The sequence below is a fragment of the Dermacentor silvarum genome, chromosome 3 (assembly GCF_013339745.2).
Source record: "Dermacentor silvarum isolate Dsil-2018 chromosome 3, BIME_Dsil_1.4, whole genome shotgun sequence".
Lineage (NCBI taxonomy): Eukaryota > Metazoa > Arthropoda > Arachnida > Ixodida > Ixodidae > Dermacentor > Dermacentor silvarum.
Window position 1 is genome coordinate 99815392 of NC_051156.1, and position 144179 is coordinate 99959570.

At 46.4% G+C, this 144179-nt stretch overlaps 4 protein-coding genes across 5 annotated transcripts in view; 1 reads left to right on the forward strand and 3 right to left on the reverse strand.

Moving 5' to 3' along the window:
• Positions 1-13396: 13396 nt before the first annotated feature.
• LOC119445611 (corrinoid adenosyltransferase MMAB) lies at positions 13397-32908 on the reverse strand. Of its 2 annotated transcripts, none has more exons than XM_037709872.2 (8): positions 32769-32908; positions 32089-32138; positions 31411-31556; positions 27589-27661; positions 26586-26683; positions 20943-21007; positions 15688-15747; positions 13397-13545 (listed from the first exon to the last, which is right to left on the reverse strand). In XM_037709872.2, the coding sequence occupies exons 1-8, from the start codon at positions 32774-32776 to the stop codon at positions 13470-13472; spliced, it is 576 nt and encodes a 191-aa protein (XP_037565800.1). In that variant the 5' UTR covers positions 32777-32908; the 3' UTR covers positions 13397-13469. The 2 variants fall into 2 exon arrangements, with proteins under 2 accessions (XP_037565800.1, XP_037565799.1); XM_037709871.2 differs by lacking the exon at positions 32769-32908 and adding an exon at positions 32230-32362.
• LOC119445610 (RNA N6-adenosine-methyltransferase mettl16) lies at positions 32568-58159 on the forward strand. The gene is made up of 10 exons (XM_037709870.2): positions 32568-33099; positions 35434-35574; positions 38877-39055; positions 41066-41145; positions 43309-43375; positions 46078-46167; positions 47641-47775; positions 50964-51132; positions 52856-53496; positions 56825-58159. The coding sequence occupies exons 1-10, from the start codon at positions 32775-32777 to the stop codon at positions 57017-57019; spliced, it is 2022 nt and encodes a 673-aa protein (XP_037565798.1). The 5' UTR covers positions 32568-32774; the 3' UTR covers positions 57020-58159.
• Positions 58160-61262: 3103 nt separating this feature from the next.
• On the reverse strand, positions 61263-112713 carry LOC119445612 (lissencephaly-1 homolog). The gene is made up of 12 exons (XM_037709874.2): positions 112575-112713; positions 111431-111584; positions 99351-99429; positions 98109-98183; positions 92937-93143; positions 90590-90686; positions 88531-88602; positions 83923-84025; positions 78718-78814; positions 76487-76747; positions 71472-71628; positions 61263-64958 (listed from the first exon to the last, which is right to left on the reverse strand). The coding sequence occupies exons 2-12, from the start codon at positions 111466-111468 to the stop codon at positions 64885-64887; spliced, it is 1260 nt and encodes a 419-aa protein (XP_037565802.1). The 5' UTR covers positions 111469-111584; positions 112575-112713; the 3' UTR covers positions 61263-64884.
• Positions 112714-139425: 26712 nt separating this feature from the next.
• The window catches only part of LOC125943905 (uncharacterized), a 7367-nt gene continuing 2613 nt past the window's right edge, over positions 139426-144179 (reverse strand). Inside the window, exon 2 of the mRNA XM_049663458.1 lies at positions 139426-141349. Within this exon, the coding sequence (XP_049519415.1) occupies positions 139750-140874 (1125 nt within the window). The 5' untranslated portion in view covers positions 140875-141349 and the 3' untranslated portion in view covers positions 139426-139749. The remainder of the gene's footprint in view (positions 141350-144179) is intronic.

Consider the following 144179-nt stretch of genomic DNA (forward strand, 5'->3'; position numbering starts at 1 on the left):
GTTCGTGTAGGCGAGCTATGTTCAATCATTCTGCATTCTGTCTACAATGTCTTTTTCACGCTCGAAAGACATTTCGGCACGAGCATTGCGAACTCGGGCTGGATTTTGTGGCACCTGGGGTGGATTTCGTGGCACCTGGGGTGGATTTCGTGGCACCTGGGGTCACGTAACGCAAGGAGCCCCATCCGAGCACAAACTTTCAAGGGCTTTTCGATAGCGAGCGGGCGCGTTGCGGCATCTCGCAGCGGCCGCGGAATCTACGGAGCGCATGGATTTCAATTCTGAAACTGTATGGGTGTAACGTTCTCATAAACTTTTGACGCGAAAGGTGCACTGACATGTCCAAAGGCGTGCTTTAAAAGATTTGCAATTCTGGAACTTTATGGGGTTAATGCTGTTATAAACTTGGACCAACATGCGTGCACTGGAGCCCTGGTGTCCAAGCCGTTCCAGAAATGAAAGCACGCGCTCGCAATCTTCCACACACACGAAAATACTAAATATTACCGTGACTGTGAGCTAGCAGCTGATAATTTTCGCCAAATATTTTCAGGACGCGTGTCCAATGTGATCGATCAGCTGGACCAGCGCAGGCAAAGTAAAATTTGAGAAAACAGGAGAAAGGAAATGGCCTATTATTGAGGAAATTCTTTTTGCGGGCTACAAGATCTGGCTCTCGTTGGCCACAGATACAGTGGACCTATAGATTTAAGCATAGGCCCCGCTGAAAACACAGGTATTTTCAGAGCGCTTCTTCGCATGCGAGCTGATTGTGGAGATACATATCTGAAGAACCATTTGGAAAGTTGCCCCAGTAATGCCTCGTATTTAAGCCCAGATGCACAAAACCAAATTATAGAAATTTGTGGCGAAATTATCAAAGAAAGCCTAGTTGCAAAAGCAGGCTGCTTCTCCATACTTCCTGACGAAACAACGGACATCGCTGGAATCGAACAGCGTACTGTTTGTGCAAGGTACCTAAACAAGGATGCCAACGACATCGAAGGAGTGTTTTAGGTTTTGACAGCGGAATAGATGCCCTCTCCCTTTGCGACTGCAGGTTCTATGTAAATGTTGGCGCTGAGCCGTGCTCCCTCAAGGGCTGCAGAAGATAGCGCCAACCTTTCCCTTTCCCTCAAGAACCACTTATCATCATCATCAATGTGTACAAACTGTTCCAGATTCTAGTCACCCTTCCAGTGACCACTGCCAGCGCAGAGAGAATATTTTTTAACAAGAGTTTACTAAAAAACTACTTGCGCTCTACAATGTCTGTGGAACGCATGGTTAGACTGGTGCTTCTATACACCCACAGAGACGTCGGCATCAACGTGTCCGAAGTCATTGACCGCTTCGCTCAACTTCCCCGCCGAGAGAAGTTCATCCTTTAGATAGCGAAGCAGCAAAAATTAATGCAAGTAAAAAGCTTTGTTCCTTCACGTCCATAAGCTCGTAATTATGAAGACGTATCACTGTTAGTTAGCTTTTAAAACCGCAGAAATTTTAGCCGTTTATTCTAGCAGTTAGCATCATGATCAAGCTTATCATGCGAATGCGGAAATTACGACGACATCAATAACCAATTTTGACCGACCTTGCTCATTGAAAGCCCGGCCCACGCGGCGTTTGCCAAAAACACACTCGGATATTGGGTAGTAACTTGCCGCATCATCTGTGGCTTTCGTTTGTCCTTTTCTTTCCTTTTTAGCTACCTGCTTTTATTTCTTTTTTGAAACGAAGCAAAAGCCTCCTTTATTTTGGGTGCAGAGTAATTGTTGCCGCTGTGCAGGCAGTTAAATTACACATTTTCGTACTGATTTCTGCATTATTCCTCTATTATTCTACCTGTATGGCAGTGGCGCACCGACGGGGGGGTTCGGGGGTTGTAACCCCCCCCCCCCCCTGAGGCTGACTTAACCCCCCCCCCCCTTTGTTTAACCCCTTTTCTTTCCTTATGCATTTGAGTACTACAACTAAGATGTAAGACGCGCAATCGTCTGCACACTCGCAAAAAGCGCATTTTTTTACAATTTCCTGTGAAGAAATCGAAATTAGTGCTGTTTAGATGGTATTGGCAAACTGTCAACCCCCCCCCCCCCCCCCCCCTGGCAGAGATCCTGGGTGCGCTACTGCTGTATGGTGCTGTCGCGACCGCTGCATGGCCCGAGTACATATCACGATTTCTGCGATCATAGTTTTGTTCTTGCCTAGATCATCTGTCTTTCTGTGCGCAAAGTTTACTATCATTGACTCCGCAACGTGTTTATTTGTCTCGTTTGACGCATAATATACAGTGACGTTTGCTTAAATACGTATATTTATTGGATACTTCGACGTATATTTAAATAACTTGTTGCGAGGTGTTGTGTATACAAGCAGTGAACTTTGTTTCCAGCGACTCTTTTTTCCATTTAGCGAGTTGTATCTTCGCATTTCTAATGTATATCTTGCAGAACTCTTACTTTTATGTGACTGCCACAGATACGAAGATGAGAGGATTGCCCTTCGGACGGCTTTGGGGCACTTAGACGACAGGCCTTTCACGGAGGAAAAGATCTAGAGCGCGTGGCCTCGTGCGTTTGCTATGTGCAGGGCTACAAAGGCGCTGCTGTGCTTTTTGAAGAGCGCAAGCCTGTATGACCGCCTGTGACGAAACTCAGCGATGAACGCTTAACTGTAAATGTGCAACGTGTGAACTGTGAACTTCTCTCTTCCTTCTTTTTCAATCCCTTCTCCCCCTTCCCCAGTGCAGGGTAGCCTACCGGGCTCAGCATGGTTAACCTCCCTGCCTTTCCCTTATGTCTTCTCTCTCTCTCTCTCCTACTTTTTATTTGTACTCACTGTTGCGAGTATAATCTCGGTGTTATTACAGTACACGACCGGTAACAGCTGCTCCTGAGCAATCTATTGCAACGAGGGACAGCGTCATTCAGGTTTCTTCCTGGCCGTTGCATATGTGCAAAAATGTAAACAAGGTTCTTGAATGACGAAGATTCATCAAAATATTTGTCCTGAACTTATTCATTTCATGGCCTTTACGTTCTTCATATCAGCTGTATACACTGCTTCGCTGGTTTCGAACTGATATAGTTCTAATGTCCGTGTGATATTTTCTTTCCTTATTAAATAGACAAAAAAAAACGCGGCCCATTGATATCAGCTATTTCTGCCAGAATTTTTAGGACATAGGAATATATTCTTTTATGAAAAAATACTTATTTTACTTGACAGTGCGTAGCGTTCAATAATTCGTTTGCAGCATCTAATATACAATGGCATTGGCAATGCAGTTATTATTCATGTATTTGATCCCTCGACAACGTCTATAAGGAGGAGGCCGCACTGCAACCTGAGCCCCCCCCCGAACAAAATTTCTGGCTACGCCACTGATACCAAGTGAACGAGCCGTGAGAATTACGCGGTTTGTATTTATTTTTGGTACCGCGGCATCGGCCAACAGACACATTCCGCTTTCCAAGAACCCAGTCAAGGATTTCGCCTTACTAAAGAAACAACAGAGCGCAGGATGCAGTCTTGTAAAGCAAATCGAATGCATGAAATAAAGGAAATGATCGGATGTAGAAGCGTTAGCATGAGCTAGCCATATCTGCTACGTTCTCTTGGTTGTTATCGCGGTCTCCAGCTTATTTTCTTCTGCAGCACGTTCCAGTTGCTAATTCCACGCATAACTAAATGAAGTAAGCGCGTGGAATGTGTTACTCAAACCGCCACGTAAGCGCAGACCAAGCGAGCTAGAAGGAAATAGACAAAATACCCGTATTCGCAGCCGGCAAACGCGTTCTCTGTGCGGTGGGTCACTGCGGTATTACCTTGCGGTGACGTGGTACTTAATATATCCCAAATTATCGCGATGTTGGCTAATAGCAACCAAAATATCATGCTCGTAGCAGACGCCCGCCGCCTTGGCGTGGCTTCCGCAGCGGAGAAAGCCCACGATGGATGGATGGATGGATGGATGAGGCTGAACCCTTTAAATCGGGCGGTGGCATACGCCACCTAGCCATGGCTATTAACATAATTTGTACTTTGTGGTGGGTGAAATTTCACCCCTGCCTTAATTTTATCCACCAATCAGATAACCTCTGTTTGGTTATTTCTACCCGCTTAAAGTCTATTTTGCCTTCACTGTCCCTAAACCCCAATGCTTTGAAAAAATCAGCCCCGTTGCCTTGCACTGTAGGGTTAAGCCCCTTACAGAAAAGTACGAGGTGTTCAGCCGTTTCCTCTTCTTCTCCACACGCACAGCACAACGTGTCTATACCTTGGTACCACGGGTCCGGTACAGCAGCGCCACGGCGCGGGAGTTCACACAAAAAGGTCCTCGCTCCTCCCGTTCATTCGCGCGGCGCTTTGGACACTCTCCCATTTATCTCCCATATACTAGGTCACTCTAGATAATGGTCGAGTGGGCCGAACGGCGCTCTCCCGCTGAGGCGCCGCGTGTGGAAAAATTTTGCGAGGGCGCTGCGAGCGAACTGGATTGGGGCGGAGACGCGCTCCGCGGCATATTCAACGCACTTTCGCTGCCGGCGCCGAGGCCGATTGCGCATAGTGCGCTCTTAAAATAGTGCTTTATTTCAACTGCAAATTTATGTTCACACCATCTTGCCAAACATATATATTTGAGGCATGGATTATACAACGCGGCGTCTTCAGTTTTGCTGTCGTTGTCAAGCGCGTCGTCTGCTAGCGAGCGCGCGTTCGCTACGCGACGCTGGCAGCGCCCAAACCGCGGCTGGCCCAGATGGGGTCAACAACAAGATGCTTAGAAACCTCGATGACAACTCCCTCCAGCAACTAACGGCATTCATGCAAAAATGTTGGGAGCGGGGGGAGATACCCGGGGAATGGAAGAAAGCAAAGCTAGTCCTCATCCCCAAACCAGGGAAAGAACTCAAACTAGAGAACCTTAGGCCAATATCGTTAACCTCCTGTGTAGGCAAGCTCATGGAGCACGTCATACAAACAGGCTCAACGGATACTTGGAAAGTAAGGAACTCTATCCAGACAGCATGGTTGGATTCAGACAACAACTATCCACAAATGACGTCATGCTACAACTCAAAGAACAAGTATTGGAAAGGAAGACTAGCGACTCGAGGGTCATAGTGGGACTGGACGTCAGCAAAGCATTTGACAACGTAAAACATCAAGCGATCCTGTCACACCTCAATCACCTGAACGTAGGCAGCAAGCTATACAACTATATTAAAAGCTTCCTCACGGACCGAACAGTGAACATAGAAATGGGGGGCACAATCAGAGACAACATTAGGCTGGGCAACAAGGGAACACCACAGGGATCGGTGCTATCCCCTACCCTTTTTAACATTGCAATGATCGGGCTGCCAGAAAGACTCAGAAAGCTAGAGGGCCTCTGCCACACTCTCTACGCTGATGACCTCACTCTTTGGGTCGACAGAGGGGGGAGCGATAGCCAAATAGAAGACACGCTACAAAGGGCAATCTGGGAAACGGAAAGCTATCTGAGAACCATAGGGCTAAAATGCTCGTCGGAAAAATCGGAGATGCTAATCATGAGCAAGCAGCACGTCAATATCCAGCTCCTGGTCAACAACACCCCGGTCCCAAGGGTGGACAAGATCAGGATACTAGGTATGTGGATACAAGAAAATGGGAGAAACACTGAAACAATAAACAGACTAGAAGCCACGACCAACCAAACTTGCAGGCTCCTCAAGAGGATAGCAAACAAAAACGCGGGGATGAAGGAGGCAAACCTACTTAGACTTGTCCACTCTTTCATCATTAGCAGAATCACCTACGCTATCCCGTACTTAAAAACAACTAAAGCAGAGAGAGACAAGGTAGACATCCTCATCAGGAAAGGTGTCAAAACCGCCCTAGGTTTACCAGCGTGCACATCAACCGAGACGATCCTCAACCTAGGAGTCTCAAACACCCTAGATGAAATGTGCGAGGCGAAACTCACGGCACAATATGTCAGACTAACCGGCAGCAAAACGGGCAGATCCATTCTTAGGAAACTGGGCTACCGGAATCCAGATTCGCGAGAGGGGATAACCGCCATCCCCAAAGAAATTGCCAACAGGTTAAGAATACCCCCCATCCCAAGAAACATGCACCCAATATACAACGACGAACGCAGGAGAAGCAGAGTCCAAAGACTCCAAAGCTCCCTCCTCCAAAAACAAGGAGTAGTGTACACCGATGCGGCAGAGTACCCAGAAGGGCACTACGCTGCAGTAGTAGTGAGCGACAAAGGCGAGCTAATCTCGAGCTGTAGCGTGAGACACTCTTCACCAGAGGAGGCAGAGATGGCGGCGATTGCCCTGACAATCACAAACCCATCAACCAGAATAATCGTCACCGATTCTAAAACTGCAATCAAAGCCTATGACACTGGTAAGGTGTCCAAAGAGGCCGCCAAAATTCTGCAAGCAGGCAAGGAGAACGTACCCAATGACCTAATTAGAATAATATGGGCGCCCGCTCATAGTGGACTCACAGGGAACGAGATCGCCAACGAGGTCGCCCGAGGACTTACACACCGGGCCCCAGCGCAGGCATACTACTCCCTGTCCAAAAAGCGAGACTTAACAACATACAGAGAAATTCTACAACACTATAGAATGGGCAGAAGAACTTTTCCTCCCCCCCATAGATCTCTCACAAAGAAGGAAGAAGTAATCTGGCGAAAACTGCAGACGGGTACCTTCCCAAACCCGTATATCCTACACAAATGGCATCCTGAGGTGCACTCTTCGAAATGCAAAAACTGTGAAGGCATAGCGACCCTAAATCACATGCTCTGGGCTTGCCCAGCGCTAAACGGTCTACATGGGAACCAAGAGTCATGGGAATCCTCCCTTCATAGCCAGGAAGAACATGCCCAAAAACAAGCCATCTGTCAAGCCCAGGCCGCCGCCGGAAGCCAACTGATTCCGGCTGACGTCTAGGGGGGAGGTAGGCGGTGAAAGGGGGAGCTGCGTCTCACCCCGATCACCCATACTCTCTGACGGGTGCAAATAAAGTGCTTTCTCTCTCTCTCTCTCGCAGAACGTCTGTGTAGTACATTTGTTTTTATGCTTTAGTTGCTTTGGTGCGCTCATGACTCTTGACGGCGGGTACCAAAGGTAGTTTCAGTCATGTGAAGCATTGTTTTTAACACTGTCTTCTAAAAGCAACTGGCATCTCTGCAACATGAAGCTACGTACGAAAATTTTATTATTGATAGCATGTCATTTTACGCGCGCTTCTTGTCGGTGAATATTGATCGGGAACAATGGTCGAAGAAAACAATAATAAAGTGAAATAAACCAGATTTATTAGCTGCGTGGCGCCAAGAATGACCGATGTATTTCTACGTAATTAAATCAAAGGGTACATTGAGAATGGTACAAATGGTACAGTGAGAACTCCCGACCGTGCACGTTTGCATACGAAACACACGTATTAGTGAATACTGCACATAAAACTCTCATTCGCAGAAATATTATTCATAGCAGGCAATTAAAACTATATATATATATATATATATATATATGAAAGTGTTATTGATATGCTGTACGACGCCGAACAGTCGTTTCCGTACGAATGTAACGCATAACCGCACTATTGCAGTCTCAAAGGTGAGAGACCGATGCAAGTGCGGACTGTTATTCCGAATGATTATGCTGCCGGAGAGTTGTGGCTGTTGCGCAGAGGCGCAGTTCCTGAGAAAATTAACGCAGGGGTGTTAATAAGTCCGGCTAATAAGCTGCTAATAAGCCCTGCTAATAAGTGTAATAAGCTGTCATTCAATATAAATGCCCCGTTTTGGGGCAGCCTGTAAATCTGCTAACTTGATTCAGGCAAGGAAAACTTTTTTTTGACAGTCTCACCATCTTTGCAACCCATTAAAACTGGGTGCCCCATGTGGTGCCACACTTATCTTCTTGAACGAACGCAGCAGATCTACACATATCTGTACGTGTATGTGAGGCATGCCGTTTTTCTAATTGCTTCATTTTTGTCGTTATGATAGTGCGTCGAATAACTGAAAGCAGCCGTTTATAATATACAAGCTGCTTAGTTGAGCGGACAGGCATTTGGGAATGGCATTACGTTTATGTATGAAATATAGGATAAGCGTAACATGTTTTTCTCGGAAATCAGACTCGAGAATAATTTATTTTGTTTACACTCCTAGCAAAAAGACGAAGAACGCAGCCACCTGTCTTTTTTTTTTTTTTTTAGTTTAAACAAATTTGTGGGTTTTACGTGGCAAAACCACGATATGAGTATGAGGCACCCGGTTTAGATTTCCCCACCTGGGGCTTTTTAACGTGCACCTAAATAGAAGTGCACGAGTGTTTTCCATTTGTTCCCATCGAATTCCGCGACGGATTGAACCCGCGAGCTCCAGTTTAGCAGCGCAACGCCGTATCCACTATACCGGGTGTTCGAAATTAAGGTTTAGGGGATTTTTAAAAATCTCCTATGGCAGTTAGCACAATTCTCATTGATGAGCTGGGTTACTCGAAGAGGCGGACATTAGTAGCACGAGAATCGAAACACCTATTCAACTTATTAACAAAATTGATTAATGAACTTCTTAGTTAATTACTTTACGACACATATTGCAATTTACCGATTGTAGCCGGTGAGGTTGCAAAACGCATCCACTTGAAATGAATTTCCAGAATGACACCAGAATGACACCGACCGCGATAAATGACCCCGTACCCATTACTCCGCATTCTGATACGCGAGTAAGGCGGAAACTTGAATAGAATGTTGCGCTGCAGTTTTTTTTTTTTTTTTTCAATAACAATGCTTCCCGTAAATCTGAGTACCCGCCGCGGGGGCTCAGTTAGCTAAGGCGTTGCGCTGCTGAGGACGAGTTCGCGGAATCGAATCCCGGCCGCGGCGGCCGCATTTCGATGGAGGCGAAATGCAAGAAGCCCGTGTGCTTGCGTTGTAGTGGACGTTAATGAACCCCAGGTGGTCAAAATTAATCCGGAGCCCTGTACTACGGCGTGCCTTATAATCAGAACTGGTTTTGGCACGTAAAAAACCCCAAAAGAAGAAAGAAATCTGAGTACAAGGTGCCGGATGGGGCAGATATGCTTTACTTGTTTGAAGCGGCAAGCAGGAAGGTTACATATGTTTCTCCGTTTGCGTTCCGCAAGACCTACTGATGGAAAACTATATGCGGAACAATACACACGAGAGATACATGCTGCTTGAAGAACGAGAAAAATATTTGTTCTCCAAAGGGAACCGTACAATAACATAGTCGAATGAAAGCTGACACTGCGGCCGCAATGCACGGGCAATCACCGAGCGGCATTAAAAAATAAAATGAAAAGAAAGAAAGGCATTTGTTCTTAAGACATATATACATGTCATATTCGATGATGAACGCCATTTGAGAGGTCTGAACGCAAATACCAGCGCGAGAAGTAGTGCGATTGACCCTGCCGAGCAGTATCGCCAGCAGTTTCCAACGGCGCGACCTTGATGCGGCCCAATCCAGTTCGATCGCAGCGCCGCCACAGTACTTTTCCACGTCGGGCGCCTCACTGTAAAGCATGCGCCGCCCCAGCCGCTCGTCCCACTCGACCATATTCTAGTACACTCTAGGTCACTCTAACCATAGTCATACCGCTGCGACTAAAGATGGCGCGAGTGTTCTCATGCGAGTACAACCCCTCATTGAGGGGCTTTATTGAGGGGCTTTACATGCGAGCGCCCCTGACGGCGTGGATCACACGGCCACGAGAGGAATTTCATCCCTTCTCTTTGAATCGGGACGCTGGTGCGCGCGAACCAGCCACGTGCTTTTTGCCATTCATTACAGTATTAACGCAATATCAAACTCTGCACACTGCTACTTTTCCTTCGTTTTTACATATGTGCATGTCTAACACATCGCGTATTGCTGGTAAAGTTGAGGGAGTGCGCTTTATTACTATTCCGCGTATTTTCTTTTTTTCTTTAAATGTAGGTCCGCTACCTCTGAATCTCATAAAATGCTTTCAAGAGTTAGAGCGCCCTCAATAGGTGACCCGTAAAAGAGCGCGGGCTTCTGGGATGCGCCGTCTGCTCGCTGTTGAAGCCTATTGATGCGCTTGCAGTCCGGCTTTGTCACACTCGAAGATTACCCGGTTGCAGGCGCCTAGCAAAACCATGGTCGGCTGTTCAGCCGTTGGCTGCTCAAATTCAAGCGTTGACTCATGTAACTACTGCTTTGCAGCGTCCCTTGCTGAGTTAGCTGTGCACAAGCATCAGAGGCATGGCTGCCACTTCCAAAACTGAACCATCAGTGAACAAAAAGAAAATGAACGTATGTCAGTGGCACTTAATTAACAGGCGGCGATGAGCTAGCTGTGTAAGGGCCGACACCGAATGATTCCCCAAGATATTTCTTTCTTTAACATTGACTCAAGCAACAATAACTATTTCAGTACTCGCATGCACATATAGAGGTATTATGAAACATGGTTTTACGGCCCAAATTTAAATGGGACACAGCGAGATCGATACATGCATAATACTCGTAACCAACTAGCCCACCTTAGTTCCTTGAACACAGATAGAGATAATGCACAGTCGTAATATGTCGGCGATACGGCCATTTCCCCATCTTGTTGACAAAAAAGCGAAAACTTCTACGTACCACTTCAAATGAACCTCGAGTTTCGACCGAGAAATGCCGTTGACAGCGCGCAGTTTTCATACATTTTCAGCACTTCATTTTCTAATTACGCTAGCTGCGCCGTTACTGACGATATCAGTTGATAAATTATCAGATAAAGATATAGGTATTCCATCTGTCTGACTGACCCGCAGGCAGAGCAGTCAGTGACGGTGCGTCCAAGCAGCGGCAAATGTCGCAGAGCTAAACCTGGCAGAAACAAAAAAGGCTGCCGAAACGAAAACCAGAGTTCGTTTATGCATAAAAGCGTATCCTTGCGTTTCTTGGCTCGTCATTGTCGCGCCCAGAGTGAACTGAAACCTAGCAATCAGCTGCATGAATGGTATGACATTGCTAGTCGACAAAGCGGACAGAAAGCTTCGCACGAGTGACAGTTGAAACCCCGTACAAAAACACGTGCGCCGGGCATGCCACCGATGCCGCCGCGTCGTCCGACGAACCGGAAGCTGCTAGCAGACGGCGCGCCCCACAATTCCCTGCGATTGCTCGTTTTACAGGTCACCTATTATAGGCTTATGCGAATATATGTTTTTTGGCTTCAAGCAGTCTAGACGAATAGTATAATGAGTGTCGAATAATTTCGAAGCAAATAGTGACAGTTGACAGTTTGCCAATACCATCTAAACAGCACTAACTTCAATTTCTTCACGGGAAATTGTCAAAAAATTTGCTTCTTGCGCAAGTTTGCGAGTGTGCAGACGATTGTGCGTCTTACATCTTAGTTGCAGTACTCAAAGGCGCAAGGGAAAAAAAAAAGGGGTTAAACAAAAGGGGGGTTACACCCCCCCCCCCCCCCCGTCGGTGCACCACTGGTATCCCGCAACACGATCAATCTTCATCGATGTCCACCGTTCATTCAATCGACTTAATCAATTAGCTCTATTCGAATAATCGTTTTCGAGAGTTTGACAGGATTGAGTGGTGCGGAAACTTTGAAATCGTACTGGAATGGCGGCGCACGAGCAGTGCACCGTGCGGCTGCGGTAGAGCGACAGCCGACTGTTTTGCCAAGCCCGAGCCAAGCGCTTCCTCTCTCTTCCCCCACACGCCGCCATAGCGGGCTCAAATCCCGAGGCTTGAAATGCCCTTGCAACTCAAGGCATACTATAGCAACCCACTCGTTCACCGTCATACCACTGCCAGTCCACTAAAGACGCGGCACAGCATGCGCACACGGTTTGGAGCATGTATTTGACAAATAGCGATGAGTTCATCTCGGCTCCAGCAAATCTATAGTGCCCGAGCGTCTATTCTCGCATGCTGTTTGTGTGGCCATTCAAAGGTGTCCGTTTCACCCGAACATCCCAGCCAATCACATTCCTTCGCTCTGTAAAAAAGAGCATGTGCTTTAAAAATCTTAAACCAGTAATTTTCTTTTACCTTGTGCATATTGCAATTTCTTGCATATCTCTAGTTGGACTTCACCTTGCACTTTTGCCATTTTTCTTATTTCTTGTTCAACTGTACTGTACAAAGATCTACTAGTGCCATGCACCTTATTTATTACTGCACTAAGTGCCATTTTATAACACATATTGTTATCTTTTCAAAAGCCACTTGTGCCAACAATGTTTAGTCTTTAACAGGTTAAAGATTGTACTTTATCAAACGTTTAAACACTTCGTCAAAATTAAATTATGGGGTTTTATGTGCCTAAACCACAACCTGATTATGAGGCACGCCATAGTGGGGGACTTCGGAATAATTTGGACCACCTGGGGTTCTCTAATCTGCACCTAAATTCAAGTACGTATACAGCTGTTTTCGCATTTTGCCTCCATCGAAATGCAGCAGCCGTGGCCGGGATGTGATCATGCGACCTCGTGCTTAGCAGCCCAATACCATATAGGCACTATAAGCAACCACGGTCGGTGTTTATACACTTGTGTTTCAATCTTCGTTCCACCTCCCAAACATTAAAAGGGGGTGCTACAAAAGTAGGCAACTGTGCTTCAACCTTTTTTATAATGCCGAGCAAACATTTCGATTAATCAATTAACCAATAAAAAACCCTGCATCAATAGCGATTAAACGATTATGGGCTAAAATGATGAACGATTAATCGTTAACCAAATAAAGAAATATAATCGACCATTCCCATGTTGTAATTGTTTCCTTTCGAATATTTCAAATACTGAAATTCGAGTACAAGCGAATATCGAATAGCGTAGTATTCAATCGAATATACACACAAGCCTGGCCTAAATAATTCGCTATATAAGAGCTTTCCTACAGCTAGTTTCGGTCTCGCTTCTAGACTGTGTTGTGATGTCACAACGCAGTATGCGGTCACGTCAAAGCAGGACATTTCTACACTCGCTGGGTCGTCCGCTATGCTCCTACATCGATGCTCAGAATGAGTACCAGCCTACGAGGTTACCGAGTGAGCCGGAGAGAATGTCAAAACATCACCATATCCTGCTCCCACGAGACCAAATACTGCGTCATGACATCACACCCCTCCTGGGAAACGATACTAAAACTGGCTGTAGAAAAGCCTTCATATCAAATTACTCACGGCGCTCTCAGGCTTGTGATTATTTTTTCTAGGGTTTAGAGATGTAGAATCTTCGTTTAATGAAAAAAAAAATTTATGGTCGAAGATATTATGTCATTTGGACCATATAGCACTCAAAGAAATGTGCACAGGCTAAGCACATACATGCAAAAGCAGAGCAATGCAGCATACAGTAAGCCATGCCACCCTTTATTAATGGAAAATCCTATAACATGAAAGCCAGCAGCTAGCATCCTTGATGTGGTGTCACTTGTAAATGGTTTCCTCCGCATTTTCATGATGCGAGCAGATCCTCGCCGCAACAAACAGGTAGTCACTCAACCTGTAGGTCAGAGACATAAAGTGAATGTAAAATACTTGCGGATGGATGGCCAGCAGTTTTACGGCACAGGATGGCACAAAACAATAGACCAGGGGGGACTAGCACCATTATTAAGGCAGTAAACTTTGTTTGCACCAGCCAAAGCTAAAGAGGCACTGCAACCCTTTTTGAACACGGTAAAAAAATGATATCTGTAGACAATGCTGCCATGAGCACGTAAGCCAAACATTATTTTGCTGCATGCAGCCGGGAGCCCACAATCTCGCTCTCCTGTGGTTTTCGAGGTCCCCTCCTTTACGCCGTGTCTATGACGTCATAGACCCCGCATGGCAGCACATAGGCATCAACCATTGAGTGATTGTTCGTGCTTGCGAATTACTCCCAAGCAAATGCTTGTACACATATGCATCTCCCTCCAATCTTCTAGCAAACGATGAAGCAGCAGTTCAATGTGTTTTGCCCATGCTGTCATCGTTCATTTGTCACTCTCTGGCACCTTTGTCAGATTTCAACATTGAGGAATTGCTACAAGTGCAACGCCTAAAGAATAAGATGTACAGAAGGAACAAGGCTTTGCTATCGGCACCGTCCCAGTTGAGAGGAAACGTGTTTTGGAGGAATGGAGAAGGTAAGCATTGCAGACTTTATAATATCTGTATTACTAGGTACTTTACAAACATTTGCAATATAATACATTTGTTGAGAGACACTCTCCTCACTCCAGTGTGCTCACAATTTTGAAAAGAAGGTGTTGCAGGGCTCCTCTAAGGCAATGTCAGTCACAGTGGAATATCGACAGGCTTGCAATAATTCAAGGCCGAATTTTAATTTCGTTGAATTCAGACGAATCTCAGGTATTGGTTGGCCCATTATGTTACCATAGCATGTTGGAGGCAATTAGTACAAACAAATTAAAAAGGCTTACGGTTGGTTCAAGCTATATTGGGTTTCCAGAATAGAGAAATGTGGCGAAAAAAATTACTAATTAGAGGAGATTGAAAGACATGAGTAGTCAGGTGTGCCTCCGTTAGGCACTCAGGTAGCACGGAGTTATTGGGGTTCAATACCTGCTTTGTTTGTATTTCTGTACAAACATAACAAGGTGCACATATCTATTTGTGCAATAACCTAGAATTCTGTCTGAGACCACATTTTACTTTATTGTGAATAATTCATATTTTTGACAGTTCAAGCAAAAAATCTGTATTGACTATGACATTAAATGTCATGTCAATGAGTCAACTGAAGCATAGTTAAAGGGGCACAAGCTGTACAAAGTCTCTGTAAAAATATTTTGTCAACAGAAAAACTAGATAGCTCTACACACAGTTGTGAACCCCTGTTTCTTGTATGCTATGAACAATTCTTTATTTGAAAGCTCAGTAATCACTTTTTAATCCAGACCTCTTGTTTTGAAATAATGTCGGGTCACAAAATCTCACATATTATGAAAAACGTCTGTAAATACAAATTATTGTGTTGAATCACAATCGTCCTAGAATGTATACAAAGTAAGAGCTTTTCATGCACGTTGCCTTATATTTATCTATTCGGCAGTTCTTATAAATCTGTTTCGCACATTTTAATATACTTCAGTAACGTGTAGGCACACGTAAGCATGCAGTTGCAATCAATTTCACTAGCATCTATATGGGCCATTTTGAAGAATATTTTCACGATAGCGAAACATCAAATTAAATTACAACAGAAAAAATGAAAGCCACAAAGCTGAATCATCTAAGAGAAATTTGCATGAGTGACACTTTCGTCGTGCACTGATCCGTACAAAAATTTATTTTCGCTAGCACTAGTTTATTATCAATAGTACATATTTTATCTGAGACACTACTACATTAACAGAATCGTTTTATGTTTTTTTTGGTTACATATGCTTTTTTGTATTCTTGTTTACCACAGCACCTTAGGATGCAATAAGTCATGCATTGCTATTTAAGCATTGTTCTACATTTAGAAAAGAAGCACTTACAAGTCAACACAAATGCTTACTGCCTTTCTTATATCCTATCCTTGTCACTAGTTTCGCACCATACAATGACATGGTTTATGTACTACTTCACTCTTTAAACCTAATTTCATCTCGAATGAATAAAAAAAAAATAAGCTAGCATGCCCCGCACTCACCTATTTATATATTTCATCACGACTTCATCCACCTCATTTTCCAAGAAAAGCGTAGTCACCCTGGAAAAATAGACACCCAGTCACGATGAATGCATGATAGTTTTTATGTGAATGTTAAGCTGTCCTGAAATTAAATTAATCTATTAGGGGTTTAATGACCCGGAACTGCACGGCAGGTTATGAGATAAGCCACAGTGGGGGGGTCACCAAATCAATTTTCACCGCTTGGGGTTCAAATGTCCACCTAAATGTCTAAGCACAAAAGCGTGCTCACATTCTGCCCACGTTAGAATGCAGCCATAGTACTGGGCACCAAACCCGTGACCTCCTGCTCGGCTGCGGAATGCCACAGCCACTAAGCCATGATGGTGGGTCTGAATTGAACTTGACTATGCAGGCCATGAACTGAACTGTGACTAACTCATGCATGCTCCCAACACATTTTCAGTGCCTTAAATCTGTCACCCTGAAGCTAGTCAATAATCCTTACAAAACAATCTTGCAGCCACATGACACTGATTGGGCGTCAGGCACTCAATGAATGCCACTTTGCTAGATGTTTCTATGATTTCTCCACAATACATTTGTGGCCACAACAACTACTACTAATAAATGAGCACAACCTTTTCAAGCCATGGTGTCCAAGCTAAGGTGTGCTTAATTTCAAGTGCTCATCTTTCTCGTTGCTTATAATACTGCTTTATATCATGGCTCTACAAGTCATTCACTGTTGTGTTACAGCCTGCCTCTGCAACGAACATTTGTGCTACACAGTCAGAAATGATGCCCAGTACTTCAAGTTATAGCTTGGACCGCGTAGACATTTTGGACATCTCAAAATGTTGAAAGCGACAAGTTTCCAGTGCCAAACGAGTGTTTTCATGCAGGTGTCTCTAGCGGAGTGTTTCGTGAACAAAGAACCCTCTCCTCTTCTCTATGACGAGCACTGCATGTGATGAATGAGTGACATTCAACGCTAAAGGCACCAGCATGGCCGCTAGACCCTTACAGGCCCAGACATGACTGAACGCCAACCCGTATGTTTCAGCTGATGGTTCTTTCCTGGTACAGGGTGAGAGCATTTCTAGTAACGTATAAAAGCAGCCATTGCCTTTAATTCTCAAACAGCTTTGGAGGTGACTCCTCTTTATGTGACAATATATACATAAACATCCTGTGTATTTTTCTATTTTTTTCCACTTGTTCTTTGTCACTTTGTTACTGTCCAGGACCTCTCCGCTGATCTACCTGGTCACTCCAGGCCACTGGGCCAATACTACTTCTAGGATTGACCACACAAAGCCAGCAGGCAATGAATCTAAGGAAAGCATAGAGGTAATTAGCTGCGTTTGAAATTGAAATGTAGAAAATAATGAAGAAAATGACGTGCCATTCCACTGCTGTGAAGGTAGGTTAACAGCGAAGCAGTTTAGCACACGACATAGAGCTGGAACAGAACTAAGATCAAAGGTATGATCAAATTTTATTTCTCTTGAGCGGTGGACGGCAGGTCATTCCGAAAAAGGACACATGATCGCATACTTTTATTTTTATCAGCGGCACACATTCGCGTGGAAGACTACCGCTACCTCGGGGAGCCGGAGGAAACTAGGCACGCAAGCGCTTGGAATGACGACAAAGAGAGGGTGGTGCGAGCGTACACATGGACGGCTCGGGTCGCACAGTGGCAAATCTTTGAGAAACCCTTATTACCTACCTGAGAGTCTACTGATCTTGAAAATGTTGCCTATTGACAACTCATCTACTCAAAACGCATATCCAAGTAATGAGACGTATAAGCTTTTGCATAGAATGAACTGATTTTGCATCATATTCAGGAGCTGAGTTTTTGCACATACAGATTTGTTGACGGGCACGAAAAATGCACGGAACCCTAGCCATAGACAGCCTTGCTGCAAAAGGGGAAATGAAAGTGGACGAGAAGACAACTTCCGGCCAGTGTGGACTGAACCCACAACTTTTGCATTAGGAGCCTCCGCATTCGGAGCCCTATGCAACAGTAGTCAGAACATTTGTTGGTAAAGTTAAGATTAGAGGTGTGTTTGAGTCTGCATAAGGTCCTATGCACAATATATGTAGTGGTGATTTATTGGAAAGAACAGATAAAGAACAAGAATCATGCACATCCATTTCTACCTTTCACAGGTTCCTACACCCTGTGTTGCAGACAGAACAGATTTAAATTTATTAACAATGCATGACCCCAGAGTGCCTAGACAATGAGTTGCCCTGGAAACTTGAACACCCCTTTAAATTTTTGTAAAATGGTAGCAGCAGAAGAGCAAGAACATATAACAATGTAACTGCAGAGCAGCAAGATGTAATATTTGCACAACTATAAGACATTTTTCTTTCTCTACAATTTTCAGTCAGAACTGCACCTGCTGCTACATTGAAAGCCACGCATAGACACGACTTATTTCTTTCTTTTTTATGCACAAGGCTTCACCGTCAAATGGCTGAACAGAACACTCTAAGAAAACATTCGCACACTTTGGGGCTAACCCTGTCCCCAAACAATAACCATAATCTATCTTACATGCCTTTCCTTGTCGATGGCATTATTTTCACGAAAATGCCATGCTGCATGCCCGGCATTCACAAGTCATGAACAGTATGCACGTATCAGCGTGAGATAGCATTCACCACAGAACAAATTACGAGTGCAGCATGTTAAAGAAATTAAATGCACACAAAACAGATGGGGACTATTGTATCGTGTTTGATACAATCCCTACCTTTCGATACGATACCTTTCCCTGATTTTGCATGAAAAACAGCACTGAATAACCTACAGCATTCTTTGTTGGGCTGTACGTGGCTAGCATGTGCCATTGATGGCCCAAGTACAAAACAACTATTGCTTAAGGACAAGATGAGCCCCAAATGGTCCTAACATTTCTTCAGGAATGTACACAAAACCCAACATTAGACCTTATGCAATACTTTATAGGTGGGCTTCTCCACAAGCTCTTTTGCACAGTGGTGCAGCACAGCATGGGTGGGACGAGCTCTATACAGTTTCCTACAAAAATTACTAGAGGGAGCTATGTTGCTGCAATTGCTCAGCTAACCATGAGATTGATGGTTAATACATGCGTCTGTGTAATCTTTGCGCTTGTGGTTTTAAGCTTTCTTGTAACATTGTTTACTATGCCTTATTTTTAAAATATCCAAGCACTTAGTTTTCTCAATTCAGCGAGGCAATTAAGTTTCAGCGCACATGTGATCATTGCAAATTGTTGCAATTGCATATATAACGTATTACTTTGTTGAAGATTAAAAATTTGCAAAGTCACAAAGCTGTTTGAAGCTGGAAGGACGAAGTTTAAGCAAATCCATGAGTACTATTAACCATCATTTTCGTGCTGACAGAACTTCCAGGCTTGCAGCTTCCATAGACACTAGTGCCATAGTTTTCTCTAGTAATTATTGTAGGAAACTTGGTGGGATGAACTGCTTACAGGGGCTGATCTACAGGTACTTGTGCAAGCAGTCACCTTCTATCCGAGCCCTTGGTAAGGGCTGCTGCTTGTGACAGTAGGTTGGGTTACAATAGCAATAAACACATTTTTTCTTATATTTTGGGCCACCATAATGCCTCCGCTCCTGTGCCACGTATTTGTGCAAACATTGTAAACGAATAAGAAGTCGATCTTGTGTAAACGCTTTTAGCAAAAACAAAGCAGATAAGGAAGTTGAAAAAGAAATAAAGACAATTTGTAAATACTAGCGAAGTATGTGATTAGGATAATGGCAAAAAAAGAAAATAACAGCGTACATCCTACACAGTCAAACCTCATCATAACGCAGTCACAACCGACACAAAGATACCTTTGTTATACCTGATATTCATTATAAGCATATACAGTAGAACCTCGTTGATACAATCCATTACATACGACTTTTCAGCCCCAATGTTCATGATCGAGAACACAAAAAATTACCCAACACAGTTATGCTTCTTTTTTATCGGTTCATATGTTCCTGGAAAACACGATCTTTCGGCACCATTTAGTACAGTACATCGTTCAGCACATCGCCAAACTGCGATCACTGATATGTTTACCAGCCGTTAGATCCCGTGCAAACATGAAAAGGCGTGAAGCACGCACGATCAAGAACAGTAGCCGCCCGCCGCAGCAGCTTCCCTGCAATAGTCACCTTGCCCATCTCACGTGAAAATGCTGGTGTGCACTCAGTTTCCTATTCTGGTACCAGCAAATCTTCTCCTGGGTCATTGCACGCCGCATTCACAGATATCGCCGAAGCCTATTGCGATAAGCATCTTTACCTATCTGTTTCACAGCACGCACATGGGGCATATAGTGGCGTTGAAAGTGCACTGCACGCATTTAAAAGGCAATAACCAAAACATGTTACCTTTCCCTGCTGCAGGCGATGCGATGCGAGCGTTATGTTTCACTCTGGGCGGCATCGTACTCCGGCATCGCCCACCAACTAGATTTTGTTTGCTTCCCATCGCCGTCTTAAACCGCTATGCAATACGAAAACGCCAACGTCCATCTCGGGTCGCTTGTGCTCCATATCAACTCGACGGGCATCTGCCTTTCATGCCGCAACGATTTGCGTCGAGTGGGCACATGAAAACTTCCCGCCAAAATGACCCACTCGAAGAAGATTCTGACTCGGGCCAAATTCGAGGAGCTGCGAACGTCAGTTTGCCAAAGCCACAAAACGACAACGCATGTCTCAGGCCGCTTGGGCCCCACCAACTCGGCGTGTCTCGAGCTGCAACGATTCACGCAACGCTTCGCCTTGCGTAGATGTCAACTACGGTTGAGTCTGGCAAATATTTAATGACTTCAGATCACGCGCTCTCCCGGTTAGCACATTTTCTCACATGGTTCTTTCCAAAATGTATGATCAAGATTCCACTGTATTCGTTACAAGCTGACATTTCATATTTACGTCAATACATCCAACTATTTTCTATATTCATGTTCATTATATCGAGCTTCGACTTTACATGTTGATAAAGGCCTGACACACATTTAGAAAAAGCCTAAATGCCATGAAAAAGCATTCCCCATCATAATGATGTATAATTCAGTTAACCTCTGGCAGTGCAATGCAATAGGAAGCAACAATGACCTAAGACCACTGCTTGCAGCAAACAGAAATGTGATAGCAGGTGAAACAATGAACTCATTTTTACACCTGTGCCCTGTGACCAGACACACTTGGCTCAGAAGCAAGAGAAGCTACACTACCTTCGTTCAGCACGCCGGCAGACAGAGCGGGCTATGTGGAGGGCAGCACCAGCTGGACTTCCGGACTTAAAAGAGAAGTAACAAAGACAGGCTATAGTCAGTTCATCTGTCCATATATCCCTCTGCTCATGCAGCCATCATTAGTCTACGCTGTCACTAAGCACTAAGTTGGCGGTGCATTTGTGCATGTAAAGTCTGGTACACTGTTAAAGGGAACACTGTAATGTGCAACTGTCACTTTGCTGGAGCTATAAGGGCAAGTGCCAGCTCAAGCTTTGTCGACACACTGCACCAGTTGCGTAGAAAAGCGCCAGCACCACCAATCACGTTATTGGATTCAGAACAAGTCGAATGTACATTGCTAGACAAAAAAAAAATTCCATATGCACCACAATCTTGTGTTCTCTTTAATAGTGGTCTGCAGTACTCTCACTCACCAATTTGATTTGCAGTGCACATCTATTGTAGAATGTAGCGGACAATTTTGAATAAGTACAGAGACTCGCCAAGAAGCTGAGATTCGTGGCTTTGAAAATATTTTCAAAGGCCATGGGAGACATGAGAGTTCATCAAAATCTGCAGTCATCCACACCTATGCAAACATATACAGTTAAACCAGGATATAACGAAATTGAAAAATTCCCGAAAAACTTCGTTATAAAGAGGATTTCGTTATATGCAGGTTCGGCACGAAAATTTGAAAAAGAAACGCTTACCGTATTTACTCGATTCTAACACGCCCTTGATTGTAACGCGCACCCGTTTTCCGTGACCAAAGAGAGAGAAAAAATACTTTACAGTACCATGCACCTCATGCTTTCATACAGAAATACAACTATCGCTCAAGATTTACTCCCAATACACTAAAGTTGCGATGAACAAAAAAGTCCCAGTTTCGCCCGAAAGGTGAAGCATCGATTGCGACAGCAAATTAGCAGACAGCTATACGAAGTAAGGATAGTAGTTTTATTGGCCGTATAAACTTGTGAACATTTGCTGTTTAACTAAATTGGTAGAACAATCCCTAAGCACACATACTACAGCAAATGGTCGAAGCTACGGAAGCTAGGCTCAAAGTGGCGTAGGAGGCGGCCATATTTAAATGCCGATGGCGATATGGTAGCGCAACTTTAGCGTCGTACTCGATTCTAACGCGCAGGCAATTTCCGGACCCGTTTTATCGGGTCCTAGTGTCCGGTTAGTGAACTGAAGCGCAAAGACTTGCGCAGTAACCAAAGAGTGGCGCTGCCAGCGCGTTGAGAAAAAAAACGTTTTTTTTTTTCTTCGGCAACATCAACTGGAAAAGGAGAGCGTCGGCTTGGCGGGCTAGGCCAGCTGCAGCAAGCGGCGGGATCAAGTTTAAATGAAGGGAGGGGGGAAAGGTCACACCCGCGGCGGCAAGATCGCCGGGTCGAGGGATGCAGGCCCGTCTCGCGCACGCTCGCACGCATGCACACGTGCGCTCGCTCTCGCCTCGCAGTCGTCATGAATTCGAGCGTGCCAAGCGCGACACCACTGCTTCGCATTCCGTCACGGCGGAGAAAGTGCTTTCGGTTGCTGCTCGTGCAAAAATGACAAAATTTGGGGCAACATCTCTAGATTGTCGGCGGGGAAAATTCGTTATTTCGAGGGGTTCGCCCGCTGCCACTTCGTTACGTAGAAGTCTCAAATGCATGTGCTTCTATGGAGTAACGGCGGGGAATAGAAAACTTTGTTATATCCAGGAATTCGTTATATGGAGGTTCGTTATAAGCAGGTTTAACTGTAGTACTCCATTTAACGCCTAGAAGGCAATGCTGTGGAAACTATGAAAGTGGCAAGGCCATAGTAGTCTCCCTCCACGCGTTTCACAGCGCACTTTTTTTATCTGTGACACATTCTATGAAATATACCTACTTCACATATAGGGAAGCTGTTTCGATTTAGAGTAAAACGTTTAATGTGTAGAAAACTGTATTCTCTATACCCTGCGCTTTTTAATTCTGCAACTCAAGAACGAGATTATTGCATGTTGTCTCAGTTTAGCTTTCTTTCTGTGCAAAACAAGGACGTATGTTGGAAAACTAGTCTCGATTCCATTTTTGAAAGTGTTTTCCTGCCTAATATAAAACATTTTAGTTAAAATAAAAAAATCTTTGGGACCCCTTTTATGACTGTCTTCATCTGAACACACCCATCTGATTACTCAACTGTAGTGGCGTCATTGTGTTTTCCTACTAGGCTGGCGAATCAGTCATATAAACAGGGGGCATTTCAGATAGGTGTAATTAGAGAGTAGTGGCAGAAGTAGTTTCCCCAGACCTAGCCTTATTAAACAGCTAGCTGCACGCACTCTCACGTGCTTGCTACCTTAACCTATCGTAGGAGAAATGACGGATTCAGAAGCCCTGAAATCCCAAGCTTAACTCATTTCGTAGCTGAGAAGAAGCATGAAAGACACAATCCGAGTCACATTTTTTTACTACCACAAAAACAATGAGCTCAGAAATTGCAATGTGAATGTAATTTCAATTTTATTATATTGGAACTGCATAGATCACAAGGACGAATGTGACTTTGTTGCGCCTGACTGGCACACGGAAGCTGAGACATAGACATAAGTCTGATCTTCCTTGTGACAGCGGTTCAAATAGCTTAAAATTAATTAAAAAATGTTTGGCGGTGTACAATGTTATAGTTTTAGAATGATAGGTCTTCAAACTGGCATAACCTGCAAGTCGCAGAAATGCTCTTCTCCAACTTTAGTGAATTACAATTGTGTTTTTTCTTTAATCCATGCTGCGTCTCATAAAACAAAGGTTGATTCTTTTCTACAGAGACATTTGGCCACCTCATATAAAATGTTCACTGAAAACAAGAAACAGTTGGGATCACCCCCAAGTCTGTCCTTATTTAAGCACACCCTACACGTAAAACATACCAAGAAGCAAGGGGCTGCATATTTGGATACTACCAAGACACTTCACGGTTACTTAAACTAGAAAAATTTAATGTTTTTTTTTTCTTGCTCTGAGCATTTTGGCAAGAGGATTTGCCACACCTCAGAACAGTGAAACAAAGGAAAGAAAATGGGGGAAAACTGATGTACATCAAGCATCCTGTCACTCTTACTGCACTTCAAGGCTGTATTCTGTCCTTCTGCCTTAAACTCCTGTTGTGAAGCAGGAATTTCAAATTACCTTTACTGGCTATTTCTCTTAATCGGCTGCCATGGCCATGTTCCTCACGGCCATTTCTGACAAAAATGGTTGCCGTTCTCGAAGCATTTGCACAGATCATCATTGACAACATTTTTATATATTTTATATATATCGAAATACATAATATATGTATTTTATGCAATAAATACAGCAGGCTCGAGGTCTGTGCAGAGAGAGCATAATTCAAAGGAACAAGGTAAGCACAAGAACATCCAAACATAGAATGTAAAACGCATGCAAAAGCAATGATCACTGAGCAACACGATTAGATGATTAGAATGAATCATTCTCGTTAGCAACGGCTCACAGAAAAGCACAAAGTACTTAAATACACTGCAGTATGGCTAAATGAGTGGTCAGAGCATTTTGAGAATGATGTTAAAGGGACACTAAAGGCAAATATTAAGTCAAGCTAAAGTGATAGATTAGAGCTCGAGAATCTCTAAGGCATCAATATTATTGCGAACAGAGCCTTAGTAACCGAAAAATTGACGTAAATGCAGGACACGATTAGAGACTCTCCCAGGACATTCAAGTACTTTCTCAATGACAAAGGCACTCCTCATTTAAATTCTGTCACTAGTACTCGAACACTCGTTATTAAAACATCATTGTAATTGCATTTAAGACGGAAAAAAATGCTACCTGTCCAGTTCCATTTGATATTTAGAAAAAAAAACTCAACAACGACGCGGGTGGTCGAAAGGTTTCGTTTTTGCTCGACTCTGCGCCACCCGCGTTTTCGCATTTCAGTAGTTTCATTATCTCGTAGTGCTGTGGCTTGTGAAACTCGCACAAACTGCAAGTAACAGAGAATTCCACTTCCATGTGATCTCATGGGATGCCCGAACGGTCCAGGCCACTCGGCCAAAAGCAGCTGCCGCGGCGAATACACCGCTCTATGTTGGCTCAGTTTCTCCATGGCTGCACGTTTGCGTTTTGGGCAAAAAAAAAAAATGCGCCACCATCTGTCAGGCGCCGTTTGCTCACCCACAACAGCAAAGTGCAGTGGTGGCAACGTCACCACTGCCCGGTTTGGTGGCGGGAGTTTTGAATTGCGATAAAGGTATTTGGACCCTTCAGATGCAATTTTCTTGTAAACTAAGTCTTTTCCTGGCACGAAACGAGCATTGCGAGGTTTCTGGAATGGTATTTAAACAGTTCACGTCGACTTAGCACAGTCGAATCTCGATAGTTCGAACACGCTTAATTCAAACTGCTCGTTTATTCGAACTGACACTGTGGTCCCACCAAAGTTATGTGTATTCCAATGGGCGAAAACGCTCAGTAATTCGAACGTGAAAGCATTTGCGATGGTTAATTCGAACATACCGCGCACCGACAAAGCTCTCAGCAGCGCGCCAAATAACGCGGCGGCGCCTCCAACCGGCATTGCTCCGACACCACCATAGAGCAATAGCTTAGGAGAGACCCCTCAATGCAGCGGCGGAACGCTGAGCCGTGCTCCCTCAAGGGCTGCAGAGGATAGCACCAACATTTCCTTTCTCATAACAAACCACTTTGTAGGCCCAGTCCGATCAACGAAACTGCCCACGCCGGCAAACGCTCGCTTCCTGATAACGGCAGAAAACGAAACATAAAGGAGCGGGCTAGGCTGGCGCCGGGTCGGCTGGAGCGGCGGCAGGCGCGCACGGAGACAGTCGAAGATGAGGGAGCTACGAGGGAGTTGAGAGGGCGAGGGGAGCCACCGAAGCCACTGCCACCGATGCGGCGGAGTTTCTGAGGCCAAATTCGCTGCCCTGCCGCCCTCCTCCCTCACCTTCGACGGTCTCCACGCGCACGCGCCCGTAGCCATGCCAGCACCGCCCGCTCCCTGAAGTTTCGTTTTCTGCCGTTATCAAGAAGCGAGCGTTGGCCGGCCCCGCCGGCCAACGCTCGCTTCCTGATAACGGCGCGATATTTCCCACTCATGCCGCGATATTTCACGACTCGCACCGTTCGTGCATCGTACTATGGTGCTCGAATACTTCAAAAATACTTCCTTCTTTTAATTGGAACTTCTTTTAATTCGAACAAATTTTGGGGCCCCTTCGAGTTTGAATTATCGAGATTCAACTGTATTTGCCTTTAGTATCCTTTTAAGTCTGTCTTGTCATTAGTGGCTTTAAAAACGGTGACAGACTGAGCAGTGGTCAGAAAATCAGCAGAGAACCTTGGTTTCTTTTTGCAAAACCTAATTGACTGGATGTTACTAGGATCTCATTAATTTACTGCAGAGTCAATGGGCAAAACATAATGTTGATTAGTGTAGCTGATCATGATAGACAGCAAGACATTTAGTACCACCTATGGGTGAAGTAAAATATCTGTCTTCATCAGCCTTCACAGATTATGGTATTCATTGCAGAGCTGTTCGCTAACGGGCTGCCATATTTCATGCATGAAGCGCACCATACAAGAAATCAGAAGAGAGGGATCTCACGGGAAGGATGAAGTTCTTGAGTGGCGGCAAGTTCTCAGAATGTGAATCAATCCACTGCTCCAGCTCCTTAATGTGCTCAGCGGGAAAATCAGTCTTGACTGTAACGTAAGTAACATAAAACATGTAAAAAGGCGGCAATCAAATGGAAAATGCTATGCTTCCCAGTTCTTGCAGTTACACTTTCTCAGCACACTCAGTTAGTTATAGCCTTCCTCCTTAAACTTGCTGCGATATTGTCGTACAAAAATTAAGACTGCCTCTGTCGGAACCACTTTTTTTCATGTATGCAGGTTGTTTCAATGAAGACCTTAACTAATCCATTATTATAAATGGGCTTTTTTTAAATAAAACTGTTCTTCCTTTGCAGTAATAGTGTCCATACCAGCGGATGTCGGAGGATGAGCCTATTTGCCTAGTTAACTCAGTAGCTATTAGATATAGCTGCCTCACTGCAACTGGGAAATTGAAGCACGCTGGCCCATGTACATGCCATAAATCAACGCTTAAATCTAGAAAAATGAAACTGTGACAAAATGTGGCTCTCTGGCCGCATGCAGGCACGCCTTCAAGCAAACGTCACTGCTCTCCATTCGTTCATGAATCAGCACTTCACATATTGAAAAACACCGGTGAGACAATGCTACACTTCTATGAATGGCATTACGAGAAACCTCAGTCAGCATTGCTAATGTGTAAGTAAGCCGTTAATGTGCGCTGTGCTGCCAGTAACAAAACATCAATGGCGCTGAAAACACTAGTGCTGCCCGATAACAGCTTCAGCTTTGAAATATTTAGGACAACACTTCCATTTCTGAGTCTGATTTCGCAATCACACTGCAACTTATCTATGAAACTGCATTGGCGTGACCACACTATAACTTATAAAGTAACCTTTGCGGACTAATGTTTTGGTTAAAACTACGCCAAAAAGCTGCAGCACAGTGCAATTTTCTTGTGCGTGTCCAACTTAAACACAATCCTCTAGAGACACACAGGAACTTACCTTTCTGTCCCTCCGACGCCGACGAGTTTGGTGTTGCGATGGAAGCCTGGAGGTCTTGAAGTAAGCACTGAACCTGCAGTTATTATCGAGCACCGTGAATTACTACTTCATTGCCAAAGCTGCAATTGCAGGCAGAAGACGTTAAGGTAGGCACAGTGACACAACGATATCGCTGTTTCTATTCCTGCCTGCTTCACTTTAATAGTACAGGAATTAGACAATTCAGATGAGGAAATAGTTTGAATGCTCAGAGTGTACTGACTGCAATCTTCTGCCCGCTGTTGTGTACCAGTGACTGATATTCATGCACAGCATATTAACTGATGAAGTATCCGTTATATCCTGCTTCTCTTTATACTTGCTCATGCGCTAGCACATTACTAAAACTACATACACTAATGACTGACGTCTGTTAGTATTTCGTGTCTGTGCTTTTAGTAATGTGCCAGTGCATAAGCAAGTATGAAGAGCCAACAACTAGCCCCTTTCATAGTGCTCTTGAATCTTCCTTTTTGTACGGTATTTATACAGGGCATACTGCATAACTTGCTTGTACCAAGGTTTTAAAATGTACCATTGCCATGCAGCTGGACAGAACCAAGGTAGCGCTCCTTCCCTTTGTTTAGAGAAAGTCAGACTACTTATTGCATTCTGCTTAATTGCATAATTGTATAATATTAATTAACCAACCTATCAAGTAGTATATTCAGAGCAAAAGTGTAGAGGAGAAGGTCGTAGACAATCCTGAAAAACTGTATACAATCCATCTGTCTGCTGCTTGATATGCATTATATAAAAGTTTTTTTTTTTTTCCGCGAGTGAAAGAAAGACCATGAAATCTGAAAAAGTGCCACACAGAAGTCACTCGCAGCACCCCGCGACAGTGGTGCTCTGAAACGTTCAGCTCATGCACGAGGCCTGATTCCAGCCACGCACACTCCCATGCCAGAAGTGATGGGGTGCACACGTCGACGACACCTGACCGCGTTTATTCGAGCCTACCACTGGCATCGCATTTGTTCTGTGTAAGAGCCACGTGGAGATTCGTGATGTCAATAAGTGGTGGGTGGCAGCCAAGTAAAGGTGATCAAGTACATTTTTATTAAAGCGGTCCTGAACCACTTTTTATCGAAGTGGAGAAAGACATTTGAGTTGAAAATCAGCGATTTCAGAAATACTTTGTGGCAAAGAGTACTTCAATGCGTTCAGCAGAAGCGGAGTTATTGACAATCAAACACAGCCTCAGCTGTGCTCCCCCTTCCTCCTTCAATGCCTTGTACTGCAAAGGCTACGGCGGAGTGGGGCGGGGCCACAACGCTCCGCCTTCAAAATGTCACCGTGGCGCGCAGTTCCAATTTTCGATTTTGGTGCCTACGCCACGCTAAACGTCAGCCAAACACGGTTGTCCTCAGAGAGCCGCAGTGCGCTTAGCCAGTGGACTCGTGGCGGTACCCCGCGGCAGCTGCAGTGTAACCGACCGCAGCGACAAATAGCAGCCGCGTATTGGAGTGTGCTTTATTGCACAATAAAGCACACAGAAAAGAGCGAGGATCATGGGGTCTTTTGAAACAAGAGCGTTTAAGAGGAAGGTGACCTCGCGCTCCGCTTCCGAGCTCCACGCACCTCGCATGGCAGCAAAACTTGGCTGAGATGTTCACAGCAGCGTATGCTACCCGCGGACTATGTTATTTCACCAAGCCCGAGGGGTGGTTCAGGGCCCCTTTAACTCACTAAGATGTCTAGAGACGCGTGCAACGAAAAGCGTAAACCGAGTTCACGAAATCGCGGGAAACGTCATCGACATGCGTGTCCGGTATTTTCTGGCACGGGAGAAAAATCGGGCCTTGTTTATGCATTGCACGCATGACAACATTGCTCTCACGGTGCGCTATAGCAGCTAGTAGCGGCTAGTTTCTCTTGAGCACTGAAAAAACCTTTTATGTTATGATATTAAGCAGCGGACAGCTGGATCGAACATTTCTTTAGGACTGTTTACGACTTTCTCATTGACACGTTTTCTGTGAAAACAATACTTGAGAAATTGGTCAAATAATGTTATCTCATTATGTAATTAGGCAAGGTACAAAAAAAATTTACTGACTAGCTCCAATCAAGGGGAAACAGCATTACTTTAGTTCTGTCCAACTACGTGGTATATACTTTTAGCTCTTGGCACAAGTTGCATGAGAAATCCTGTATAAGTTTACGTCATTAATAGTAATAATAATAACAATAATAATATTATGTGCGCAGTACACTGAAGGTGTAAGTACACATTTCTAACTAGCGAAGAAAAATTTCGAGAGCACAACATTGGGATTTCTCTTAACATACCACTTACCACTTGGTGATAGTGATACCGCCTGCTACATTATCAAGAGCCCCCATGCATTGGTGAACAAGTTCTCAGCATTTTGTTGCACTGCTTATGCACCATGACAGGTGGTTTACTCTGTTGAATGTTCAATGTAACAGTTGGTCACACCCACTTTTAACTGGCGCTAAACATTCAACAGAGTGCACATGTCATAGCTCTTAAACAGTGGTGAGCAACCAAAACACTCGCCACCCACTCTGCAACTCTGCTAAACGCTTAATTGACAGAATATAATATAGTATTGGGCAACCTCAGTTCGTTTCCAACCATTATTGTTGTTGTTGTTTTTCTTTAGCTCTTGACGAACCTGCTTTGCCGGGCACATTTTGGAACTGTCAACAAGGATCTTCATTAATTAATTTATTTATTTCAAAATACCTTACAGGCTCCATGAGGAGCATTGGGTAAGGGGGGCATCACTGCAAGACAATTTTACACGTGAATTCCGAAACTCGAGGTCCACAAAAATGAGCAGAAATCATCGTCGCAAAACAGGGTTACAAATGAAAAATACGCGTTAGCGTACAAAACATCAGACAAATGTTATCACGCATATTGCTCGCGCACATATCGAACATCATGTAAAAATGTGTATTTCAAAGTATGAAAGTAAAAAAAAAAACAATTCAAACAATACTTCAATAAACAGAAATAAACAGTTCAAGGTAGTGTACAAAATACCAGATAAATTTTATCAAGCACATTTTTCACGCATATAATCAAACATTGCGTAAGAAAAGTTTAAAGGATGAATAGGAAACAATAGTCAGCGTGACGTTACATACAAATAGTGAGCATGGCATACAGAATGACACATTTTTAGGACATAAACTGCAAGTTCAGGAGTTTCCTAAATTTATCTCTGTCTGTTTGCATCACAGCGCTGCCAGGGAGGGAATTCCACAAGCGGATGGCTCGTGGCAATTGAGCTCGTAGAGCAGTTGTTCTAGTTACTATTGAATGCAACAGGTAGCGCTTTAAGCTCAGGTGAGCGCCTCTACTCCTTGACCTAATTAAAGAGGCACGCCGGCAGAAAAAAACATCAAGAAGATCAAGAAGATGAGGGTACGCTGTAGATGGTGAGAAAAGGTCATGTGTGCAATCCTGCGCTTTAAGCTCTATCATAGAACTGAAAATTTGTGTTGAGGTGCAGTAACTTTATCATTTTGGAATAAATGATCCCCCCCCCCGTTGGAGATTTCCCTTTTTCAGTGACCGTTCAGTAACCCAATTATTTTGTGACTTGTCAACAAGGTGGTGTGGTGTTCGTAACATATGGTTAATAAAGCTTGTTTTACCCTGTATGGTTATGCAGTCCCTGTGATGTTTTCTGTAAGCTTTGCAATGCCACAGTTTATATAGCTTAGAGACCTAAAAGCTCGAGGGCCATTATGGCACCGTTCTTGCGCAGAAGGTGAGGCCGTCGAAGTGGTTAAGCCCCTCACCCATTTGAGCTGCTCGCTGACCTCCGGGTGGTGCAGGACCGAGCGGACGTAGCCGATGTGCGAGTTCAGCTCGTCCGTGGCGCCCAAGGCCTCGAAGACGGCATCGTCCTTGCGTCGCCGCTGACCCGTGTACGTTGCCGATGTGCCTGGCACGGCACAGAGTCCGCTAGTGTAAGCATACGACATATGCAAACGCGATGGCATTTAAACTACTTCGATTCGCTAGCTTCAGTGACAGTTACAAATTAAGCTGTGTTCTGAAAACTACCTAAAACAGACAAGCACGACGTTTTAGATGGCCAGTCACATGAATCATTCGTTCTGACCTATAGCATATATGTATGCTCTGCCCAGAAAATATAAGTGCAACTTCGGAATATACGAAAAACTCATCCAGTTGATAGAGTCGCCATGTCATTTAGGAGTACTAAATTTCCTGCATATATTATAACTAGGATTATACCACAGTATATCTGTTCAATGATAGAACGACGTAGCTCAGAGATGCATAAACATAAATATTGTGATTACACGTTTCTTATGATGAAAATGTGTACGTAAGCACTTAATTATAAACGCTTCATAAAAGCTGCCAACTGCACACATACTGTGCGGGATATTGAGCGAGAAAGGCGAGTTGCCGTGCATTAGGGTACGATTTCAGGCCCACACACTTACCTTTGTCACCAGTGCGAGTGTAAATCTTGGTTTGGCGGGAGTTGCCAGAACTGCACGGAGAAACGCAAACTCTATCAGCACGCCACCGAAGCCGTATTAGCACTTTGTTTTAACGCAAAACTAAAGTGTTTGAAATGTCACCTTAAGAGGCGCGTACTGAGAACCCTCGAGGCTACGAGAGATCGAGCGATGCAGCGCAAAGTAGTCATTTATCCCAATAAAAGTCCGAGAACAACGAAACAAGTTGTTGCCCACAGTAGCAAATAGTAGTTAGCAGACCGAAAGAGCGCGTAGGCTTGGATTGGTTTGGTACTGAGAGCGACTTTTCACTTCAAAATCGTTTTGTTTGCGAAGTAATAAAGTTGCACAACATATAGCGCCAATACGCACTTTACAGAAACAAGATATAGCTTAAATGTATAATTAGTTGTGAAAAAAAGGTTTTGCGCGCTTTTGTAGTGTTTCAAAACCATCCAGACGCCGGCCAGCGCCATTGCGTACGCCTCGTCTGCTAGACTTCAGACATGGCGGAACATTCGACGTGTTTGCGCTTTTAGAAAGCGACAGCGCGTTTACCGCCCGAGAAGGCTTTCTGCGCCTTGTAAAGCCGATCTAGGCGACCGCGTAACGCACCTAAACCTCGCATACCACATCGCGGTTCGCTGCCTTAGCGTACTTACTGCGCCATGAAGAGAGACGTGCTGCTGATGCACGAACGGAGTGTGTTCCGTACGCCGCCGGACTTTACTGTTCTGGCCGAGAAGTACTTCGACTTCTCGCAGCACGTCACCTACAACACCCTAGGCAAGGCAAAGCTCGACTTCAAGGATGCAGATTCTCAGCGCGCCCTCTCCAAAACGCTGTTGAAGCACTTCTTCGACCTGGACGTGCGGTTGCCGCCGGGTCGACTGGTGCCGGCCGTGCCTCAGCGCCTGAACTACCTGCTCTGGGTCCAGGACCTGGTGGAGAAAGTCTTGAACAGGAAAGATAACGTCGTGGCCCTCGATGTCGGTGAGCAGGATTGACGCGATTATCCCAGGTGTGGCCACCTGTTGACACGTACCCCTCCACTGCGTGGATACGATCAGTGCGTGAAAATCCGCTTTCATCAATCACTCCCCGCTCTCTCGTCTTTCGATCCTGAAGTCGGGGTTTTGAAAACCGATTTTGCCTCGTTCACACCAGTTTCGCTAACTTTGCCCACTGTAAAATGATGCTGGCGTACGTAGCGCGGTGGGACGTCTCTGCGCAACGGGATCATGTGGAGTTCTACATCCGTGACGCAGTGCCACAGCCCTGACCGTAGAGGAACGGGCGATTGTTCCGGTTCCGACGCAGTCGCCAGCAGCACGGCGTTCTTGTTGCTATGTCGAGCTAGCACGAAGCGACTGACACCGCGAGCTTTCCCGGCGTACTTGCTGCACATGGAAGATCTCGCATTTCACTTCGTTTCACTGCGTCTGATGTCGCGTTACAAAAAAAAAAAAAAAAAAAAAGCACACATTCTTCTCTGCCGCCGGACAAGCCAACGACAGCTGTCAAAAGTAATATGCATTAAAGAGAAAAATACTTTAAAAAACGAGCACTGGAAGTTTTGTCACGAACGAGCTGTCGGTATCTCGCACATAAGTCGCTTGTCCACACAGTGGCGTGCTAGGGTAGGCACATAGCGTAACTAGGAGCGATAACTGTTATCCTGTGTGAACTGTGGTACTTTAATTATGTCCACATGTTGCAAAGTGGTGAAGCAAAGCACAGGGCAGTGAATTAGTGTCTTCCTAGGAAGACGTTCAGTGGGCTTCAGTCTGAAGAGTTCTGTAGAAACCCACAAGGTGGAAAAATAAGTTTCATAATAGGGAGATTCTGGCATCCGCCTGGCATATTACCAAATACAGAAGAACCCATGATGTTTGATAGACATCAGGTTTGCCAAGCGTCACGGGCAACTTTGCACTGCAAGCTCTGAGCAAATTACTTCCAACTGTCAGAGTATTTATCCCTCCATCACTTCGCAACATGTAAGAAAGGAGCTAAACACAAATTGTTTAACAATGCTTGGGAGATATGTTCCTCCTGCAATGCCAGTGGTAACAGCTATGGAATAACTGATCAATGTGTATAGCATGCTTGCAGTACCAAACGATGTAGTCGGCAGCACTCTGCAGAACATGTGTTCCTCTTTATTTTGCAATACGGTGTGGTGTTTTAGGTCACAGTAATACCGCTGCCATGACAAGATAGACCTGTGCACAAAAGAAGGAGGTTTGATTCTATGTCCACTGTGCTGCCACCTGCAGCATAGAGCTTTAGGGTACAGGGGTGTAGTGATTTTGTTCACCCAGAGACAGAAAAAAAGCTGTTTAATGAAATGCAGATAGTTCTATATGTAGTCTCATACATGCTACTCTGCATAGGGAATAGGATCGGGGACAGAAAGGCCCTAGGAGAAGGAGGGCAGGGAAGGTAAAAAATAAAAATATATATGTATATATGATCATGGTATTTACAGGTGAGACAAAGGTGGTTTTGATGTAACTAAGCTGGAGATTGTCAATAAAGCCAGCGCATTGGAGGAATGAGAGAAGAAAACTTAAAGCTTCACGTTGCTTCGAAGGAGAAGGCATAGGACCTAGCTCGACTCCCATATGTCCCACGCTGAAGCCAGCCCCGACTAAGTTTCTGTGGTGTTATACAGGCCTGGCCATGGGGAAACATGGGCTGCAATGTGGCACCTAGAGAGAAGGTTGCTGGCAAAGCTGGTTGCTAATTAGCACAAACTGCCCATTATTTCTACAAGAATTCTTGATTGAGCTGATGATTGATGAGCACGTCCGAGGCTCAGCCTAGGACATGCTCAGCAACTGAGCATTTCCCAAACTGCTTTGACTGCTGTGAGGGAACCTGCGATACAAAGTGGGGATAAAAGGTGTTCCCACTTCTATTCTTCCCTTCTAGTATTATTATTGTTTTGCCCCCTTGGTAGTTTGCTATTTTAAAGTGACACTAAACAGAAATATTAATTTGATAGTAAGTTACTTTTCCGCAATAGGAAAATGACCAGTCATACCATGAGAAGGTGCTAGGTAAGCAAGATAGTAAGCAAGAACGAAAGACAGGTGGTTGTGACACCCTGAAGTTAACGCACTTGCTTGCCATAGTGTCGTGGATTTTGACAAGCTCAATTGGGCTCTAGTTAATTACTTATTAGCAGATAAGCACTACGTCGCATTCTAGACGAACGAGAGACAACCTAGAGAGGCAACACACCATCGTTCAAGCCATCTGTGGCTCCTCTAGCGAGTGCTGGTGCATTGACGTGGCCTGACCCGTGCACCTTGCCAACAGGGACCGGAGCATCGTGCGTGCTGGCACTGCTGGGCCACAGGCAGTGCGGCTGGGACTTCGTCGGTACCGAGACCGATCCTTCCGCCGCCGCTCCTGCCACAGAAAATGTGAGCCGCAACAACCTTGAGGAGCACGTCAAAGGTGGGTGCCTGCCGACGTTCCTTCCTTTCCCTGGAGTTTTACCGTGAACAGCATTATGATCTAGGAAGTAAGCCGATTGTGTTTGTCATTGTTTCGTTCAGACATGCCATAACATAAATTATAAAAAAAGGCACCCAGGCAGGTAAATCTGGGTCGAAACAATGGTCATGTGAAGAAGTAGCAAGAGGAAGGAGTGCATAAAAGTGCAAAGGAGTGGTGATCGATGCAATTCAGTCCTTCATTTTACTTTCAGATGAAATAAAGGAGCAGCCACAAAAAGCTACAACGCCGAGTAGCTTGGTGAGGGGGCTGTCCCACGAAGTTGCAGCAACAGATAGTTGGCAGAACAAAAGTTTATTGATTGATTGATTGATTGAACTGAAGTAACATTCCAAAGCAACACTAGGGCCACGAGAGACACTGTATTGAGAGACTGCGGAATAATTTTGACTGCCCATGGCTTTTAACATGCACCGAAATATAAGTATACTAGAGTGTTCACCTTCGTCAAAATGGGGCTTTCATCGCTTGGGAATCGAACCCACAACCTCAGGCTCAGCAGCAGCACACCACTGCCACTGAGCAACTGTGAAGAGTAAAGGTAATAAATATATTGCCAACGGACAAGCCGATAAAGACGCAAAAGTCAGAGTGGCGTTTATTAGTGACTGCCTGAGTCCAGAAAGCAAAGATGGCTGCTAAACCGGGCCGTACGTGCACACGCGATTTGTGACACAGGGCTTGTCGCCTTCCTTTCTCAAGGAAGAATGCGAGAGATATAGCACATTCCCGGCCATGAAATGAAGTCAAGCTTGTATTTCGAGTGGGAAAAGTCTTTGAATGGCAACCTTGTTGTGACAAGGTCGCCTTGTTTGATTATGCAATAGCGAACATGTCCATCGACTTCTCGGTAGACTTCAATTGCTCTTGCGAGTTGCCGCATCTGACGGGGCATGTTTTCAGCGTGTACAAGCACAACATCGCCTTCATTGACTTTGTTGTTGCCCCGTCTTTCAGACATGTGTGCTGACCAGAGTTGGAGTAGGTACTACTCCTTTGTCCATCTTTTCTAAAAGTTTTCGGTCAGATGCTTTCTCTTGCTCGTGCTGTTCCCCTTTTGTGGATTGTTCAAAGAATATTCTTCACTTTGATTTGCGGTTTCTTTTGCTTGCCTAATTTCTCTCCGTCACTCAATCATGCTTGCTGTGATTTGAGGGATTGCGAGATCCTGCCGCACTTTTGTATTGATAATAGCTTCCTATAGCTTCCGAGAGAGAGAGAGAAACCACGAGGAAGCTGGGCTTCCTTTCTTTATTGTTTTCTTTTTTTTTTCGGTGTTAAACAAAATATAAGAATGTCAAGAAGTAAGAAAAGTCACCAACGGTAACGATACTCCCTAGTGCGAAATTTGAGCGCAGCTGTGTACGTGTTTTCAATATTGAGGCAAAGAACTTGAGACCGAAATCACCACACGGACTTGCAGAGGAAGGGACAGTATGGGAATGCAGGTATGATGAGCCACATCAGAGCCAGCTGCGGAAGAAGACGACAACGAAGGCGCGACCAGTGACACGAGCGCATTCACACGGCTATGCCGAGGGACACCCACGCTCAACCCAGAAACGGGCGCCTAAGAGCTGCACTCTAAAAATTCTTCACAGGTGCATGCCAAGCTAAGGAACTGATACATAACGCGAGTTCTCACACCCTTCGGGAGTACAAAGGGTCTGTTTGTTGGGTCACAGCTTTGCTCGAATGCAGCTACTGCATTTGAACGCAATCATGGCTGGCTGTTCTTAGTGATGGCCCCCATGCAGGTGGCATTGGAGCACCACAGCGTCGGCTTTCACTGCCGCACTTGTGCAGACTACTAGCCGACCTCCAACACTGAGCTGATATAATTTAATGCGAGAAACAGAAATTGCAGATTACTGAGGTTAAAAAAAAACGTGCATATACATTTTTTCTATTCTAATAAAATATACACAAGGTAACTTTCATTTCATCATCATTGAGCATCACATTTCAAAGCGAATTTGGGGCTCCTGCACACATTACGTTGCATTTGCATTTGATATTAACCATGCCGTCGTACGCAGTCCTTCTCTGCTGTTGCAGAATTCCTCTGAAAAGCTTCGCTGTAAAATTTTGCTTGCTTCCTTTGCACCAGGCCTCCATTTCAGTGTAGGTGTGAAAAAAGAAAAAGAAGCCCCAATTCTCCAATTACGTTATAAGTTGCCTAACTCGGTTACTGCAATCATAAATTATGAGCGTCCACATTCACGATACATTTAGAAACTACCACGGGATTTTGAGAAGCTCAACGTTCCTGCATTGTTTCGGGGTGTTAAACCCCATAAATGAACACGCTTTGACACTATATAGCATAATCCTAAACTATGCCCCTTTGAATGAGGGGCATAGGTCAGGGCACTAACTCTGCAGAAAGTGATTGTAAGGGGGTTTACGATTTTATCGGTAAGATGTCTCAGTTTATATTTTGTTTATGATTGTCGCAAGGACACCAAAATTGTTATTTCTATTTTGAGTCCAGTTTACGACAAAGTTAATTTTTAGAAGAATGCAAATATAGTCGGTGATCAATTTTGCCAACCTACCCGCATTACCACCACCCACCCCACATGTCCAAAGTACAGCGACAACCGAACATTTATGCTGCCACTAGTCGAATAATTTACAAGTATAAACTTCATTAATGTATTTCCGTTTGTTTGCATTGCAGATCATTCTAGCTGCAGCTGTAAAGCAGAGTGCCTGTTCACAGCCTCACTATACAACAAAGTCTGTTATGTTTAATGAACAGTCAACATTTTGAGTAACAAAAATGTTTAGTATTTTCCAACAAAATTTAGCATTTTTTGGCCATGAATACAGTATATTATTTAAATTTTAAGTCTGGCAGGTCTGTCATCATATGTAAAATGCTGATGCAGTGTTCTTCATTTTTATGGTTGATTGATTGATTGAAAACATCTTGCTTATCACTGCTTGATACATTTTATTGTATGTTAAGTTGCAAAAAAAAAACAAATAAAATGTGTCCACCTAGTGGAAATGTCCATTTCGTCTGCTGCTGAAGTGCTCATTGGCTGGGGGCGCCTGTCTCCTACTGACGTGTACCCCAGCACAGCCAATGAGAACTTCAGCAATAGACGAAATGGACGTGTCCACTAGGTGGACGCTTACAGACTACACCCTCTGGTCTTATTTCATTTTGTTTCACGTCCTAACACACCTTAGCAATATGTACATTGTTGCAATGTCTATCTGTGCGAATGCAGTGCTGGAGGTGGGCTCGCTCGTTGAGGCCGTAGAGAAGTCAGAGTCCCGCAAGTTCGACGTGTGCGTCTGCAACCCACCTTTCTTCACCTCAGCCGAGGAAGCAGATGCCAAGACGAAGGCAAAGGAGCAAGGGCGTGCCTCCCCGCCTTCGGACATGGGGGGCGTCGAGGCCGAGAAGGTAATCCCATTCACAGATATGTGATTGGCAGCCTTATCAGATCACACTGTCAGAAGTGGCTGTGGAGGTAATCTGTAAACAGGGCAATAATTGGGTTAATTGGTGTGTGTTAATTGTTCTTGCACCATATGGCAATACATTCACTGGGACAAGGGAAACACCAACTTGAAAGGAAAAAGCGCAAACTACTAACTGGTTTGTTATCAGATCAAACCACATGTCTAACTGAACACAGCAATGCACTGCGACTGCGTGAACAAGTGGAAAATCCAATCAACAGATCCTCTGAGATCGCGTCCTCACATTTTTGCACCCTGTAATTCTGTTGGTACCTTCTGCATGTACAGTCGCGAGCAAAAGTTTGGAGACCACGGCATCCGCAAAAAATTTAAATATATTCAAGCGCAGCTCTGCGGCCTCGAATTGGTTTAATACGTTGTATTGGTCAAACACGTGCACGTAGGCGCGTGCTCTTGATTTCAGCCGGAATGCCCAGGCTGCGAAGAAAAAAAAATAAAATCGTGGCACCTTTGGTCCACAAACTTTTGCTCGCAAATGTGCATACGTAACGCGCGTATGTAACTTTGGCATCAGTTAGCTCACCTTCAGTCATGCCTTGTTGCAACAGTATTCTGCAATGTATTCACTGCAATGCAATGTATTCAGTGTATACACCACAATGTATTCCTTCAAATGGCCTAACAATTCAAGTACAGTATAGACCACTTATAACGTAACCGCTTATAGTGCAGGACCGGATATAGTACGGTCTTTTCAGACTCCCGTTAATTTCCCATAGCACTCCATGTATACGCATACCGCTTACAGTGCAGCCGCGTGAGATGAAATACTGGTTATAACGCAACTTCCGCGGGAAAATCTCGCCGACAAGGGCGGTAGCGAGCACGCTCCTTAACGAGGTGCGCCCACCAATGGGAGAGAAGATCAACGAGGGCGATGCGGAGGAGGAGCATGAGACGAGGAGCATGAGTCCAAGGGCGATAAAATCGTTGCCGCGCGCCGTATGTGCGAGTGAAAGCGCACAGGGGACGCGCGCCTTCACTGGAGAGCGAACGTACTGCGGACAGCAAACGCGACTTCCATCGCGCGAAAGGCCGTGGGGGTATGGGAGGAAGGGAGGGGTGGGCGACTCTGTTCTGTGGCACCAAATGCGTATCTTGCAACTGGGCGCAAGGGGAACTGGCGACGCAATCTCCCACGCGAAAGGAGCAAAGCGGGAAGGCAGCGCAGGAGAGAGGGTGGGGGGGCGGCGGCTTCTCCTCTGCCAACAAATGTGTAGTGCCCACCAACGCCGCAGCGCGGATCAGTATTCAGTGTATACACCACAATGTATTCCTTCAAATGGCCAAACAATTCAAGTAATGGTTCAACCAAATGAATGTTTACATAAGCAATGCCTGAGGTTGGTTTTCACTTTAACTCCATTGTGAACTAGTGTCTGCAATAAAACATTGTATCGGGCCAGTTCGTGCATATCAGCTTCAAATAAAAGCTACATAATGAGATGCGGACGAAAGAAAGGCACAGGGATGACAGAGGTGAGCACATTGCCCATGTTTCATTGTGTAGTTTTTTTGCTTGAACACTGTCATCACTTTGTGCCCCTGCAAGTGGGAAAATTCATCCTAAGCTTTATTTTTGTTTTTGAGGCTTAGGGCATGATGTTACATAGAGTCATGATCTTGCAAGGAACTGTGGTATCACAGGGATAGATACCCCTGTACCTAGCTCATGACTGCTTATCGCAATAAAACCTTGTTAAAGCCTTGCCTTTCCCTTACAAAAATCACTTCTGGCACTCATTTGCATTCTAGCGGACAATCAATTGATTCAGCATTAGAAACTCAATAGAAACACTACATTATTCTTATAGCAACGTTTGCGAATGTAGATACCAGCTGTGAGATATTTAGCATGCATGCAACTCTTGCGTAGACCTCCCATCTCTCATGCTTTCAGCAATTCTTAGGCATGCTGCCTTTTTTACAGGTGTGGGCAAACTCTGGAGAGGTGGGCTTCTTCAAGGACGTGCTGCTGCGCGACAGCCTCGTGCTGCGGGACAAAATTGGGTGAGGATGTGAACAGCAGCTTTGTCTGTCAGTAATTATAGTGCAAATGTGAAATCCTCTTTTGTGATCTTCGCTATGCTTATCAGTGTAGCTAATCAAGACTTCATCACCACCGTCATCGGCCTGTTTCGTGTCCACTGCCAGGATAAGGTCTCTCCCCAGCCAACTCTAACAACCCCACTTGCAATGGAATGCCTTGCATGACATGACGAGATATTTTGTCTTGAACAACAAATGGACATGATTTGCCAACACTCTGCTAAGGCTACGTAGCATATGTAAGATTCTATGCCCTGCCCTTCAAAACGGAGCTGGGCCTTAGATTCAGTGTTCACATATAGTATGTTCTCGAAAAGCGTTAAGGGGGCAGCATAATTCTGAAAGTTTAAACTTTGTTCTTCAATCAATCTTGATGAAATTATGTGAACTTGTTTAGATTTTTATGCTAATTTCAAGTATTATTTCGATTTCTAGGTAGGTCTATTATTTCATGAACTAATTAAAAATCCCATTCCATTGTTTCAGTCCTCTACTGTGAGAAAATGGCAAACAAATTTTATTGCAATGCATCGGTCAATAGCCTAAAAGGTGAAAAATGCAATAATGCAAACATTTTTAAGAAGTCGTCAATATGAGTGCCATTGTAATACATTGAAGTTCCCGTTTTGCAATTTGGGAACAATGTGGCAAGAAATGGAGCAAAACAATTAAATTGTGAAAGCAGAATTTTAAAATCTGCTTGCATTATACCACTTGTGATACGTCGAGCTGTCTGATGCAAAAAGTTTATTTTCCTACCTGCTGTGGGTGCTGAGATATCGACGCTGGCAAATTGCAAGGAGTAAACAAAATTAATTGCAACAGAATCGGAAGAAAACAAAACAAAAAAAAGAGTCCATTTTTTCTGCTAATCTTGAATCTTTGTTCTGCCATATAAAAACAAATGAAGTTGCGAGAAAATACTACACCAAATTCAACAAAGTGCTTCTCTTTTAGAGCCCCTTAACAGGGGTGGGAATATTTTGCCAAGTGCACCATTTTGCACCTCAAGCAAATTGCTGCGCCAAATTGTGTCGTAAACGAAAAAATGACTCAAATTGCACCATGCTATGCCAGAACAGCTTTGACGGGCATCAGCAAAAGATCACTGGCACTGTGCAGGACATTGTGTCGTCGGTGTCGAAGCACAAGTAAAAGTAATCTTTTGTATTCTTGCTGCCAGCAGGCACAAACAGCCGCACCCAATCAGCCCCATGAATAAAACTTAAAGTAGCGACATTCTTTTATCTTGCCGCCCAAGACGGCGAGCGAGAGGAGGCATGGAGGTCTGGGACTCATCTGCGTCTCAATGTTGGTGAAGCGGAGTCACAAGGTTGCGCTGGCACTGTTTCCGCTGAAACACACGCGAGCGCCAGCTGTCTGCGCCTTTTTTTTTTTTAACTAGCAAGCACCTGCTCTATCACAGTTGCTCGTGATCACCAGTACCGACACAGCCTCACGATCGTGGCGATCACAAATCCTGATATCGCATAAGGGGCATTGCTGCGCAGTGCAATCGCCCTGATCAAAAAGTGCAAACTGTGAGGGTGAGCGGCGATAAGGCGCCTGCGGCGAGGGAACTCGGAAAGGGAGAGGCCAAGAGAAGAGGAATGAAGAGAAGGGGGCTTACTCCCAATCACGTGTGAACTCCAGATGTCTAGGTGCTTCTTGCAAGTCTAGTGAGTGGCAAAGCAAAGTCAGTCGTGCGCAGAATCTTGGTGTGTGCAAGTTAGTGCTGTCTCATTACCTAGAAATGCCTTTCACTGAGGTGTTGACTAATCCTAGCGTCTTCACAACTTCTGTTGGAAAACACCCCCAGTCACTTCACCACCACGTATTACAAAAATTGTATAAAGAACTTCTTTAGGCTGCTCTTCAACACTTCTTGCTTCAGAATGCAGGGCTTTGTTATTGTTAACCCCTCTTAATTATCATAATGCTTTAAATTAAATTTGCAGGCTTCAAACTACTCCAATAATAGGATATATGCGCTACAGACTACTCCAGTCTGCTCCAGAATTAAGTTTCGTCTGCACCAAAAATTGCTACAAAAATGATTTTGGACATTCCCCCCTCTGCCTTTAATCAATTAAAAAACTGAGTTGTTCTGGATCCTTTGTGCAGCCTGTACACCTGTATGCTGGGCAAGAATGTAAGCGTCAAGGAGGTCCTCAGTGCTCTTCATAACAAGGTGAGCTTTCCAGCAGGGCACTGAATACTCGTGGGAAAGCAGCAGAGTGCAAAATAGTTGCATCAGCCAAACAAATGCACGAACTGTACAAACAGTGGATGTTGGTCAACGTTTCTTGTGGTGGCTTGACTCGGACAATGTAAGGAAACACAGGTAGCACATAAAGTAACAATTTTGATAAGGACATGATGTTTTGTGGAACTAGAAGTAACAACTTTGTCAAGCAAGCAAATGGAACACTGTACAGTTACAAAAAAGCCGGCAGATCCCATGCCCTGTGGGAATCGATGTTATGTGAAGCAGTGTGCCTGGAGCCTACAAAGTTAACGAAACGACCATGAAAGCACTCAGACGTAGGCAGCTGTTTCATGACCTACATGACACGCATGTCATGACATTCATGTCATGAGTCCTCAGGAGTCCCTTTAGCTACGCCTAAAAGACCATAAGGCGAACCCCTTAGTCATGCTCATGACTATGACTGACCATCAACCTTTAGCCTTTTTCCTTAACTTGGTACCACATCCGAACCCATTCCATTGGTTTTTGAGTGCTCATTTTTTTTTTGCCGAGTCATTGTCATTGTTGCTGAGTCATGCTCATGACTATGACCTCTACCACCATCCTTTAGTGTTTCCTTTACTTAGTGCCCATGTACGAACCCATTCCAGTGTTTTTTGGATGTTAATCTTTTTTCACTGAATCATTATTTTTTATGCTGAGCCTTGTTTATACCTATGACTTCTACCATCATCCTTTGCGTTTCCTTCACTTAGTACCCACGTCCGAACCCATTTCAGTGATTTTTGAGTGTTAATCTTTTTTTGCTGAGTCATGCTCATGACTATGACTTTTATCATCATCCTTTAGTGTTTCCATCCCTAAGTATGCACGTCCGAACCCATTTCATTGGTTTTTGTGTTAATGTTTTTTTGCCTGAGTCATTGCTATTTTTGCTTAGTCATGCTCATCACTATGACTTCTACCACCATCATTTAATGTTTCCTTCACTTACTGCCCACGTCCAAACCCATTCCAGTAGTTTTTGGATGTTAATCTTTTTTTGCTGAGTCATTGTCATTTTTGCTGAGTCATGTTCATGACTATAAATTCTACCATCATCCTTTAGTGTTTCCTTCACGTAGTATCCACGTTAGAACCAATTTCAGTGGTTTTGAGTGTTAATCAACGTTCGCTGAGTCATTGTTATGATCTACATGACACGCATGTCATGACCTATCATTTATGTTCCTCATACACTCGTGTCATACTATACTAATTTTGGTACCTACCAAGGTAACGAAACGACCATGAGACCACAAGGACGTAGGCAGCTAGGTAGATAGATAGATAGGTACTGTCAAAATGGCAGATGTTCGCCAGGAAATGCTTCGCATTTAAAACGAAAAGGTACATGTGTACACCTTTCTAACGCTATCTGTCTATAATGCGTTCGTTGGATGCACTCTGCACATGTAACAAAGTGTCATCATTGTCGACACAGACAGGTCAACTGACGGACTGTGCTGGTCGTGGATCGACAATGACGATGCTTCAGCGTTTTCTAAAGCTTGTTCAAGGCTGTATTTGTCCATATATTCAAGGTAACCCTGAAGCCGAAAGACACTACACTCTGTCTCACTAAATATGCGCAGTGCAGCCAAAGCTACAGCTTGCATCAGCCAATTGGGATTGCAAACCAGGAAAAGAGCCTCATTATTGTCCTCCGCTAATCTTTCTCATGTGCTCACGATTAGTGGCTCACAGTGGGCAAACCCTTCTCTTGCTCAGGCATGCACCTGGTTCTCATTCCTGATTGGCCAATGCGACTCGTAACATTTTGCTTCCCTGCACAAGTTTACTGGGACAAAGTATATGGATGGAAGCAATCCCACCACTACAAAGAAATTGATATCAAAGGAGAATCAATTTGAAGAATGTCTCCTAGTCATATGTAATAATAGCCAAGGCAGTAAGTTGATGGGAAGTACAGAAAATACAGCACTTACCACTTGTACCGTAATTGCTTGTTAATTAGTTATTAAATAATTAATTTATGTATTTGTTTATACAGGACTACTAGAGTAGACTTCCGTTGATTTGACTCCGGTTAATTCAATTTTTCAGTTCATTCGATCCCGACCAAAGGCTCCGGCCGACACCCTTACACTTCTATGGGCCCAAATTTTCTCCATTTCGATCCTGAAATTGACCTTCGCCGAGTAATTCAAACTCAACTGGTCAACACGCGCGCACCTGACCCCAATGGTGATCCGAGTGGTGACTCCAACAGCGGCAACGTCTGCCTCGGTGCCGCTTAGTGCACAGTGAATGAGTCAAACACATAATCTCAGCATATGAAAGAAGGAGAAACTTTGCCCACCATCGTCACTGGTGATCAAAATCGTGTTCCTGTGGCAGTCTTCAGTTAGGAGCCGGACACATTGACTATTCGTCCAAGGTTTTACGCACAACGTAGGCTCCGAGAGTGGTGGCGTCTGTGCATGTATTTCGGACGGCATAGCCGGCAGCGCTATTGCAGATCAAGGCAATTTTGCGTGCAACTAAATGTATTAGTTCTTGAGATGATGGCAGCATCCACTGTGAGAGCTTGCTGCTGTTGCTCTAAACGAGTTTACAGGCTGCCAAAGTTGCCAAAGTGTGACTATCTTTTGCCTTCACATTGGTTTTCTTTAACGCAGGTCAAGTCCTGTCGAGTTGCAGAGTTTCACCAAGGGAAGACAACTCGCTATGCCGTTGCATGGACCTTTCTCAACGTCAACCTGCAGAAAGTATGCAGACTCACTGTCCTTTGTTCTGTTATGTAAATTCTTGCTCCGTATCACTTCCACACAGGCCCGTTTACTACAGATTTTTAGCAGAGCAGAAATGCAATAGCATAGAGGCATACCTTTATTGTCACGACTGTCTTTCACTTATTCGGTGGCCTAGCCGTGTCAATGCCAGCATAATCTTCACAAGGTATCTCTGTTTTCTTACTTTTTTTTTCCAACTTTTTAATTTTCATGCAATGTCCTTGAAGCAGGTATTACAAATGTATGGTACAATAAGTAGTTAAGGAAATAGATGACAGCGGTGTCCCAGGAAGTGTTCTTTATCATTCATTTAGTATCGCAAATTTGTCATGGTTAGCCATAGTCATTTGTATAAAGAGTAGTACGTACTTATCATTTTACAAAATGTGTAGAAAGTAGTACATGCTACGATCTTACCGGAATGCAAAAAATTTGGTGCTGCATCCATCCTTCAGAGATGATTGACAACGCTGATGCTGTTACCAATCTATCTTATGATAGTTGTGTTATTGGTGGGATGTTTTATATATTTTGATGATTATGATGATTATTGTGATGATTGATCATGAAAGTAACAAGACTGAGACAGAGTTCCTAAAGAATGCTAATCGCATTATAGGGGTCCTGAAAAACTTCTTGAACATAGTAAGAAAACACTGCTGATCTGTTAACGAGGCTCCTGTGAACATGTGAGCCAAATATTGTTGCACTGCATGAGGCAGGGAATTTTAAATCTCGTGTCAAAAGCAGTGAATTATCGCTTGCTCTTGTTTCCACAATGTAATCGTGCAGCGTCATTGCAAGCAGCTGGACCCACAACAGCTGATTGGCTGATTTCGTGGTTGCAACAACTTTTCAGTAACACAGTTGTTGCTTATTTCAGCTCAATAAATGAAAAATGATGTATGTCTGCAATCTCAAAACGACAAAAAGCCATTTCATCTTTGCACTGCGGGTCTACACGCGACCGTTTCGCATTGCTGCATCTGTTGCGCATGCCCTCCGAGATGAAAAACGTAGTGTAGACACTGCGGCTGCCACGGGATGCCTCCACAAACCATCTCGCTGCCAAGACATTTAACGTTTGTGAGAGGCCAGCTGGCGCATTGCTTCCTTGCCCTCCTTTGCCGTCTCCCCTGTGTAGCTCACAGCGCGCAAGTGGAAATGAAAGGAAAGAGAAGGCTGCTCATCGGTCCGCCGACTGTGTCTAACTTTGCTTGTGCTTGAAGGATTCGAAGATTGGCAAGGTGACGTAGTTTAATAGTGATGTCATTCTATGATTAGTTTGAAAAGTGTTTCAGGGCCCCTTTTAGAACGCTTGTGTAATAGCTCTCTGATGCGGTGCCTCTCGGAGCACCATGTGTTGCTTTGAAACATCAAGAGGCAATAAATCATCAAATCAGCGAGGAGAGCAGACTTCCACTGTTATGTGTGTGTGCGTCCGTGCAGCTTCCGTTCTCCAAGGTGCGACAGCAGAAGCAGCAGACCAAGATTGAGCTGGTACTGCCGCACTCACAGGTACCGGTCACCCTGCGGGTCCACTACGTCTGGCGGGAGCTACTCAGTGCCCTCAACTCCATTGAGGTAATTGCCTCGGCACCTGTGCCTGCTGTCCTCCAGAAATGGTACTGTAGTACAGTCGAACCTTGGTTATGACAAATTTCACGTCTGACACAAGAACACCTTCATTATATTCGTTATGCGGATATATTAATTGTATGCTAATATTGGTGATAAACATTTTAGATTTACCTTGTTATACCCAATAATTCGTTGCATGGAAGTTCAACTTGGTGTGACATGACCTTGCAGTATTACAACAGCGTTACAGTCAAACCACAATTTAACGAAACCCGAACTTTCGGTTTAACTAGGTAGGTGCTTTTCATTCCCTGACATATTTAATAAATGAGTCATGATCGTGCACAGTTACAACATCGTTTCACAGTTTATTTCATTGATAAATTGCAAGAAACATTCGTTAGTTACGAAGCAAGTTAGTACGCGCAATTAGGGCTGTATTTTATATGCGTGACTCAACCATGGAAAATTCAGATGGGCTGGTTTGATCTACGAATGTAAGAACTAGGACTCACTGAAATAAACTCTGTCAAAGTATGAGAGTAGCGCGATAAGCCTTTGCTTTCCTAATGCGGGTAGTTTAAATGAGGCTTTGATAGCTGTCGCACTATGAAAGCGTTTTATTTTAGCTGGTTTATTTTAGATGGCCTCAAGGTTGTTAATTAGGTATAGCTGAGTATGGTTGCAAATAAGGCCACCATATTCTATTTTTGAGCGAACTAAGATTATGTATGCAAGAAGTTTAGTAGACTGGTTAGCAGAGTGCAAGTTACGTTTAATAAATTCTAGCGCTTTGAATGGTTACGGCATCATCATGCACTATCCATAAGAGGTTAGAAGAAAGATCGACGCCCAAGTATTTAGTTTAAATACATTTTCGACTGTCATATTGTTAATTATGTAAGAATGCAGCTCGGGGTTAGTAGTTCTTGTAGATTTTATGTACATAACTTCTTATACATTTATTTCTATCTGCCATTGTCAGCACCAGCAGGCTATTTGATTGACGTCAGATTGCAGTGCACTCACATCCTCACTGTTAGTAATCAGCCTGTATACAACAGAGTTGATCGCTGGCGCAACGCTGCGACGCAGATTTTCATTTAGGCTTGCGCGCTCGGCCAGCATGGCGGCAAAACGGAAGTTTCTTTCTTTGGAGGTGAAGGCGCGAATTATCAGCAAGGCTTCAAGCGGCAGAAAGAAAGGAGACGTTGCAGCAGAGTTCGGCATCTCCAACAGCACGCTGTCAACAATTTTGAAGTCGGAGGACGCGATCACCAGTGCTCTTTCTGCGGGGGCGTCCGCCAAACGGAAGTGACTCAGGCTGCACACGAGGATCTTGAGAAGGCATTGTTTACATGGTTCCTCGACATGCTGTGCCAAGAAAATGACAATTAGCGGAAGCGTGCTACAGCAAAAGGCACTGAACTATGCATGCTGGGCATAGATGATTTTAAGGCAAGCACAGGTTGGCTGACTCACTTCAAGGCCCGACACGACATCGTTGTGGAAGTGTTGTGCGGCGAATCTGCTGCTTCAGACGTCAATGGTGCAGTGACTTGGGCGTCATCTGCTCTGCCGGACATAATGAAATAGTATGCCCCGTCCGACATCTACAACGCAGATGAGACGGGACTGTTTTATGAGCTGCTGCCCACAAAGAAGCTGGATATGAAGGGCCAACCATGCAGTGGAGGAAAGCACAGCAAGAAGCGTGTGACTCTGCTTCTCTGCACTAACATGGATAGCACCGACAAGCGCTGCCTGCTCGTTATCGGCAAGAGCGCGAGGCCTCGCTGCTTCAAAGGCGGTAAGAGCTTGCCGGTAAGGTATTTAGCAAACAAGAAATCCTGGATGACGCGGGCCATCTTCCGTGATTGGATCATAGCTTTCGACCAAGATATGAAGGTCCAAAACCACAAGGTGCGCTTGCTTATTGACAGTTGCTCAACGCATATTGTTGAGGGCGCTGAGTTGGAAAATGTGGAAGTTCGCTTCTTCCCCCCAAACTGCACTGCTTTTATTCAGCCGTTAGACCAAGGCATCATTCACAGTGTGAAAAGTGCATATCGGCAGCGTTTGATTCAGCAGCTGTTGCTGAACATTGACACCGGGCGGGAGACCAAAGTGGACTTGTACATGGCCCTGCAAATGATTGCCGCGGCGTGGACGGCAACCTGGCACAGCATAATTGAAAATAGCTTTGCGCACGCCGGCTTTAAGCCTGAGGCTGAAGTAACGGCCAACTCGACAACGGACGAGGAAGACAACCGTTTTGGAGTGGAGCCACCCTCTACAGAAGTTACTGTGGTGTGGGCAGCCCTTCGAGACACCAAAAATGTACCAACAGATGTCAGCATAGATGAATACATCGCCGTTGACGCAGACGTAATTGTTCGTGAAGAGTTGAACGATGAGTCCTTCATTGGAAGAGGTTCGCCATAACGAGGCGTCGGACGATGAAAGTGATGCACAAGAAGCATCGGGCACTGGTTGTAATGGACGCTTTTGACCTCATTTGCAATTTCATTGGCGCCCACGATGACGACGTCGCAATGCAACTGCTGACCGAGTGCAAACGTCGCACCACGGCGATGACTAAAAGACGGAGGCAAGCAAAGATGACCGACTTTTTTCGGAAGTGAATGACGTTTTTAAGTGTGTACTGAAATCTGACAGTCCTTTGGGTCAGATTTTGCCACAACGAAAGGTAGCCGACTTTTTTCGGAAATAAATGATGTTTGTGAGAGTGTAGTCAAATTTGCCAGTGTTTTGGGGCAATTTTCGCCACAATGAAATTTTCGCTTCAATGAAATTTTTCGCGCGTCCCGCGAGTTTCATTGTAGCGAGGTTCGACTGTAGTCTGATTGGTGACAAGTGGTTACTGATATCGTTAACATTAATAAAAAAAAAAGATTGACCCAAACACAGTGCCTTGCGGAACGCCTGATCTCACTTTAATAATGGAGATAAAGTATTATTCACAAAGACAGATTGATGACGATCGGACAAAAACTAGCAATCCAATTAGAAATCTTAGTGTTAATGTTCAGGGTGGTCTTTCCAAATGTCACGTCTTTCCAAATGTTTTCGCGTCAAGTCTTTCTACATGAAAAACCGAAATAGACGAGACCGTCCACTGGCAGTTTGGGTTCAGGGGGGCAATTTGTGAAGGTTGTGCATCCTCGCAGGTCCCCTACGAGATCATCAACGAGGGTCAGAACATGTGCCACCTTTGGGTCAAGGCCAAGGAGAACACGTGGACGCACCTGCGACGTAGGCGCCGGGAGATCGAGCGCAAACGTCGCTTGCGGGAGGAGGAGGCTAAGAAAGCCGAAGAAGCCAAAAAGCCAAAAGAAGGTCAGTTATGATGACGTCACAACTCTTTCCAGTTAGCCGAGGGCTCTTGAGAGAATCAAGCCGCAGGGTGTGAGCATCCACTGACAGTCGAGGCAGTGTGCTGGCAACTTTGTCATTCCTGTGTTGCTAAGCTCTGCCCCATGAATGTACAGTGAAATCGTGGCAATTTGAAATCTCGTCATTCGAATCGACGGGCAACTCGAGCTGCTCTGTTGGTCCCAGCAGAGTCGTATGTAGTATATTACTGTAGTTGAGTATAAATTCCAAGAACTGCACAATAATTATTTCAAACAAAATTTGTCACTCCCGTGGACAGCCTTTCAGACAAAACCAAGCCAAAGGCCAAAGTCCAATATGTCGCTCGCCGCTGTAATGACACGTCAGTAGCGCACCCAGGATCTCTGCCAGGGGGGGGTTGACAGTTTGCCAATACCATCTAAACAGCACTAATTTCGATTTCTTCACGGGAAATTGTCAAAAAAATGCGCTTTTTGCGAATGTGCAGACGATTGCGCGTCTTACATCTTAGTTGCAGTACTCAAATGCGTAAGGAAAGAAAAGGGGTTAAACAAAAGGGAGGGTTAAGTCGGCCACAGGGGGGGGGGGTTACAACCCCCGAATCACCCCCCGTCGGTGCGCCACTGTGACACGTACCATAGAAATTGAGCGTTTATAACTGCCTGATACACAATATGTTAGGCTCACAATGCATGCATTGCCTCTCAGTGGCCGCTCTCAGGCAACTCAGTGGTCGCTCTCAGGCTTTCACTCGCACATACAACGTACGGCCAATGAGAGTCTTTTTCTACATCCGGACGCGACCATCGAAGAGCGAGCCCTTAACAACTTCGCTGTAAAGCACAAACAGAAAATAATCATTTCACCAACATAAGAAGTGCAGGAAATAGTCAAAATAAGGTGGTGAAATTTGTACTGACATCTGTATGTGAAGAAAAGACTACTAATGGTTGCACTGTCGCCGTGCTATTATTATTAAGCCGATTCCACTAGACTATTGTGTGCGGAAAAAGAAAATGAGTATCCAGAAGAAAAAGAGAATATATATTTCAGTTATGTCGGTTACGTCCCCCGCGGAGTTTCTCTACATGTATGGTTAACAAGCATTGGGCTCACGTGACACATTAGATACTTCCTTAGTGCTGCTTAATCTGCTCCCCTTGCAGCTAACTATAACCACCACTCCAAAGGTTAAGCTTTCACACTTAAGTCGGGTGTGTCTTAGCCCACAAAGCCCAACGTATCATTTTTTATAGGCTGAATTTGATGCCTAAAAGCTCTGACTTAGGTGCTGGAAGCTCAATGTAGAGCCCATATTAACGTTTTAAGCATGCATTGCTTTTAGCTCCCATTGTCAGCGACCTACAAGAGACCTTGAGCCAAAATCCAGAGCTGTTATCCGGGCACTCAAAACGAGGATGGGGCGAGAATGAAACGAGAACATCCGGCATCACTGCGAGAGCAAAAAGAGATCATCCGGTCATGTATAGTTAAGCAAATCAATTACTAAATCATTATTTCACTGTTTTCTTCACTCCAATATAATATTCATGGTCAGAAATAAATGTGAACAAGTAGTTTTAAATTTATGTAATATGAAATGGTGTTCAGGCTTTGTGGGGTTTCAATATGACTCTTTAGAATGCCCTCACACCCATTTTCTTTTTATAATTCTCCTCTTTGTACATTTTTTTTTTCTCTTTAGAGCAATCTTCTGCGGAGACAGCTGAAAAAAATGACACATCTGAAGCTGAAACAAGTGCAGGAACTTCCGATTCCAAGGAGAAGACGTCAAAGGTGGACGAAACCACTACTGAGCCTGTTGGCTCTTCGGATGATCCCTCTGAAATGGCAGTCTCAGAACAGGAGCCAGCCGAATCTTCCGGTGAACCTGCCGAGGAAGAGAAGTCAGCAGCAGAGCCGCCTTCGCAGACACATCAACAGCAGGTTGAACCGGCTGCCCCGTTTCAGGAGGCCTCCTCAAACGGGTCGTCACAAGCCGAGCCAAGCGAGTGCTCCGGCGGGCCGGCTGAGGAGCAGAAGGCAGCACCGGAGTCATCTCAGGAGGAGTCGTCTGCCGTTTCATCGGAAGTTGAGAACAATTTGTCAACTGTCACTTCCTCAAACCACGTGCCACCACAGCCAGACGTAGACCCCACGCAGTCATCTGAGCAGTCAGCCAGTCAGTTTGCTGCGGATGAGGCCATGGAAGCCGACAGCTGCACCGACAGTGACAGCCACGAACAGGGTGTGAAGAGAAAGCAGGCAGACGAGAGTGCCGGGGACGAGCCGCCGAGCAAGGTTTCACGCCAGGATGACAGTGACAAGTCTTTTGAGGAAAATGCAGTGAGTGTTATATCTATGTATTTTGGGTTTCTTAGACTTTGTTCAATGGCGACGTTGGGACGTAGCAGTTGCCGGCAGATGCCATTTTTAACATCTCTATCGGACAAACACAGACAAACGGAGTCTGTAGGCTCCCTTTCAATCAAAGAGAGAACTTACCAGAAAGCCAAATGGATTGGACCTGCCCAGCCCGTTACTGGCACTTGGAAAAAGTGCCCCAACACGTGGAAAAGACAGACAGACTCTTCCTTGGCACTAATTGGAAAAAAAAAATTGTAACCTGGTTAGACTCATCCACAGAACTTAAAAGGGTTAAGAGAAAGAACCAGATCTAGGCAGGCCATGCAATGGGTAGAACGGATAACCAGTGGCTCTATTAGAGCAACAGAATGGGCTGCCAAGGGAACGGATCTACAGTCAAAGACTGCAAGGAACTAGGGAGTGTGATGAGATTAGGAGCTTTGCAGGCTTAGGATCAAGTTACCGTACGCAAGACTATTATTGACAGTAGCACTATCTATAGTACTACCACTAGTTTTGCAATTCCTGGCTAGTGATAGTATCAGAAATTTTGCGATAACTGACCACCAGTAGCACTCAAATGGGAACAGGGAAACATCACAAAGTTTATATTGCAGTGTTTACATGCGGTACGTCACATGACGGTAAATTATTGATAGCACGGTACTACCGATAGTTTTTTGTATTATCGATAGTTCAATGATACAAAACTGTCGACAATATTGCTTCACTATATGCCTAGTCTTTTTAACCTAAATGTCAGTCCTCTGTTGCACACAGATAATCAAGTATCATTGATCTATGCTCATTACTCTGACGCAGTGCTGAACGGAACAACACTTGCATCACAAGTCTCAGAGTTCTGCTTTGTTGAACAACATTGTTGCACAGGTGTAATGGAGCAGATTATGATGTCCATATTCCTGCTTTCAGAAATTTCTTAAAACTTGTGAAGGTATGGTAGCCCAGTACTCCAGAGCCATGTCTAACCCCCCCCCCCCCCCCCTAATTCAGAAATGCATCTTAAGTGGAAGCCCATGCTTGACTTGATTTAAATGACGCCTGTCGTGAACGCGCCAGAGAAAATGCAATGAGCGTCTTGGGCACGTTCACGCCAGGCATCACTTAGATCGAGTAAAGCATGCGCTTCACGTTAAGATGCATTTCTACGGGGGTAAGAAAATAGCTGGGCCCAAGAAATTGAGCCCAACAATGAGAACATAATTTTGCTGCTTGCAACATTTTAGGCTTCGTATGTATCTTATACAGCTGGGGTTCAAATCCCTGCTTGTCCGGTAGAAGCAAGCACAAGCTCTTCTCAATGCACACTGTTGTTCTATGCAGTTCATGGCACCTAGAAAGTTATACGCACAAACAGAACCAACATGGGGAAAGGACGCAAGGCATGCATACACAAACTCGCAAGTCACAACTTCCAAGTCTGCACATTTTGATTTCTTAGCCCTTGCGTAGTCTCGTTCTGTGCATATTTAGTTCGTGAACTCGTTATTGTTATGGCCATGCTAAAAATCAGGTCAGTCATTGTTGACCTTACATGGTCTTGTAAGAAACACGTCTTTATGCCCAGATACTAAGCACAGATACTTCAGCGGCAGATACGAAGTATCCACTGTGCTAATCCTTTAGTGAAACTGTCTCTATGGTCCGGTATTGTACACACATTACGTGTCCCCAATATCAGTATATCGCAAGTTCAATCCGATGGAGGATAACATCTTCGCAGCTCAACATAATGCAGACTATTTTATTGTAAAAAGAAAGGTTACTCGATTGTACAGCTTTTTTTTTTCCAGAAAAGGTCGCTGAAGTATAAGAAGTGTGTTAAAGTCCACTGCAAAGCCAAAAATGCAATAGGTAGTGTCCAAATCTCACTCCCCAATCTCAAATAACACCTTACAATCTGTAGTGCTTTGCCATACCGAGGTTTCCGAAAGCTCCTGCGAGCTATGGAAGTTTGTCATCGTTTGTCCAGCGTCTTCAGAGTTTTAGATTTTCTTTTTCCAAGTGAGAACAAATTCCTGTTTCTTTCTCTTACCATGAAAATCTAGTGAGGGAACAATCAAAAGTATTGCATTTTGCATTCTGTGAAGTGTGAGAGAGAGAGAGAGAAAATGATTTAATGAAAGGCAGGGAGGTTAACCAGGACTGAACCCGGTTGGCTACCCTACACTGGGGGAAGGGAAAAGGGGAGAGAGAGATTAAGAGAATAGAAAGTCTGCTGTTGATATCGCCGACGTAGCAACAGATCTCTGTTCTATCACTGATGATCAATCAGTCCGGACCATAGACGGTCACTCAGTCCTGTAGTTCTCAAAAATTGCACCAATGCTTTTGTGGCCTTTTGCAGCTGTGATATTCGAGGCCATGGTCCCAAGATCTTGCTCAAGGTGAACGGTTTGGGTGCATGTTACAATGAAGGGCGCATTAGAATGGAGTAAATGTAGTACTTTCTGGGAAAGCTTTGAAAAGAAAGAAGCACCAATGAAAGGACCTCGGAAGTCTCTAAAGCAGGGAGATATAGGAGTCCCAAAACAGCAGGAAGTTTAGCTGACCGTGTCGATTGTGGTGGGGTTGCAAAGATCACCCGACACGTAACAAGGCATTTGTTGCAGTGTGGCATGGGTGGCCACTGCAAAAATAACATTACGAGGCATTTAAAGGGACACTAAAGAGGAAAATAATTTGAACCATATTAATAAATTGTGGTTCTAAAGTACCAAAAAAGCCACTCCTACAACGAAAGAATGCGTGGTATGCCAGAAAAGATGTCAAAACAAGGCAGGTGGCAACACCGCCTCGAATTTCCCGCACCTAGTCGATTGTTTATCGGTAAAGATGGACTACACTGTATTCTGAAGCAGCCGGTGACTGAACTTAGCAAGTTTCAAGAACTTGTATCGAGCCACAATGGGCTAAACAAAAACAACCAAAAAAATTGCAATTCATGGCATTGCGCTTACTTACCCGGTGCCGGAGTTTCGACGCGAAAATCCAACATTGGTAGTTTGGCCTTCATTTTCTCTTCTAGTAGCCGCCCCATTGCCACGAAATTTACTAAAGCAAGCATTTCAAAAGGGTATATCAGTCTAATTTAGTGTTTCTCTTCAGCGTCCTTTTAATCTACCCTTTCTACGCTTATTATTTTTTATCCAAGCATTGTGGTTTAGGCTGCAGTGTCTTTGGAATCGGCCAGTCAATGTGGTCTAGAAGGAAAAAAGATCGATCTTATTATACCAGCTTTGGCGTTCAGGTGAGTCTAACGGTACAGCCATCATGACGCTCACAGGACGACATGGCAGCTGACGAAGGCTTTGGAAGTGCCGATACCGAACCGGACAGCTCGCCCCTGCTCCTGAGCACCGACGTGCGGGTACGGCGCATCTACACCGACATCGTCATCCACATGACCATCCGAAGCGGCCAGTCAGACGTGGCGCACCAACTGTTGCAGTACATCAAGAACTCCCTGTGGGGAGTCTAACCCTCCACACTTGTTTTGTGCACCCCACCCCCTGAGGCATGCCTTTATTTTACTTTGTTTTCCTTTAGTATTCGTGCTTTGCGAGCCACTTTGTTTTAAAGGACCGAGAAGCAGAATTGCACGCGTGACAATGCACATTGTGCGTCTCCCATTATGTTTGTCATTTCATCTGCATCGTGTGAATGTGTTAGCATGAAGAAATACTGCAAGAGTGGGGGGGGGGGGGGGGAGGCGGGGGGGCTAGCCTGTGTACGGTTTGGTATGAATGTCTCCTTCAGTTGCTGTGCACATTCAGCAGAAAAACAAAGAAAAAGAATTTGCACCTTTCAAAGCGCTGTTTTGTTGAGCTATGCATTAAGACCTGGTACACCCTATGAAACATAACTTTTTTCTCTCCCTCAACATTATTTGGTCATTTGAACTTGGAGCTCAATTCATTCCTGCTTATAGCCAAGGCTTCTTTCCATTAGTAGCGTATTCACTGCAAGGAGAGCTATTAAAACACAGTAGCAAAGAAAAGAAGTGCAGTTGCGAGCAGAAGCGATGACCGTGGTGCTGCGAAAAAGAAATTGCTATTACAGCTTACACGTGCAGCCCACCATCCAGTGGCATGCATGTTCGACCAATGCAGTACATGTCGTTACTCCACCCAACGCTTCACCTCGACTTGAAAAAGCGGACGGCAACGTCACATCTCAGCTGAATAAACGACGCCCATTCTCGAGCAAAACGTTTTGTAGCCAGGTGTTCACGGCAACTATACAAAAATGAAGGTGCGTCTCTCGAGCAATTCCTTGTCGTAGGAATCGCCAAGGAGAATTTCTGAAGTGCGTCTTCATTCGACGGGCAGCACTGTGTTCCGCTTAGTAGAGTAGAGGCTTGTTTGAGAACACACGGTTAAAGTGCATGACCATTCCAAAAGAATATTTTTTTTTTCTCTTTTGCCACCACTGTGTCCAAAAGTTTTGCATGCGATGGTACACACAGGATTACCACTATCATTCTAGTGTCATTCTAGTGACGCTGTGTGAGCAACTGTAGCCCTTTAGTGGCTGTACTCCCCCTACCTCCCACCCCCTCCACTATTTTTTCGGGTTTTAAATAAAGATTGATTAGTCACTATTGTGGCATCATTGAAAAGGACGTTTTTTTTTTCTTTCTAGCTGGAGAGCAACCTACAATATGTTCTGGTTGATTATGTCACTGGCGAGTTTCACATGTTTGAAAATGTGCAGCTCATGGTTTTAGATATGAACAAGTTCTCCAAATTGGCACTGTTTTGAGATGTCATGCTAGCATTGAACTATGTACACAAAGCAATAAGGACCAAAGTAATTTTTCATGGTTGTCCATAGTTTCATGCAATTTACGTGGCCTAATGATTGGATCCTTCATGCAAATTCACAATGCATTTGTCTTGATGTTGTGGGGGTCTTCCCCAACAGTCAGTAGAGCATGAGACTCTTAATCAGGGTCGTGGGTTCGAGCCCCACGTTGGGCGCCAAATGTGGGGGTCTTCCCCAACCCGTAGCGCGTATAATCGCAGCTGCGTAGGGTTCGGGCGAATAAGGCAACAAGCGAGTCAACAACGTTTATTGCTGTGGGCAATAAAACACACTTGCAGAGCGAAGTCCGCTCTGTATAATAAGTACTAAAATAGGCTTGCCTCGTCGCGTGTGGTAGTCACGCAAACGAGGTCACTCACGGGTTGCAGCGGGTAAATCCGTATGGGCAGGTAGGTGTAGCGAGGTCAGAGAGGCCCGGGGGTCTCTCGGTCGCGCTCTTTTATACCTTTTCGCGAGTGGAATGTCCTCCTCGCCCGCCGGATACTTTCCCTCTTCCCGCGCGGGCACGCGCCTCGCGAGAGGGGAGCGAGAACCGGGAGAGGACAAAGTGCATCTCTCCCCTGTCCGCCCGGCTCCCGCCGAGTGCGCTCCGTGCGCAAGCGACGGCGAGTGCCCAAGGGAGAAGGTGGCAGCGTGTGCTCCCCACAATGTCTGCATTCTGTCAGTCAAAATTTTGCCTGTTCATTTGGGCTTAGGTGTTGCTTGTGCTCGTTTGCTACCTTGGCAAGCAAGTTTTGCGAGAAGTACACCTGTAAACAAAGTCGTGCAACGTACAGCTGTCACTGCGAACTCGTGCAGGTTTTATGGCAGACTACTAGATTGAACCAGAGGCTTCGTGGTCTTGACCAGTGGCCCAGAATTATGGCCTCGATTATGTGTGAAGAAATGGCTGCATAGTATAAAAATGTTGCTTAGAAAGAAACAAGACTTTCTACAAAGTAAATCAGGCATACCTGCATCGCAGTATGTTTCTTGGTTGGTTTTCGTTCAGTGCAGTCTAGCCATTTCATTGAAGAGGAATCTTTAGTGCGGAAGCTCCGGTCTAAATAACTACACGGGGACAGTGAAAACATTTTGCTTACGAACTACTGCACCGATTTTAATGAAGTACGTTACATTTGAAACAAAAAGTTCGTCTAGTGACTATAGGAGGCAGATATTTTATTAGGCTGTCAATTTCTCTAATTTCTTCTAGTGTCACAAGTATTTAAAACCATAGCTATGAAGTTTACAACTGTGCAACTTGGCAATAAAAAGCGATATTACAGTTCTGGAAACCACCTAATAACACATTTAAAGCATACAAAAACTGATTTCACATGAGCTGCACTTGTACATTACATTTGTACACTTGAGATGTACTAACAGATGCAGTTTACAGAATTGCGATTTTTAGAGCCCAGCTCTTAGGCACACGTTTGTGCGGTGAGCGTCGTACCTCGTAACCGAGCACAGCGAAAGATGAGAGCGAACGCGAAGTGCAGCGGGCGATGAAAGATAACAAGAGGGAAGAGAGAATGAGGAAGGTGCAGCGGAACCATGACTCGAATTGGTGGATGAGGGTGTGCCGAAAGCGCCAGAAGAAAAGCATGGTGCCCCGCAAGATGGACTGTGACGACGATGGCTACGAGATGGCGCCAGAGTAGCGCACGGTATTAGGTTGCCTCGATGAACTCGCTCGCCTCCGCTCCGTTCGTGGGGGTGAACGCATTGAAGCACTCCACGCGTCGTCTGTTCACCAAAGCGCTGCATGAGCTAAGGTCTGTCTGCGGCGGCTGCTGTGAATCTCGCCCACGCGTCAGCAACGCGCTGCCTCTTGCAATCTCGCAATTAGCGAGGCAGTTGTGCCACCTTCGCTCCATTTGGAACGTGTCGCACGAGACAGGTTGTCCGCGCCAGCCAATATATCACAAAACGAAAACACGTATAAAATGCGCTCAAATTTTGGTTCAGTGAAAATCGTAATCATTGGCGAATTTTTTGTGGTGTAGTTACGGATTCGTAAACTGGGTGCTATTATCTTTTATGCTTGTAAATTGAACTTTTGGAAAAAATTCAAGCTCCTAAATTAAAATGTTGCTTCGTAGAGCTGCTAGACTTTGCCTTTCTGTCTTAAACGCAACAAATTTCATTAAAACCGATGATTTTATGAGGCGAGCATTACCGCAAACATACACACTCTCAACTTTTCCCTGTCTAGCCTCCGCGAGTGAAATTCCTTCCCCGTGTTCTCCCATACCAGAGGATCGCGTGACGGATACATCATGAGCCTCGCCTTTTTTTAATTTTATTTTCCTCCCGTTTTTGCTGCATGGTGCACTTCCAGTCACGGTCTCGCATGCTAGCTGTGCACAAAAATGCCTAACTAGCGGTATTACAAGTTAGTTCCACATGAGCACTGAGGCAGACAATGTGGATCAAAGAGCACGATCGGGTGCTCGAGCCCGTTAGAAAATAGCAGACAGTTTCGTTTAATGCACCTGCGACTGCGCGACGTGGGCACAACCAGACGAAATGGAAGTACGTCCCGCTTGCTACGGCATGGAGTAGACATTTGGCTTGCAAGTTTTATTCTCTAGAATTTAAATCTAGTGAAGCAAAAGATTAAACAAATAACTGCTGTAGCATTGAATAATTCTCGAAGTTGCGTGTTGCGATGACCGTGAGTGACATTTCAGCAATGCGATTTACGTAGGCGCACTTGTGCGTCTGACCTCAACTCTCTGGCCACTGCTCTTGTCTGTTTAAAATGGCCAAACCTGGTGAGGGGCCCTTCAAGTTGCGTTATGTTTGTTTTGGCTTCCGAAAAGCTGGGCAAAATCTCTCCGTAACGGGCCACCCCTGAAAAGTCAGACACCTGGCCCAAGGGGCTGCTTAGAGAGTACGAAGTAGCAGCATTGGTGTATCTTAATATCTTTTTTATTCGGCTTTCCTACATCCAGCGGTACAGCAGCGGCATTCAATGGTAGGAGACGGGAAAGGCAGGCAGTGCACCAGAAAAACTAATGAACGACACCTGCCGCCGCACTTTGTAGAAGAAAGGGCGAATTGCACATAATACGAAGAGGGCATCACAAAACCTCACACAACAGAGGTGGCAATAATGAGGAAACCAGAGGAAAAAAAAAAAAAAAGTTGCTAACATAGCCACATGTACACATATAATAAGTACTGTACAAGAAAGAGTGAAGCAATAAAAAAACCTCTGAATGGCAAAACAAAGGCACCACGAGAAAGGATTTTAAAAATATATATATATAAAGGTGTCCGGTGGCTCCCAAACAAGCCAACAATAGCAGCAGCACTTTCTATGTATACTGGGCATTGTATAACCGTCTGCAATTGCCTGAACAAGAACTACGGTTTTCATTTTCAGATGCCAAGCATGCATCAACACTTGCCAGTCTGTTCGAATGAACAGTGCAGCTACACCAGTTTGAAAAATTTTGACAGAAGTTGCAGCATAACGAGTAGTTATTCGGATCAGCACAACCTGGTCTATTTGCTGGCAAAGCTAAGGTCCTTCGAACAAGGCAAGGGCCATAATGTTGTAAATTGTAACGTGACGAGACTTCGGAACTGCCGAGGCTTTACAAACAGTTATACAAAACCCACATGCCTTCGCTCACGAGCATCCCTATAAATATATATCTGTAGGCGCATGTAGCATACACATAGGACTCGGCAGCACGCACACACGCACACTCCTACTAGGTCACTAATGTGAAGGGTTGAACACTCGCCTATGCTGCGGCCAATTTAACCAGTCTGCCGCGTGCAGCAATGCGGTCTCAACAAAAATTCAAAAGCCATCACGTCTGAAGTTCAGTGGCTCTAAATGAAGAGGGTCCCAAAGAGACTGTGCCACTATGCAAATTTGCGCGTCACTCAATACCTCAACGACAGCGTCCAGTGCGAACGAGAGTTTACGATATGCCTACGCATTTTGCGGCAATTTCTCAGCAAAATGTCATCGGGGAAGCAGTTTGCAATGACTTCTGCCTTCCCTACAGCTTTGAAAATTTTCTTAAGCGTCACACTTCTCTGATGAGCAGCAACGTTCGCTGCACAACTGCTAGAGTGTTAAACTGCTTAGGGCATCCTCGTCTTGTTTTAAAGCACTGCTCTGTACCCACTAAAAGCAACATTAGCCAGTCCTGCCACTATGTGGGAGACTTCTTAGCTCACGTGAGCAGTCACTACGCCACAAAAGCCCTAAACGCAACCGCCAGTTAACGTCTCCAACACTTTCAAACAACGCCACAATACACAGATTTGCCCGGCAGAATGAGCAGTGAATGTTGAAGCCGCGTGCGTAACGGTGCATGCGAGTTCACTTCTAAAGAGCATCTCCAAGCAAAGCTGTTCTGTCGTCCAATCAGTGATGGTAAACCCGAACCCAAATTTTCCAAAATGCTGCAAACCTACAAAAAACTACTTTTGTTGTGCCCACATGATGACCAGTGGCTGCCAAAAGTAGTTAATGAAGTTTTCATTTTTAACACTGCATGTATCGGAACAAATGCCAGCACATCTCAAGAACGGAAAACAGCAATAAAGGGCAATCACAAGCGGATCATTGCCCTTATAAATTCACTATACTACAAGACAGTATCAGAGGAAAACGTAATGGTAAGCATCCCTCACACTTCTGTTACGATCGAACACACTGTGAAGATGGCACCAGGATAAAGATAAAAAGACTTAAAAGAAGAAACCGACCAACTTCACGCTGCGGTAATCACCAGCTAGACCTGCTACCTTTCTAGAGTCTCTGCAGCCAAGTAAAATATTTTAAAATGTGTATTCGTAGAAGTGCTCGCACAAACACAGTTCTCCCGAGGACAACCAGCAGGGAGGATGAAAGCAAGACACGAGAAGCATGCACATAAATAAACAACTGCGCACATCTTTTATTATATCCTCTCTGCCAGGGCTACAAGAAAGCAAAAGGAACAGGTATTAATATTTACAATTCCTCGCGAGCTTCGGGTTAAAAGACGGCCAAAAAGGAGGGCCCCCTCAATTCATTGAAAAGAGTGAGGCACGCATTTCAAGACTTGAGCTGAATAGACAGCAGCGTATTGAACTGTGGGTTCAATCACGGTAATTATAGAACCTAGAGGCATTACCAAAAACGGCACAGTATGGAGACAAAAAAAAACAGAAACCAGAAACAGTGCCTACCCTCTGCACGCAGCAGAAGAAAACCCGTTCCGCAAGAAGGTCACCAAACAAAAAACATTAAAGAAATAAAATTGGATGTCAAAAATAACACTGGGCAATACACTGGTAGCGCCCCATTCCAACCAAGTTCAGGAAAAAAAATAAAGATTGGATTGGACAGGCAGCTTTTTCACTGGATCACGTCCCTCAACCTTTCTTTCTGTACTCTCTCCCTCTCTCTCATTTGCAGTGAGTGCAACAGCCTCGATTCACTGCTTTCTTCTCCATCTGGGACTTCACTTTCTTCGACCGAGCTCTTCAACAAACCTCCCCAGTCCAACACCGTATACTCGTTTCCCGACTCTCAGGCCTCCACGCGTGGCTGCAGTCACTGCAAGATTCAGGGGCACAGATGCGCCTGCTGTGCGTGCATTGAAACACACTCCTTTATGGCAGCTGCAAGACATTTTCATACAAGACATGCACAGAACTTCATCAAGCGTTCTAGAAGTTTGGGCGTGCACGCGCAACAGGAGAAAGCCAAGTCAACAGCCACGAGCGTCATCTCGCTGCTAACAGTCTGCAGCACTTCGGGCAGCCGGTGGCAATCGCACAACCAAACATTAAACAAACACACGATCTCTCTCTCACCACCACGGACTCGTTTCTGCGGGAAGTCCTGAAAACACTGACGGAACACTGCAACATTTCAAGATCCAGCAAACTGTACACCGCAGTGTCACCACAGTAGTGCTACCCTCTACCCCTATCCCCACTGACCACCCTTCGAGTTGCCAAAGAGACTCTAGTAACATCCGTAACGCACATGGGACTGCCTCCAGCAAACAGCTCCCAAGATACCTGAAACTAAAAACCGAAACAGAAGACAGCACAGGTGCTCACTGGCTGACAATGAAGTTAAAAAAAAAAAATTTCTGGACAGACGGTGCCCTCAACACCAAACAGGCCGTCCACTTGAAACGTAGGCAGAATCCTGCGCTCCCGAGCCACTTAGTGCGTCGGGCAGTGGCGTGTATAAACAATGCGGCATTGTAACAGCAGCAGCAGCAGCAGAAGCAGCAGCAATCTCGAGTGGTAGTTGTCGACAGCTGGCGTGCAACAAGCCAGAGCAGGAAGGGTAGAAGAGGGGGTGTTGTGGCGGTGGTGGCAGCAAGGCTGTTACCAACATGGGGAGAAAAAAAAAATGTTGGGTGCAGTGGGGCAGCTGAAGAGACTCGGGAGGAATGAGCTGAGTCACTGCCGAGGCTTGTCTGCAGGAGGGACTGCTGCTGCGGTCGGACGTGGCTCCTCGGCGAGCAGTGTACCGCGCAACGCTCGCGGCGTTGTGTGGCATTAGCGGCATTCCCACACCTTGACCGTCTGTTCGACGCTGCCAGTCACCACGTACGGCGCCGTGCGGTGGAAATCTGCGTACAGACATACACGTGCCGTCACGGACAGTCGGCAAGGAGTGCCTGTGACAAACTTTCACAGAGTGCACTAGATGGGAAAATTTCCATTGAGACTGCGAGGTAACCAATCACAAAATCAGTCTGCAAATTGTAGCCGACTGTATAATTAACGATTGTCAAATTGACGCACTATTACAGTAATAAAGATTGGGATGAGAGGGAGCTGACGAAACAAAGCAGTCTGCTGCGGAGTTTACACTTTACTGTCCGCACCAATTCCCATCGATAGCACGCTATCGATCGTTGCAAATTGTATTTTGCCACTTTCTGAGCACTCTTAGACGGCTAGTAACATCTATTGGGTTATTAAGGAACTATTTATTCAGTTTCACTTTCCCATTTTCTTTTACTGCCACGTGGGGATCTTTAAAGCACCTATAGAGAAGGCGCATGGTCAGTGCAATGAGCTCCCGAGCAAGTTCCCAAGATGGCGTTGACGTCGCACACCACTCATCTACGTAAACAGGGGCATTACAATCGAAGGCACGTTAGAATCGAGTAAATACGGTAAGTGGCCAAAAAAGGTGAGCCGTATTCTTGGATCATCATTTTTGGTGATACAGTCGAATCCCGCTACAACGAAAGCGCTACAACGAAATTTCCGCCACAACGAAGATTTTTCGATTCCCAGTCAACTGCCCATAGAAAGTAATAAAAAAAAAAGTCTTCATAACGAAGGCATTTTATTAGGTATTGCCGCTTTGACAAACTTTTTGAGAACGAAACTGGGACTGAATTGAAATTGGAACTGCCAAGTAGTCAAATTAGAAGGCCCTTCCGAAGCTGTGACAATCGTGTGTACACGTGAACGAGGTTTTCGCGAACGAAATCAAATGCAAAGTACCCATTTACGTCACTGCAATCCATAGCCATCGCCACGCGTGGTCATGATGCACCTGCGGGAGACTGCTCAGCCAACTTGCTCAGCCAACTGGCTATGGTCATATTCGGATTTCATTACTTCTAGCGTTATCTTCTAAGGTTGTAACGCACCGTTCCACCTTGTGAGCCGGTTACGAGCAACGGCGAACAATTTGAAGCTTTTTGTGTGTGTGTGTATGTGTGCGTCCTGTGAAGGTTTCTTCCCGGTCCTGAACAGCGCGCCGTACTTGCATGCTATTTCTGTATCGTGTTCCGCGCTAGTTGTAGACGCCCATTCCCACACATTGCAGCGACTTTTCAGTTCGTTTTACCTGGTGGTATCGCTTTTCATATCTCTCGCGTACCGTATTTACACGATTGTAAGTCGACTTGAATGTAGGTCGACCCCCCCAAAATTGCATGTCTCATAAAAAAAAAAAGGGGGGGGGGGGGGGAGAAAAACCACGCGAGTGCATTCACACAAGGGAAATTTATTGACGGGGTTGCTAAGACTACTCATCATCACTAGAGTCGACCTCACTGGCACTGCTGCCGTCATAGCTGCGGCGGTCCCACAGCACGTTGTCATCAAGCGCAAGTCTACACTTCGCTAACGACCCCACCACGACATCGCGAGGTACAGCCGCCCACTCAGAGAGGACCCACCCGCACACAGTAGCCAGGCAGGCCAAATTTCCTCGTGCTGAAGCCGCCACTGCCGCACCACACGTTCACTGACTCCAAACTTGCGTCCCGCTGCGCAGTTGTTAGTTTCCTCGGCATGGAGGATAGCAGCCCGTTTGAACGCTGCTGTGAACGAGCGCCGAAGGTTCTTGGCACTCATGACAGGCGCGACGATTCAGCACAACAGCAGAAGGGACAGATGCGCGCGGCCGTCGAAAACAATCGTATCTCAAAGAAAACCTCTTCCGCCAACTACTAATACCCCCCAACGACGGCTCATCCGCAAACTACCATACCCCCCTAATGACGGCTCTTCCGCCAACTACCAATACCCCCCAAACGGCGGCTCTTCCATGATCGATGCTCCCACAAGAGCCGTGCGCTCGTGGTGCGCGCAATCAAAATGTATGCAATACGGTAAATTAATACGCTACGCTTCTACCGTAACCATGGAAACGTAGGTGCAAAGTTGTAACCACGCCGTAGCGCCCCTGATTTCTCGTTTCTCTTGCCGCTACTAGCAGTACACGGTTCGGTTTCGATTCTAAGTCGACCCCCCAACATTGGATTCTCAAATTTGAAAAAAATGGGTCGACCTACAATCGTGTAAATACGGCATGTGCATTGATATCTGCCTTTTCTGTAGTAGCCAAGGCGTCGCAGCTAGCCATTCTTCCCTCCGTCTCTCCGTCGTATATTCTGGTGGCAGCTCGAAGCCAACGTGTTCTCACTAGGCCGTTAATGTCAAAAGAATACACTGGTTGAGTAATGACCACACGTAATTAACGATTAATTATTGCTCTCATGATCAACCAATACCGTTTATCGGATGACACTTTTCGCTGGTCAAAGGCGCGGTGTACATTTTCATGCGCCAGCCTATGCATTTTCATGCATAGGGGCAGAAGAGAAACACCATCAGCCGAAACAAACTTTTTGAAATCAATGCTCAAGCAGGTCGGCACAAAATTTCATGCGTAAGACGTATTCTCAATATCCTAGCTGCTTTTTCGTGTCTTGTCCAACTTATAAATGTCGCTGGTTGCGACATGATCGCTGCGAGCAAGCATCCTCGAGCGATCGCTTTCGGGGATACAATCACTTATGCTCGATTTCACGTCTTGGCATCGGACGCGTCGGAGACCGTTCGTTGCGCTCTGCAAAGTAAGGAGCACCAGTGCGCGTCCTGTGCCGAGTTCGTGCGAAATCTTGTGAAAGCTGATGACGCATAAATAGACCGACTATGCCGAGCGCGCGCCCGCCTCGCCGGCTGCTGCCATTATGTTTACGTTTATCCCGCGGCCAGCTGTGACCTGTCCAGGCGTTCGCCTTTGCAAACTTCGGACAGCTTCAGGTTGTCATGGGATCCCAGCTCACGTGACTTCCTATCAGGACCGGAACTAGCTAGGTGCCGTCTGGCTGCCAGCGGGCTGCCAGAACTCCGAAAATCGAAGAAGCCCACTTTCGCACGCTTTCACTCGCACACAGCATACGGCGCACGGCGACGGTTTTATCGCCCTTGGACTTCACTGCGATACCGACAGCACAAATGCGGCTGGAGTGTCCATATAATTGCTAACGCCATAAAAGGTGCCCACACTGCTTTGCCACAGTGGCAGACAGCTGTTCAAAGCGGCGCGCGGGTTGGTGGACTGTTCTGCACATGCTCCGAAGAGAGCAGCAGACGGCGTGCAAACGGTGTAGCGTGACTGGACACAAGCGACGCTTGCCCGCGCACTGAAAACGAACTATAAATGCACCTTTCGTTCTGCTCATGCTCCGAAGAGAGCAGCCGACGGCGCGCGTGCAAGAGTCGCTTGCGGCCAGTCACGCTAGGCCGCTTGTGCTGTGGAAGCCGAAATGCTGTTCCCTCTATACTTCGATAGAGCGCCCTCCGCTGCTCTTTGGAGCATGCGCAGAACAATCCCTAACCCACGTGCCGCTTTAAACTGCTGTCTGCGACCGTCTGCGAAGTGGTGTGGGCGCGTTTTAGAGCACACGCCGCCGCTGGGCAAAGCTGCGCGGCTCGCGCGGCCATACCAACGTGGCCAATGTGCTCTCCCCATCCATGATGGCGTGGAGTTCGAATTCTCGGTGGCGGTGCAGATTTCAATGTGAATTAGCGGGATGCGTTGCATATTGCTTTCAATACAGTATAGACCACTGATAACGTAACCGCTTATAGTGCAGGACCGGATATAGTGCAGTCTTTTCAGACTCCCGTTAATTTTCCCATAGCACTCCATGTATACGCGTATCGCTTATAGTGCAGTTGCGGGAAACGAAATACCTGTTACAGTGCGGCTGCCTGGGAGTATGGAAGTCAGCGGAGACGGCGAACGCTCCCCTCAAATAGGCGCCCTAAGGAGTGCTCAAGGAAGAAAGAGAGACGAAGTGGAGGAGAAGGGCACGTGGGGCGAACGAACAGCCAGTGAAGCTGAAACCAGAATCTTGAGTGCGAGTCGTGAAATATCACAGCGCACATAGCGAACGAGGGCCACGAAACTGCCAACGCAGGCCAACGCTCGCTTCACGACAACGGCAGTAAACGAAACTTCAGGGATCGGGCGGCGCCGGCACAGCACGGCGAAGGGCACACGCGGAGACCGTGGAATGTGAGGGAGGAGGGCGGCAGGGAAGGGGATTTCGCCTCGGCAACTCCGCCGCTTCGGTGGCTCCCCTCGCCCTCCCTTGTAGCTCCCTCACTTTCAAATGTCACCGTGCGTGCCCACCACTGCCATACAGGCGCCGCCGCTCCAGTTGGCCTGGCGCCAGCTCCCCGAAGTTTTGTTTTCTGCCGTTATCGGGAAGCGGGTGTTTGCCGGCATGGGCAGTTTTGTTGGTTGGCCTGGGACAGCGCCGCTGCTTCCCTCTGCGTCATAGCCGCAGCGTGCAAGGTCAACACGTGAATAGAAAGTAGAGGAGAAAGAAGGGTTCACTGCCATTTTCCATGCGTGGCTACGGTAGCATGGCTGAGACGTCGCACGTACACACATGTTCCGGCGCAACGCAGAATCGGCGACCTTGCCATTTGAGAGGGTGAAATGTCTGCTGCGTTTTTTTTTTCTTTTCGTTTTTTTTGTTTTCGCGCGGGACATTGAGAGGTCTCTCCTAAGCTTTTACTCTATGGCGGCGCCGGAGCAATGCCGGTCGGAGGTGCGGCCACGTGATTTGGTTCAAATTAACGAGATTAGACTGCAAATTGAATGCAAACGTTCTAGCCGCATTCCTTGACTGTCGCATATGCGTGGCGGCTCGGTGCAGATGTTTTGCATATGTGCGGGCCTTGAAAATTGTTGCTTTGGTTATAGTGCGGTACCGCTTATAGTGCGGATATTCGCAACTCCGGCGACTTACGTTATAAGCGGTCTACACTGTACATTATGGGACAAACTGCGGTGGCTACTTCAAATTATCCACAATTTCGAATTAACGAGTTGTGAATTAATGAATTTTTACTGTACCTTCAATTTCACCTAACTATAGGCCAGACGAATTGGCATCTAGGAGCGACGGCATTCTAGGCACAGTGCCAAGCCCACTAACTTTCGCGTGAGTAGTGCAAGACGCGTTGACACGTCATACTTGGCACATTGCCAAGCACACTATTTTATCACAGTGCGGAAATGCTGCCACTCGTCAACACGTCCGGTGCCAGTCACATGAAATATCATGCAAAATAAAGTACCTTTCGAAAGTAATCGATTAATAATACAGCCCAAGTTTGTCAATGTGTGTTGTGTTGCTGTGTGCACATATGCTTGCCCTTGGCCTAGACATTCTGTGGCCGCGATCTTCTAGCAATGCCTCTTATGCTATTCCTTTTCATGCTTTTCGTGCTTCTTCAGTGGTCGGAGCGACGCCGCAACGCTCCTCCACACGTGTTATCAGTGGGATCAGCTGGCCATGAATATTGCACAAGATCGAGTGGAAAGTATAAGTATGCCACAAAATCGCAGCCTATATCTCTACCAATGTCGTGCTGTCATTACAGATAGCCAAAAGTACAGTCAAGGCATGCACCGAATTCTCATCGCAACTACTGGATCAACTAGGCTTCGCTAGTTTCGGTTTCGCGGAATGCTGGCAACGTGACCGACAACCATGCCAGCAATGTCTCAAAATGAAGATATTGATATTTCTGCTCGACTCGGTGGCCATATCAGCACACATTCGTGCAGTCGGAGTCTGAATTATCACATGATGCACTGAAAGGTGTCCGAAATTTCGGTCGTCCTTATAAATTAAGTCTGTGGGGCTGGCTAATGGCAGTGCCAGAGGGCTTCTGAATAAATGGTCATTGACTGCAATTAAATTAAGGGGTTTTACATGCGCAAACCACTATATGATTATGAGGTCACTGTAGTGGGGGACTGTAGATTAATTTTGACCAGCTGGAGTTCGTAGTAGCGCCATCTCTTGGTGGCTGTCTAGGTTAGATTATGCTGAGGGCATCTTATGTTAGTCTATGGCTCTCTACATGACCTAACTCACTGTTCAACGTGTGCTGAAATTGAAACACTGTTTCTGCATGCCACCTTGAGGAGATTGTGGTGCACCCCATCGTCCTCGCGTGCCTATTCTGTCCCTGCCCTCTCTTTGTCCACCCACAGTGGGACGGAGTGAGGACCCATATTGTCACTCCTTCCGTCACTCCATCCTGAAAAAACAAGTGGGCAGTTTCCACTGACCCTCAATTGTCGAGAATTGTGCCCCCGCACTTGAGCACATCACATGCAGCTGTCATGGCCACAAAATGAATGCACGACCTCACTCTCAGGAGAAAGATGCCACAGCGTTGTGGAGATTGACTGTACTTTCGGCTACCCGCAACGACACCGTAACAATCGTCGAGATACGGGCCGATGCTGCGCCGATGCTTTCCACAGCACGGAGAGAATTCAGGAGAGGAATGCGGCTTACCGAGCGAGGTGCAGAAGTGCGAGTGTGCCTCGAGGGTCTTGCAGCAACGCTGGTGCGCCAGCTCCCAGACGCGCAACGTCTTGTCATCCGAGCAGCTCAGCAGGTACTTGCCGCCGGGGTGGAACTTGACACCACGCACCCAGTTGTCGTGGCCCACCTGCAATTTGAAGGGAGGACCGGCATGAACCGTCTGGTCCCGATCTGCTTGCAACGTGTTTAAAATGGAAGTTTTAAGGAAGTTGATTTTTTTCAGGGTTTGTACAGGTTTACAAGTAAAAAATTCAAGGATATTCCAGGACTTTCCAGGACCTGTCACAGGTTTTTCAAGGACTCAAAGCAGCATCCAAAGTAGGATTTCTTTACTCTAACATTTCCAAAAATGACTAGTTTTATTGTACTTACAATAAATAAATGTATATCACAATTATAATAAAAATGTCTAGCCTTGATAACTTCTCAAGATCACAACACAAAATGAACGCTTACAACAGCGGCTGAGATTTCTCCAGTATAGGGTGGGTAAAGTTCACCAAAAATATTCAAACCAAAGAGAAATAAATGTATATCCCAATGATCTTAACGTCTAGCCTTGATCACTTTGCAAGTTCACAATACCAAAAAAAAAAAGTTCACAAAAATGCACCCAACAGCTACTCTGACTTCGCCAGTATTAACTGGGCAAGTTTACTGAACATTTCCAAACCATTCGGTGTAATCTTGCTACACATCCATTATAACAAATAGATGTATATTGCAATTTTGCAAAACATACCTTGTCTTATTTCTCAAGTCCGCAACATTAAAAGTTAACACAACGAACACTCACAACAGCTGCTCAGGCTTCTGCAGTATTAGCTGGGTTGATTCGTCAAACATTTCCAAAACATTCAGCATACCGTATTTTTCGGTGTATAAGACGCGTTTTTCTTTTTCTTAATTTTCCGTCGGTGCGTCATATAGAACGGTGCGACCTATGTACGTTTTTCTTTTTTTAACTGCCGTCATAATCGAATCCGATGATAATTATGGCCACACGAAGCGGGTCGGTTGACTTAATTGCTACGGGTGTGCGCTATCGGGTTCTCGTGATCAAGTTCCAAAACGCCGTGCGAGAAGGATGGAGCAGCAACGCAAGCGGCGGTAGGCCGACCGTCTGCACATAGCTGTCAAGATACGGCTCACGCCGCTGCGCAAACTACGCAGTTGATACAAGAGTACAGGCAGCCCCCCCTCCCTCCCGGGTTGCCTTCCCGCTTTGCTCCCTTGTGCGCAAGTTGGCTCACCGTCGCATGCTTTCACTCGCACATACAGCATATGGCATGCGGGGACGATGTTATCGCCCTTGGACTTTACACGAAACATCGCGGCAACCACAACAGCCGAAATGCGCCTGGAGTGGAAATATATGGCACCCATACGTTTGCGCGTGACCCGCATTCCCAGAGCGAAACGTCACTAACTTGTTTAAATCTCTTACGGAAAGAACAGGTGCGTCTTACACACCGATGCGACTTGTATACCTTTTTTGGAAAAACTGCTGTTTTGAGGGGGGTGCGTCTTACACAAAGGTGCGAATTATTGACCAGAAAATACGGTTATGTTATTGCAAAGGCACTGAGCATCAGTTGTAAAGTTGCTGCACTATTGCTCTCTTTAGCTTCACTAGCTTCACTTCGCGCGCAAGAGTGAAAGTGGGAAGGCAAGCCGACAGGCGAAGAGTGAAACGAACGATAGGGTGAGGAAAGCAGTGGAAACACTGCCAGCTGAGCCAGCAGCGTTGCGCGGCACGGGTCTCTCGCTCCGTTCGCGGTTTGACGAGGCGAAGCCTTTTATTTTTTCTCGTGCAATTCTGCAAAACGGAACCATGTGTGCTCGCGCCGGCGTATTGTTTCTGAAATGGGGAGTTTGTCAGATCGACGCCGATCTACCACAGAAAGGAAGTCCCAATGTTGATATCAGAGTGCATTGCTCATGAAATTCAAGGATTTTCAAGGAAGGAAAAAATTCCAGGACTTTGAAGGGCCTTGAAAACATACTTCAATTTCAAGGGTTTTCAAGGATTTCAAGGACCTGTACGCACCCTGTCAAAAGCCACGTCTCCCCTTAAACCACGTTAGTAGAGCTTCCTCCAGCTTAACGTGGTGGGCTGTCTTCGTCTCCTTCACGTCGACACTGAAGCAAAGCATATTCTGCATTGTTTGATCATGTTGTCCAACATTCACGCACAATTTCGACGATGCAAGATTCAGCTTTTTCACCAAATCTATGCATTTTCTTCTTGGGATTCTCATCCAGCTTTCGTAAAATTACTAACTTCTCTTTAAAGGAGAGGGCTTTCCGCATGCGAGACAAAGATAGTTGTTTGCTGGCAGGCACTTGCTGAAGCAGCACATTGCAAGGCACACTGTACAAACATGAACAGGAAGACAAAAAGAAAAAAAAAACATACATGGCTGGCGTAGCCCGTCCCACGACCTACATCTGAGGCCTGCGCCATCTGTACTCGCAAAGCAAAGCAAAGCTTGTATTGGCTCACACGTTTCGGTGATGTTGTAGACACGCGAAAACTCACATGTGTGGCACATACACGCATTGCATATGCGGGTATGAGCCAGGGACAAGAAAGAAAGAAAGGAAAAAGGAAAGAGCAGGTTCGGGGGAAAGTGTGCCGGCGCCATATCACGTGGCGCGGGTGACCAATCAGGGTTGTTTGATGCATCGCGGGGAGGGAAAGGTGGTTGGTGCGCGCTCCGCCGTGCTTACCTCGCCTCAGATCAGTTTCAGCGCCCGGAAGGGATGGCCGCACGTGGTGCGTTCTGCCGAGGAGCAGGCTGCGTTTGAGCAACAGCGCCACGAATGCGTTCGGGAGAGGGATCATCGTCGACGTGCAGATTCTAGCACGAGGGCTTTCGAAGCCCAGGCGAAATGTCGGCAAAGAGCCGCGGACCCCGAGTTGCGGTAGCGCGATGTTGAGGCCAAACGTCAATGAAGAGCCGCCGAACCCGAGTTGTGGGAGCCCAATGTTGAGGCCAAACGTCAGCATTGTCTTGCCCTCCAGGGACCCGACGACAATGGTGCACGCCTCGGCAACACTAGCGCCGACTTCCCGGTGCGACGGCCAGGTTTCAACACGAGTTTCTCAACCGGAACTTCGGAGCCAGCTGCAGTGCGTGTGACTGGTTGTGGTTCGAGCACAACGTGGTACTTGTCAGTGCAATTCGTCCGGAGGAACACCAAAGAAACACACGACAAGCTTCGCTTACCCCCATTTCCTCGAAAGGGGCGGTCCAAAGGAACACTGAAGAAACACACGACAAACTTCACTTACCCCCATTTCCTCGAAGGTCTACAGATTTTTTTTCTGCATTTTGTTTAATTCGACCCGCTGGATAAATCAATTTCGTCGATCCAGTCAGGGTCGAATCAATAGAAGTTGACTGTAGTAGTTTCCCTTTCACAAGACTCTGATGTGGATGCAACTGCATATACAGCTGACAGCGCATTTCGTGCTATGCCAAGCTCAAAATCTTCGCACAGTGCCAAGAGGGCTGTCAGCTATTTCCAGCACCGATTCACAATTCGAAGATTTTTTTGTGGTCTGGCAGACTTCGAATTCGAGGCTTTACTGTACTTCTTTATACAGTAAAACCTCGTTATAATGCAGTTGAAAGATGAACCAGAATTACATATACAGTCAACGACCCATTTTCTAGATGCCCAATTCGGACACCTTCACAGCACCTCCATGTACCACATAGAGTCAATGTATAAGAACATCGGAAATTTCGAACGCAAGAAACGTTCGCCGTCCGATTTCCCAGACTTTTAGCTATGACCGCAGGTCCGAAATGGCATAAATTGAAGCCACCGCCGCCGCCATTTTGATTATTTCAACGCCTCGAACCGGCGCTCTCGCACGCAGATCCACTGGCAGCCGTAGTAGCCACCACCCCGGCAATGCCAAACCTAACTACTTTGACGTTCGCTACCAAGTTTGTTGCTGTTCGGTGCCATGTTTTTCATTGAAACAATTCACCGCTGTTAGCAATGGCGAAGCCGACTCTGCCTTTGTAATCCTCGCCGATGGCTTCGAAGCTCGAAAAGCTCGGCGTGTTGCATAATGCATGTTTCCAAAAGTCAGCTTTGTCTCAATACAGCAGTGTTATGCGGTGAAGTATACCATGAGTGAGAAGGGGCAATTGTCACCGGACACGGTATGTATTCTTTAATTATCACGCATGCACCTGCAGTCTCCTATCACAGTACATGCACCGATACGCCTATTAAGTGTACTGGCAGGCCTTTAGAGCTATTTTGGACGTGCCTGTGGCGATTTGAGGCCTCGGGGGCAATAAAAGGCATACATTCATTGTTTCGCAGTGCCCGATTTTTTGGACGTTTGCAAGGCAACTAGGAAGTCCCAAAAATCAGATGTTGACTATATTCATTACTGAATGTATTACACTATGAATGTATACGGGTATTTCAAGGGGAGTTAGATTTACTTCATTAAATCCGTTATTTCGCTATATCCCATTTTGTCACAATGAGAATTGACCGTATCAAATAAATTGGTATATTCGTGTTCGTTATATCAAGGTTCAAATGTAACAGTAAGGCATTTTAAATATGTTATATCTGGATGCAGTTGCAGAAGGCAGGGTCAGAAAATCATAAATGCATTGAAATACGGCCGTTATAACCAATAGGATTGTTATATCTGGGATCATCAAAGTGGATTCAACTGTCACATTTTCTTTTTGCTACCAGAATACACATTTTGAGCTGCGAGCGAGCAATATTTGCTCGGCTGTAACCAGTATCGTCTGGGATCTTGTAGTTTGTTTCATTATAACAGTAAAATACTGAAATGAAGCATGGCAAATGAATCTTATGATTTACTTCGTTATACCCAATAATTCGTTATATCCAAGTATGTTACGTCAGGGCTCATCTGTGCTGGAAATCTATAGAACACGTGTGCCATCCAAAGGCGAGCCCCCCCCGGCACCCACCAGGGTGAAGACGGCCAGGCCCGTGCTGACGTCCCACAGTTTGATGGTCTTGTCCCGTGAGCCCGAGGCCAGGAAGGGTCCCGTGCCCTGGGCCCTGCCCGTACCACTGCCAGCCGGCCGCCGGTTGCTGTCACCGCTGCCGTTGCCGCTCAGGTGTGGGTGGGCGCTCTCGGGTGCCCACGCAATGCACTCCACCACGTGGTCGTGCTCCCGAAGCTCCAGTTTGCACTCCTTGGTGCCCACCACCCACACACGAACCGTCTGCACCAAACAACACAGGTCGACGAATCACGACAAGCATTCGCCACAGTGAAACCACCAAGCAGGGTGGGGCTGCACGCATAGCGACTACTATGCTGCATTGCAGGTGTATGAGCCATCCCACCTATAGGTAAAGTCAAAGCGTTACCATATTTACCAAGTCTTTAATGCATTTTTAACGCTTTTTCTTTCAGGTTCAACCAAGATTATTAGAATGATTCTGAAGGTCCTGTCAAAGTCGAATTATAGGAAATTGACAGTACGTGTATGTAGTTTGAGGCACTTCCGTCAAACACCTATCTTGTCCAAATTATGCTTTATCACAGTGCATCTACACTCCACAAAAAAAAAAAACTGTCACTCTTTGCTTTTTCAGGAAGTTGCAGAGTTGCAAAAGCACCACTATTGACAAAAACATTGCCACCTCTCAAAAACATTGCACACTTTCAGGAAACTGTTCCATAATACAGTGTAGACCGCTTATAACGTAAGTCGCCGGAGTCGCGAATATCCGCACTATAAGCGGTACCACACTATAACCAAAGCAACAATCTTCAAGGCCCGCACATATGCAAAACGTGTGCACCGAGCCGCCACGCGTATGCAACAGTCGAGGAATGTGGCTAGAACGTTTGCATTCAATTTACAGTCGAATCTCGTTAATTTGAACCAAACCGCGCGGCGGCAACTCCGACCGGCATTGCTCCGGCACTTATGAGAGACCCCTCAATGTCGCGCGTGAACAAAAAAAATTTAAAATGCGGCGAAAATTTCACCCTCTCTCAAACAGCAAGGTCACCAATTCTGCGTTGCGCCGAAACATGCGTGTACATGCCGACGTCTCAGCCACGCTACCGTAGCCACGCGTACAAAATGGCAGTGAACCCTTCTTTCTTCCTTTATGCTTCCTCTTTCTAGTCACATGTTGACCTTGCATGCTGCGGCTACGGCACAGAGGGAAGCAGCGGCGCTGTCCCAGGCCGGCCAACGAAAACTGCCCCCGCGCCGGCAAACGCCCGCTTCCCGATAACGGCAGAAAACGAAACTTCAGGAAGCTGGCGCCGGGCCGGCTGCAGCGGCGGCACCTGCGCGGTGGCGGGCGTGCACGATGACAGTCGAAAGTGAGGGAGCTACGAGGAAGGGCGAGGGGAGCCACTGAAGTGGCGGAGTTGCCGAGACGAAATCCGCTTCCCTGCCGCCCTCCTCCCTCACATTCCACGGTCTCTGCGTGCGCCCTTTGCCATGCCGTGCGGGCGCCGCCCGCTCCCTGAAGTTTCGTTTACTGCCGTTATCGTGAAGCGAGTGTTGGCCGGCGTTGGCAGTTTCGTGGCCCTCGCTCACTATGCGCGCAGTGATATTTCATGACTCGCACTCAAGATTCTGGTTTCAGCCTCACTGGCTGTTCGTTCGCACCACAGGCCCTTCTCCTCCACTTTGTCTCTCTTCCTTGAGCACTCCTTGGGGCACCCGTTTGAGGGGAGCGTTCGCCGTCTCCGCTGACTTCCGCACTCCCAGGCAGCCGCACTGTAACCGGTATTTCGTTTCCCGCAACTGCACTATAAGCAATACGTGTATACATGGAGTGCTATGGGAAAATTACTGGAGTCTGAAAATACCGCACTATATCCGGTCCTGCACTATAAGCGGTTACGTTATAAGTGGTCTATACTGTAGTTAGACACCCATTTTCAATCGCTGGTCACAATCATCAGATAAAAAGTTCCAACAACCACATACATTCAATAAAAATTCTGCTGAAGGTAGCAGCCGCTATTCATTGAACCGATTTTTTTGGCCATGGTGTCAAACATGACCACAATTCATGACATTCGGCAAAAAACGGTGGCTGCAAGGTAGAAATCCCACATTGGTAAAGGCCCCAATCCAACCTCCAATCCTGTAAGTTAGTAAACCAGTTGCCCTGTAAACCTTAGAGCACCAACAGAAAGCCTGGCAAATGCCCAACAGACCTGGTCATTGGAACAGCTGGCCAGGAGGGAGCCATCGGAGTTGACTCGAACCATGCGCACCCACTCTCGATGGCCCGTGAACGTCTTTACACAATACCTGCACACACGTGACGAGGCAAACAGATCGGTTAGCAGACCAGAGCACACAAGCCCTGACAGTTTACAACTATGATTGTACTGCAAAATGTTCCAAGAGGTAGAATCTTGATTTGCAACTATAGTCGAACCCACTTATAACAGTCCCAGATATAACAATCTATGGGTTATAATGACCACACTGCAGTGCACTTACGATATTGCAACTCTCGCTATGGAAACTACTTCTAGATAACTAATGTTTTTTTTCAGAAAAATACAGAAACAGCACGACACAGGACGAGTGAAGAGCACAGGACAGAGCGCTGTCCTGTGTAAACTCGTCCTGTGTCGCGCTCTTTCTGCATTTTTCTAATGATGAACAAACCAGCTTCTTTGAACACGCCATTAACGTTCTTAAACTACCGTACTGCTGCAACGAACGCTTCGAACCCTGGTCACACATGCGAAGTGCCAAAGCACGGAAGCGCAACCAAGCTGGGCGTACGGCGGCTGCGCACGCCCCACTCTAGTCCAACCACGACAACGATATGGCCTTTGAGATAGCGAGCAACCGCCTCGCGTGGATTTCGGAAGCCGCGAAGAAGGTCACGCGCTTTCAAGGCGAGCCACCAGGGTGGAGGCCTGCCGCGCATAAACAGCATGGCACGGGGCATGTGCCGGTGCCACATCGGCATCACTATCGATTTTGCGCAATTGTCCGGGCGGCACCACGTGCACTACAGCTGGTTCAACGATTTGGAACGACCATCTATGTCTTTCCATCATGGGAACAACGGCCGCTCAAGCCTTCCTGTCGACGCGGCCCTACGTGGCCCGAGTCTCTGCACCACACGCAAGGTTGCAAAGGATCGGCGGTTACTATGCCGTTATCAGGAGATCACGGTAGCGCTTCGTTTAGGCGTCTCCGATTGCTGATAACGGTTCGCGGTGACGTTTTACCTTGCAAAGATCTAATTTTTTTTTCACCCGAAGCATCATAGATAACAATTTTACAGCTCTTGTATAGCTGCTGCACAGCCATAACGCAGAGACATCATGTCCGAGACCTTAACAGAATGGCAGCATGCCGCAGCAGTTTTCGAAGTTTACACTTCCGGCCAACTACCGTATCTATTCGAATCTAGGCCGATAGTTCTTTTTTAAATACTTATATACGGAACTTTAGGGTTGGCTTAGATTCGAGGATTTTGAAAAACACGACAGTTTTTAACTGAAACTGATAAATATGGTGCATAGTTTGCGCCATCTAGAAAAGTCAGTACCACAGCTGCTACTAGCCGCGCCAGTAGCCAACTGAAGTACACGAGCGACGTCATTTTGACCCGTGTCGTATCAGTAGTATAGGGTGGTGTAGCATCGGCGCGTGGCATGGCATTACCGTAATGGCACCAAACAGGTGATGCCACTATAGTGCCGCTTTCTAACTAACAGTTGTGCTAGCCGCAGAGGCATCGTCAAACGTTGAAGCCGGGCGGGACTTCGGCATAGATGAGTAAAACGTCCGTCGTTGGAGGGGCAACGGGAGATGCTTTTCACATGCGCCGCAAGGAGGATGACATTTATCCAGGAACTTTGATCATGCACTCCTTCAAAAAGTGCAGCATCTCTAATGCGTTGATGGTCCTGAATATAGTGCACTGTTTGAAAATGGTAGCGATAAGGAAGACAGCGACAAGGCTAGCAGCGATGACGCCGTAGAATGAGTTCGGCATGTTCATATTCAATAAATGCTGTTTTCATTTTGTAAACCCGGTCCTCACTTTTTCATTCGGCCTACATTAGAGGTAAGTTTTCTTTTTCTTTTTTCTTATTTTCCTTCTGGCTTCAGACTTTGGGGGGGGGGCGGCTTAGAATCAGTCGGCCTAGATTAGAGTAAATACGGTAGAACTCTTCGCTCTCGTGTGCAGGAAACAGTCATGTCCGTCTAGTAGTAAAGTATATCTCAAGCTCTCGAATAAAAATAGCGGCTGCGCTTGCAGTTTTGAAATGACAGGTGATTGCAACCGGGTGCCGTTTTCTGGTTCAACAAAATTGCTGTACACATGCACAACAAAGCCTTCTCCATTCCAATACCAGTGCCCCATAATAATTAAAAGGACACTAAAGAGAGAAATGAAATAAGCTGTATTAGTAAATTACATTGTAAGCGTACAAAAAGAAAGCCACTCTTACCATGATAGGAGGTAAGGTAATCCAAGGAAATACATTAAAATAGACAGGTGGAAACATTGGTTAGACGTTCCCAAACCAGCTTGCAAGACATTAGTTTTGACAGCATCTGCGGAGGCCTAGTTAATTTCTTTTTATCAGTTAAATATGTTCTCAAGCACGTTTGTTCCAGAAAACCCTGCTAATAAGCTCCATGTAGTGCCAAGGAAGCCCCCTCCCCCCAAATTAAACCATCCTAATTAACCGAATGTTGAATTATCGAGGCTATCAAGAAAACAATAAACAAATGCTTAACTATGTCAACACGCTTTTATTTACTCAATAAATCAGCAAATCGTGTTTCTATTTAGCACAAGACCAGTGCGGAAGCTGAAATTCTCATCATCTCATGAATGATTAGCGTTAGCAGCAGCGAAGGCCTCGAGACATCCTTCAAGGCGCGCGTCTTCAACTGAGACGCGCTTTGCACCAACGCACGCACATCCCGCTGTTTTCGCCAGTTAGCAGCTCACCAACCAATTGTCCGTCCATCGCGATGTAGCCGATGCTCTTCATCTTCGACAGCTTTGCTCCGAGTCAAAGCAAAACTACTGCTTGCCGCAACCGCTGCAAACGAAACCGCGGCCGCTATCGACGCGATCACGGACAGTTCGGACCTTGCGGTTCAGAAGGCAGGCGGCCAACGCACGGACAAAGTCAAAACGAAACTACTATTTGCTATAACCGCTGTGGACAAAACTGCGGTGGTTATCAACGCGATCATAGATGGCGACTACGCACTTATGAAGGCACGCGGCTAACCACCAACGCAGTGTTATGCGCGGCGATAAACGCAAGAATGAAGACTTTAAGGGCACAATTAGGCACGAAGCGCTCCGGCGTTGCTGTCAATCACGTGCCGCGTATGATTGCCGCTGAGGACCATGGCAATGCGGACTGTGTCGCTTCGTTTCGGTTGGATGCTAGCGCCATTCTTGCTCTTCAGCAGCGTGCATTTGCGGCGCTCCGCAAATTCTTTTTCTTTATTTTTTTTTTATTTCCCCAACGTATATGTCAGTGCACACGCTATCGGCACCTACCCTATCTACAAATAGGAGAAATGTGCATGGTGGTAAGTTAGGGCTTCCGAGATTTAAGTGCGAAAGCTTAGGCGCGCTGCCCGTTTTCGGAGGTTGGGTGGCTACAAGCTGCTTACATATTTATTGCGCAGTTCGCGCATTGCTGTTACGCAGTGTGATGTGCTTTTTGAGACTCGGACATGGGGTAATGGAGGTTCTTTGAATCGAGCGCACGTCGTATTCGCCGTTTTAGCCACTTGTCGAGCGCGGGACCAGGGAAAATTTATCAGTGGCTCCAGGGTTCCGCAGAACCCACTTTGAGAACCCATGCATTAGAGTTACAGAATGAATAACCAAGAGAAGGGAAGTGCAGTTGAGGACGGCAGAAAACTAGGTGGGGTAATGAAGTTAGGAAATTTGCAGGCGCAAGTTGAAATCAGCTAGTGCCTGCAAATTGGAGATCGGAGGGAGAGGCCTTCGTCCTGCAGTGCACATAAACATAGGCTGACGATGATGATGTATTCCAAAAGAGCCACAGACTAAACTTGGGAAAATCCAACAACTTTCACTTAGCCACAACGGTTCCAATACAAGAAAATGCTTTGTCATCACTGATGTCACCTTGACATACCAGCAGAAACCAGCACAGCATAAAATTAAAAAAAAATCATAACTTTGACCTTTTCTTTTTTAGTAAACAATGCACTGCCGTGAAAATATTGAAAATAGACTTTTTAATGAATACTTCATCCCACTACACTGATTTAGTTTACCTCTTAAGTGCGCCTTGAGCACATCAGGATTCCTACCACAACAAAGTGATGAGAGTAGCTACATGAGCTTGATGACTGGTAATCTTCTAATTTGCTGTAATGCAGGCACAATGACATGGACATGGAAGGCACATGAATGAAGCAATGCATGTTGTCTCATGTACTCTCTGTGTCATGTGTTGTTGTGCCTAATGTACAACAAATCAGAAGCCAGAACATAGCCCGTGGTAGGTGCATCCTCGCTTCAACAAAGTTTTTCATGAAGCTAGCCTGGCACGGGCACCCAGAATAGAAAAAAAGAACATTTGAGAGCTACTCTTACAAGTCTTGACGCTAAGAAGAATGCCAACAACCGAATAAAACACAAGCCATCACCAACCCAGCCAGCGTCATGGCCGCTGTCATCACAAAATGGTGACAGAACATGCTTTTCCATAGTTGGGGACAAAAGACATTATTTTACATGCTAAGCTAAAGGGAACAGAGCCACGTTACATACTTTTAGCATTTCCCTAGTTGAGACAAGCAGACTTCACTGTCGGTATGTGATTGCTGTGCCGACACCTCCGTAATCTTGGAAGCTGACTCCCAAGTTGTTCATGAAGAAGTGAGCAATGACTAAACCATCGGGAGCGCTCATGACAATTTTGCTTCATCGGACAGTGAAGAAGCTGCCACAGAGTCAACGCCCATTTGTGGCAGCACCACGTGTAATGGACACCTTTGATACCATCCGGAGTTTTATCAGAGTGCTCGCTGATGAAGCCGCGATGGCCTGGGTGACAGTGCAAAAGCCGTGTCCCATCAAAAGCTGGAATTAAGACTTGAAATCAAAACTTACTTTGTTGCCACTAAACCTTATTCCTATATTTCACATTTACTAAGTTCCGCGGCAGCAAGATTCTTGTACGAGCCCCATCAGTTTTGTTGTTGAGTGCAGCTGGACATTCTGCACTACAGCAGCAGTCGGTGATGTGTCCCGATAAACACCCAACACCGGAATCATGCCAGACATAGCCTCATCCCACACTTCTGAGAAACAGCCTCACAGAAGAGGCAGGAACCGGCGCACCTTCACAGGAACAGGCAACGCGACAGCCACTCACCCGGTGGATAACTCCCACATCTTGATGGTCTTGTCTCTCGAGCAGGACACCACATGGTCACCACTCGGCAGGAACGACACTGACGACACGTTGTGGTCGTGTCCTGCACCACAGCAAGGGGGGGGGGAGGGGGGAATGAACAAACAGCAATCAGGCAGCGTCAAACACTTGCCACCAACAGTTGGTTCGCCATAAACCGTTCCAACGCACAGAAATCGTGTCACACACTAGCTGAAAGATCGGTGACTTGGAACACACAGGAAACCACCACAACTATTGTCCTCCTTTATAAGGGATCGACGTTTGCTTAGCTGGTGTTCCATTTGGAAGGGGAAACAGAGCGTAAGACTGGGACTAAGAAAGACCGACAACAGATGTGCTGATCTTTGAAATTGTTGTCGATCTTCTTTAGTCCTCGTCTTATGTGCTGTTTCCCCTTCTATATCGTCCTTTCCCAAATACTAAGCACTCACGAATATTCCACAATGACAGTTTTGAATGATTTCAAACAGAGTAACACAAATTGTGGGGCTTAATGTCCTGAAACTACACAGTTTCAGGACATTTCTGGTACTCTTAAACATGCACCCAAAGTAAGGTACATGAGCGTTCCTGCTTAATACAAGAAAAAAACAGAGAGAGAAAATACGGAAGACTTGCAATCTAAGAAAGTGTAATGCAGTCATGTCTGCTCACTTAGAATAGCAACTTTTAACAGAGGGATGTGCAGTCAGTCATTGAGAAGCATTCGTGTGCAAGACCACCAATGCATTTGTCAAGGCAAGCACAGGTGCATCAAGGCAATGAGCTATCGTCATGCGATTTCACAGGGCAGCAATGCACAGAAACACTGAACTATGTGCATGCACAGAAACCATTCCGTTAAAGGGCACCTGAACCACCCTCAGGCTTGGTGAAATAACATTGTCTGCGGGTAGCATATACTGCTGCGAACATCTCTGCCAAGTTTTGCTGTCGTACGCGGTGTGTGGAGCTCGCAAGCAGAGGGCGAAGTCACCTTTCTCTCAAACGCTCTCGTTTCAACTGAAGCCATGATCCTCACTCTCTTCTGTGTGCTTTATTATGTAATAAAGCACAATCCAATACGCGGCTGCTATTGGTCGCTGCGGTCAGCTACACTGCGGCCGCTACGGGGTGCCACCACGAGTCCACTGGCTAAGCGCACTGCGGCTCGCTGAGGAGAACCGCGTTTGGCTTACATTTAGCGCGTCATTACATTTAGGCACCAAAATCGGAAGTCCTGGCATCTACATTGACATCCAAATTGAAATTTGATCTGTGCAACACAGTGAAATTTCGAAGGCGGGGCGTTGTGGCCCGGACCCATTCCGCCGTAGCCTTCGCAGTGCGAGGCATTGAAGAAGGAACGGGAGCAGAGCGGAGGCCATGTTTGATTGCCAATAACTCCGCTTCTGCTGAACGCATTGAAGTACTTTTTGCGGCAAAGTGATTCTGAAATTGCCTATTTTCACTTCAAATGTATTTCTCCACTTTGATAAAAAAGTGGTTCAGGGCCCCTTTAAAATTTGTTATATGATCAGCTCCCCTGCAGGATAACAAGGTTGCCATAGGGGAGCTGAAATTTGTTAAATTTTACCTTGGACAGTGCCATGTCTATTATGACATTTAAAGCCAACAGCATGGAGATGACTCCAGTTTTTGAAGTAGGGTTGCTTTAACTCTTTCCCTACCATGGGGAAAAGAGGCGTTTTTTGTAGGTTACGCCAGATCATTTTTTCTGAAGGAACTACTACACTCAATATTTAATGTAAATACATAAACAAAAAGCTGAATGAATGCACTTCTCACGCATAAAAGTTTTATTAACAAGATGTCATAAAAAAGATATAAAATGTCAAAATCAAGGCTGAGGAATAAAATTAAACAATGTTTTGAAGACACGCTTGTACAGTCGAACCTTGATATAACGAAGTTGTACTTGCAGCAAAAAACTTCGTTATATCGCGAATTTCGTTCATTCAAGTTTTCATTAGTTCAATGGAACTAAGATCGGGAAATAAAAATAGTTCGTTACATCGTGACTTTCGTTAAATCGAGGTTCGTTATATTGAGGTTTGACTGTATCTACAGCAAAATCTCGTTACTATGAACCCCACATTAACAAACTTTTCAGAAAACCCCTGCTGACTTCTTATAGTTTAAGTGTAAAAATATTTCAGTACTACGAACTTCAGAATACCGAACTTTTCAGAATAAAGATCGTTATTCAGTTTCCATGTATGTTAACAACGCCTCAGTACTACAAAATCATATTCCAAAATCTGGGATTTTTAGATTTTCATGTATCCAGTCACGGCAGCCGAAACAGGAGGCTAGCAGACGACAAGGCGCAGAAAGCGGACGTTGCGGCGAGCGGATCCGGAAAACCTGAGACGGCGCCTGAGGCAGAAAACGTACGCTGGCATGCAGCATCGGCGCGTCGGAAAGCGGGGCGGCCACCTCTCGAAAGTCCAATTGCCCACAGTTATCATCCACGAGTTCCGAAAAAGACTCGAAAGCAGTGCGACAATCACGCGAATCGGTGACAGCGGCATGTCACAAGGGAAGCGGCTGTCATCCCGCGCACGCCCTTTCCGTACCACCCAACCCTCAGATGACACGCTGGCGCGCTTTGCAATGCATCCGTCCCTGGTTTAGGACGGCGCCCTTGCGCTCTACAACAGCCCAGCGGGCCCGAAGGCCCCGCGTGGACGGATATTTTAACAGCGCAGCTCAGTAGAGCAGTGGGACCAGCAGGGTCAGAAGGCGCGCATCGAGTCGGGCATCACCGCAAAATCCTTTCGCTCTCGGCTTTCGCTTTTTTGTTACGAAGCAGGGTAACAGTGGGTGAGCTGAACAGTCAGGTGAGCCACCGTTCTTTCTGAGAAGGTCCCGAAGTGGCGATTGTCACGTGTAGCACCGTTCGAACACTAGCTGAGGCAACGACTCATCAGGTTTTGCGAGCGCATGTTCCGGCCAGACAAGTGTCGCCTAGCAACGGAGGTGCATCTCTTAATTCTTTCCGCGCGCCTCTTTCACGCTTTCTACTCTGCCAACAACCGCGCTCGTCGCTCGCTCGCACTGTCTCTTATCTCCACACGGCTCTGACCTTTATGCGCTGTGCATTCGCCGCTCAGTTTCCGTTGAAGCTATAAACCGCACGTACCTTCGCCCGCTGCTGCGTATATGCGCTTGCTGCCAGCGTTTTGACAGTCGTTGTCTGCAGTCATTCAGTGTGATCTATTCATGTTTGTTTGTGCGCGCTCACACCACAGTTAGTAATAGTCGGGCCACATTTTCCAACGCGCGCTACACACGCAATGCTGCCCGGATCGGCAGTGCAGCGCTACAGGTGCGTCCCTTCGCACGCGCTGCCCACGGGCAGCGCTTCTCATCAACACCACCGTTTCACACGCGCATTCTCGTGGTCATCGAGTCTCTCTTCATGTCGGTCTACTTACGCCGCAGCACACCTGCTTACTTAATCAGCTCATGTTTACTACAATTCATATTGCTACCAAAGCCGCTCACCTTACTTCGTATGACATTGCTGTGTTGCTATCGCATTCATTGCTTCGCCCTTAGGGCGAAACTGTGACATTTTTTGCTCATATTTTCTCATTGTCGCATTTACAAAGTCGTTTGCTTTCCGCATCGGATGGGAGGATAGTGCTGCGTGTGACCACTGCGGCGACGAGGAAACAATCGAGCATGTACTTTGTCATTGTCCCCAATACAGCACACATAGGCAGTCATTCGCGACCGCGCTGACACGTCTTGACGACCGGCCGCTTTCGGAGCAGACAGTCCTGGAACGCCGGCCTATACAGTCGTCACACAAGTCAGTCAAGGCACTCTTGAAGTTTTTGCGATCGAGTGGACTATTTGACAGACTATAGTTATCACAGACGTTTCCAACCTTCTCCTTTTCTTTTCTTTCTTTTAATTCCTTGATTTTTTTTTTCGTGACTGCTTTTTCTCTTCCCTATTCTTTCCGCCTTTCATTTCCCCTTCCCCTTCCCCCAGTGCAGGGTAGCAAACCAGAATATTTTCCGGTTAACCTCCCTGCCTTTCCCACCATGTTTCTCTCTCTCTCTCTATTTGCTGCTGCTCGATCCATCACTAAAATCAGCCGCAGATGCAGCGAAATCACAAGATCTGCCATCTTTTAAAGCACGAGCGCTGCTCTTGGAGGCGGCCATTCTTGCTTTCTACATTGACGATCATGAAACTTCGGAGCGCGTTCAAAAATTACAACCTGGCGGGAAAAAGCAAACTGCTTAGAAAACAAAAATACAGTTCTCCTCCTCCACGTGTGCAGTGTGTCCGTGAGCGGTGCAGGTCTCGAAAGTGGCGTTTCGAACCATCGATAGTGAGCTAACAATGCCCAATGGGCGCGGTACGGAAAGAGCTAAAAAATAAAGAGAAGATACAATGTTTTCTTTGTTAAAACACTTTCGGTATGAAGGCTGTTTGTTGCACCTACAGCACAACAAACTGTTGAGAGAGGCAAATCCTTTATGTTTTGCGGCTGCAAAGTAACCCTTTGCATAACACTCATGATGATGGAAGACAAAGAAGACTCACCGCTCATGGTGCGAATACATTCATACGTCTGGAAATCCCACAATTTGATGGTCATGTCGGCAGAACAGGACACTGCAAAACACACAAAGAATGGCACATTGCAGGGCACATCAGTGACTCACAAAGTAAATAGGCATTTGTCAAAGTGATGTCCCAGTAATTCAAAGTCACAAGTCAACTGAAGATAGCAATTCACACGCTCCTTCATCAGCTATGGCTGTCCAGTTGTGCAGTAGCGAACGAACATGTGTAGGAAAACTACTCGACTAGGCTGTACTATAGATAGCAAGACGACAGCAAATCCGCTTTCTGCTTAAGTGCAGTGTAGTCTGCACATAAGCCTTTTAGACAACTACTATTGCCGAGACCAACGCTGGCTTTTAGTATGCAAAGTGATCTGGTATCTGTTTTCAAGCATGCTGATCATCGTGAATACCTTTCAATTCGCTCAACTTGCAATTCTTACCGGAGAAAAGATCAAAAATGCCTATCAGAGTAAGTTATTACAGTAAACAAAAAAAACTTTTCTTAAAACAAAACAGCAAAAATGTTGGATGCTGTGAAGCTGCTTAGAGTCAATGGGGCAGGCAACAACACTATTCACACACACTTAAAGAAAAAAACATCCACGCACACGCACCCTCTTGTGCACACACTCCAAATGCCATATTTAGTTTCTTTTATTGCACGTAGCAAACAGCAATAATGCCCATACGCTTTCCTTTGATAATGCATACTAATCAAACAGTTGGAGTTGCCAAAGTGCATGTTGTAAGGAGCAACTACACCTCCCCACAAAGGAAGGAAAGCAGATAAGGCCAGGGCAGCCCAAAGACCTCCTTTCCCAGCTGTGTAAACAGTGGAATGACAGGCGAACACACGCGAGGAAATGAGACACAGCCGATAACTCCCGCTTCCCAACCCACGCTTCTAAATCTGGAGTGCGGCCCACCTGCAGAGCACACACATTGCGATGGCAAAGGGTGCTTGTGGCGTCTGTTTTTCTGTCGTCCATGCATTTTTCACACTATATCCTTTATCATAAATACATACGAACTCGCCTACTTTTCCATCCTGGTTCACATTTCTCAAACAAATTAAGAACCAGAACCATGTTAAAGTGCACCGAAATAATCTTCAGCGTACATAATAAGTATTTCATTACCAAACTAGGGCATAATCAAGAATTATACAGTGCAATTTAGCTTTTTGGTACAGAAAACACTAGCAGGATGGAGGACAGTGCTAGTGCTGTTTGTCTTTTACCGCTCTGAAGTATAATGAACCAACTAGCCATCTTCTTCGATTCAATTATTGAGCCCAAGCATGCATCATCAGCTTGGAGAGTTCTATCCAGTTTTATGTTTCTAAGTGGCAGCCATCTTTCTGCACCACAGGCAACACACAGGCAAAAAGAACAAACAGCATAGTGTATATTTTTTTCATTTGAATGTTGCCTGCATTACACAAAATCAGTTATAAATTGTAAATGACATCCACGTACAATGAGATTATTCGCCCTTTCTTTACTACCAGCACTCGGGTACAGTTGTCAGCAGAGTTTGTACCATCAGAGCTGATGAGTATATTCATCATGAAGCAACATTTCTGGGTTATCTCTGGCAAATTTGGTAAACTTTTCGTAATTTCCTGCAGTACAAAAAAGGGTTAAAGCAATTTTGACCAACTATATTATACTGAGTGAACACAAAGTGGCGCCGCGCACTTCCGAGGCCTGCCACAAATGCGCTATGAACCCAGGAACAGAGTTGCATGCACAGTCAAAAAAGCAAGGGTAATTTTAACCGAATGTTGAGGCTCTTGAGTTTACAGGCATACCGTTTGCCTCGCCGTGAAGCCACTGCACGAACCAGATTGGCGCAGCCTTGGGACTACGCAAACAAAAGCGTCGACGTACAAAGGACAGAAGCGACTCAGATCTCCGTAGCTCATCATCCTTCCATACTACACTTTCCTAGTGGGACACACATGTCTAACAGCCGTCACACGCAAGGCAGCAAGCACCAACCTTCGCATTAAGGCAATTCCCCAAGCCTACCTAGAAACTTTCCGGTGTGGTCGAACCCTATGTCTTGCACGGAGTCCGTGTGACCCTTTAGCGTTCGTTCGAAGTCGCCCGTCTCGTAGTCCCAAACCTAAAAGCACCCAGGAGAGAGAGAAAAGGGTAAATCACAGATGTATTTTATCAGCTTGTCTTAACGTTCAAAGAACAGTGTGGCTACGGCAAAAACAAAGCACAGAGTCTTTTAGAAAGCTTTAAAAAAAAAGCTTGACAAGCCTCAGCTTGAATCCCTAAACCAAAGGCAGCCTGCCCTGAAACAATAGTCAAAGCCGGAAAAAAAAAAAAACTGACAGTGCTCTTTATGCAAGCATACCTGCCAACCTGTGAAGGAGGGCAGCCCAAGTACTATCACAATTTATTTTACATGGATTTTAGCAATCTTGTGCCACCCCCCTTTCAACAGCTTTACAACGTCTTCACGAACAGAACTTATTTTTCATAAAACTCATTGCAACATTAGCAAAACTGCTGAATGAGTCCAACTTGGCAAACCTTACGAAAAATTCCAGCAAGCTGGCAGGTATGATTGCAAGTAAAGAATTTCCTTCAACAGGCCAGCGAGGCTTAGGACCACACATGACAAAAAAAAAAAAAACCCAACCATGACGAAAGCAGTTGAATGTATCTTGCTTTGAAAGAAAAAAAAAAGGCACGGATGGCGTAATACGAAACATTTCATGCTTGCAATTATGCGCTTCCGGATACAATCCTTTGTGATACTATACTTGAAAGTGCAAATAAAGAATGCACTTGAGTATTGTGGTGTGCCTGTGGACATTAAAGGCTAATGTCATAGGCAGGTTACAATCGTCGATTAGCATTTTAATATGACAGGATGGCACCAGCACCTATACGAATATAGAACCAGCTCCCAGTGGTGTAAATAACACTAAGAGCAATTAGTTCTAAAAACAAATTAAAATAGAATATCACCTATCTGAACTGGGTATAAAATAGGATTTGAGCAATTTCATTGAATTTCCTGCAAAGAGACTCGCCGATGCTACCTCTTCCCCCCACTTTGTTGTAGCCATTTACTAAGCCCCCTGAATAAAACTAAAGGCAGCAACATGCTTTTATCTTGCTGCCAGAGCTAGCAAGCGAGGGCAGGCAAGGAAGTCCGCGCCTTCGTGTTGGTGTGACGGAGTCACGTGGTTGCGTTCATAGTCGCCACGGAAACAAGCGTGCAAGCATCCGGATGCTACTGTCTGCACCTTTTGTTTGCGTAGGCGCCATGACAGTTGCTCATACTGCACTGTGGACTGCAATGTGTGCAAGGTGGGGCATCTTTCACGCAAGTAGCACTGCCGCTAGTGTACTCGCCGAAGTTACTTTTGCGTGGTGCTCTGCTACAAAGTCTGAAGAATGCAACAATGTAAGAATGGGGTTGCCTTATGTTTATTGGCTTTTGCATCATGCAATTTGAAGGACCCTGGTTGTTTGACTGCCATGAATGAAATTGGGCATGCGCTACGCTCGGCAAATTTGTGCGTGGGGTGTTTTGTGTGATTGTTGCTCCAAAGAAACGAAATCACTTTTTGTGGAGTATGTTGCATGATAATTTTGCGAAATATGGGTGAGCTACGAAAGCTGCAGAGGGTGGACGGACCTAGCGCTTGTTTATATGTTGTGAAAGTTCAATCTGCTCTATTTTCATTGCCAACGTGCTCCACACGTAAAAACTCTGGTGTCTTTCGCAAATGCTGCAATACATTACATTCTATGATGTTCTTGGACGCAACAATAATGCAGCTGCATGCTGAAGGCAGGCATTTTTACTTCGCACATACACTTCTGATATGAAGGCATTGAGCTTATGAAGAAACGACTGGACAGGAAAGAAGTTCAGTGATAAGTCTGTGATCATGAGCAGCAATGAACCAGTTCTATGAGTATAAATACTTTAGAATAAGCATGTATGTCAGCGATTTAGCTTGCATTGTTATCTGGTCTGATTTCGACGAAAGTGCGTCTGGGCACACTAGTACCCGCCTTAAAAAGAGCACTGTGTGAATTACGCAGCTGCGAATGACATTCTTTTCTGTCCAGTTATTTCTATACTGTACCGCATATTTGCTGGATGTGAACCAAGTAGCCAAGCAAAGTAATGATAAGCTTTACATTTGTTCTGCAACTCGCACACCTGTTAGGAAGTGCACGACCACAATAAACAATAGCATTTTGTAGAGTTGTTTGACTGAAAATATGTAAGCTTACAATCAAAGACTTTTTTTTTTCTTTTTACCCTGTGTCACTTTCATCATTTAGCACCAGGCAATAGAGAATGACGTATTGTAAATAGCGGGGGAGGATGGACAGTGACCTTGATGGAAGCGTCTTCGGAGGCAGAGACGACAACGCTGTACACTGGGTGGAAGGCCACCCGGGTGACTGGTGACCGGTGGCCCGTGAGCGCATGCCGCTCGGGGGGCCGGGGAATCCACTCTGTGGGGGACCGCTTCTCGCGGGTGGGGGCGCCCGAAATGTACTCCTTCTCGGCCTCTGCAAGCCGACTCTCCAGGTCCATCACCTGCACAGCACAGTGACGACACTCAGGGAAAGAAAAAAAGAAATTTCGCGGCAGCTTTTTTCTGGGAGAGAAATACGGGGGGGAAAGGCAGCTTCTTCATTATTACGCGCATCGACACTTGCATAAATAAGGACCTTGAAGAGCAGCTCGTTAAAGCTCATTTACAGTGGAAGCTGTTGTGGGCTTACACCCTCAGTTGTACTAATGTCTACTGGGGTGTGCTGGTGACTGTTGCAGGAATCCTGAACTGTTTTGCAAGAAGCTTGCAAGTAAAGAAAGTAAAGAAGTGACACAGATGCAACGCAAATGCTTGAAACTATGTGAAACGAAGATACAAAAGTAGCACTTCACTGACATTTCTTCTTTGTTAGGAAGTTGTTTTTAATATTCAAGTGTGTATGACATGCGACTATGGCAGGTAACGGGGCAAGTAACGAGAGGGGGGGGGCGGTATCAATTAAAATACTGGCTTTAATTGATACAGCTAAAAACGTGGCATTTCATGATGAATGCAGGCATACGAGACTAAAATATTCAGCATTTGGTTCAATGCTGGTCCCCTCTGTAATGATGGCCAATTTCGCATTAAAATCCTGTGGCATGTTTTGCTTAGTGCCATTTTTATTGGCATTTCCTAACCTATCATGATATGGCTCCCGCCTCTGTTTCCCAATTTGCAGTTACCTCACTTTTATAGCCTAGCAGCTAGCTCATCTCGTGTGGCAAAGGAATATACATTGTCTTTGTCTTTTTCTGCTTCCTTCCGCGCTGCAATTAGTAATAAATTTGTGCATAAATAAACGATCCTTCTTTATAAAAATTTATTAAAATATTTATATCATTTCTGATTTATCTAAATCTCCTGTAACGTTGGTTTTGCTATTTTATTGGGTGGGAGAACTAGTGTCATCTCTGACAACAGCTGGAACCAGGCAGAACAATAACAATGCTGACGTGACTCTTATTCTCTTTGAACCTGCAAATGTCATAGTCAGGAAAGAACAGTTTGCCGAAATAACAGTAAAAAACTATCACAAGTGCTTTGAGAAAAAGCAAGCTCTTCTGGCGTACACATATGCTCAGTGTACTTTATAAAGTACACCTGCATTCATTTACTTGCAACACTATAAAGATCCATTAGTAATATGCAATGTCATGCACAGGGGCGGATCCAGGTTTTTTCTGAGGGGGGGGTCAGCTTCTGTCAATGATGATGATAGTAGCCTTTCTTATTTACCGAAATTTACCGTTTCTGCTCACGATAAACCCGCGTTTTATACGTCTAGAGCAACACCTGTAGCCCACCATGGTGGCTCAGTCAGCTCAGGCGTTGCGCTGCTGAGCACGAGATCGCGGGATCGAATCGCGGCCGCGGCGGCCGCATTTCGATGGAGGTTGAAATGCAAAAACGCCCGTGTGCTTGCGTTGTAATGCACGTTAAAGAACCCTAGGTGGTCAAAATTAATCCGGAGCCTTCCACTACGGCGTGCCTCATAATCAGAACTGGTTTTGGCACGTAAAACCCCAGAAAGAGGAAGAAGACCTGTAGCGAAGCCAGATATCGGTTTCTCCGAGCTTATAGGAAAAGGACGTTACCCAATACAGCCATGTGCTTGGCGGCTGTGCCTGATAATACAGGGTGTTCAAAACTAAGCTTTATGCTTTTCTTAAAATTAGGCACTGGGAGGCAGGTGAAGACCACCCGTGCAGATAAGTTATGTAGCCAGAGGGGTCACAAAGTCAGATGATAATAGTCGCTGTGAACAGTCCAATTAACTAAAATTGAACAATCTTTTTTTGTCGACTGCAGTAAGTGGGTATGATTGTATTGAAAACTTAGAGGCAGTCGTGTTTCTTACTGCAGTCAATAAAAAGTTAATTATTCAATTTTAGTCAATTCGGCTGCTGACAGCGATAATTATCACCTCACTTTGTGTCCCCCTGGCCACATAACTTATTTGCGCAGGTGCTCTTCACGTGCCTCCCAGTTCCTAACTTTAAGAAAACCATAATGCTTAATTTTGAACACCTGGTATATCTAGCCTGTATTGTTTCTTAAAATAAAATTTGGGATGATCTGTTGCAGGTTCGTTATAAATGCGTAAGCACGGGCCCGTCTTTGGAGTTCTGTTGGGACACATTGATTTCCTTAAGGAGATTCTTTGTGTTCGGCTGAGACACCTTCCTTTGGTTTGGAGCTCCAACGCAGCAACTACTACGCTTGTTGTTTACGATATGCGAATCGCCGCGTATGAAGACTCACGACGCCACCTACAAGAAGAACGATGCGTTCTAGTAGCCGAGAGCGCGAGCCAGCATCTTCATGTTTTGTTTCCTGCGCGACGTCATCCTTTTACACAAGGCGCGCAACTGCTCCCGTTTCTCTAACCACGCGACGCCATCCCTGGCCCGCGCGCTGGCGTTGACCGCTGACGTCACGCTCCCCCACTTCGCAACCGCTGCTCGAGACTTCGCCCCGCTCCGCGAGAACGCCCACTCAGATAAATGGATCCAGCGGCTTTGACCTTACTATGCCTAATGTACGGCAATAAAACTGCGAAGTTACAATGAAAAACTTGTAGCGTACGAACGGTACTGTGCTCGTATTGGATATTGTCAACGTGTCACTGTGATCACAATGAGTGCTACAGTTAAAAAAGTTGCCCATGCGTAGTTAGTTTAGCTGCTAGTTGTTATTTATACAGGGTTTGTCCGAAAAGTAATGTCAGTGAGTCGATTAAAAAGAAATTATTGATCAGATTGGTACAACACAATAAAATGTTTCAAAATAGGCTCCTCCTGCGTCGTTACATTGCGTCTAGCGAGATTTCCAACCATCGAAGGCGTCACGGTATAGGCCTCCTCAAGAATGTCCTTTAGAGCCTTGGTGCAAGCCTCTTCGACTTTGCCAACTGTCGCGAAATGATGTCCTTTCATGTGAATTGTGCAGAAAGAAGAAGAAGCCTGGGAGAGCCACGTCGGGACTGTAGGGTGGCTGGGGAACTGTTGACATCTTTCAATCGGCCAGGAAGCGGGTCACGAGGAAGGCGGTGCAGGCTGCATGGTGCGTTGTCATGGTGAAGTTTCCAATCGCCCCCGATATCAGGCCGGGTGCGATGAATCCTTCGTTTGAGTCGCTTGAGCACTTTAACGTAGAATTTGGCGTTCACGGTTGTGCCGTGGGGTACAAACTCATGGTGGACAAGGCCACTGATGTCAAAGAACACAATCAGCATGGTCTTGAACTTTGACTTGCTAATTCAGGCCTTCTTGGGGCGAGGGGACGCCAAGCTGTGCCACTTGGCACTTTGCCTTTTTGTTTTGGGGTCGTATTCAAACATCAAAGTCTTGTCACCTGTGATGACATTGTCCAAAACGTGGGGGTCACTTTCGCACAAGTCCCAAACCTCCTGTCATGTTTCAACTCGGCTTGATTGTTGGTCGTCCATTAATATTTTGTGCAAGGTCTTCGCGCACACTTTTCACACTTGAAAATTATTCGTCAAAATCTCGTGAACGGTGCTTTTTCGAATGTTTACTGTCTGTGCCACTAAACGGACACCCAAACGAGGGTCTGAGTACAAAAGATCTCTCGCGCGCGTCACATTTTCGTCGCTGATGGACGTTGATGGCTGTACAGCGTGGGCTTCATCGCTGACCTCTTCACAACTTTCTAAAAAGGCGTTGTGCCCCCGGTAAACTTGACGTTCTGACAAATAATTATCACCAAAAGCTGTCTTTATCATTGGAAAAGTTTCCACTGCAGACTTGCCGAGTTTCACACACAACTCGATGGCAATCCTTTGTTCCAACGAGCGCTGCATTACGGCTTGCACGGTAAATAAAAATGAGTTGACGAAAAACCTTGTCCTTACTCTCCAGATTGTCGCAGACGACTGAGCGACCACGCGTGCGTATGCTAACTTCCCCTTCCACCAATCCCAACTGGTCTTAGCGCGCCGCGACGTTTAGTCGCTTCACAATATAATCACTGACATTTCTTTTCGGACAAACACTGTATATGAACACTTCAGCAAGTGATCTCTTTAAGCAGGTTGGTCGCGGAACCGATGACAGCCAATGAGGCAACCGATGACACCCCAAGGGGCAACTAAGTTGATCAGGCGCGAAGGCGCTCGCCCGGACATCGGCGTGCTTGGCAACATCGTTCATTCGACGCCACCGACGGGACGAGTAAGGCACCGCCGGCGCCAGGAGGTCCAAGGTGTTCATGAGAAAAAATAACTACGGCAACTTCGCGACACCACACTCTGACGGAATACAACTAAGCTTGTGAGCGAGCTACCTTTACTTCTATACATGGCTGATATCACTGGTACTCGCGAAAAATGCGCTTCAAGAATGCTGGTGGCCATATTTTTTTGCGACAGGGCCATCCCCCTGTCAGCGAGGGGGCGATGTAGAAATCTGAGGGGGGGGTCAGGACATCCGGACATCCCCCCTGGATCCGCGCCTGGTCATGCATTCATTTACAGCATTATTAAACACTTGCACATAACTATCAGCCACGAGAAGCAAATCTTAAGCCCCCATAAAAATAAGTTGCATGCACAGCAGTGCTCCCTACGTTCAGCACTTCAAGTTTGACAATGAACAGATCAAGGACATTTACGGCTAACAAACAGCTATTACGCGGTCGTCTTGGTAATACCACTCTCCGAAAAATGGCGTACTAAGAAGAGTAGGTTTCTTTTTGAATTATTTACAAATAAGCATGCTGCTGTACTTTCAAAGGCCCACTGGGTGCTAATTGGTTAATCCAGCTTTCATTAGCAGCCATTTCCCTGAACCAAAAAGCTCTTTCATCAAAGTCAGCTGTAGACAAAAACGTGCTCCACCCTCAAGTTTACGTAACGAAATCATTTTAAGTAGTCCAACGGTGACCAACTGAAGAACATTAGTGGTACGGGAACAAGTGCTAATGAGTAAAAGGACAATGCCCACCTTCTTTTGCAACCTGATTACTGATGTCCATTTCTTCTCAAGAATGCCAGCGTACTTCTTGTCTATGTCCCCAGGCTGTGCAGCAAGGGTGAGCAAAAAAAAATGGATTAAAAAACAGTCAAGGTTGAGGAAACAGCAGCACAAATGAGACAGCACCCATCTTCCATCCCGTTGCAAACATGGATCAAAAAAAAATTACGCTAATCTGCACTTTCTACATGATACTGCAAGTCATGGAAGCTTCCGGAAAGGGAAGGGTAGCTCTTTGGCTGGCCTCATATACAAAGCAAATGACATGCAGTATTAAACTGAACCATAAGGAACAAAAGAAGTGTGTTCCATTCTTAAGAAAAGTTTTGTTTACAGAGAAAGGTGCATGGGGTACAGCAGTGTATGTCATACAGGCTCTTAACAGTGTTTTCCAAAATATTATACTCATCAGGACGCGAATATAGGAGCTGGTTTTTTTTTTACACAACAAAAGATGACAAGGCATTCGCAAAAGTTATTTGGCAACTACTACTTGCTATGCAGTAAGAATGGAACAACGCTTGTGTGCCTGAAGTCCTAATAGCTGCCGCTTTCTAAAGATGGTGCTCTGGACTTTTTAAAGACGGCGTTGTCATAATGATTTGAAGAAATCAGGCCTATAGCCATCGTGTTCATCAGCATGTCACAATAAGCACACACATCGGAGAACTGGCAGTCTCAGACAAGACATTGGACTTCCTTCTGCATGTGCAGGAATATTCAGCTCAACCCCATGCCTGCAACACGTGCAAGTTCCTTGACCCATTGGACACAAAGAACTGGTGCTTTGTATATAGTTTCTCTCGGGTTTTATATTTTCTTACGTTTTATTTTTTTCACCCTTAACAACCTAGATGCTTCACAGTGGAAATAGCTGCCTAAATGTTCTGTAAAGGCGCAGCCACTCCTTGTGACATGTTGGCTGCGTCGCTGTTGTATAATGTCTGTACACACTGCAGCTATGCCCCAACTTGAGGTGGCTGCATTTGTAACTATGTTCCTGACAACATTGTCAACATATTCAACAGGCTTGTTCACTATATTCAAGAAGTTTTGCAGGGTCCCTTAAAGTTCAGGAAACAAAAGCGAATCGCTGGAAAAGAGGATTGCATTTCTTCTCCAGCCTCCATCTTTAGTTTTTGTCAACATTAAGACTGACACCCGAAGACCCACTGGTCCTCGCATTCCAAGATAGATACATAGCAGACTCACCATATCAGTCTCCTTCTTGAATGCTTCAAGAGCTTCCATGAACCCATTCGATGCCATGTAATCGGCAATCGCCTTGTTGCTGCACACAACAAAAGAGACAGTTTCAGAGACGACGACCAGTACTAAGTTTTACACACACTTTTGGCACAACAGTTCCCAACTGAAATCGACAATCACCAGCCCTATACAACACGGTGACAACTCAAGAGTGCAGTAGACTGCAGTACAAGCTCTGTCCACACAACTGCACTGCGTCTGCCTGCAGTGCCTCCGTGCTTCAATACCGTTCCTGATGCACAGATAAATTGGATGTGCACACCTGTCCATGACGCAGCGGCAGTGTACACTGCATATGTTCAGTTATGCTTCGTCTACGCACTCCACTTTAAGCGTTTCATCTGATGCCAGTAGTATATAATGTGCCAGAGAATCCAGAACGCTTCAAGATTCTGATGATAATTTTTTTTTTTTTGGCACAAGGTCCAGAGATGGACAAACAGCACCAAGAAATGGTATGAAGCAGTCGATGAGTTGGTAAATGAGAAATGGTAGATGTAACATGGCTGTATAGAGGCCTAAAAACAATCACTGTAAAGTGCGTAAAATGTATAAGTACTTAGTGACAATGACTAATAATGTGGGCTATGACCATAAAAGATATCTACAAAGGGTTAATATAACAACATGCGTCAATGCAAGTAGCAAAACCGCCTTACTGGAGCCCTTGCACACAAGGGCCCAGTTGCATGTGCTCTACAAAACACTGCTATCGCAGCAGTATCATCTAGAGAGAGGGTGTGCTACAAATCCTTCACAGCATCATCTCAATATATTTGGTCTCAAAGAAGGGTTTCGTGTCAAGAAACAATGCCGGATAGAAAGGAATATGCTGCTGGTATGCTAGATGAAAGTGCTTTTTCTATTCAGGTTCTGCTTCCCTACACTTCAGTAAGACGTGGAGGATGGCCAGCCTCTCGCCACATCCACCACAGTTGGGAAGTTCAGTGTCAGTCTGAATATATGTTCTACGTGAATTTACTATTGTGACTGCGTGTTGGCCACATAACATTTAATCCACTGAAACAAATGTTTGGTTACATCATATATATTGCATGTATAATCCTAGGTGAACTAAAGTTAGCTAGATTTTAAAAACATTTTTTTCTTTAAATAACCCCCTTCTTTGTAATACCTGACTGAGGGTACCGTTCATAAATAAATGTTGAAAGAAGTTTGTGCTGCAACAGCATGAAAAGCAAACGTAAATGACAGATGGATCTACACCTCTTCGGAGCTGGACAACGGCGCATTTACACTGTTTCTCAGGTTGTCACCCACATGGCAGCATAAGCAAATACGAGGCGGAACAAACAACATCACACGGTAGGTTCTAAAATTACTGTACGTTCCGTTTTGCTCTCCTTTTTTATTGCGATAGCAATTATATGGACACTTCAACCGGATTTCTGCCGTCGGCGTCACCGTGAGGTTCCCTATAGATAAAATCTTCGCCGAGTGCCATATGCCCGAGCGGAAGCGTGCGGGGACGCGCGCTATCATGGAGAGCGAACGCACTCAATCTCCAACGCGCAAGCAAGGAAGCGGGAAGCCAGCGCCGGAGGGAGCGGGGGGGGGGGGGGGGGGGGGGCACACTTCCACTCTGCCAACAACCGCGCTCGTCGCTCGCTCGCACCGTCTCTTATCTCCACACGGCTCTGACCTTTATGCGCCGTGCATTCGCCGCTCAGTTTCCGTTGAAGCGATAGACCGCACGTACCTTGCGATAGACCGCACGTACTGCAATTAAGACGTAAGACTCGCAATCGTCTGCACACTCGCAAAAAGCGCTTTTGACAATTTCCTGTAAATAAATCGAAATTAGTGCTGTTTAGATGGTATTGGCAAACTGTCAACCCCCCGGGCCTGGCAGAGATCCTGGGTGCGCTGGTGCGCTACTGACTGACACTCATTGTCAATGTTGTACGAACTATCACACACTTCTCGCACATAAAAGAATCACACTTGCAGGTATGAAGGCTGGGAAACCCTTATCAAATGTTTTAATTTGACGCTAATGTTCACCTTGAAATGTTGGCCTTGGCATCAACGTTGTGACGTCACTACACATAGCAAAACTTGCTGACATTGCCTAGCATTAATGCTAGGTACAATGATATTGCACATAAAAAAAATATGCAAGCACTGCATGAGTTTCTACTGGTTGCATTCATGTGTGGCAGCCGCACAAATTGAAGGCATGCTTTATCCCGAATGCCTTATTGAGGTATCATAACATTATGATACATTAACCTCTTGGGTATCAATACAACCAGTGCACATAAATGAATATTCAATCATTTAGGATGTTCTGATGATTGCAAGAAAAAAAAATTCTCAGGTTTTATGTGCCAAAACCATGACCTGATTATGAGGCGCACCAGAGTGGGGGATTCTGGATTAATTTAGTCCACCCGGGGTTCTTTAATGTGCACCTTGATGCTTGCACACCTTGAACTAAATATTTAATTTGGCCACTCTAGTATTTCAAGTGAAATAAGTTGGGCACCAATGAAGATGGAACAAAAAAGGGTCAGGTATCTGTGCCCATTTTATCAATGCTCGAAGCTCCTCAAACGAATGTATGCAGCTGTATGAAATTGACTGCATGAAATTGTACACCAATCTACAGCTTGTTTCAGAGGCTTTATAGTAATGAAACAGCCCTTTGACGTTCTCGCACAGATCTTGATGCAGGCGAAAAGATAATTTGGAGCAGCGACAGGCACTTCTGGGACATTGTCAAACTTGCATCTCTTTTTTCTTCCTTTCTTTTGCTTTATTCAATGCAATTCGGTACAAAACCATATGGTCCAATTTTAACTGAAATATGCAATTAATACAGTGGACCCAGCTTTATACACACAAATAAGGCATTCGGGATAAACACAACCAAATCAGTGTAACTAATTTCTTAAAGGACGGCTAACTCTTTGCGTAAATTACGGTATAAAGCTGCTCCTATCTTACTGAAAACAGACATTTGCCTGTTCAGCACACTTCAAGAGAGCAAGAAAAAGATTGTGAAACAAGGATGCGCAAAGAATACCATGCCCTACCACGAGCGCGACTAAACCAAAGTAAGGACGTCCAAGGGCCTCTACATTTAACATGCTAAATCCCCAGCTGCATAACTGCTGCTTAGATTATGTGATATCTGTCAAAAATTACAACCACGGAATCTGCTGCTCCAATTGCGCAGGGTTGCAAGGAAAGTCCCCACTAACAAGTAAATTATGTGCCACTGGTTGAATATGCATATTACAAGGTATTTCTAAAGTGATGCTTCAATATCCTAGCCTTCTTTTTGATCCAACCACCTCTTTGAGCGAGCTCCGTGCCACACTAGTACATGTTAATGTTGTTATATAACAGGGATTATACGTATATATAACTGCCAGACAACGGCACAAACAAGATCGCATAGCGGCAGTGCATAGGAACCTCCCCCGTAGAGAAATGCAACAAGTGCGAAAACAACAATGGAGGACTGGTGCAGTGGCTGTATCCGTGACCATGGCCACTCCGTTGACTTTCAGGATGATAGCGCGCACTAAGCTTTGCTGTTCCACTACTGGGCTTGCCCATGACAAGCCTACGTTGGCATAATTATTGTGTGAACATTTCGACACTCCCTTCAAAAGCCAAGATTTCATTGAACCCAATATGTGATAAATAGATCCTCTAACATAAGTTCATTCTAAATACTGATCGTTATAAATAACATGACAAGACAAACATATTGTCATAAGTGGGTTACACTGCAAACAACCAGAAAAAACAGAACAAGCTTTTCTACGAAAAGCCCACCCTCATTGAATATGGGAGGCACACCGCGCCATTAAAGAAAAGCACAACTGTCAATGCCTCGTGCGCCTTGGTATAGAAGTCACAATGCCACACACACACTGTGTAGGGTCTCCCTGAGCAAGACAATACATCCCACAAAAAATTCCTGCTAGAGTACCACATAAGCACACCACTATTACCAGCATTTCCAGCCCGTGAAGCACACATCTATGACAGAGCAATCAGTTTACTTAACAAAGTTAATGTAACAATTGCATTTTGCAAGAGATGTTGACATATAATGATACATTCAAGATAAAATTACCTTTACAATTTTTTTGTGGTTTATCGCCCAATAAACAACACTGTGCCAATCGTGCTGTTTATCGCCCAATAAACAGCATTATGAGGGAACCTGTAGTGTGAAAGCTCCAGATTAATTTTGACCACCTGTGGTTCTTTAACGTGCACCTAAATAAATACACAAATATCTCTGCATTTCGTTAAGCAGCCACCCCGGACTAAAATCCTAGCGTTCAGAAGCAAAACGCCATAGCCGCTGAGCCACCGTTGAAGGTCAAGACAAAATGGCATTTCGCATTCAGATATCATTTGTCACGCCCATGTCATAAAAATTACAAGGGCGCTTCTGAAGTATGCACAATCAGCATTCACACCATGAACTATCACAATTGTGTCAAGAGATACTTAATTCTGGTGTCTACCATATTAGCATTTTCAGAATATTTTTTCAGCGTTTTTCCCCACGTCTTTATTCATGTTCTTCGGAAGTCTATGACAGCGCAAGTACAGGCGCAAGAAAATATGGTGGCTTATGGCTTGCCAAGTTACTATTCCAGCCCATAATTCTTAACTTATAATAGTAAGCTGTAAATGGTATAGAATGCACAATCACATTTGACTGAATCATGTGTTTTGCAGAAATTTAACCACCAGGCCAGGCTCACAGAAAAAAGACCAGAGGAGTGGTAAAATACGCCATTATTTTTGGATTGCGTACATTCACTTGAGAACTTTGCCTCCTTCTGGCATAAAACAAACTTCACCCTAACAATTGCAGGTACCAACTTTGATTTAAACCAACCGCAGTGAAAAATTTATATTTTGCGGAATTTTTACAGAACTTTTTCCCTGAAAATTCCAGGTTTTACCTAACGGTAGACACTTTGTAACTACATATTGTGAGAAGTGAGAAAATATAGTAAAGAAATAAACACTCGGCTGTAAAGTTGTAAGTGCTATGTGCTTATCGGAAGCAGTTAATCTATGATACTACGAACTAGCCGGAACTGCTCAGCTGCTTGTAAGTACTGGCCATCAACGCACGAGAAACGAGCATTTCCTTCAGAACATCCACACCAATGTTATGTCAAAAACATCAGTGCTGTAAGAGTAAAAGCTCAGTCACAAGTGAACGTGGATGCAGGATATGGGATGACTCATGCAACAAGGCAATGAACTGTTTGCAAAGCCTCAGCTGGCTTTGCCAGAAACTGTGATAGCGGCAACTACTTTTCAAAGCCCCCATCATCAGACACAAGCGTCAACTATTCATGACCATTCCCCCAGCGCACATTTTACAACAAGTTTCCTTCAAATACTTGAACAGCACTGCAAATCTCAATTTCACTGCAAGCCTGCATTCATGCTGTACTCAAACTGGACTTTCAACACGGTACTCAGATTCTATCAACACGATGACGGTCTGCAAATATTGCATGGCAGCAAGGTTATCAAAGGCAGCCCTCTTGAAGAAAACTAATATGCCCAGTAACTTCTATATCCAGTAATTCCACGTCATCAAATAAGCTTACTTAACATGGAAAGTATAGGGCAAGGTTAAAAGGGTCGGAGTAGACAACACCGACACTTGTGTAATCTCAATTACTGGTGTCTTTTATGCTGCTTACAGTTTGATACTTAACCAAATAGCTGAGTCTAAGCGAGTCTAATACAATGGCAAATATAGTTTTCATTCTTAAAAAAGAAGCCAGTGTTGGGCCAAGAGCTTTAAATCTTATCAGCAACTTTGGATTTGACTGCCTTAGGAAGCAAAATATTGAGTATAATTCCACTTTTTCTTAATATAGTGTAACTGTCCTAATGCAATCAGAAGAAATGCTTTGTGCTGCATATAGTTGACTTCTGCAGAAGCCCCAAGAACTATTTCTGAAGACTTGGAGCTCTCTTGTCACTAGCATCATCCAATAAACCTGAAAAGGTTTCATCCAAGTTAGTTCGTTGAAATTGGAATTACGTTCGAAAACAAAGATCTTAATAGTAAAGCTAACCAATATCATGCACTAGTCAGTTTGAATGCTTGTTTGTTTATTGATGCAGAAATAAAAGTGATGAACTTCAGCATAAAAGGAATATGGCTGGTATAATGACAATTCCTTTTGCTCGATCCTATGCCACTGTTATTACCTACCATTCAGAACCAGCGAATCTCCTTGGTAATGCGGGCAGAGCACAACTCTGGCCACCGATGTAGCATAAGAAGGAGTGGCATCGAAACAATGTTACATCATCCCCGCCCATATATCACATAAAGCAAAACAGAACATGCCCAACATATGGCAGTAAATTCACAAAGACCCAAGCCAGACTCAAGCAAAAAAAGAGTTAACACTGCATTACACAAGGAGGCTCAGAGGTTGCCAGTTAATAAAAGTAAATGTAATAAAAGCAGCTCTAAATGCACAGATTGCAAGACATTGTCGTTCACACAATACAGATCTTTGTACTTAGCTGTCAGACCTAGATAAACGTACATTATAAACTTGTCAAACACGGTATACAGCACAATCTACGCACAATTCGGGACATTTCGCAAAGCATAGTACGAGCTGGTAGATGGCACTGAACTTTGCCCATTCATAACCGCAAATGTTCATAACATGAGCATGAAATTACAAGACTACTTATGAACTGATTAACAGTGCAAGGATACCTAGCAAGAGGTTCACTAAACGGTTCATGAACCATTCTACAGAGTGCCAGCCCAGGGGAGTCTACAAAAACACACAGCTCCACAAGCAGACAGTGAAAAAGAAAAAGGTGTCTAGCAACCCCCCCTCCCCCATCCTATTGTGAAGCCTTCCCTTCTTTATTTCTGAACAAGAAAGATAAGCGTGAGAGGAGACTGGGGGTGGGGCCAGGGAGGGGGGGACACCCGAGGTGTTTGGCCCTAAGCACCTCCGACGGCCTTCCCATTGTCCTCCGGCGAGAAGGAGGGGGGGCTGCGCACAATTTTCCGCACACTCTGAGAAGAGCCGAGGCAAATAGCGACGCACACACGACAAAAACAAAAGAAAGATGCTCGGGAAAGATTAAAAGAGATCCGCGAGCGACACTGCACTGAGCCCAAATTGTGTCAAGACACAATGGCGGCAGGAGAAAAATGAGCAAGCATCAAACGCTTCTGTTGGAAGCCATGCACTCTAAAATCGCAGAGACTGGCCTGCGGCCATTAGCAGTAAACTGCGCCCTCTGCTCCCATCACCTTCTGCAAGATGAGAGATTGGCCTGCACCCACGTTGGCCTGTCCAAACAGCTTAAAGGGGGCATCAAAAAGCAAGCCAGCAAGTTTATGCCTAGCCTGTCCTGCAGGTCAACAGGAGAGTAAGCTGATACTACGGAAAAGAACACCTATGCAAACCATTGATCTTAGGTTCTCTGGCTTCCAAAAGTAAGCCTACATTAAGCCAAAAGTAAGCCCTCTAGGCGCAAATGTCTTCAAGGGACATTAAATGATATTTAGTCTGATTCTTAACTTACACTTCTGGAACAACAAAATGATCAGCCTCGTCGTGCGCAAAGGCTTGGTAAGCCAGAAAAGACATGAAAGCCAAATGCATGTGGCAATGCCATTTTGGAAGCTTCTACACGTGACATGGAACATTTTCACATTATCTGCTTGAGAGTTGTTAATAGCTTACTGATGAACAAGGAGTAATTTGCATTCTGAAGAAAAAAGTTTTTAGCATTTCTTTCTCCCCAAGAACAGCCCAAACACGCAGACACATTTAAAAGCCTCGATGTCACACTGACATACTGGTGTTACAGCTTGGGTGCACGATTCAAAAAGGAACTTTTCTCTGCAGTTTCTCCACTAGTAACACAACATGTTTATGCCAAATAAATGAAGATAGAGCTTTTGCAACAATGTTTCGCCCTTCACCCAACCGTAATTTGGCATCGCTAAAGTCTTTCAAAGCTACAAAGGCAGTCAATGCCCCTGAAAGCTCATGTCTGACCTCATAGTTCTACAATTCGACCCAGAATAATGCATGAAATATTTGAACAACAAAGGACTACTGATTTGGGTTGATCGGTACATGTTAAAGATAAATGGATAACACCACTGGATAACACCACGAAAACAGACAAAGCAACAATTTCGCTGTGCTGAATGTTTCAGCACTCGTCCGTTCATTCCATTTATGCCGTCCAACGCACGGTTACTCCAGTTCTGTACAACATTTATCGTTCAATAGAAATGTTTCCACAGCCACCATCCTGCTCACAAACCCCTCCTCCCACAAGATAAAACAAAATGGCAACAAAGCAATTCATGATCCTTTCACCTTTACTTATCTGTGGTGAAGTTTTCTAGTAAGGTTTCCAACAATAGCTATCAAACAGTTTATAAAAAGCCACAAAGAACAACTGCTGTGACAGACTGAATTCACGCTCCCACTTTGATGCAAAATGCACTCCTCAACGTGCCTAGCTGAATTGACAGCTTTTTCAAATGCGAGAAATGTTCGTCATTGGCCAGCCACCCTTGCTAATATTTTAACTGTAACTATTGTCTGGTGCTCTTTCTTATGAACTGATCTAGCATAAGAACTGCTTCATGAATACAGACATAGACGTAATATGAGCATGTGCATCTTTCATAACACCATTAACTACAGCACAAACCTCCTATATAAAATTGTTGCCATGCATGCAAGCACACCATAAAAAACACATGAACTAGTTGCTACCTGCCAGGTTCACACACTAAAGCATGAGCACACATTGTGGCCCCAAGAAGCACTTAAGGTGGAGTAGAGTGCTCTCTTGATATGTAACAGTTCTTTAGGAACAGTCAAATCTCAACTTTTCTTGTACATTCAAGTAGTAAAGATATGAATGCAGTCTTCATGTATATGTCATTACACATGAGCAACTGCTTTCCAAAAGAACAATTGTACAGAGGCGTTCAGCTCAGGCATCGATGTGGTAGGACCTCACTGCATTAAAATGTTGTTCGCCACTCACTGTTCTTGCATATGCTATAGCGTGCACTACGCGTGAAGCCTTCTATATATAGGATGACAAGGCGGGCTTGCTAATGATCCATGACTGGTCAATTTGAGTGCAGACAAAACACGGACAAAGAACAAGACTGCAGTGATGCTTCTTTCTCTTCTTGTTCCCATTTCAACTATGCTGTAAAACAATCATTCTAGGCTAAATCCAAAGCACTACCCACGACTGAATACTATGACCTAACAGTAATTAGCAAGACCACAAATATAATCTTTAAATAGCGCATTACACATGTGCGATTACTCACAGTAGTGAACCTGTGCCAAGTTCCGCTCAAATTCATCAAGAAAGTCAATCCTTTCCAGTACGCAACATTTCACAAGCTATGGGAATACGAATGTTGGTAGCGTTAAGAGAGTTTGCTGTTGGGCTAGTTCATGCATAATAATTAGAACAAAAAGTCACAGGCCTGCACGGCACACACAGCACAGTCACAGCGTAAGCTGGAAAAGCGGCTCCATTCTCGGCAGTACGCATTAGAAGGTCTTCGCGGCGAAGTCTCGGCGTCGTCTTCGGGAGAACGATCTGAACTGTCCACCCGGCATCGACGGCGAGCTACAGCTTGTGCTGCTCTCTGCAGAGCTGTCTACTGAGCCTGCAGTTGCCTGGTGCAGCCGCGCGCGTAGCTCTACACAATTCGCTTCTGTAGCAACGGTTCGTACTTTGCGAGGAAGCGGCAAAACGTGTACCGAAGAGTAGACACCGGTATCGAGACTACGGGGCGCGCATGTCGCATCCCTTGGCACCTAACACGATACGATGGAACTGCTACATGTCCCGACACCTGGTGGAATACAACGCAAAGTTTGCAGGTATCGATGCCACGCAGGGCACATTTCACATCCCATGAAATTGATACGACCAGATGTGTTACAGGCATAGGTGGCGGTACAAGGTAGAAAGAAGTTTTGAGGATGAGAAAAATGATTAAAAAGATGTATACAAAAACGCTAGAATGAAAAGCGTGTATAGCGTGCCTCAGCAACTCAAGCAGGCTAGGTGACTATTGGTCACAGCACCATTTCAAAGGGGATGCCAATAAATCAGCAGCAGTTTGCACCTTGCGAGGAGGCACTATAATGTGTACCGAAGAGTAAACACAGGTATCGAGACTATGCGGCGCTCATGTCACATCCCTTGACCCGTGGCACAATACAATGCTAATGATGATTATTATGATCTATTGCCACCCCTTTGAAAGGGGGTGGTGACAGTCACCTGCCTGCTTGATAATCAGGTATGCCAAACATTTTTCATTCTAGCATTTTTTTATACATCTCCTCGATCTTTTTCTTCCTCAAGAAAATCCAACCATTTCTTGGGCAATCCCCCATAGTAGGTTGGGAGCCTGGCAATAGTTGTAGATTTTTGTAGAACTTGACGCAACCTTCATAAAATCATAGAAATAGCCCAAATTCGAAAACTTTACAATAAATTTGGGAGTTGGCAGGTGCATACAAACCATCTAAATCCTAGCAAAAATATTTGCGAGTGTCACAGCACCCTAAATAATTTACTGTAGTACTTGTCTTATGGACCAGTTTTGCTACTCAGGAGGTGGATTCATGTCATGATGACACACTGCTACACTCGCTATCACTGCAGCTGCCACGTGTGAGCGCAGTCGGAAGAAACACGTGCAGCATTTGTATTTTCATAAGCAATGTCACCATACCTGGCCTTACTGCAACACAACATCAGCAGACTTTGATATCACGATAATGTGGGCGACACCTCAGTCCTCACTAGAAACAAACTTTCGTATCAAATTTAAATTTCTCATAAATGCTCCCCAATGTTCAGCTGTCATCCTTTTAAGTGCAGGAAGCGTCTGGCAGAGTTTCAAACAAATTCGAAAATATGTGTGCGTACTCCTTTCACTTGATGCCATGGACCAGCACTGAACAACATGAAGGGGCAGGCCACATGCAACTGCAGAGATTTGACTTTTTTGTTATCTTAACACGGATGTGCAACAGCAGAAGGCTTCGCCCAGGCAAAACGGCCTTGCGCAGTCTGAGCAAGGCTTTCTCCGCGTTTTCCTGAAGCAATAATGCGCGCTAGGAGGATCGACCCTCGCTCGGAAAGCACGGAACAATAACCTTGGCAGGAGGAGGAGGTGGGGGGGGGGGCTATTCCTCGCGAACCACACAGCAGTCGCCATTTGACTGTGCACCCGGTAGGAACCACAAGTATTTTCTCTCTCTCACACACATACACATGGGCAGGTTTACCGCATGCCTTACAAGCGTCGTTCACGCCTGAGCGACCACAATTTTTTAACGAGGCGCCTCCGTCCAGCCTCGATGGGGGAGGGAGTATTCGGTCCCGCAGTGTGTCCCCACCACACCGCCGAAAAAAACACAATCCATTCCGCCCGTTAATCCTTCCTTCCCCCTTCGGTAACCGGTTCACAGCGAAGGTATAGCACTTTTTTTTTCTCTCTCTCTCTCCGGCGGGTTTGTCCTTTTGGATTACAAAGAGAGGCATGCATCCATGAACGTGCAAGAACACTTGTGGCAATACGATGCGGCAGACATCGAGTTGTAAACCAAAAGAGAGAAAGAAAACGCGGCGAAAGCATGCATCGGTATTGGAAAGGTCGCCTGCCCCCAGCGGGGAATGGAAAATAAGAAAAATAAAGCCGCGTGATCCACACACACACACACACTCGGAGAGCCGTCAAGTCATGCGAGACCGCGGCACACACAAGAGTCATCGCGCTCCTGTGGGAGCGCTAAAGTCTCTTCGCTCGAGCGGATCGCCACAGGGGCTCTAGGTGGAGGCCAGCCAGATGGGCAGCAAACACAAACAACATGACTGACATCGCAGACAGCACAGAGCACAACACGGAACGGACTCTTAAAAGCGAACACAAGAGGTATACTCACAGCTCTTCCCTCTGCCTTTGAGACAACACCATTTTCATAGTCCGGGAGCTTGTGTATGCGGCGTATAATCCGGGGCGATTCGGTTTTGCTCTCCGTTCTTCAACTTGACGGGGGTCGATGAGTCGGCGGTCCGGCTCAAGGCTGTTGCCTCCACCTTGGACACCAGAAGGAGGGGAGGACGACACACGGTCAGCCGGCGGCCGCCGAACCGATCCAAGCGAAACTTCCAACTCGATGCACGCCTACAGCGCGAGCGCGCGCACACACACACACACGGCCTCTCCCCGAGCCCGTCGCCAATTAGGCGTAGAGGCACGCCGTACTTTACTATACGGCAACGGGCCGGCACCTTCCACCTCAAGAACGCGACAGCGCCGCGAGTATTTTCCCGACAAAATGACCCACACTCGGGGACGACCGGCCGTTCAGTTACGCAAGTGTTATTGCTCGTTTCTGGCTCGCCATCGCCAACAGCTGCTCTAACGAATCCCGGTGACGTCAAGAGCGAACCAACACCGCCCGAGAAGGTTGCCGCTACTCCGTCCCCGTAGCAGTATATCTCCTCAATTTCTTTTTCCCCCCCACTCGCAACTACTCGCTGCTGCTTCCGTAACTTTTTGCGCGGTCGCGAACCACGCGCGCACTGTAGTACGCTGTCAGCGGCGGCGGCGTTGAGAAAACGAGCACAGCCGAGACGTTCACTGGCCGAGAAAAACCGATTGTTCGCACGCGGGCCAGAATCAGCAAGAAAACAATTCCTGTTTGCGTAGGCTGGCTGCACGGCAACTCTCCTTTCTCGCGAGCATCCGTGCACTCCCCGTCGACAACGAAACATCCGACTCTCTGACAGGCGCGGCGTGGCCAGCAGACACCGCCTAAACTTGAGCGACCCGTCTCGGGCGGCAACACCGCGGTTTCGCGCACAAACTGACGCGAGACGGCCCCGAGATGCTCGTCAGCGGTGAGCCCGTTGCTCGGGTGCTCGCTGATGTCTTTAGGCCTAGGGGCAGAGACGGCAGGCAGTCCTATCAAGCGGACGGGCCCGGTCGGTCACGGATACATCGGTCTCGCGGGCGCGCTGTGTTCTAGCGACGAGGCTCGCGAAAGCGCAAACAGCGGTCAAACGTCTCCGGATTTCACTCACCTGGCTGTGCCTAGTAATTCATTCATTCCCAAAAACACCGAGTTTCAAAGACGGACACACTCGTTTGTCACCACCACACTTCCCATAATCCCATGCTCCGCAACCAGCAGCAGCGCCAGCGGCGCCAGCCAGCGGCGCCAGCAGCAAAAACAAGCGCGCGAACTCTCGCCTGTTCCCGTCTGTCGAGATGCGGAGCGAGACTCAAAAATCAATCGAAAAGCCGATCGAGCAAGCGTCTCGGGAGCACAGGATGCATGCGCGCGGTTTGGCGTTTGAACTAAACTTAATGGTAATAGCAATTTCACTTCTTTTTCTCCGTGCACAATATGCGTCTGGGGGACGGCGAATACAACAGCAACGTCGGTGCTTCTATTTTCAAAACTTGTCACAGCTGCTGTACGTGTTGCGCAAGTCCACAGCGGCTGTTTCAAGCGCACGTCGCCCTCCGCGCTGCTTCACTCACTTTCACTCAAGACATCCATGCGTTCTTTTGCGACTGTATAAAATTATTTTAATGGATGGTTGTGACCACGGTGTATGAATAACAGGTGATCCGGCGACACGGCGACCGCGGCTGCGCAACGCGTCTCACAATGGTGGAGTTTCACGTCTGCACCGCTGCACGGCAGTACACGTTAGGAGGCGGAAAAAGCGGGAAATTCGAACGTATAAATAATTGTAACTGTACGTAAAGCGCGCTTAAAATAATTAAGACTAATTTTTTTACTGTTTCTGTGTGCCACTATACTAATTGAAATCCTTCAGGCGCCGCAACAGGCGATAATGTCTCCGGCATTGCGTTGCGGTCGCGTCGCTGGATCTAGCAGATGGCGTTTGACAATGCCTGGAAGCAGTCGCAGAAAAGTGGTGCGGGCAGACGATAAGTTATCTTTTCTTAATATTTTGCAACGTTTGCTTTACCGTTGAGCAATCAGTCACCCTTGTTCTCAGTAAGCGCTTAATAAAGTGTTCCTGTGGTATACATAATGGAAAAGGACGAATCCGTTTAATCGCAAGGGAAGAAGAGAGATTTGCCGTTTGAGCCGCGACGTTGCCTGGCGGAGACGGATCTAGCCTGACTATGGGCAAGAAGTGTTTCGTTCCAAACTACAAGAGTGGATATGACTCGTGAAAAGACAAAGTATGTATGTTCAGTGTCCCTAAAGAGACGAGTCGACTGCAAGCATGGCGGGATGCCATACGACGTGTAGACCGAGTCCTGCGACCAGGGGACTACGTGTGCGAAAAGCACTTCGACCCAATGTACGTGTCAGAAACATGGACCGTCGACTTGGCTTTCGCAAGCAAAAAGTAAAGAAAAAAGCAAGCGCTTTAGGAGAGGAGGCGGCGCAGGAAAGAGTAGATGGCGGTACTTTTCTTATATAGGGACTTTACAGCCTCCTAGTCGCGTGCGCCACCTAGCGGCATCCCAACATTAGTGAGACACACCACGCGCTTCCGTCGGATCACCTGGTCTTATTACACCGTGGTTGTGACCATAGAGTTTCTCACTATTAGAGTGTACTAGACAATGGTCGAGTGGGCCGAACGGCGCTCTGCCGCTGAGGCGCCGCGTGTGGAAAAATAGTGCGAGGGCGCTGCGAGCGAACTGGATTGGGGTGGAGACGCGCTCCGCGGCATATTCAACGTACTTTCGCTGCGGGCGCCGAGGCCGATTGCGCGTAGTACGCTCTTAAAATAGTGCTTTATTTCAACTGCAAATTTATGTTTACACCATTTTCCCAAACATATATATTTGAGGCATGGATTATACAACGCGACGTCTTCAATTTTGCTGTCGTTGTCAAGCGCGTCGTCTGCTAGCGAGCGCGCGTTCGCTACGCGGACGCTGGCGGACGCCCAGTTTTTCTCTCAGAACCTATGTGCAGTACATTTTTTAATGGTTTAGTTGCTTCGGTGCGCCCATGACTCTTGACGGCCTGTACCAAATGTAGTTTTAGCCATGTGAACTCTGTTTTTACCACTGTCCTCTAAAAGTAACTGGTATCTCCGCACCATGAAGGCTACGTAAGAAAAATTTTATTATTGATATCGTGTCATTTTACACGCGCTTCTTGTTGGTGGATATTGATCAGGGCCAATGATCGAAGAAAACAATATTAGAGCGAAATAAACCAGATTTATTAACTGCGTGGCGCGATGAATGACTAATAATGTATTTCTAGGTAATTAAATCAAATGGCACATAGACATATATATTTACGATATATATAGGTAAGGGAAAAAATAACAAATCTTCCAAATGCAATAATTGAAATGAAGAAGTGAGAACTCGCGACTGGAATAAGCGCACGTGTTTGCAGTAACAAACTCACTTATTAGTAAATACTGGAAATAAAACTCTCATTCGCAGCAATAATATTCATAGCAGGCAAAACCATCTTATATATATATATATATATATATATATATATATATATATATATATATATCAGTGTGTGTGTGTGTCATTGATATACTGTACGACGCCGAATAGTCATTTCCGTTCGAATGTAACGCATGACAGTACTATTGAAATCTCAAAGGTGAGTGACCGCATGCAAGTGAGGACTGTTATTCCGAATGATTTTGCTGCCGGAGAGTCGTGCCTGATGCGTAGAGGCGCAGTTCATGGGATAATTAACGGACGGGTGTTAACAAGTCCTGCTTAACAAGTTCTTAGCTCTCATTCAATATAAACGCCCCGTTTTGGGGCAGCCTGTAAATCTGCTAACTTCATTCAGACAAGGAAAACTTTGTTTGACAGTCTCACCATGTTTGTAACCCATTAAAACTGGGTGCCCCATGTGGTACGTACACTTATCTTCTTCAACGAACGCAACAGATCTACACATATCTCTGCGTGTATGTGAGACATGCCGTTCCTTTAATTGTTTCATTAGGGTCGTTATGATAGTGCACCGGATAACTGAACGCGGCCGTTTATAATATACAAGCTGCGGAGTTGAGCGGTCATACATTTGGTAACGGCATTACATTTATGCATGAAATATAGGATAAGCGTAACATGTTTTTCTCGGAAATCAGACTCTAGAATAATTTATGGTGTTTACACCACCAGAAATAAGCCGAAGAACGCAGCCGCCTGCTTCTTTCTTTTTTTAATATAAGCAAATTCTTCGGTTTTACGCGGCAAAACCACGATATGATAATGAGGCGCCCTTTCTTTTTTTTTTTCTTTTTTGAAGTATCGACTGGAAAAAAAAAATTCCACGTACGGCTTACGGCCAAAGATTAGCATATAGAATGGCTAACTATAAAACCGTTTTCGGCGCTCGAGGTCCGACTGCAATAAATAACCCCGTACCAATTACTCCGCATTCTGTTACGCGAGAAAGGCGGAAACTTGAATGGAATGTTGCACTGCAGTTTACTCTTTTTTTTTAATCTATATCAATGCTTCCCGTAAATCTAAGTACAAGGCGCCGGATGGGGCAGATATGCTTTACTTGTTTGAAGCGGCAAGCAGGAAGGTTACATATATGTTGCTTCGTCTGCATTTCGCAAGACCTACTGATAGAAAACTATATGCGTAACAAGACACACGAGAGATGCATGCTGCTTGGAGAACGAGGAAAGTATTTTTTCTCCAAAGGGAACCATACAATAACATAGTGGAATGAAAGCCGACACTGCGGCCGCAATGCACGCGTAATCATCGAGCGGCATTAGAAAATAATAAAAAAAATAAATAAATAAGAGAAAGAAAGGGAATTTATTCGTAAGGCATATCTACATGTCATATGCAATTATGAACGCCGTTTGATTAGTCTGAACGCAAATACCAGCGCGCGAAGTTGTACGAATGACCCTGCCGAGCAGTATCGCCAGCAGTTTCCAACGGCGCGACCTTGATGCGGCCCAATCCACTTCGACCGCAGCGCCGCCCCAGTATTTTTCTACGTCGGGCGCCTCACTGCAAAGCATGCGCCGCCCCAGCCGCTCGTCCCACTCGACCATATTCTAGTACACTCTACTCACTATTGACCCTTTTCGCCGGAATCCCGTGGGCGCTGCCATGTTTGATCACGTGGTGACGCGTCCATTGCTTGCCTCAACTGCCTCCGTTGCCTCCTTGTTTACAATGGAAGTGTGACGCTGGCGCGGCTTAGAAAACCTCTGTTTTGGGAGATATCGTAGACTGGGTGGACGACACGAAGCTTTGATCACAGCTTCAGAGAACATGCAAAAGCGCTTTTTAAGCTATGTCCAAACGGCGCAAGCAGTGTATATTGCGCTTGTTCTAAAAGCGGGGCTAAATGTGTATTCCAAGCTATCCAAACATTCCGCTCTTGAATTGAATCAGGGCTAGTGTTTTTTTGCTCTTTGTTCTTTATTTGGCAAATATATTGAACCAGCGGCTTGTCAGTTTCTGACTCAGTGAAGTCCCTCGGTGCGGCCACTATCTGATTATTTTCTGCCTTATCGCTCGCGGGTGTGCTCAGTTTCGATAGATTTGTTCTTGCTGCGCACAAGGCTTGAAACGTAGCTGTTGTGCACAATGTAATATACTTTGTAGCAAATATATATTACCGCTAGTAACTCGCTTACTCTTGTGGACCGTCACGAAACATTCAGCTTCGACCATTCGTGCGCCATCGGTGTAGTCCGTCATTTATTGTGCGTATACAGTGCGCATATATTAAAGTGTGCGCCCATTCACTTATTCTTAATACGTCGGCGATAGAGTGGGCGTAAGTTTTCCTGCCATTTGGGATAGATGTGTATAGATAACGTGCGCAAAACTTACGACAGGGAGCGGCGCTACTCACTTTGTTATGTTTATATAACGAGTGGTACTTACTCTTGCCGATGTTCTGGGGCTGAAGCCCTTCCTTTGAAGGTTAGCGACACAATGCTGGCGGATGAGCAAATTTCTGTATCCTCGAGGAAAGCCGCACATCTCGAAGTGCCGGTAACACGTTCGGATAGTTGCAGCAGCGGTCCGCGAACTTGGCCATACAGATTCATTCCATTCCTTAACATGCCAGTTACTATTTTTTCAGCCAACTACTGCACACGTCTTCAACCCACATGATTCAATCTAGCATGATTGGAGCGCAGTGCGTTAGCGAAAACTTGGCGAAAACTCAGTTGCATTTCCGAGCGCTGATCGCACAGAAGCAAGGTAGAAGCGGTAATGGTTTCGTATTCGTGCGCGGTCGCTGAGGAGATGTATGGCGCGCCGCCGTAAGCGCCATCTCGTTTCTCTAGAACAAACTGCTCCGCGAAAAGAGTCAATAACACCTAGAGGGTAACCTGGCGCCACCGTCTATGCGAGTTTCTTAAAGGGCTGCCGTGCCCTCATGGGAATGACGGGATATGTGTCTGCGAGGCTTGTGTTAGCTGGTGTTGTACGAGGCTTCGTCTAAAACGTGGATATGGCTACACAGATAACGCGTTCTTAAAATAAAATCTACATAAAAGGCTTTCATTCACCCATATTGCATCTCTCAATAAAGTTTACTCACCTACAATACAGCATCAAGCGAAGAAAAGCAAGAACAGACGACAAGTTGTTCCAAAGCGAGCGAGAATCTTGTCGTCTGCCCTCCAACTTTAGCGGCCAGGTGATACTTTTTACGTTTCATAGAATTGTGCATCCAATAGTATGTCCTCAAAATTAAACAAAACATGTTTTTGTGTAATAATAAAGCTAAAGCAGTTTTTTACGTCCTGTTTTAGCAGGAAATGAATCATTGTGACAGACGGAACGGTGCTATCCAGGCGCGTCTTCAAGGCGTTCTGGCTCTCCAAGAACGATGCCAATCCGAATTCACAATGTACCGGCATTCCCTTGCATACCACAGCGCAGCAGCGCCACATTCCCCTCTAGGTTTTATAGTGTGAAACTCTATGGTTGTGACCGTCCTAACCAACGCGGCATACCAAAGCGCCGCCTGGCGCCAGCTCCTGAATGATGTGTGAAGTTGGATCACTTGCTGGAGCGTCTGCTTCAGCGCCCTCAGTCACGTGCTTGGTTTTTCACCGTACTGCCAGTACTGCCGAGGAATTTTGGTTGACTGTACTAGTTTCGCGCAACAGCGCCCAGACGTGCGACACAAACCGTCCCACGCAGGTCGCAAAAAGATCTACCTGTTCCGCATCCGAATGGAGACGTCTTGTGGACTTCCAAGCGACGTCCTAACCGGCAAGATCCGAAAAACACGCCATCGTGTACATGATATTGGGATGCGGAATCAGCATGCGAAATATTTGCTATGAGCCTGTATCAGGAGGAAGCGTGCCAGGCGACTGCGCGTCTGCTTCCCAGATGGGCGTTCTCTTTAGACTTACTTCAAGAAACCTCAAACACTTTTGTACAAACGTACTGGGTCGTTGCCTCCTATCTAAATACATGGGAAAGAAGAAATCGTTTTTCTCGGCAACCACTGCATGAAATTTTATAAGGTTTGTTGCATTTAAAAGAAAACGTAAAAATATAGGGATTGTCGGTTACGAATTTTCGAGTTAGAGAGTCAGTTTTTTAATTAAGATTTTCAAAATGGCAAATCTTCAGAAAACGAAACTATCAAGTTTGCAACTCTGTAACTCAGCAAAGAAAAATGGTATCACAATTCTGTAAACTACAGTTAATAGTACATCTAAAGCGGACAAAATTAATATATTCAACATGGCTCTCAAACAGAGCTCTAACTTGTGATTAGAACTTTCGCAAAACGCTTGTATACAATGTAACAAATTCACGTAAGATATAAATTTACATACCAAATTTGTCCGCTTCGGATGCTCTAATGGATGCAGTTTACAGAAGCTGCGATATCTGTTCTATTGGTGCAGAGTTACGAATTTGCAAACTTCATGCTTCCATTTTTTATCGAACTTACCATTTTTTAAACCTTATTAAAAACATTCAGGCCCTAAATGGAAATACCGCTTCAACAGTCACTATAATTTAACTGTATCTCTCAAAAGCAACAAATTTCATTAAAATCGGCCCAGTTGGTTTCTCAGAAAAGCGTTTCTGCATTTTATACATGTGTTTGAATAGGCGGCATCGGAGTTGCCCGAGCTAAAGCTTCCTTTTAAGCGCTTTGCGTAAAGCGTGTCATTTATTTAAAAATGTACATCGCTACCGACCGCAGCAGCGCCTGTCCCCCGAGTTTTCAGCCGCGCCCCGTCGTTGGCCCCGTCAACATAGCAGGCGTGCGTAGACGACGTCACGAGCGCCCTACGTTGCGTCATTGATTATTTTTCCTATTTCATGGTGAACAATGTTCGTAATAGTTGAAATGTTGGTCAATTTGTTTCTATAAATATCAAAGCCCTTCCACTACTGTGAAGATGGAAGCCAGCGAAACTGTGACTATGGTGGGTCTGCTATAGTGAATTTATATATTATCATTATTGACTATATTGAGCGTCTTCGACATGTTCGTCAAAGAACAAGGACACCGGCGTCTTGTTTTCGCCCGACGCGATGACCAAGTAGAGCGCGTTTGCTGCACCAAGTCTGCTCCATCGTCGTAGACTAGCGCATTACCCACAGCGTTCATAGCCGCGGCACACTGCACGGCATCGTCAGGATCCTGGATGATGTGAATCAACGAGCGTCCGTCTCATACCGAGTTCAAAGGGAAACTGCTGATAAAAGCGCTAGCGCGATCTCCACATCACGAGACAAAGGGGCACAACTGGTGGGACGTGCCGCCGCCGAGTATCGCAATACTTGTGAAAGAGTCATCGGCGGTGGCGCGGGGTATAACAATGGGCCATCCATCATCCGTTTTGACACCTGTGCTAAGGCACACTTGGCGAGAAACCTCCACGAACATGGAGCCAAACCACTACGAACATGGAGCCGAATAATGCTGATGATGATAGTTTTTTTCTACACGCGGACACGATCTGGGGCAACTAGCCCGTGACAGCTTCGCTGTAAAAAAAAGCAACAGAAAGAGAATACACAACGACAATTTAATGCCACACTAAATTACTTCCGGCACACAACAAATGTCGTCCGTTTGTGTTTCAATATGCTCCGTGTTGACGCGAGCTGCGCGCGGTCACTGCTGGTCTCAAGCTTTCTTTTCGCGAGGGAAATTAATCGCCCTTGTTGCGTTGAGGGCTGCAAACCTTGCGAGTGGCGGCGTGTCAAGTTCCGACATCGTGTCCCTCTGCAGGGCAACAGGCGAGCGGAGTGGCTAGTGCATCGGGCTGCCGATATCCGATCGGCGCCAGGATCTACTCCTTTGCGGCCATCACTTCACGCCGGAGGATTACTATACCACAATATAGAACTTTAGTGTGTTGGGTGTGCTGGTAAATGCAGGTGGACTGGGCGTCTTGCCGGATGGGCGGAGGCGCGAACGTGATGCGGCCGAAAGCGGCCTGCAGTGGGCAGCCACCTGGTGGCGCAGAGCTCAACCAGGCAAATATAGAGCTGATGTAGCGTAACCAAGTGTATTCTACTGTGCTGCAGGTGTAAATTTTCGGCGGCGACGTATAATCGTGAACACTTTTCCTTTTTAATGTTTAAAATGTTTTGCGCTTACAGCAATATTAGCTCTGTGTTTGGCTGATTGAGCACTGCCCCACCCCCTGGTGGCAGCACCGTGCAGGCCGCTTACGCCTCCCACGGCTACGCCAGCGCCGCCGCTCGGGCTATCGGAGAAGCTCATATTTGCGACATTCGTGGAGCCGCCGCATCGCATAGCCTCCGCCGGAGAGTAAGCCCACTGCCCCCTTTTAGTACACTGTAACGCTGCCACCTTCTCCCTCGGGCGCTCGCCATCGCTTGCGCACGGAGCGCACTCGGCGGGAGTCGGGCGGCCATTTTGTGCCCGGCTGACGTCACCATGACGTCACCTGAAGTGCGCGCCTATTGGTGCCAGCTCGTGTGCATCCGCCTTTGAGGGGCAAATGCCGCTGTCTTCTAAAGTTGTATCCGCTGTACCACGGCCGCCTGGATCGGCGCGCGCGGCGGGGTTGCTACGGCCGTCCCATTCGACGCGCGCCCCATTGAAAACATGTAATTGAGGAAGTTGCCCCGCGCGCCGTGAGGTGGCGCTGTGCTCCCGCCCCTCTTAGAGTCACTGGAAAAACAGAGTACCGCAAAGGTACGTGGCATGCCGGCAACATTGGGTGACGGCGGCCATGTTCCTTCCAGACCGCCGACGCGCTGTAGCGGTAGTTGGTTCTTTATTCTATGGTAGCGGTGCCAGCGTGCATTGAGTATATAGCGTTTACTTAACTGACGGATTTCCCCCCTAGATTTCGAGTCCCGTTTCGCGAAACTGGATTATTTTTGTGTTTTTCTTCAAGTGGATGCCACAAGTGACATCAGGATATCGACGGAAATGAACGTACTGCGCGGTAAGCGACGGAACGTATAAAATGTGCGGCGATGGTTCCGATGCTCTACGTGTCGCTTTTGGACTTCGTCTTGCGTCAAGTGCTATGTGCAGAGCTGCTGCAAACATACTTGTATGCGCCCGGTGAATTCGCTTGAAACGTCTTTTACATGAAAACTGGGCCCTGAGGTTGTGTTTGCGCTAAAAACGCAGCTTGACAGCCGATGGAATATGCAGTGGGTGTTCAGGTTGCCTTCATATATATAGTGCTCGTTCGCGTCCTTTCGAAGTACAAAAGCAAGCAAATGTAAACAGCTTACTGCTGCGATTGTTTATCTGTATAATCGGAGCGAAGTGTAAGCAGTAATTTTTATGTAGATTTATAAAGTTGCCTGTCACGTATCAGTGATAAAACGCCAGCAGCCTCTGCAAGCAAACTTCGCGTCTTGCGGCTACTGGCGTGTTTGCGAATGCGTGCTTGTAATGTTCTCGTCGATTTGTAAAATAAGCTCTCTGAAGGTAACGTTGTAAACGACTGGTTAATAGCTTTTAATTCACGCGAAACTCAAGCAGGTATCCGCATACGGCTGTAAAGAATGTGTACGAATGGTTTTTTTTATACCTTTGATAATGTCAACCTTTTAGTGCACATATTTCCAATCTGTTACTGTGTTCTGGAGTATTGTGTTGACATTGCCAGTACTAAACAGTGGTGCGGTTTTCCTATATTTATTTTCGATCATGCACCTTTTATTGTATACCCTTTATGTGAATCGGATCATTAACCCAAAAAGACGTTTTCGAAAAAAAAAAAAGTTGCGAAGACACGGTAAAAACTAGGTTTCTGAAACGGAATTGTAACATTGAGCACTTCTATTTTTAAATGATGTTCTTGTCGCTGCACTCGCAGCATAAAAAAGATGTATGAGGCTGTTTATAGAGGTGCTGTGCCAGTTGACAAGCATTCGTAATCATGCTGTAGCAGGTTTGCAATAAAAATTACTATTTTACAGCCTCCCTGTATAAGGGACACCATACCATTTGTCCCCGAATTGCTTCATGCTGTCAGCAAAATTCCCATTTTCAGAACAGCATGCAGTCACAAAGTGAGATGTGGAGGCAAGCAACACATTTATTTCACAACAGTCACAACAACAATTTATTTCGTCAAGCATGACAACAGCATACTGGTCTTCCGATTCGACTCTTGGTTTCTCAAAATCATCAGGAATGAAATGGTCCTATAGTTTGTCCATAAAGAAAACAAAGAAAAATAGGAATGTTAATAAACCTACCCTGTGACAGTGCTTAAAATATCTAAAGTATAAGTAGTCGCAAAAAAAAAAAAGAGTCAGGAAATCTATAGAAGACATTTTTGAAGCAACATTTTCTGTATAGATCTGGTGCTTGTTTAAAACACGTTATTCATGGGAACCGCCTCCTTTTACTCTGTGAGTGAGTGAGTGAAATAACTTTATTGAGGTCCAGAGAAGACGCAGGGGACACCCCGCGCCACCCGGCTAGTCCCACGTAGGGACCGGCAAGCCGAGCTTGACGGCCCGATCGCGGGCACTCTGGACGGCCAGGGTTTGGTCGTTGAGTTCGGAGCTGCCCAAAAGCGCAGCCCACCTATCCTCGCTGAAGGCGGAGCCGATGGCTTCACACTCCCACAACACATGGTTAAATGTTGCCGTTAGTCCACAGGCAGGGCAGTCCGCACTGGGATACCTTAGCACAACATGCTCACTTGAAATGCATGTTTGTTGTTTCCATCGAGCCGCGCGAATCAAGCACTGCAGCTTGCTTGACATGTATGTACGTTTTCTTCAAACGCGGCGCGCAAACCGAATGAAACAGTGGAGAGCTTGCTAGAAAGTTCGTAGTGCGATGTTTGCACTAAGTGACTTGAAACATAGGTACTGGGCAATTTTCAATAGCTCAAAACAAAGCGAGCCGCGCGAACCGAACAGTTTACTGGAAACAATAGCGCAAAGCAGAGCGGGCCGCGTGAACCGGAGACCTTACTTGAAAGGTAGGTACTGGGCGATTTTCAATAGCGTGAAACAAAGCGAGCCACGCGAACAGAACAGCTCACTCAAAACCACGTGTGCTAGCTACATATAATAGTGTTATAGCTACATATAATAGTGTTAATAGTGTTATAGTGTCCAATAGCCGCACGCAGAACGATGGGCGTGAACCGGACAGGTAAAGTTTAGCGGTCACACGCAAGTACAGTCACTTGAAAGCAATAACTGTCCAGCAAACTAGTTATTCAAGAAACTTACCTCTCAGCCGCGACGCCGTCAAGAAACTTACCGCGACGCCGTCAGCCCCTCTGCTGACGGCGTCGCGGCCGTAGAGATGCTTGGAGAGATGCGCATTTGACATCGTGCACGTGGCGAAGATGGGTTGATTGTTGGCCCAAAGTGGACTGACAGCTGCAAGAAACTGCACGAGAATCAAGGCACGTGGTGATAGATTCTTAAGCCGGCTTTACACAGCGAGGGTGTTTCTTTGTAGCACAATACGATAGAGATGCAGCTAACGCATATGCAGGGTGTTTACGCGACTTTGTGTGGCGCATTGCATGCGCTTTGAGACGTATTCTCGCGAGTGAGTTGCCGCTGTGCCTAAGCGCTTCCCCTGACCATGCTCGTGATTCTTTTCTTGCGCTCGCTTTTCCCTTCCAAAAGAAACCTATTTCATCATCGTGGTCACTGTATGGCTACGTTCTCGGGTCGAGCGCTGTGTTCACAGAAGTCTTCATATACAGAAATCGCGGTGGTAATAATAATTTTGCAGTACATTTTCTCCAGCCTGATGTACCGGCCGAATTAATTATTCGGGGCCCTTGCATGCGCGTCGCATTTACATTGTGAAGTTCCCACGATACATCAGTGGTGCTGAAGCGGCTTTTCCGTCAAGCCTCGAACTACTACATGTTACTTGGAAGTGTTTCTGCTGAAGGCCCTGCGTAACTAGCATATATGCTTTCATATGCATTTCACATTGCTGTACCACATTGAATTGAGGCAAGTGATTTGTTTTTATAATCTCGCCTAAAATTCTGCGTGTAATTTACTGTATTTTTCAAAAAAAAAAAAAAAAAAAAAACATGCCGTACTGCTGCGTGCGGTGCTGCAAGTCGAGCACCAAGAAAAAGCTTGGTCTAAGTTTTCACGCATTTCCAGTGGAGGAAACTGGAGCAGTGGAGCTTTAATTTGTCCTCACTTAGAGAGCTGCCCTCTTTTTGCTTGCCAGGCAAACGAAAAGCATGCATCAGCGATTTCTTCATGAATTGCAAGCAAATTTATAAAGCCCCTACTCTCAAATATTGGCGCAGTCGTTACGGACACAGCGGCTTACCGCAAAAAACTAATGAGTAAGCCACTGAGCCGAAACGTTCTCCGCGTTTGAAGGAGTACTGCGAGTGCACAAGCGCTGTGTGTTTGCTATCGTAAATAAATTGTAGGTATTGTGAATGTGTCATGCTGGTAATTTCGCCATAAATACAAACATGGCATTCAATTATTTACTGATGGCTCAGAAAGTTGCTGAAAAATGCCTGTCCGCGGCTGTCGACTCAGGTAAGGGGCTTGATACTTCGTGCAGGAAGACGCGCGATGAGTTCGCTTATTTAACACAATAAACAGCGCATTCGCATGTACAGATGCAAGACTGCCGTGACTTCACCTCTCCATTTAAAAGCACCGAGTCATATCGCTCGCTTTTCAAGGCGTATTTTGACAGTCAATTGGTCAAGCTGGGGAAAATGCAAGTCATAAAAGTTTGCGGGCTGCGGATTCGCGAAAAAAAAAAAAAATATTGGTTTCCTCGTCAGTCAGCTGGCATTCCTTCTAGCAGATAGAGCTCGAATGCCTTCTCTCGCGTGCAGGCTTTCCATTGGCATGCTGCGCTTGAGCTCGCGGAAATCATTTTCCCGCAAAACTTTGGCTTAATTACGAGTGTACGCGTTTCGGGCAGCATCATCCTGGGGCCGTACGTATTCTGAAACGTTCGCCTAGCCGAAATTTCGCCTAGGCGAAATCAGCATGCGCGCTGATTGGCTGGTTGAGCAAATTGAATGACGTCGGGCTCAACCACCCAATCAGCTCATCCAATTTTGCTAAAACAGCCAATCGGCGCACGCCTGAAAGCGAAAAAAGAAATTTCGCCTAGGCGAACGTTTCAGAATACGGCCCCTGACAGAGGCTGGAGTGCAAAGAAGAAAAAAAAAAAAAATGTTGCAGTGGCTTAGCTCGGCTATGCCAGGATATACGTAGCGTTAGCAAAGGCTCAGCTGATTATTCTTAGCTTTCTTGGTTGTCTAGATTGTCAAGGATTAGCTTGATTGTCATGCTTACTGCTGCTCCAATGACACACACAATGACACACTACTCAGCGGCGTCAAGTCTTTCATGAGCCATAGTCTTTCGCACACGTCGCACACATATCCAAACGGATTGTTTACGAAGTCCGTCTGAAAGGTTCGAGTCTCACTGGCGCTTTCGCTGAGTTTCACAGTATATTCAGTCGATCGGCGAGCCTTGACATCATCGACGGCGTTTTGTTGTTGCTGCAGGGGTGGTCGGGCACGTCGCTCAGCCTCCTGGCGACGCCGCTTTGCTAGACGTTCGTCCCTTTGCTCCAGTGTCTCCGCAGCACGTTTAGCCTTCTTCTGTTCATTCCTCCTACGCTCAACCGCTAATTGCCAGGCAACTACTTCGGGATCCGATGAGTCAAGCTTCTCCGTTCTTCTGCGCTGTTGAGCAGCATTTGCGCTCTCCTTCTCCATGGCTATACCACACTGCAGTGGCGCACCGACGGGGGGGGATTCGGGGGTTGTAACCCCCCCTGAGGCCGACTTAACTCCCCCTTTTGTTTAACCCCTTTTCTTTCCTTACGCATTTGAGTATTGCAACTAAGATGTAAGACGCGCAATCGTCTGCACACTCGCAAAAAGCGCATTTTTTCGACAATTTCCCGTGAAGAAATTGAAATTAGTGCTGTTTAGATGGTATTGGCAAACTGTCAACCCCCCCCCCCCCCCCCCCCCTGGCAGAGATCCTGGGTGCGCTACTGCCACACTGGCAAACGCCAGTCAGAAGCGCAGCGGCTCCAGCGCAGTGTCAGACGGCGACTGCACAGCGAGCGCGCGCCGGCGCCAGTGCGTCTACCCAGCGCCTCCTCTACATCAGGCGCTGGGTCCCCTTTACCTAGTAAAGGAGGTGTTGGTCTACCACGGCTACGAGTCTACGACGTCGCTCCTCTGGAATGCGCAGACCGGCGGCGGTGAGTCGCGCGCGGCGGCGGCGGAGTGCGCGCATAGAATAAAGAACCAACTTTAGGTGCGCGAGAGGTGCCGGCTCCGGTGGCTCCGGTCCGCAAGCCGTGTGACCTCACTGATCCTTGCGCATGCGCAGCACGGCTCTTGATGTGCCGCGCGAAACGGGCTTGGCTAGGCCAGTGTAGATAACGCTACAAAAAAAAAAAAATAGCGTCAAGGGACATCGGTGCTTTTGTGTGCCTTTTTGTTCGGCACAACTTCTTGCGGTTTCTTATAAAGCGATGTTTTTATTATAGCGCGAATTATAGATAGCTTGCACGTGACGTCACGACCGTCGCTCCGCCAAGCGGCCGCCCATGTTGGAGGAGCATTTCTTGCCTCGTTTAGTTAAGTGACCTTTAGGTCACTCTAGTTTAGTGCTGTGCCATTCACGCGTTCGTTGGCCTTGACGTGTTTTTACAGTTTCTAGGCGCAATGCCACCCGCTCCTGGCGGAAAGCCGTTTAACACAGCATATTACGCTCAGTTAATCGGATCGGCGCGCGCTCGATACGAAGAAAAGGTGCGAATGTGCGATGGTGTTGACCCGTACACGCTGCGACCGGGCACCGACACGACGACGGATGTCAATGCCCTGCCTGAAGTGACGCACGGGGACATCGTCAACTACCTTGTCTACTCCTCGAGCTTCGTGACTCTGCAGGAGATGAAAGCGTTCAAGTCCCTTGAGGCGCACAATTATTTTACAAGCGGCTGGGTCAAGAGCTTGTCAACAAATTAAAACGGCTCCAGCAAGGAAAAGTGCTCCTGCTTGGGGAGGTAAGCCCAACATCCACATTTACCTGTAACCATACTAAAATGCCAAGCTACAAAATGTTGCGTTGCTGGCCGCGGTTGCTCGATGGCTGTAAAATGTTGTGCTGCCGCAAGCACGCGCATTCTGATGAGCCTGGTTTCGGCGACCGCATTTAGATGGGGATGGAAACGCGAAATGACGCAATGTCAAGGTTTGCGTCCGCAATAAAGAAACCAATGCGTCCGAAATTAATCCGGAGGCCTACCCATCCCAGTCAGTGCCTCTCATAATCACTTTGAGATGCCAAACCCAATCATCCACCCAATCAATCAATGAAACCGAAGGCAGTTTTCTGTGCCCGAGTGCGGATGTGGGTACTACTGGTGCTCGTTTTTGTAGTCATGACACACCTTGGCGTGGATGTCTTCTTGAAGCTCTGCCTTCTTACACTACTGCTGCATTAACATGTCTTCATGCAAAAGACAACATATCATTTATAACCTCTTTCTGTACACCTCGGAGATTAACTTGCTTGCTCTCCTCTACTGTATCTGAGACACCACAGAGCAGCTGTAAAAGTGGCCATTGTTCCAGATAATGTGTGTGCTCACTTTCTGAGATGAAATGCATTTGGTGCGTGTGTGGAAAAGCTGTTTGATATCCTGCCTTAAATATTTGCAGGTAAACCATTCCCAGAGACTAGGAGATGGTCCCTTGAAGGTGTGGGTCCTGTGCATGGCTGATGGTAGTGTGCTCACTGCCCACTGCACCTGCATGGCAGGGGTAGGTGAGGCATGCTCTCACATTGGAGCCTGCCTCTTCGCTGTGGATACAGGCGTAAGGAGAAATGACAAAACATGTACTGGAAAGGATAATGCGTGGCTGCCTACATACGTGGAAAAGGTGCAGTTTAAGCGCCTGAAAGACATTGATTTCACTTCATCGAGAGGGAAAAAACAGCTTCTAGATGGCAGCCGCGCAGATGTCCAGAAAAAAAAAGCTACGAATGGACATTCCACCTCCTTCACCAGAAGAGCTGCACAAATTGTACATGGGTATCAAGGAAGCAAGAACCGTGCCTGCGATATTTTCAATACTACCCAGATACCGTGAGGCCTTCAAGAAACCAGAACCAAAGCACAAAGTAGATTTGAGATGTTTATATTCTGAAGACAATGCAGCCTGCACCTATGAGGCACTTGTACAGAAGTCGGAGAACTTTGTTTCAGCATATGTCATGAGTGGCGACACCGTGAAACGTGTAGAAGCATCCACAAGACAGCAGAACCACTCTCAGCAGTGGTTTTTGTACAGAGCTGGCAGAGTAACGGCCTCTGTTATGAAAAGGGTATGTCATACCAGTGTAGAGAGTACAGAGCTGGCATGTCATTGCTCAAAGAGATCTGTTACCCAGAAAATAGAAGCCTCAGAACACCAGCTGTGATGTGGGGGATCAATCATGAGCAAGATGCTCTCAAGGCCTATGAAGCACATGAGAGATCAAAGCATGAACAATTCACGTGCCGCAGGTCTGGGCTTCATCTGAGCACGACGCATCCATTTGCTGGAGCAACGCCAGATGCCCTTGTGTCATGCATCTGTTGCGGCAAAGGAGTCGCAGAATTCAAGTGTCCGTACGTACTTCGCGACGCTACTAACTTCAGTTCCGCCAACACCTGCCTAGCTGAAGTCAACGGTGTCATGCAATTACAACCCTGCCATGCGTACTATTATCAAGTGCAGGCCCAAATGGCTGTGTGTGATGTAAACTACTGCGATTTTGTTGTTTGGGCACCACATCTGCTCCACATTGAACGAATAAGGCGGGACACAGAGTTCTGCAAAAATATGCTTTCTACCACAAGAAAGTTTTTTGTGAAAGCTATTCTTCCACAACTCTTTGGTCGGTACTTCACGCGGCAGCAGAGCAGTTCGCAGGAAACGTACTGCTTCTGCAATGGGCCAGAAGTAGGAAAGATGATTGCATGCGACAATGCGCAATGTACGCTCAAGTGGTTTCATTTTACATGTGTTGGACTTTCTCGTGCACCCAAGACCAAAAAATGGTATTGCCCGCATTGCAAAAAAGAATAACGGGTGTGTCATAACTTAGCTATTGGAGAAGGTGTGGCGGAAGTCACGTGCTGTTTTTCGCAAAGGCGCACTGGGAAGGGTATCCCAAATGTCAACGTTGCCATGACAACCGCGCTCCTGAAAAGCTCGGTCTCGGCGCCTGAGACGAGATTTCCGCCTTGGTTACTCGTGGGCTGTCTCCTTTTGCGAAGCACGTACACTTCTGCAAAGGAACAACAACTACCTGTTCGCAAGACAAGCTGTGTTTGCAGTGTGTTGTGTGAGTTTGAAAATTGTTGTTGGGTCTGCGAGGTGGTGAGTGTCTGTAAACGCGCTTCACTCACCGGGTAGAGGAGTTGTTGCTGCGTGCCGTTTTGACCATATTTTCAAGCACTGTGTTAAAAAGAAACTGACGCTGTTCACGGCTGTGCCGTTCCTTATCGTTCCAATCAGCGGTGATCGCACGGAGATCAATGCAGAGTCTCGCTTGCTCGCGTGGTCTTGGTGTGTTTTGACAGAAAGGTAGGAAACGGCAAAATGGTGCCGAGCCTTTGTCTTGTGTTTGACGCTTCACCGCGCTGCTCCGAAAACCTCGTAACTCGAGTCGGGCACGATTTAATGTATTGAATGCGTGCCTAGCGCTGCGTTATCCTTTAGAGAAAGTGAATGCATAAATTCAGAATGCTTTCAGGCTTGTCAATATTCAAGATAGTGTGGCGTTACTAACTGCCAGATGTGCTTCAGGTTTCTATTATCAAAGATTGCCTTAAGTTTGAACGAGCATGAATAGTAATAAAATTATCAAAGCAGCGTGCCACCTACTTTTCCAGCTGCAAAAGATTATAACATAGGTAAAAGTGATATTCCCGTGAAAAATGATCACCGGCAAACAGCAAAGCAATGTACGGGAACATATACTGTTACGGGGAGATCTCGTTCATCCACTGCGATTTGCCAGTAGCCGGAGCGCAAATCAATCGATGAAAAATAACTGGCACCGTGTAAGCAGTCCAGCGCGTCATCAATACGCGGAAGCGGATACACGTCCTTTTTCGTAATCTTATTCAGGTGACGGTAATCGATACAAAATCTCCAGGTATTGTCCTTCTTTTTAACCAAAACGACAGGTGACGCCCACGGACTGCAGGAAGGCTCGATAATATCTTTGGAGAGCATTTTGTCCACCTCCGTTTGGATCACCTGGCGTTCAGCTGCTGACACACGGTAGGGCCTCCGGTGTATAGGAGGAGCGTCACCAGTGAGGATGGGATGGGTGACGACACGGGTGCGACCTAGCGGGCGATTTCCAAAATCAAAGATGTCTTCATAGGACATCAGAATACGGCGAAGGGCGTCGGCGTAAGCAGGCCGTAGGTCAGTAGCTATCATGGGCGTAAACTTGTCGTTGCTTGAAGTAGGACGGTCGGAAGCTGCAGCAGTGTCGAATCGTGGTTCGGGCGTAAGAGCAGCTACTCCACACTCTTCCAAAGGGGACAGCAAAGCGAGAGATACACCCTCAGGAAGCACTTGCAGACACGAACCAAAGTTCAGAAGGGGAAGCCACGCTCGATTGTTAACAAGAGTGACAATGGAGCTGGGTAGTGCGATTTGGCGTGCCAGGAGAACGTCGCAAAGTGGGGACACCACGTAAGGACCATCTCGAAGTGGAGGAGAAGGCGACATGAGGACGTAGGTCGCAGCATCAGGTTGCAGGCGAACAAATTCAGCAGAACGAAGTCGGGACTTGTGGTCTTCGGTCGGGTCGGCAAAGTAATGGGGCAGTTCAAGGCGAAGGGTGCCGGTTGCACAGTCAATAAGTGCTGAATGAGCAGTCAGGAAGTCGATTCCAAGAATCACTTCGTGGGGACACTCGGCCAGTACAGTGAACAGGACTAACACAGGACGACCGGCAATGGTAAGACGGGCGGCGCACATTCCCATCACGGCTGTTGTACTGCCATTAGCCACTCGGACGGCAGGCGACTCGGCAGGTGTCAGGACTTTACGGAGACGGCTACGAAGATCTGATTGCATAACCGACACGTGAGCGCCAGTATCGATGAGGGCTTGAACGGGTACATCATCAACAAAAATTTCAACAAGGTTCGGTCGAGCAGCAGGGGTCAGCAGAGGTTTTGCAGTCCGAGTCGTCAACGCAGCCTCACCTCCGGGGGTTGCATTGCTTAGTTTCCCGAGAAGCGACCCGCGTAGGACGGGGACGAGGGACGTCGAGGTGTAGGCGAGCGGGACTGACGGCGTTGCGGCGAGGGCGAGCGGCTAGTGGTGTTTCCCCGAGAGGGAAGGCCGGCATGGTATGGTTCAGAAAGGGGCGACAGAGACCGAGGGTCTCGGTTGAAGCGGCGATCAGCGTATGGTCGAGGCGAGGAGTACCAGCGGCTACTACGGCAGTGGCGGGAGATGTGACCGACCCGGGAGCAAGCAAAGCAAATCGGCCTGTCATCCGGTGTTCGCCACTCGGATGGGTTCCGATATCGACTCGGGAACGACTGGCGAGGTGCAGCAGAGGCAATGACAGGAGTGGTAGGGGTGGGACGTGGGCGGACGGCAGACTGGATGTCCATGTTGGCAATTTCTTGGCGCACAACAGCTTGAATGAGCGAGATGGTCATGTTGTCGTGCGTATGGGGACAGTGAGAACTTGGAGCCATAGCCTCAAGTTCGCGGCGGATGACCTGTGTCAAGCTTGGCGTGGCAGGCGTATGTGATGCCGGAGGGTCGTTGCAGGAGGAAGTGGCAGCCGTATTGGGAAGTCGGTCGAAGCGTTGTACGATGCGTTTGCTCTTCGCTTGCTCAAAATTCCGGCATTCCTTTATGATGGATTCAACCGTTGAGCAGTTCCTGCAAAGCAGGAGGTTGAACGCATCGTCTGCGATGCCCTTCAAGATGTGTCCAACCCTATCGGCCTCTAGCATGTCCGCGTCCGCTTTACGGCAGAGAGCCAGAACGTCTTGAATATACGCGACGTATGATTCGGTTGGTGTCTGGACACGCGACGCTAGCTCTTGCTTGGCCTCCATTTGACGTCCCACAGGCCTTCCGAAAAGATCGCGTAGCATTTCCTTGCAGGAGTCCCAGCTTGTAATTTCGGTTTCATGCGTCTCGAACCATACCTTCGCGGTTCCTCCCGAGTAAAAGATCAGGTTGGCCAGCAAATGTGTGGCATTCCACTTGTTGTGCTTACCGATGCGCTCATACGACGTCATCCAGTCTTCGACGTCGAACCAAGCCAGTGAAGATTCCCGGGTGACGTAGCTGGGTTAGTACCACTTCCGCCGGTGTCTCAGCGGCGGAGGCAGCGTCAGTAGCCATAACAGCGGAACCGATGTGACGCCCGCTGCGAAGATCCAGGGCCGGCTTGTGGCGAGATTACCCAGCACCTCCACCAAAATGTTACGGGGAGAAAATATATGTATTTACAATATGTACAGAGGGTTGTAGCTCTGTGGCCAAGGTGACACCATCTACCGAGCTCCGAGACACTTCAGCCTCTTCTTCCCCAACCAACGTCATTTTGTCCACAGCGGTACAAACTCGTACGTGACAATACGTATGTATGTATGTATGTATGTGTTTTTTTTCTGTTCCTTTACCTGGCCTGTAATACACTAGACTTGTGCAGCACCGTTCGTCACAACGTTGTTCTCTGGACATACCGGTTCTTAAGCCAAATAAGGCAGGGTGTGAGCCCTACCGGCGTGGCCAGTGCAATGTTGTACATTGTTGCTGCTTGTACTGCAGCTTTGGCTGATTAGTGTCTCTGTTTCGTGCTTGTATTAAGTGTGTTGACAAAACCTGCTACATATTTTACTGGGGGTTCTAGAGCATCGTGACAGCGTTTCATGCGCACGGACAATAAAGCCAGACTAGTGCAGTAAACGTTATTCTTGTAATACTGCTCTTAAACTGACTTGCCTGACCATGGTAGCACTGATAAAGCACTATTATTTAGAGCATGACCATTAACTTGAATGCAGTTACTGTTCCCACTTACACTGTGTGGAGTATGTGTAGTAAATTATGCAAGAAATATCGGTTAAAAATGAACTATTTTCACCAACTTAGCAAACCAGTTTCAGGGTAACAAGAATGGTAGAAAAATGTTCTTGTAATGTGCTAAGTGCTAGAGATGAGCATGGAAGGACACACCTTACAAGGGTCATGAAGTGCAAAGTACTGCTTTGGAGGTAGGTAGTTCATTGGTTGGCATTAGTAGTTTGCACACCGAGCCTTCTCTACGCCGTGTCGGAGAGTCGACGAACCCTGCCGTAGCGCCTTTGTGCATTGCGGAGTAGAGGAGCGTCGTGCCCTTTCCTGACCGTCGCTCATAGGGTAAGCCTTGTGCAAACCCATCTCCACAGTTGCTATCGCAATTGATGCTTCGCCTTTCGGGTGAAACTGCACCCATTTTTTATTTTAATCAACGCCTCACTGTTGGCAATGCATGCCTCATTTCGCCCCGGCGCGTTGTACGCCGCGGTATATAATTTGATGCCTCTGTCAAACTGTTACTTTAGATTGTCATACAGCTCGATCTGGAACGCGTACAGCTACACTCGTAGGCTGTCGTCATCACATTCATGTCGAGTGAGCTAAACTAACTCTATTCGGATTGTTGGACCGTGTGGCAGTGACCATGCTTCATCGAAATTGAGCAGTGATCCGGATCGGGCGCGATCTTGATTGACATTGACTGTGTGACACCACGGTGCTCTAACGTTGTGTACTTCATCATCGTCTGGCACGCTGCCAAACGAAAACTTTTGCGGTTTTAAAGCAGTTGTAAGCGGTCTATCATATGGCTCACTGCTGAACACAGAACCGGGACTTGCCGGCGTAATCCGCGCTATGCTTTTCCAATGCTATATCGCAAATGTAAATCAGAAAAAAAATCGCACCATGTGAAACCGCGCCTCTCAAGCGCCAGCGGCCGTAACGATGATCGTATATAAATTAGCGCTCGCCAGCACAAAACAGGCTTCCATGGCATAAAATATTGCTCATCGCACATGCCAGTGCAATGCTGATCATACCGAATGCTAAGGCGACGGCAAGCAGTCGTCAAATCAGCACAGTCGTAACAAATTTCTTTTAAATGTTTAGCAGCTGGCCATGGCCGCTGGCGTCGCACAACGAGCTGTGAAACACGCATATGTAGCACGATTTACAAAACCAACCCTTCTCACAAATATTAAAGAAGCTGATTTACTTTACTCTCCTAACAGATGTGATCCATTTCTTTTGCCGTTCGATTTCGTAAGACTTGCCAGGAAACCTGTACAACTTTATCCCGGGCTGGCCTTCGTGGTTGTGACAGTCCTTTACGCAGCAGTATCGCTGCTTCCACTTGCCTTTTTTTTCACCTCCGTCAGTTTCGACGCTTGTCGATGAAGCGCATGCCATTTCACCGTCGCAAGACGTATCCAAAAAAATAAGGGATGCTGGAGAACAAACAAAAACGCTTCAACCGTGGCCGAGACGATGTGTAGTGCGCGGGAAAGAAAACGCATCGAGTCGGCCGAGCTGCGGAGCCACCTTCCCAGTACTTGTCTCGTCGCCAGAGCAGGCGCAAACTCGACTGTACGGAGTCTTATACCTGGGCAGACGTGACAGATTCGGGGCACTTCCGGAGCAGCATTTTCTGCTCTTTTTTCCTTAGCAACAGTCTTCCAATGGCAGATCGGGATCACCGAATGAATGTTTCAATGGCAGATTGAGACACTCGCTGAGGCGAGATATCTCTCCGGAGCAGCCGAAACCGGGCTGTCTCCTAAAAATTGGCTGATGTTTAACTCTTCTAAACCTAGTTATCACGAGCGAAAGGTCTGTTTGGCTTGGTTTTGCAAAGACTTTGCAAATTTGCTCCCCGCTCGAGCGCGTCCGCTCGCTCATTCCCTCCTGCGCCCATATGACTCTGTGTCCAATGAATGTGCAGCTCAGTTTCCTTATGCCGCAGAAGTGTTGCTTCTTCGTGGATGGCGGCTGCCAGCGGGTGTGCGTCAATCTTGCTAAGTTCGCGTACGGCGTCTTGCGAATCCGTGTATATGTGTAGAGGGCGGTGATGCTCGAGGCGGCCATATCTGGCTGCCTGAGCAACCTCTAGAATCGCTTGTAGTTCTGCACCGGTCGTACTTAATGGTGTGCTATGAGTAGTAGTTGCTGTGTTGCTGCCGTCGCTGTTCGTTCGTCCAGGCAGTACTGACGTGATTCTGTGAAACAGCAGCATCTGTGTAAATGCATTGAGCTGTACTATCGTTGAGGATGGCTCTGCGGTGATGGTAACGACTGCGAGTTATTTCATTTACTCCCGCGTTGGTTGGAAGGGGGTGAACAATGGCCGACATCACGGGCAGCCACGGCGCCGAAGGAGTCGGGAGAAGAGGAGCTTGTGGATTCCGACCGACCTGGGCGAGTATTCTTCGGCCGGAAGACGTAGCGGCTAGCCTCAGCACCTGGGCACATCTTGCGTCCTCCCTTAGTTCAAGTGTGTTAATTTGTGCCTCTGAGTAAAGCACATGGCTTGGAGTATGCTTCGGCAAACCCTACGCTATACGTATACTTTGACGATGAGCTGCTTCGAGGTGACGACGCATCGTTACCGTGGTTCGTGTGTAAGGGAAGCCGTACAGAATTCTCGATGTGATGAGATTTTTCGTCATTATAACCAGGGTGTCTTCTCTGAGGCCCCACTTACGACTGGTGAGTCTTCGGAGGAGTCCTTGTGTTGCTCGGCAACGGCTCAGTGTCTGCTGAAGCCATGCCATGTGGTTTCCTGTGTCCGATATAGTGAGTCCAAGAATTCTGAGGTCCTGTATTTTTTCGATCGGGCTTCCTTGTATTTCCGGCACATTCATTAAGGCTATTGCTTCTTCCCTCATCTTCTTTGGACCAAGCACAATATACTGTGATTTTGACGGGGAAGGAGAGAGTCAAGTGCTAAAAGATGACACTGTATTGTATCTAAAGCTGCTTGGATGGCATCTTGCTGCTCACCAAGTGACCCTCCCGTGGTCCATACTGTGATGTCGTCTGCGTATATTGAGTGATGCAACCTGTCTATCTTTGCGAGACTGTGCATGGCTATGTTAAAGAGTACAGGGGCATGGCTATGTTAAACAGTACAGGCCATGTGTGATGTAATGAAGTGGCGAGAATCGATCTCCTATCTTGACTGGAAGAGTGCGGTTTGTCAATAGTGACGTGATGTATGTCACTATGCGACCTTCTAGTCCTACTGCGTGCATTTCTTGCAACATAGCATCTACTTCTACGTTGTCAAACGGCTTATGTATATCAACGCTGGCTAGTATTCGAGGGCCTTGCAAGCGCTCAGAGGTTAGATCGTCATGTACCATAAGGAGGCTGTCTTTGCGCCGACAAGCGAGCACGGAAGCCTGTTTGTGTGTGATGGAGCTTTCGTTTAACTTCGAGGAACCAGTGAAGTCTTTCGGCCACCATTTTTTCCATGACTTTGCCCAAATGTGATTTTAAGGAAATAGGTCGAAGGTTCTTTGCTATTGTAGCTGGCTTGCCTGGTTTGGGGATAGGAATCACCAGGGAATTTTTCCACCCTTCCGGTACAATTCCGGTTTCCCATATACTTCATTAATAAGGTCGACGAGGTCTGACATTCCTTCATCTGGGAGATTGCAGAGAGTCGTATATGTCAAACCGGGTCGGGTCCAGGTGAACTACTGCAATTCACTTTCATGAGTGCGTACCGCAGCTCGGCAATAGTGAATGGATGATCAAGCATATGCGTTGCATCGGTATTCTGCTGGGCCTCTACAGTTGATCCGTTGACTGTTGCAGTCCGAACGGCGAGAGGGAAAAACGGGGTAACGAAGTTGAGTGGCGAAATCTTGCTCTGATAGTCCCTGTTTGAGGGCAATGCTGCGCGCGGGCTGTTTTGCTTGGGCGGGTTGATCAAGCATAGATGCCAGGTGCCATAAACGAGAAGGGTTAGTACGATGGTTTAGTCCACTGCATGTACGATGCCATCGCGAACGGCATAGCTCCTTCGCGTACCTTCGGGCTGCAGCCTTTGCACGATTATGAATGATGCGAAATTCAACATTTTTTTGGGTGGCGTTTGGCTTGCTGTTGTGCCCTAAGCCTTGAAGCTATGAGGTTCAGCATGTGCAAGTCCGGAGCAGGATCTTTCCAACGCGTGCGCGTCACCTTTGTAGCCCTCTGCTTTGCTATTTTTAGTCTGTCCAGGAAAGAACCCGTGCCATCCACGTACAACTTGCGGAAACGGTCCCAGTTTGTCGTGTGTGTCGTTCTAGTCTTTGTGCAGGTTCGACTGATATTCTCTATGCTAAGTAGAATCGGATGATGGTCAGACCCGTCTCTATTTTCTTGTCATTGCCAACGTAAGCGCAAGTCTTGCGACATCCGCGTCAAATCTGGCGTGCTGTCTTGTTGGCCTGCATGTAGCGCTGCTCTCGTGTAGACTCCAAGGACATTGGCGATGTTGAAGTCGCTTTTCTCCATAGCATCTATAAGTGCTCGGCCGCGCGGTGTGTCTATTCGGTAGCCCCACTGGGTATGTGGCGCGTTGAAATCGCCAGCTATAATGATATGTCTAGTGGGACATATCTGTTTTAGACTCGACACCCAACTCATGTCGTCTCCGGGCTGACAACCTTGTCGTATATAAACTGAAGCAACTGTAAGTCGGAAATTTTCTAATGTCATAGCAACTAGAACGATCTCGCGGTGGGGTGTGCACAAATCTTGAGTGTCGATCTGAACTTGCGGAAGGCGTTTGTCGACGAACACGCCAGCTAAGCCTCTAGCGGTGAGGTCTGAGCCCATGTGGCGGCCCTTCAGTTTGCGTGGTATACAAGGTTGGCGGTATTTGTTGTAGCCAGTCAACTGCAGTGTTGGTGGGGCGTCCATTTCTTGAAGGAGGATCACTGGAATTCGGTTACGTTGTAGACATAAGGAGAGTTCTGCATGTGCGAGAGTGAAGTTCCGGCAGTTCCACTGCAACAAATGCGTTGGGTGATCGATGATATCATAGGGCTGATTCATGTTTGAGCTTGTACTATGACTACGGAGAAGCCGCTAACCCTGGTTCACCTCCTGTTCTTCGAGTCTCGCTACAGTAGGCATGCGGGGTTGTGTCTGTCTCTCTAGTGCAAGAATACGAGCTGCCAGTTGGCCCATCGTTTGCTGCATAGTCATGATAGCGCTCTGCATACGCTCCAGCAGTACTTCGAACCGCCGCCATTGAATATCGAATGAGTAGCGTAATCCAGCTTCGCGTTGTTGCTTAGCTTCGCTTACATCTCCCACTAGCTGTGATAAATAAGCTGGCAGTGGGCAAATTATTGTCCGGCCCCGTGTTTTGTCGCTCTTTCATACGGTTCTCTTGGACGAAAGTTTTCTTTATCTCTGGTGTATTAGTGGTGCCCTGACATTTGACCTCGGTATGTTTCCTTCTCAGCTGTGTCAAGGTGCCTTTGGGCAAAGGTTGCCTTGTAGAGGCTTTTTGGCGCTCTTTCGAGTGTGCTTGCGCATCAAGAACTTCCTTTGGTAATTTCTGAACATCTGTATTACCTTTGTTCTCGGGTTCCGCGACTTCTAATGACGTAGATTTGTTAGCGTGTGTCTCAGCCTTAGTTCTGGCAATTGCCTGGCGGCGTGTGAGTGACGGCTACACAGCTTGTTTGCGACAAATGAGTAGTTCGCGTTTGTAGTGCGGGCAGCTGGGATCGCCCGTAACATGTTCACCTTGGCAATGTAGACAGCGTGGTTTCGTAGCGGTGCAGATTTCGCCTGCAGTGTGTGTTCTTCGGCATCTGCCACATCGTGCTTCATGTGGGCAAATGTTCGCCTTGTGACCAATCCTTTGACAGTGCGAACACAAGATAGGCGTCGAGCGGAAAGGTTGGACTTGATGCGCAATATACTCCATTCGTACGTGACGCGGGAGCTTATTTCCGGGAAGCACTACGAGAACAGTCTGCTTTGATTTACCAAGCCGGTAGGCATTCAAAATTTTTGGTCCGCCTTGCAGGGGGCGAATTGTAGCTCGAATGTCTTCGTCAGTAAATTCTGTGCTGACGCCATATATGACGCCTTTGATCGCGTCTCTCGGTGGATCGACGTAGGCTTGCACTGGAACAGGGCCAAGTTTCTCTATCTTTAGAAATGATTGCGTTGCTACATCTGCAGGAATATCCACGGCAATCACGTTTGCGCGAAGCTGTTTGCGGATGGTGGCCGGCGTTTCGCTACGGAGGCGTTCTTTGAGCCAGGCGTTTAGCACTGTGTCTGGAATCGACAAAATAGACGTTGCGGACTTAGGTCTGACTATTATAGTGGTGGTGTCCTGCAAAACTGCATTCGGATAAAGGTTCGCTGTTTCTGTGGCTTTCTTGGCCTGCGCGGGGTCCTGTTGAGTGCGCGTTTGGCTGGTAATCTCAATTTCTTGATCCGAATCTGAGCCGCATTGCAGAGCGTCCTCTGCAAAGCCATGCTTCCAGTGTCGATTGCGCACGTGCTTATCAGCGTCCCGCGGTCGCAGCCGTTTTCTTTGCCTCCGCGTTTGCTGTTCCATGTCCCAATCGGCAGGGTCATTGGAGTCATCAGCGAGAATAGAAAAGGGGTTTTGTGCTTGCCTTTGCAGTTCAGTCATTTCGACTGCGTCAGCCCAGGAACGTGACGTGAGCGGGGGCCACTGAGTCGTCGATGTTGGGTCAGGGATCATAGGCCCAACAGGGCTGCTACCTGCCGCATCGCTGGTGGTGATATCCAGAACGCCTGGTCGATTCTCCATGCCCCCTTAGGGGCACAGATAGTCTCGTTAGCTGCCTCTAGACTTCCGGTGGCTGTTTTGGAGGTTCCTCTGGGTTCCTGGGTCCTTATCGTAAATTTCAAAAGAAACACGGAGCTGAATTGCGCTCATGCAATTTGATTGGTTTGGCTTGGCTTGACAGAAAGCGTATATAACTGCGTTACAAGTGTCCGCTGCTGCAGATGTGCTGATGAACACGTCACCTCGCAAAGGCGCTCTTAAAATGACCCAAATTCATTTTCGCCACTGATCACCATCGCTGGAGTCCTTTCGGCGGCAGTCTGTGGAAGTCTTTTGGCACACCGCTTTATCCAGGCGTCGAAATGGTCAGTCATGGCGTACAGCTCCTGGGGAACATATTGGTTGGCCTCTTCCAAAACGTCAATCAGATCACGAGCCTGCATCCACTCCTGACGGGTTACGAGCGTAATGGACAAACCGCGACGCCCAGCGCGACCTGCGCGCTGTACTCGATACAGGTACTTTCCTATGTTTAAAGGATAGTCGTAGTTGAAGACATATGCGTCAGATCTTCGACGTCCAACGCCCGAGATTCAAGGTCGGTGGCGATCAAGATTGGTACTCTGCCTCTCCGAAAATCATTGAGTGCTCGCTGCTGGTCAGAAGCCTCCAAGCATTCGTGGATGCAGTCGCATTTAAAGCCACCCAGAGTCAAACCACCCGTCAGGTATTCCACCCTGTCCCTTTTACACAAGATGATGACTGTCTTGTCGCCTGGGACAATGCAGTATTCAAGAAATTCCCTCAGATGCTCTCGCTTTTCACTCTCGTCACACACGACGACTTTATGAGACACTCGAAGGGGTTGTCTCGAAGGGGTTGTCTCTTCTGATCTGGATCCGTGCACAGCTGGAAACTTGGCGCTCCCGAGCACTGGCATCACATTTTCCAGCTTTTGGGCTGACTTTGAGTGCTGCTGCCGGCGGCTCAGTAACTGCGTTCACGTCAGAGAAGTTCTTATCAAGTTCTCTGTCCCATTTGCTACCGCCGTCAAGCCGCGTCTCCCTCAGCGGCCGCGAAACTGAAGGAACGTACGTCATGTCAGTGCTAACAACATCTTGTTTCGCCGTAGCGCTATTTGCTGCCCGAGGCATGGCTATACCTATAACGTAAGGCGGATGAGGTGTTGAAAATTGCACGCTGATGCACGAACGAGCCGAAAGCATGGCTACAGTGGCTGGGGAAGCAGGTGCGCCGACAGACCCGTGCGTACGTCTGGAGCGTGGTTCACCCCTTCTCCGCATTATGAGTGACAAATGGCGCTGCGGTCAGCAGACGGAACGGTGCTGAGCGGCGCCTGTCGTCTGCTACTGGGTGGCAGGCGGCGCGCAACAAATTGGGCACGCAAAGTGAAAAAGCTGTCATCTGTAACCGTGAGCTTGTGCAGTGAGAGACTACGGGTCTGTATTATTGCGAGTTTAGAAATTGCTATAACATGCGGAGGTTTCCACGACGGAAAAGTGAGCGGCATGATTAGCGGAATTATGGATTTATGTTCGTCATACACTGTTATCATGCCATGCCAATTTTGGTACAGGCAAAGTTAACCAAACGACCATGAGAGCACCAAGACGTAGGCGGCTAGATAGGAGGAGGAAACAACTTTATTTTGTTAATTTGCTTAGTGAGGGGTGGCTACCAGGTGGTGCCTTACAGCCACCTCCTCAGCTCTTTTGATGGCCCGAAGTTTAACCTCCAGGTTCGGGTTCATGAGTATCGCTTCCCACGCTCCAGGCGAGGGAGCGGCCAGGAGATCTGGTGGGGGGAGATCTTCTCTGCAGTCCCAGAGAATATGATTTAAGGAGGCTATGGACCCACATAATGAGCAGTGTGGGTCTGTCAAGTCAGGGTAAAAGTGTGCGTATATTTGTGGGCTGGGAAAGGAGTGCGTTTGGAGTCGGCGCCAAGTGACTTCTTGTCCCTTGGTGAGCTTGGGATGAGGTGGGGGTTGTGTCCGTCTTGCGAGGCGGTAGTATTGGGCAATTTCGTGGTATGTGGTTAGTGGCTCGCTGACCAGGTCCCCTGGGTCGGAGACGGGACCCATCGCTCGGCTGACGAATCCTCGAGCACACTGGTGGGCCGCCTCGTTCCCCGGGTTCCCTGCGTGAGCCGGGACCCATATCAATTCAATTGGGGTGGGTTCTTCTTCACTATCTTGTTGTTTAGGGGAGAGTAGGGGATGCAGTAGTCGTAGTGTGGCTGGGGCCACGATTCCACGTGCAAAGTTGGATATGGCGGTCTTTGAGTCGCTGATTATAGTTGTAAATCCGGCTGCTGCAGCGAGGGCAATGGCCGCCTCTTCTGCATCGGCCGAGTTGAGGGCACGCACAGAACAGGCCGTCCGTATTGGTGTTTCTCGGGGAGTAAATTGGTTGTTATTGTTGTTGATTATCTTGGGGAGGCTAATTACGCTAATTGCGTGCGTGTTATGTGGCAAGGAATATTGAGCAGCGTCAACGTATGCTGCTTCGGAGTTGGACCCGTGTGTTTTGTGCAGGGCTTGAGCTCTCGCTTTTCGTCTGCCGTCGTGATGACCTGCCAGCATGTTCTTTGGCAGTTGCTTGATGATGAACCTCTTCTGATGTTGGGGGGAACGGTGGCAGGATCGTTGTGCGTTGGAGACACTCTGTGCCCGATGCGGTCCAGGATCCAACGGCCTGTCTTGCTTTCGTGTAGTCGGTGAATGTGCGCCATGCGGTGTGCTTCTGGAAGTTCTTCCACGGTATTGTGCAACCCCAGGCTTAGGAGGTGCTCGGTAGAGGTGGTACGGATGAGCCCCAGCGCAGATTTGTACACTTTGCGAATGAGGCGGTCCAGTTTTGCTTTTTCAGTTTGGAGTAGATGTAGGTAGGGAAGGGCGTAGCTAGGTGAGCCTTGAGATGACAAAGGAGTGGATGATTTGGAGTAGCTCCTTCTCCTTCATACCTTGCTTGCGTGCCCTCACTCGGGTAATTAAATGGACCGTGTGATTCACTGCTATGGTGAGACGATCAATTGTGAAGTTGTGGCGATTATTTGTACAAAAAGGCCCAGGACCCTCATATAATCCACGTGAGGTATTGCAGTGTTGTTGACGTACACGTTAATGTTGGGTAGTGGGGTTTTTATTCTGCGCCGGTCTGGGGGTCGCAGTATTAGTATCTCCGATTTGCTCTGCGAGCACTCTAAACCCGCGTCAGTCACATGCTGGACGACTGTGTCGGCTGCCTTCTGCAGGGTCTCTTCGACTTGTCCGTCGGTACCCGTGGTCGTCCAGAGCGTAATGT

Coding starts and splice junctions, on each gene's coding strand:
- LOC119445611 (XM_037709871.2), bottom strand. CDS start 32,297: ATGACTACTTTGCGCTGCATCGCTCGATCTCTCGTAGCCTCGAGGGTT. Junction 32,139..32,229: donor CTCAGTACGCGCCTCTTAAG/GTGACATTTCAA, acceptor TTCTCCGTGCAG/TTCTGGCAACTCCCGCCAAA. Junction 21,008..26,585: donor TCAAGAACTTCATCCTTCCC/GTGAGATCCCTC, acceptor TTCTCTTTTAAG/TCCGGAAGTCCAGCTGGTGC.
- LOC119445610 (XM_037709870.2), top strand. CDS start 32,775: ATGAAGAGAGACGTGCTGCTGATGCACGAACGGAGTGTGTTCCGTACG. Junction 43,376..46,077: donor TCAGTGCTCTTCATAACAAG/GTGAGCTTTCCA, acceptor TCTTTAACGCAG/GTCAAGTCCTGTCGAGTTGC. Junction 46,168..47,640: donor TCAACGTCAACCTGCAGAAA/GTATGCAGACTC, acceptor GCGTCCGTGCAG/CTTCCGTTCTCCAAGGTGCG.
- LOC119445612 (XM_037709874.2), bottom strand. CDS start 111,468: ATGAAAATGGTGTTGTCTCAAAGGCAGAGGGAAGAGCT. Junction 93,144..98,108: donor TAATCAGGTTGCAAAAGAAG/GTGGGCATTGTC, acceptor TGTGCTGTGCAG/GTGATGGACCTGGAGAGTCG. Junction 84,026..88,530: donor ATGTATTCGCACCATGAGCG/GTGAGTCTTCTT, acceptor GCTGTGGTGCAG/GACACGACCACAACGTGTCG.